We start from the raw sequence: 144,179 nt of genomic DNA on the forward strand, positions 1-144,179 counted from the left end.
GAGCAGGGAGAGGCAGATGAAAACGACATTCATCCACATCTTTATGACAGAAATCCACTGGGGTCTGTAAGAAATGTAGTCTTAACTGTAGTAATAGAAAAGGTGTGACGTGAAGGCTGCCAATAATCTCCACCATCATCTCAATGGTTTATAGAACGTATACTGTGCGGTCACCATTTAACAGTGGTGTTTGGAAACGCTATGTGCAACAATTTTAAAAGGGAAGCATATAGTAAATTATGTATGTCATCTGTCTGCTTGACACACACACACACACACACACACACACACACACACACACACACACACACACACACACACACACACACACACACACACACACACACACACACACACACACACACACACAATTCCACATTGCATGCAGAGGACCTTACAGCAGAAGAATGTGCTTCCACCCACACACAGCATCAGTTGTATTTTTTTTTCACTACAGAATGTCAAACATTAGCATACATATATATGCATGCAGGCGGGCTATCAGTCTGCCAACATATAACAGCACAGCCCTCCTTCCATGCCTTCACCCCCCCCCCCCATTCATCTCATCCCCTGCTTTCTTCCATCCCTCCCTTCACACCTGCCAGGCCTACAGCAAGGTCACACACCTCAATTACCCTGCGCGCACGCACACACACACACGCACACACACATGCACAAAGAGTGAGCGAGCGTGATAGCGAGGGAAGATAAGAAAGGAGGGGGTGGGAGCAGATTTCACGCCACCCTGAGCACTGGCTAGCATGCGCCAGTGTTTCTGACATTTTATTTATGATGTGCAATGTTCAGCGCCTGCCCTCTCCTCTCTGCTTTATCTGCCTCTTTGTGTCTCTAATTCAGGTGACCATAAGCATTGCTCTTTGATAAATATCTGTATCAGCCAACGAGAGGAACAGTAAATAATTATGGCACCTGCACACATTCTGTGTGAATAGTGACAGTGACTGAATCCTTTCAAAAGTGTGCTTCGGTGTTTCATGAGAGAATGTGTTTTTAAGTTTTTTGTTCAGGATTCCATGTTCACAACAACAACAAAAGGTCATCACAATTAAAAAAAAAGAATCCCAACTGCCTGAAGCAAAGTAAGGCGAGCAGGCTTAAGGACACTCAATCACCCGCTCAACATCTCTAATAGTCTGGCTATCAGGCCGCACTAATGTGCCTTACCAATAGCACATCATGAATCGCAATGTGTCTAATAGCCATATTAATGTACTCGCGGTGAATGTGATCCTCCTATTAGGGCTTTTTGTATCTGCAGGCAGACTACTGTTCACCCATGCAGCCACAGGAGGCGAACAGCTGTGTTTACACTGTGTGGGCTAATACAGCCGCCATATGGCACATGCACTGCTCCTGGACACGCCGCAAACATAGCGCAGCCTCAGTCGTGTGTTTGAAGCTCCCGCTTGATTGGAAACTTTGGATAAAAGACGGAGGAAGATGAGTTGATCTGAGCCTAGAACTTATCCAGTTGTTCTGTCTTTATGAGAAAAAACAAATAGTAAGAATATCTTGCAGCAGTGGGGGGGTAGAGGACTCCAGATTGGGCTGTAACACTCATTAGAACCACAACGCTGCTCTAGTATATTAAAACCACCTACACATGTCAAACTATGGTTAACAGCTGAGTTGTTATCAAAAGATTCTCAACTCCTAAAGCCACTTTCTGATGCCTCAAGAATCGATTGAGGGTCATAGTCTTCATGGTTCTGCCGAACGGACACAGAAGGAAGACGATTACTCCTTGACCATCTGACAGAGAAGAGATCGAGTACACACACTGTGAAACTTGGAACTCAATACATCGGTGATAGGCCGACTCTCCCACTGGATTTCTGTCTCGTGACCTTCCGCATCACCCCGCCCCGCCCAAGTGCAAGCTACATATACCATAACCTCAGTTATCAGTGCAGTATAGACAGCTTCCAGAGTGACATCTGACACTGGTCAAACAAAGGAAACAGAGAAAATCAATTACATCACCTCCCTGCCCCCACAAACACACGCACCCATCTACTTCTCCCCTCTCTGATCTTTGCAATCAAAGTCATCTGATTACTATGTGTGTCTGTGTGCTAGAGAGAGAGAGAGAGAGAGAGAGAGAGAAAAATATGCAAAAAGCCAAAAGAGTTGAGGTTTCGAACAGCTGTATTTCTAGGTTTTGAGTGACACAGATTTACAAGTTTATGGTTGGGAGGAACAAAGGGGGACAGGAAAAGGGGGAGGCAGAAAAAAGAGACGGCTGTGAATGGATAGGGGACGATAGAGGAGAGAGGAAAGGAAAGGCAAGGTGCCGACAGACAGCGGAGGGATGGAGGGCTCAAGTCCTCGAGACAGATCATGTTACCAGTCTGGGGGCAAGAAACACACACACACACACACACACACACACACACACACACACACACGCACACACACACACACACAGGTCACAGTGCCCTCGCTGCCCTCCAGACACACTCATGCAGAGACACAGATATCCTCTTAAACGCTCCGAGACCGATGCAGCTTTGATTTCTAACCCTCTATTTTATATACACACACCTACTGCTCACCTGCTATTTCTACAAATGCCTGACTGACACAATTGCACAGATGTTGAACTTATGTCTCTGCGTACACAGAAAAGAATCAGCTGGAACGCAATCAAAAAGAAAGCATGCAAATGGCATTAGACAGAAAATGAGGCTGGTGCTAAAGTAGCAAATTAGAAAGTGTCAAATGGATCTTACCTAATAAATAAACTCCTGTGTGGATCCGCTGTGACTTGTGACTCATGTATTGAGAAGAAGTGGAGCGCGAGATGTTGTGGGACACACATGCGCGCGCATACATTTGCACAAACACAGTTATCATGGACGTTACACAAGTGAGAGGGGTCAGGGTTCAGCCTGGAACGTAGTTAAAGAGACAGGCGAGAGAAAAGCAAGGGCAGGAAAATAATAGGAAGACAGGTGAGAAAGAGGAGAAAAAAAACAAGATAATAAGTTGGGGTAGAAAAAAAATAGAAGAGGGGTAAAACAGGCAGGAATAGAAGATAGGACAGAGGGGTCCAGAGGGTGTGACAGTATAAACAGATGTGTAATAAGTTTAACTTGTGTGCATTGCTGTTTTACTCATATCGCTTGGCTTCTGCAGAATTTGCAAGCCGCCCATTTGCTAGGCAAGCATTTGATAAATCATTACTTGTTGTCTTCCCACAAAATACAAATTGGAACACATGACTTCACTTCCTCGTATGTGCAGCCGCAGAGTAAATCAACATGATCCTATTAAGCGAGTAAAACCAGCGAGACTGCTCTGACGAGGGAGGGCCGAGCACTATGTTTGCGTCTTGCATCATTGACAGAAGCCAAACACAAACCTGCGAGCAAAACCAGCTCCCTGACTAGACGCGGTGAAAGAGAGACTCATCTTTTCATTCACAAGGATCGCGCGCACACACAGACACACACAGACACACAGACACACACACAAAACCTAACCTGCATCTACTTTGGAGTGTGGTCCCAGGCATGTACACTCAGCTTCACGCACAAACTCAGATGAAAAGAAATAACTTGACATGCCGGATACAATGACAAGCTGGGCAGGGCCACGTTGATGAGAAACGCCACAGATAAACAAAAAAGAGAAAAATAAAAAGGAGAGCGGCATGATAGCAGAAACCTTCAAAGAGCCTGCACGTTCCTCGCACAATTACAGAGTGCAGTAAATACACAGGGCCTGGCACAAGTCGTGTGTGTGTGTGTGTGTGTGTGTGTGTGCGTGTGTGTGTCTGCGTGTGTGTGTCTGTGTGTGTGTGTATGTGTTTATGGGAATCAGTATACATTCTATTTTCTGTGTCATTTTAAGGATTGGGCAGCTGTTCCTACCCAGAGTGCAACTGTAGGATAAACTTCCATGCAAACTGAGAAGCTAATAATGAATACATGAATGAGTACATCAACAATCAACAAACAATTTTTGGGGGAAATGAAGACGTACTTTTTGCAGAAATACAAGCGAAGACAGAATGTCTGGTAAAAGTCACGCACAATAATGCTTCAATTCTAAAACTCAACACTCTTTCTAATGTTTGACCCTCCCCTCCCTACATTTCTCTTTCTTCTGCTCATTCCCTCCCTATAACCAAGAGCTATCCTGCATTACAGAGCTTTAACGCTTTAACGACATGCAAACCTTCACGCACATTATCCAAGAGACGCTACAAACATACACACAGCTCAACCGTTGACCTTTGCCATGGTGTGATGAAAATCAGCCATGGCGACTCGTGCATGCAGACATGCACGCACACCTGGTTCAGTCAGTCCCGGGCTCTTGTTACAGAGGCCAATGCTAGAAACCTATATAACAGTCACACAATCTTTGTGTGTGTGTGTGTGTGTGTGTGTGTGTGTGTTACAGATTTGGTCTTCACTCAGCCTGCCAATTCCCTGTCTACACCCAGTAGTGGTGACACGGCCCTCTCCTGATGGAGACAACTGGAAGCCTTTACCTTAAATCAACAAACCGCAGCTCGTCTCCATCACACAAAGAAGCCATGTGCACACTCAGCATACTACCTCTGCCAATGGCCCTGTGCGTGTGTGTGTGTGTGCGTGCTCAAAATGTTTCAGCATGGATATTTCTCTCTCAATCTCCTAGATATCTCTTTATGTCCGCTCCTTTTTTTTTCTCCTGTGCAAGCTCACATCCAGACCAACTTTAAAAAAATGGGGTCGGGTAAAGTCAGGCTGCATCACGTGACTTATGACGATATTCAATTGTGAATAATTCAAATGTCTCCGCGGTCTGTCTTTACGGAGAGTTTGTTAGCATCTTGCTAAAGTGCACAGTCCATCAGTTGCGAATCTATAGCTCCGGTGTTTCCTCTCCACACAACAGTGCAGCACCGCTATAGCCCCAAAACGTAATAGACTCGTAATCTTTACATTAAGCAGCCAGATTATAGATTAAGCACCTCGAGACATTGCTACTGTTTAGGCTCTCCACACACGGAGCAGAGGAGGAAGGGAGGTGACGCTGTCGTTAGTGGTGACAAACAGAATCGGTCTTGAGCTGAGCTAGACCAGAGAATATTCGACTGGAAGGGATGAGCCTCGGTGCTTTTAAGTGAAATAAGCACTGCACCAGACTTGGTTTAAAAAATACATTTGGCATGCAGTGAACAGACCAGTCATAATTTAGTTTGAATGACAACTCAACTACTGCCATTTGCTCCTAGTGCTGTAATAAGTGCTGTGCAGTGGATCTAAAAGTACAACATAAATGATATTGTTGCCATATAGCCCACCACATGGATCTGACCTTCCACCAGACTGCTTAGCTTCTCTGTCTCTGTTCTTCATCATGTCTCCATCACTTCTTTTCTCTTGCTTTCAGCTAATTATGTACAGCTACTTACACAGGCTAGTTTCTATGGAGGATATTAGCTCCAAGGCCAAAGCTAATCATCTAAACTCCTTTGACCCCACATAATAGAATTAACCACCTAAGCCTTATCCTTTTCTGCCTTAACAAATTGTGCTTTTGAATTACAAAACCAGTATAGTCGCAGATAAAAGCATTTTGAGCAGAATATTTACAGTACTACTGTACTGTACTATGCGTGTGTGTGTGTGCGCTCTAACCAACAGAGTCTGGATCTTAAAGGAACTGGCACATGGAGAATACTGTTAGCACTTGAACCAATGTACTGTATACACGGTATTTAATACACCACATTGCATCTTGGACATTTTTTCGAGACAACACAAGGCCAGCTGGTACCACCCGCTAACTATAAACAACCTCCAATATTGGCTTCAAACGCACTGTTTGAAGTAGTAACTTGCAAATCTGAATATACATGCATGTCTGGATTTGTACTCTCAGATGCCACATGATGCTGCAGAACAGTCAACTTTCAACCACTTTATTATATCATTGACATACCCGGATCAAGTCCTACTTGCATGAAGCTGCAGACGAAGTGGTGTGTATTAATAAATAACGTGTTAAGACAACACAACGAGTATGTAGTGGACTTTGGCTGAAGTCGTGGGACGTCAACATTACCGTCAAAAGAAGCAAAACACGCAAAGATCTATTAGCAGATATTACTAAAAGTTGTGAGCAAAGTCAAGAAGTATATACAGTATATATGTATGAATACATCAGATTAACAAACAGGCATTTTATTTTCATGAATGTGTCTCAAGCTAATCCTCGAACACAAGCTGTTATTAGCCCAGCTCAAGCCCGTCTACCCACAGCCACAACCCAGCCTCGGCGCCAGCCAGCCAGCCTCCCCTCACCTCCACCCCTGAACCTCCTCTCCTGCCTGTCTGCTCCTCTCCTCCTCCCCCTCTTGTTTTAAACACAAGGCAGCCCACCCCTCCCCCTCTCCTCTTCTCTCTCTCTCTTCTTTCCCCTTTTCTTCTGCAGGCAGCACACTCAATCACCCCAAACCCCCTCCATCCTCCTCCTCCCCCTGCCATCTCAGCCTCCATTCCAATGAATGCACAATCTCCCCCCTTCAGCAGAGGGGGGACTGCCCCGGGGTTGAGGAGGGGTAGAGAGGAGAGCAGCACACATGCACACACAAATTCAATCACACCCCCCCCCCCCCTCTCTATGTGTGTGTATATGTGCACATCTGCAGAGGAACACAGGAGCATGGTGGGTGACAGACGGGGGTGGGATATTTGGGTGGCGTCCTAATGGTTCTCTGTGCAGGAAATGGCTTGTTGCTACACAGACAGCCCCAGAATCAACTGTTATCACGGGCCAAATCCCCATATTCTATCTGCATCTGCAAAACACACACATTCACTCACAGCTGGGCCAGGTCACCCTCCTCCCCCAATTAATGACTACGCAAAATAATGGAAAGTAATGGAATCTGTCTCGCAACATTATAGATGCTCGTCGTGCGTTACTTTGTGTCTTACGAAAAGCATACATCTTTTGTTTTATGCTACATCTCGCATTTTTCTTTTTTTTATGTTTACTGCTTTGTTTTGTTTGTAAAGAACATATACTTTAGTTAGGCTGTTACCTGGAGAAAACCTTTGAGATGAGAGAAAAATATATATATGGAAAAGCTTTCTGCATTCGTTTAAAAGAATTACACTTAAGTTATTTATTTCAAAATTATATAGAAATATGTATGTATTCACATGCCCCGCATGGAACACCACTGGGTATCAAATACTTGGCATGACACTAATAAATACTTATTTTTGATAGTTTAGTTTCTTCAACTTACAATACAACTGCTCATTATAGAACATGATTATCCCTCCTATAATATAATACTACCCTACTAAATCAGTTATGTTCAACCAGTTAACATCTTCATTTAGCAGATTATGTTATTTGTCTCTGTATTTAACTGTACAGCACATTGCATACAATAAGTTACTTCATTTGATGAAACAAAAAGATATCTATCAAAAAGCAATCCGTCCGAGTGTTCTGCCATACCATAATGAAATTCATCATTGCATATCGTATTCCCTGTAACGCACCCTTCTCTGTATCGAGTATGGGAACCAGCAGCACAGTATAAACAGATTAGCGCAGCATTAGCGCTGGCTGTGTCCTGTATACAGTATATCCTAATCGGGCAAGGTTATGTCAGGTTGTGAGCGAGCAGCTATGATGTATTCCAGCCCACAGCAGGGGACCCTGGCTGAACCGCGCCTGGCACACCATTGGATAATCCTAGTTGGGCTGCAAGTGGTGGAAGGGAAAAAAGGAAAGAGACGTGTCAGAGAGTATAGGGTGCTCTACTTACGCTGGTAATGAACTAATGAAAAGAGAGAAAGGAGGAAATTCCCCGGGGGGCTGAGGGAACATCAAGGGCGGCGAATGGAATAGTAACAGTGATTTTTGCCTTGTGTGTGGAAGTGCGCATGTGCGTGCCGGGCACTCACGTGTGTGTGTGTGTGTGTGTGTGTGTGTGTGTGTGTGTGTGTGTGTGTGTGTGTGGGGTTGAGATCAGTTTACAGTAGCACGTGTGAGGTGTCTTTCTAGTAAGGCTAGGAATATTTGTATTATTTTAAACTCTGGATGGGGGGGGGGGGGGGGGGGGGGGGGGGGGAGGGGTGTAATTAAGATAGGGACACACACACACACACACACACACACACACACACACACACACACTATAAGCTCCAGGCAAATGCTGGCACAAGTGTTGTGTTTCTCACACCCTTGCGCAGGGAGGAGCACACACACAACGCCGGCTCCTATTAGCGCTTTATTTATCAGTAACGCACATGCGCACACACACGCACACAGACAGTCTTACAAAACGTGTGCTGACCGCAGACCAGACGACTGACAGGAACAAGGTGAAAAGCCCCCAGACCACAACGCACATGACAGGACGGCACACACTTTGTAGTACAGCACTGTGTGTTTATATGTGGAAGAAGCTAATGGGAGCCGGCGTGTGTGTGTGTGCGCGCGCGCGCGTGTGTGTGCAGAAGAGACAGGCATTCACTGATTAATGCTTAGGCAGCAAAGTCACAAGACCCATTTTCAATACAGTCACCACTCTATTTCACAATGGAGAGATAAAAAGGAGAGATAATTAAAAAGTATGAGGAAAAAGGAGACGAGGAGAGGAAAGAAAGAGATCTTTTGTGCAAACTAGCATTGGCATCAGCAAAGACCGAGTAAAGATTGAACATGGTACATTAATGCATGGAAGTGTAGGGTGAAGGAGTGAAAAGGGGGTGACAAAAAAAGGGAGACAAAAAGATAGAGTAAAAATGTACTACTTTTGTATTTTGCTTTCCGCGCCGGTGAGCCAGCTGGCTGCGGAGCCGTCAGGGGTATTTAAATGGCCCGGCTCTGACATGAACCGCTGGTTCTTAAACCAACACGTTGGGACCTTCAAGGCTCCCTTTCCTTTTGTTTTCCAGTGAATGACAACCACCTTCATTTCTGAACATTTGCTTTCACGTAAAGCACCAGCAGACACCATATCATGAATAACGTGATCTGGAGCTCTCACTCTCCACCTTAAGCCTTGTCAAATATTTTTACCAAAAAAAAGAGACTCTGTGGTCGGTGCTTGTCTATTTTGAGGCACCCTTCACATGCAAAAGTTTGGGAAGCCCCATGACATAAACATTCAAGCCCGTCCACAAAGACGCACACAAACACAGCCCCAGCTGGAGCACACAAGCTCCCTTTGTGCTGCATTCCTCACGCCTTTTAGCCTTAGCTTCAGCCTCTAGCTTAGCTCCTCTCCATCTGCACACACACACACACACACACACACACACACACACACAGCAACTTTCTCTTGCTTTTGTCTGCAGAGCGGTGTAGCGGTGGAAACAGCTGAGAGCTTGTGGATAGGAAGCTTGTCTTACCGTGGCTGGGCTCAGGTTGGGCTGAGAGGGAGACGCAAGGTCGGCTCGGTGGAGTAAAATCCCAAAGAGGTTTGTTGGTTAAAGCGGCAGCCAGCTCAGCAGATTCCCACTACCTTCCTTTTTCCTTTGCTTTTTTCCTGCTGCCTGCCTGCGCTCCCAGCTTTGTGTGTGTGCCTTGTATTTTCCCTTTAAATTGCACGGGCTGCCTCCCCCCACCTCCTCAGCACACACACACACACGCACACACACACACACACACACACACACCGAGCCAGCACAGAAAACACACACTGCTCTTGAATATGACACTGTTGTCAAAAGCATGCAGCGTTGTTATTGTTTTTGTTGCTATACATTGTTTTCTTATTCTACTGCAAGGGGGAAAAAATAGGAAAAAAAACAGACCTAAATAGAAATCCTTTGTCTATCTTCTTCTTCTCTCCCTCTCTAAAAGAAAATAAATAAATAAAAGTGACTCGTTTTAGATCCTCTTCTTATCCTTTTTCTTCCTCACCCTCTCTCTATCCCTCTATATTCTGTCTAGCTTCTCTTTTTTTCCCCTCCCCACTCAGTAGTCAAACAAAGAAAGGAAAGGAGCAGAGCGAGCGCACACGCGCGCGCACAAACACACATAGACATACACAACACACATTCGCTTGCTGCTTTCTCTCTCCCTCTCTCACATACAGAGGCTTGGAGCCCAACCCCCCAGCCTGCCTCCCTCTGATTTTTTTTTCACTCCCTGCCTTTCTCTAAACAGCCCCTCCCCCCTCTCCACCCCGCCCCCACCCCTCCCTCCCTCCCTCAGCTTGATCTGGCCTCGTTCTCTCTCTCTCTCTCTCAAACAGATGGGATTGGGGAGCAGAAGGAGCCTCTGTGTTCGTTCTGTACCTTGATTTCTCTTCTTCATCAGTGTGATGTAAGCCTGACGGGAATGTGGTGTGACCTACAGTACCGTACAGTCGTAAAAAAGAAACAAAGAAACAAATCGATACAGACAACCTTCGATCAGTTATACAACTCCACAGCGTGTGTTGCTGCCCAGATGTGAATGTATTGCACCAACATCTCCGTACCAACAGATGTGTGAAGCCATGCAGCGATAAGGGTTTAGCATAAAAACAGCTAACAGAACAATGTGGCTAACAATGGCTTCCAGGTACAGACTCCAGTATTGGTACAACATGACCACTTTTCCTGCATTTACTGACTTCTGTCAGCAGGCGTGTAGCGTTTTGATTGGATTTACTAAATCTACCGTCCATTTCTATTAAAATTCATTTGATTAGATGATTGATTTAGGGCCATTTCCTCTCTGTTAACTAAGTTTTGTGTACTTTTTGTGTACATTCCAGTTTATTACAACTTGGGTCTCAATTGCAAAGTAAAGTCGACTATCGTACATCAATATTCACGGACTAGGCGAGAAGCCAGAGCAGTCCGACAATCAGACAGGTTGTAGTCACACAAAAGCCAGATTATCGAAAGCAATTCATTTGGATGTAAAACCAACACACCCAAAACGTCTGTGATAATGAAAGTTGTCTGACTGCTTATGTTCGTACCTCCTTCATTATCAATAGCAACGATAGCCAGAAATACAAAAGAAAGACGCAAGTTGTTCTTGAAGACAATGAAAGTCAACCTTTTCGGCATTGCATTACTTCTTACACAGTGTTATCAGTGTCTCGTCTGTTTGTTGAACAAAGGAAAGGCATTCCGGATCACTTCATATGACTGAATGTACTGACCAAAACTACTCAAAAGTCTACTGTAACGTTGATGAACATACTTTTCATTGCCCTTCGCTAAACGTGTTGATACAAAATGTACTGCATTCACAGCAAGCACAGAAACCATGTTTGAGCTCCACAGAGCTTTCAGGCTGGGGCAGTGGAACAAGCAGTACCCACTTGTTGGCATCCTACAGTCGCACACAAAAAATGCATGCCTCATGTTTCCTTTCCTTCCTCAGGAGATGTTTCCTATATCTCACGTTCAGGCACACGCACACACACACACCCTCTTGCGTGCCGGCCACGTGCAGGAAGGTGGAATTCCAGAGCAAAGTACAGTTGGAAAGCAGAGGGAGAGAGGGGGAGAGAGGGAGAGAGAGAGAGAGAGAGAGAGAGAGAGAGAGAGAGAGAGAGAGAGAGAGAGAGAGAGAGAGACGGGGGTAGGGGGTGACGGTATGGGAAATACAGCATGGAAAAGCTGCACTCTCTGACCAGGGCATAGGCTGGAGGAAATATAGGAACTATTACTGCACTCACTGACTCCTATAGATTTCCCCCGCCCCCCTCCATAAAGAAGCCAGGGCACCAGGAGCCACAGCTACAGTTGCTGCAAAGGATGTTAATTTCATTTCAGCTCCTGCTGTAGCATGCATTTCGGTTCTAAAGCACTTCTAAGAGGAACCTTTTCAACAGCTACAATGGAAAGTTATCCCAGCTGATCCTCCTGACCACTTCTCATTTGTTTGATCTCATACTGGTTGAGTCACAAGATCCTTGAACTTTGCACAAAGCTTGAATCAACCTGTTGTTGAAGCTGGTATATCTAATGCTGTGAGTCATTAGTTTCCAGCTGGTGTGTACCTATCTATTTATAAAACATTTTCTCTACTTCATGCTCGTTGCTTTTTTGGGTCAATTTTCACAAGTTTATTCAACATTCTGAAGTAAAACATGAAAACAAAATAAATAAATAAACGTTATCATCCTCTATAGAGATAAACCAGAAGCTGCAAAAATCAGAGGTGCCCCGATGAAGTGGCCTTCAGTAAACCTTCCCGCTTTATACACATCCTCGATGGCGTCCTTTTTCCTCACGCGGGGGCCCCTACAGCAAGCATAAACCTCCCACACGTAACGGTGGGCAGCCACCTGCAAACAGAAAGGTCAACACCGAGATTCAAACCTAGAAATAAATATTTCTTCACTGAATGCGAAAACGGAGACCACCTGAAAATCTCCTTCTAAATTAAGAGGTTTCTTTCGGAAAGTTTAGTAAGCCTCCAATTTCCTCTTTTAAAGGATTCAAACTGACGTCAGGCTGAACGACCTGTTACATTTGACCACATTTACATAAAGATGTATTCTCATCATCTGGCAATTAGTCTACTATTGCTCCCAAAAGATCCCAATTGTTTGACGACAGCAGCCGTACTCAGTGTATAGAACATGCCTTCACCCCAAAAAGTAACTCAAAGGGCGAGGCTGTCAATAAGGCTTTAAAGATGTATCTGGTGAAATGAGAGCAAGTAAGACAAGGTGAGCTGATGACGGAGCGCTAAGGGTCGGAGGAGGAAACCACCCAGGGATGAGGGAGGAAGAGAAAAGGCCAGTCAATATGGTGGCACGTTACATAATTCTCTCCCTGTATTGATTTATTGCCTTACAGATTTGGCCCCTGGCCAGTATGCAATAGCATTTGTAATATTTGAGCTGGAGCCCAGACGGAGAGAAAATAAGAGACTAAGATGGTGAGGGCAGATAGATGGCGACTGATAGCGAGGACAAGTAAAAAAAAAGGGGAAGGAAAGAAGTAGAAGCAGAGCGAGGGCGTGCAATAGCTGGGGATTTTTTTGGGATGCAGCCAAAGTGACACAACGATAAAGGGTGCGAAGAGAGCGGACGCGGCGATTGATAATGAAAAGAGACAAAGCGTTTAAGGGAGCGTTTAATTGAGCGAGATGGAAGAAGCTGAGATTTGGGGGAAAAGGAAACGGGGCAGGGAGCAGGGATGAGGAGATCGCGGCAGATCGAGGGAAGGCGGAAGACAAAGAATGTGTGTCAGTGGGTGCACTGCAGGTCACCCTTTATGCTGTAATCAGCACTGTTATATAAGAGCCAGCAGCACTGGGCAGAACAGGCCGACACACCGGATCTGCGGGACAGACTGGGTTTACTGCACACACACACAGTACAAACAGACAGTACACACAGTGTATACACACACACACACACACACACACACACACACACACACACTAGGAGAGAAAGTGCCTTTGGCCACGTATGCTGGATATAAACTTCAGCAGCATTCACAGGTTCTGTGATCTTTCTGAAATCGACAACCTGACCAATCGTTGCAGGTTTTGAGCAGCGATTGTTCATGTGGTAAAGCAAGAAAAAAAATCTGTCTTTCTGAGTGCAACAACATGAAGGCCTTCAATGAAAGTTGAAAAGTGTGCGCCAGATCTTTTACAAAAAAAACTACCCGGAACCCTCGAATGGATGCACCCATTCCACAGTTCCCTGATGTTGTTCCCCTTCATGGAGGAGCACCAGGACCTCCATACCTCTTTCCCCACTGGCACTTCCTCCTTGTTGTGACATCTCTCTTTAACTCTCTCTCTCTCTCTCTCTCTCTCTCTCTCTCTCTCTCTCTCTCTCTCTCTCTCTCTCTCTCTCAATCTGTGGATGAGCTACCGATGGATGAGAGGAAGGAAGCGGAGATAAAGGCAGAAAACTAGATTAATGAGCTGAATGGTGCACAGAGAGGGAGAGAAAGAGTGAGAAGATGGAGGAGAGAAAAAGTAGAGCGCGAGAGGCTGAGCGAGAACAGGCTTTCCTTGTGCTACTGTGAATAATTTACTTTATTCCCCACTCTCTCTCTCTTTTTCTTTTAAAAGATATATTCAAGATGTATTCATGGAGGGGGGAGGGAGCTGATTAATTGCCAATTAATGTTTAACGAGGTACAGCTGTGTTCAATTAACACTGGTTTAGCGCCCCATCCCTCGTTCTCTCCCATCATTAAGTATCATACTCTCTTCCATTTTCCTTCTGCTGTTGATTCCAAACCACAAGTGTGAGAAAAAGAGAGATTAATCCATTGGAATTAAGGCGACAACAGGAGTTTATTTGATCAATTCTTTCAAAAAGTTTGACTTTCAGCACTTTTTGGTCCGTGATAAATTGACCCCGTAAGCATGTGTGTGGATGCAAATGTGTCAAACCAAGTCTGGAACATGCTTGACTTCGTTGCCATGTCAGTCAGTCGCTAGAAGACATCTACGCAGTTATTTTCTGTAAGATTTTACACTGCTATAGAAAGTTTGAGTGCAATGCCGTTTTCTTTCACAGCCAATGGGGTTGTTTCTCCTCTAAACAAGGAATAGTTTACCATTTGGGGAAATGGGCTCATTTGCTTCTTTGCCAAAAAGTAAGATGAGATGATGTGTAAAAAGGACAGGCTGTGGTTTTAATGGGGTTACATGCCACACTGTTTCTTGACCTCCTAAAGTCTCCGCTGGTTGCCTTCCAAAGTCAAAGTGACACCAAGCCTCTCGCGGTCTTCATGATAAGCTATGGCAACCAGTTGCTGGTTGTGTAAGCCTTATATTTTCCGCACATGTATGAGAGAGGTATCGATCTTCTGATCTAACTTTCAGAAAGAAAGCTTATATGCGCGTTTCCCTAAAAGTCAATGTTTTGCTTTAATAGAACTTGTTAATAGTTCAGTTTTATTGCAGTAAAGTTAAAAGAGGTTGGAGGTTGTAAAATATCACATCCAAGAAAACCCATTACCGAAATACTTTTTTTTAGGCTTTTTAGTGGAAGTTCAGTTTAGACATTCAGGAATTCTATTTTTATTCACTTCAAACTGACGATGGAAAACACCTCATTTGCATCATTTTAAAAGTTTGCATGAAATCCACTTGACAGCTGGAAGTACATACAGCGAGATTGGAGAGAAAGGATGTCGGGCCAGAAAAAAAAAAAAGAACTTCCATCAAACTAAACTTGTTGGACTGGGAACACAGAGTCCATGCTGGCAGTACATTTGACCACCATGACCGGCGAGAAAGCTGACAATATATAGACTAGAGAAAAACCACCGTATTAGTATAAATAACACAATTCTATAACATATGTATATATTTATTCGTTTATTCTTTACTATTTATTATTTAAATATATAACTGTATTTTTATTTTTATTTTTTTCACTTATATTTACTTGCACCTTATCATTCACCTGCACCTTTTATTTATCATAGAACCTCCTCATCTTTGCGTGTGTGTATAATTCTTTCCTATCCTTGTCTTCATCCATTATTGTTTGTTTCTTAATTTCTTTATTTGTTTCTTAATCTCTTTATATGCCGCTCTTTGCCTTCTTAATTACCCCTCGGGGAAAAATAAAGTTTTTCTGATTCTGATTCTGATTCTGATTCTGAAAAACACACTCACGCACGCCCGCACACACAGTTGTACGTCAGACTGTGCACATTTCCCCCTCCATCCTACTTCCAAATGGAGAAATTAGCACGTATTTAGACAAAGATGATATCATTATTCCCCCAAAACTGCAAATGTTCTAAATGCAACATTTCAAGATGAAAAATATGTTCATGCCATATTACGAGTGCTTTAGAAATCGTACAGAATACAGCCAACTTCATACGTCTTGATATTTGTCCCTAAGAAAATCTGCTGCCACATTTAAGGAATCACCATTATACAAAAGATATAATTAGATTAAAAACTACCGTATTTGAGCTTTTACAAGCTGAATTTAGAGCTTGGCATTGTCCCATGCCGTAGCATGTGCAGTTTACTTCACAATATGTCACGGTGGTGAAGTTCGTAAAAGGCCAAACTGTTTCCTTTTCTGTGTCACCTGAAGTCGCCAACACAGAAACGTCCCCGGTGAAGCTTTAGACACGTAACGACACATGACAGAAATTTCATTAGTTCCAAGCACAAGCCGGAGTGGATGTTGTGATGTGCGATGGATTCGGCACAGATTGCCAGTGAACCCACTGACACCGAGACATTTGGATTCTACATCATGCCTCCATTTGCCCTCCTCCCCCTGCCAGCAAAGGCCCACAGGACTCGCAGGTTTGATGCCCTCTTTTTTCCTCTCCCTCTCATCCTCCTTTTTCTTCATCTTGCCTTATCTCTTTCTTCTCACTGTTCATCTGATTCATCATCTCTACTTGGAGCCACTCCCTCCTTCTGTCTCCTCCTTGTGCAGGACATTGGGTGTCAATTTGGATTTTGTGCGCTGTGTGTGTAGATTATGGAATCAGCCTCATCTGTTCATGATCATTATACACAAAACACACAAACACAACGTGATCATGGCATATGTAAACATGATAGTGCGGGAGAATGAGGAAACAGAAAGCAACAAGGGATGCAAAATATTGCCTCTGATTGGCGGAGTGAAAGTATGTGTGTGTGTGTGTGTGTGTGTGTGTGTGTGTGTGTGTGTGTGTGTATGTGTGTGCGCGCGTGTGTGTGTTCATGTGTGACTGCCGGTGTGTATGTAGTTGTATGTTTGTGTCTTTCGGACCCTTTTCCCCCCCAATTTTGGCTTTCATCACAATCTGATACCTCTACCCATCTGTTCACAAAGGAGAAAGGGAGAAGAGGTGGGAGCATGCAGAGTTGGCGATCACTCTTCATATCTGCTCCTCCTCTTCCGCTTTATCTGCTCTATTTCTTTGTCTTCTACCTCTCTCTCCATCTCCCTCTCTTTCCTCCTCCTCCTCTTCCTCCTCTCCTCTAATCCCTCGTCCTCTCCCTCCTGCCTGTCTCTGAACTCCTCTTCTCCTCCTTTCATCTTCAGATACAGGCAGAATGGTGCTCAGCTTCCTCTAAAGACCCAGCAGGTGTGTGGTGTGTCTAATTGCACATAAGTGTATGTGTGTGAGTGTGCAAAATGTGCTTTAAAGTCCTGCGTATAAGAGCTCCCCCCCCCCCCACCCTCCATGAAGTCACATCGTGCCTGTGTTTGTATCTACTGTATGTGTGTTAGCAGTCTGTGTGTGTGTGTGTTTGTCTGTGTGTATTGGAGATATCTTGTTTCCTCGGGGGAGTCCAGGCCCATTTCCACTGTCTGCTGTAGCCAACCAACCCAGCAGTGCATCGATAATCTATTAGGGTAGAAATACCCGTGCTCGCCCGCCCGCCCGCCCCCACACACACACACACACACACACACATTTCTCTTACCTGCCACTGCTGAGCACACTCTGGGTGTGTACTGACTGTAACTGGGTGGGCCAGGTATTGCCTGTACCTGAGAAGCAAACATACCGCAGATATAAGAATGAATAAGAACAACATTTATCAGGGGCATTGGCTAATATACATTGAAGGGAGTAGTGCAATGCTGAAGTAGTAGTCAAACAGTCTGCCACTTCTATTGTATCACATTCCCGCTTTACAGACCTGCATGTTCAACCCACGCACATTAAATCCTATTAGAGATTGTTGAAAATCTCATTACAAACGCATAGCCGTGGATTCTGTTGCAAAAAAAGCCTCCACTCTTTAGTGAAAGCTTTCTGCAAGATTTTGGCGCACTGGCTGCTGGGATTAGTTCCCATTCAACCACAAGAGCATCAGTGAGGTCCGGAATCGATATTAGGAGATGACCGTCTTCTCTTTGTAAACAGAGTCATAAAAACGTCCCTTGACACAGGGACGTCCACAAGCGTTTGGCCCTGTAGTGTCTCAGAGTTTTACAGCAATTCCTTCAATGTATTTTTCTGCCAAACTATACTGTCACTGATAATGCAAAAATGGCACAGGGATCATTTAAATATCCGAATCAGAGCCAGTTTGTGTTTTGTGTGTCTTAAAATTAAAATCACCTACAATGCAACAAGTTTGCAGTGAAACATTCAAAATGCAAAATGAGCTAATGGGAGCAATTGGGGAGCATTGGACGCTCCTTTTGCTAAATGAATGAGCTTGACTACATGTATGGCACGTCTAGAAATACACAGAAATACAGCAAATAAGTTAATATCACTCAACTATAAAGACAAGACAACAGTACAGCAGAAACTACGTTGATGCATTATCTGACGCAATCCACCTTATATGAAAACAGACACACACTCATAGACAGACATTTGGGGAACAGAACCCAATGTACACATTACATCCTCAGAGCATGAACACACACACGCACTGGGAAATTGTGACAGCCACGCACAAATGCGCACACAAACAACACACAGCCAGACAAAACAAATAAACAAGATACCAGCATGATGTAAGGAGGCGCAATATCAAACATCTCCATAATTAAGGCTAAAGCCTGTTTATCGACCAGTTAAGTAGGACAGAGGGAGCTAAGCCCCAAAGATGCAGGTTGTTTGCAATAACACAGTCATAAACGGATAGTGTAAACACATTTTAAATACCCTGCTGCTGCTAAACTACGTCTATTTGTAGCCACATAGAACACCACCAGGTTTTTCTGTGCCATATACGGGTCAAGTCAAGTCGAGAGGGATTGTGGGAATGACAGATAGAACATACAAACAAATGAATGAGTTTAAATACAATTTATAGGGTGAGTGCGTGAGACCTTTTGTCTTAGTTTGATTTGATGAGGGTTGCAAATAAGAGTTATTTGTGATACAGCTGTTGATTATTTTCTACATTTGTCAATTGTCCGAATTTTTTTTAAGTAATGTCACATCACAATTTCCCTTTGTCAAATTGCTCATTTTGAGAGTCCGAAACCCAAAGGTTTTAAAATTACATTGAAATAAAAAAGAGATTGGCTGATAATACGTTAGCATTTAATCACCTCTGATTGGTGAAAAATACCACATTACTTATCCTGACTTAATACAGTGATTAATGGGAGTTGACTAAAGGCAAATGTAACTTCATTCTGACAAGTGGACATGACCAGTATTACTGACATTAAATATAAAATGGATGCACATTTTTAACCTGGTTATTTACTGTATTTAAAAAAACTCTTTAGTCTGATAATATGACAGTTCATTGCAGCAGTACAGCCAGCATTTAATAGTGTAGATGTGTAGATGTGTGTGCGGTATGTTCAGGATGCGTGGCTTCTAAGGACATCTTGTTCAGTTCATTTTATCACCTCATATGCTCACTGAAATTGGTCACGCTGTCACAAATTCAAACCTTAAAACCTCAAACGCAAGCAATCATTTCAGGTAAACCCTTAAGTATTCCATCATCTACCATTTTCCTCTTTAGATAATCCCTGGATTCCTGCCTTTTGGAATTCCTCCACAGATTAACGCTTAAACCACTACAGGGCCAAGGAGAGGGGGAGGAGGAGAATGAGAAGGAGGGGGAGGGTAGGGGGAGTTTCATTTTAAGAAGTTGGAAGTCTGTGAATCTTGCTGGGGTTGCAGTTCCCCCTGCGGAAACGTTTTGTGCATGTCGAGGAATGCGTTCGCTCCATCTCTCTGTTGTAGGCCCCTCTTCCCATCCCCTATCTCCCTCCTTCCCTTCTCCTCCTTTCTTTCTCCTTCTTTAGGGAACAGAGGCATGAAGGTAGACACAGACAGCCGGGCTAACTCACAACAGCTCCTGTGATCTGCCTGACAACAGCCTGAGGGCCCACACATAGGCACACATACAGACACACACACATGCACACAATCAGAACAGAGACGGGGAAAAAAAAGAGACCAAAGAGGGGCCCCAGGACGGAGCCTTGGGGCACTCCAACCTGGTGACACAGCAGCAGCAGCAGCAGCTTCCCTCCAGGCCCCCAGCTGCTAAGCCTAACCACCAGTTGGAAACGGCTCCACTCCTGTTTGCTAACTGCCTTTGTTTGGCAGAAAACAATAACCAGCCCCCTGCTCTCTAATTTACAGGGGAGTTGGCTCATTCCTCGCAGTGGAATGTACAGTGGGAGCCGCTTGCATTTCATGACGGGGCGGAGAGATCCATGATGAGGGGGGTGGTTATCCGGCCCGAGTGGGGCTCTTTGAGGGCAGGGTGAGTGAGTTTAGCCGCTATTTTTAGATGACATGTCATTTTAAACTCGTGGTCTGTTCCTGTTCTGTGGTCAACGAATGAAATTGGGATAAATAGACTTGCAGTGTACTGATGTCCGTAAGACAAAGTACTGAACCTGCAATGGAGAACTTCCATCAAACCAAACCTGCTGTCGAGGCTACGGTCTTACCCAACGCACACAGAGGAACCCATTCTCAAACAATACGTAATGTAAACACAGCGCAAGTTAAACAATGTCAAGAGAAATACTGAAATCCATATCTTCGGAGAGAACAGCAAATATGAATCCGCCATAAACAGAGGACAAAGCATGGACGCCATTGAGCCATTCTGAAATACAAACAAAAGCATATGCAAACAGTCACACAAACGCTCCGTCTCCGAAACCACGGTCACTCCTCCCCCTTACTTAACCTGCAGTGGACTGCAATAGCCGACAGAACGGTGAGAAAGATGCACAAGGAGAAAGAAAAGCGATCCGAGTTCAGCTCGTCTCGAGGAGCGAGAGCAAAGCCTGAAATGAAAGGGATTGAAAGAGGGAGAAGAGGGAGCGATAGAGAACATATGGTGTACGGGAGCCTAGTTTCCTTCCCCTTCCCTCATCTCCTCCGTTTCCCCTCGTCTCACACACCTGGGACCATTACTCCTCATGGAATCAACACCCAACTAAAACTCGACTTTCTTTAATTAGTTCTCGCTCTTCCTCCCCCATCCATATGCTCTCATCTCTCCGTCACCTTTCCTCCCTGTCTCTTCTCCAATCTGCTCCATCTCTCCGTCCCCCTGTCGTTGTAACGTCTTACACACTTAGATTGGTTTTCCTCCCTGACTTCATCTTTTACACCCTTCCCCACTCAGTTCCTCATTTAGAATGACTGTATCGGGTCTCGTATGAAAAGTGAATGTGGAGCTCTCTCACAATTCCCATTCTATTGCCACTGTGTGCGTGTGTGCCGTAAAGGCCTGTTTGTCTGGGTGTGGTATGAGTCTGTGTGGGAAAAAGACTGAGGAAATGTAACTATTCCCACATTCTATTGCTCAATTATTACTAAGAGACAAAATGATGGGAGAGATAATGCACCGCTGGCAAATTGATCGGCGTGTGAGAGGGCAACAGAGTGCTAGACATGGCCGACAACAGGTCTAGCTGCAAGTAAATCCCAATAGCGAGAGACAAACACACCGTGTGTGATTTCAACACTCTAAACTGTGTCTGGACAGCAAGTGAGCCATCAAAACTTGGCCAATACTCACAAACTTCGTAAACATCACTTAAAGACATTTTCTAGGATAACTTCTCCTCTCCAACTTAAAACTGACTCATTCGTGATATTTTGTTGTTGTTTAACACATTTTATATCCCAGTGAAAAGGAACAACATGTGCATGCAATATATATCTCTATCACCTGACTTGAGCCCCTGAGCACTGTTATGGGACTGGAATCAGGTTTGTCGTACTGCAAGGTTTCCTGGGTGAGGTTTGCGTTAAAATAAAAGCCTCAAACGTAACGATTGCCACCACATCCACGGAGTGAAGTGCACATCTGAAACTCAGTCAGTTGTCTGCTTGGCTTTGATGTCTGCAACCCTGACCTCAAAAGGGACAAGTCATTATGTGTGTGTGTGTGTGTGTGTGTGTGTGTGTGTGTGTGTGTGTGTGTGTGTGTGTGTGTGTGTGTGTCATAAACAGGGCAGGAATGGAATTAGTGAGTCTATAAATCACAGTGACCTCAAACCTGTAAGCCCACATCAAAGTTGTCCACTTGCTATGTATTACATGTGGTAACTTTCTCTTGAAATTACAAAAAAAAACATACTTTTATGAATACCATGTGTAAGTTACGTCATAAAAAACTATGTGTCAGAGAAATTTAAATTGCAGGTACACCTGAAAAAGATAAAGAACTTGTCAAGAGTAATTACAAGACCCTGTGGGAGGAAAGTCTGTAAAACATTTAGTTTTCATGTAACCTGTGCATCCATCCTGGATGAAGTATACCGTAACTAAAACAAAGTACATTTCTTTGATGGGATATATGTCATTTAAATATGGGATATGAATAGGTCGTAAATATAGACAAGAGTAGCCTAGTACCTTGTGATTTATGTGTCCTAATAAGGCCTCAGCTCACTTGGGTTCATGACAGCCATTATTATGAGTTATAGTGGTCCTAATGAGAGCCGTGGCAGTGTCTTTATTCATGGCCTACGTCTTGAGAGTGAACAAATGCAGACATAAATTAATAGACACAAAGGCAAAGAAATTGACATGGCCTGTCGGTGACCAGGCTTTCCATCACACAAATTACAGGTACGTGGATGTCGAGTAAGTCTCGATGGAAGCAAAGAAGCTCCAAATACAATGTTAAAGTACAGGAACTGACTCTAGAGAGGAGCAACTCTTCAGAAATTAGACAAATTCAAAACTAGGTTCTCAAAAGAAAAAGAAAATAAGTTAAATAAAGGCAGGCTTGTTTTGGGAAAATGTTCAAAGGAAATGCGACAGCCAAATATGCTGTTTAGACAGTTTTGTCACTCATTGCATCGTGACATGTTGTGTTGCTGTATGAAAGTACAGCGGGTGATGTTTTTGTTGAGCTAATTAGAGGATAGAATGCAATGAAAATCAGTGGGTGGAAACGACTAAATGACGCAAAAGCACTAAATCAGACTGAGAAGGAAAATCCCACAACTGTCTTCAATATGCTGGAGCGTTTTGTGTGTGAGAGTATATGTGTGTATGTGACTAATTTCTTGATGTCTTCCAGTGTGCATTTGTAAACTTCACCTCCCTCTGCTTGGCCTGGTTGCTAGGAAACCTGCTTATGGCACGTGCCTGACTGTCTGGCTCGATCTTTGACCCCACAGAGCTCTAACTCTCATGACCTCAGCAGTGGTCTGGCACTTCATCTTATTGACCACTCCCACCACACTGTTCTGTGTGTGTGTGTGTGTGTGTGTGTGTGTGTGTGTGTGTGTGTGTGTGTGTGAGTGTGTGAGTGTGTGAGTGTGTGTAAGCACTTCTTAGGCTACGTTCATCAGACTGCAGACAAATCCAATTTGTTTCTCAAATCAAATCTTTAAGACAGACTTATCTGCACGGGTTGCTTTGGTATCGACAGTAGTTACGTAGCTTTGCTAGATTTTCCACCACGGAAGTAGTCGCCCTCGAGAAAGAAATGGCGTAGTAAAGTCCCGGTGAAGCGCTCCTCCATCAGAGTGGGAGTGGAATAACAATTTCAGGGTCCATCACGTGATGCCATGGGGCCAAAATAGACTTTGTCCCATCGACTTGCATTGGGAAAGAGACATCTGGAACTGTTGCTCTCCTCCATAGCACTCTGATAATAGCAGCATGGATTCTGCTCAGTACCTCCACACTTAGAGATCTGATTTGGGCCAGACTGAGACGCATCTGTAGAATCTGACTGTTATAATATTTCATGTGGTTTGTATCCGATTTGGTGAGAGGGAAAATGTGTGTGTTGTTCCTATACCAGTGCCTCAGATAGAGCCTAAGATGCTGCATCAGGTATCAGCGAGTATGAGAGTCTATGCACTGACCTGATATCACCTGTTCATATCAGCTCATTTACGCTACACAGGAACTACAACACGTGTCACTTGCTACCCGAGCCGAAACCCGCCCTGCCCGATCGGTATTTCACATGTGCAAACTTGTACGACACAGCGGTGTAGCTGTTAACACTCTCTTGCGCACTTTTTCCCTAAATAATTCAACATTGTGAATGACAAATCCGTGAGCAATGGGATGGTGAAAGCTAGTTAGCGTTAGCAGTTGGCGGCCGGCGGGCAGCACAGTCCTGCTGAGCTAAATAATGGATTCCGTTGGCTTACATTATGATGGATTCATAAACCTATTTGGCAAATGTAAATTATAACATTATCATGATTATCTTCTATGATCTTGTCAGATTTGCTGAGAAACGGCATTCAAAATTCAAACCTTGTTTGAAGGAGATGTTTTCATAGCAATATAAAATGGATATCAAAGAAGACCAAGATCTATGAATAGGCAAATGTTATTTGTTTTAATTTCTTTTAATTCCTTTTTTCTTTTCCCAATCTCTGTGTATGGGTGCTGGAGGCTGCAGGCTTCCACCACACAGAAAAACCTTCTCTCAAACGCGACATCATCCTGCACAGTCAATCTCTTTCAAGTGGACTAACATAAGCAAGGCCCTTAGTAAAGGGGACTTGAACTGCAGTAGTCGTTGGTGGGGTTTGCAACCTTCTTAACCGTCCAGTTTTGGGCACTGAGAATATTTTAAATACCAAAAAGGTCAATTAATGCACAACTACAGGTAAGAGTTTCTCTGCAAGCACATGGAGCTGCAAACTGAGCTTCACACAACCAAGGAGGCTATCAGAATTAGAAACCGTTTATTTACCAGGAATGTTTACACAAACAAGGATTTGTTCTTGGCGGAAGGTTCATAACATTAGACATTAGACGAGACAATCAACAATAGTGCAATAGATATTAAATTAAGTATAAGATAAAGTGCTCAGACAAACAGCTAACAGTAATGTAAAGTGTATGTTAAAGTGTACTGTTAAAGTGACAGGTGTATTTAAATATGAAGTGTGAAGGGATGTGAAGAGATGTGCAGGGGAGTGACCGGTAATAAATAGTCTTGGGGGGTGACAGAGTCAGTCAGTTGGGGACCCGGGCTCTGTTGATGAGCCCGACTGCTGACGGGAAAAAACTGTTAAGTGTGGCGTGAGGTCTTGGTCCTGATGGACTTCAGCCTCCTGCCAGATGTAAGGGACTCCAACAGTTTATGTCCAGGGTGAGAGGGGTCAGCGACAATCTTTCTTGCCCGCTTCAGAGTCCTGGAAGTGAACAAGTCCTGGAGGGGCGGCAGATTGCAGCCAATCACCCTCTCAGCAGAGCGGATGATGCGCTGCAGCCTGCCCTTGTCCTTGGCAGTGGCTGCTGCGTGCCAGATGGTGATGGAGGAGCAGAGGATGCATTCAACAATGGCAGTGTAGAAGTGCACATCGTTGTCTTTGGCAGATTGAATTTCTTCAGCTGCCGCAGGAAGAACATCCTCTGCTGGACCTTCTTGGTGTTCGAGCTGATGTTCAGCTCCCACTTGAGGTCCTGGGTTAGGATGGAGCCCACGAAGCGGAAGGACTCCACTGCGTCGAAGGGGGAGTCTCACAGGGTGAGAGGGCTGTTGGGTTGTGTTCTTCCTGAAATCCACAACCATCTCCACTGTCTTCAGAGCGTTGAGCTACAGGTTGTTTTGGTTGCACCAGGTCACCAGGTGGTCAGTCTCCCACCTGTAGGCGGACTCGTCCCCACCAGAGGCATGAGCCCCTGATGGGCTGGGGGAGGGGGGCTGATGGTCTGTGGCTGGTTGATGGAGATGTGGGGGATGGCGTCAGACTGCTCCATTGTCTTTCAAAGCGACAGTAGAACTCGTTCAGCTTGTCTACCAGGCGGAGGTCATTCATGGAGTGAGGGGGTTTTAGGCTTGTAGTTGGTAATCTGTCTGAGGCCTCTCCAAACAGAAGCAGAGTCACTTGCTGAGAGCTGATGTTGCAGTTTCTCAGAGTACAGTCGTTTAGCATCTCTCACCGCCTTGCTAAACCTGTATTTTGACAAGGACTTGTGTACAAGTCCTTGTCCCCACTCCTAAATGCCTGGTCCTTTTGCAGTTGTAGCTTTCTGAGCTCCGCTGCGAACCAGGGTTTGTCATTGTTGTAACTCACCTTGTTGCTGGTTGGAACACAGCTGCCCTCACAGGCGCTGATGTAGGAAGTTACAGCCTCTGTGTACTCATTCAGACTGTTAGTAGCAGTCCTAAAGTCATCCCAGTCTGTACAGTCCAAGCACGCCCGAAGATCCTCCAGAGCCTCACTTGTCCACTTCTTGAATTTCCTCACCACAGATTTGCAGAGCTTTAGTTTCTGCTTGTATGAGGGAATCAGATGAACCATGGCGTGGTTAGAGTGACCCAGTGCAGCACGAGGGACGGCGTGATAGGCCCCACTGATCGTGGCGTAGCAGTGGTCCAGAATGCTCTTCTCTCTATTAGAGGCATGTAATCAACTGTCTGTATTTAGGGCGTTCATGGCTGAGGTTTCCTTTGTTAAAGTCCCCAAAGACAAAAACTAAAGAGTCCGGGTAGGTCCGCTCCACACACCGTATCTGTTCCAGGTCCGGCGAACAGTGCTGTAGAATCACTGTAACATCGTTGCACCAGTCGTTGTTGGAGTATAAGCAGATTCCTCCACCCTTCGTTTTGCCGGAGAGCTCCGTGTCCGCTCTGAACAGCTGGAACGTGGAGTCCGGTATGGATCCATAGAGTCAGGTCTCCGTGAAGCACAAAACGGAGGATGAGAAAAAGTCTCTGTCTCTCCCCACCAGCAGCTGGAGTTTGTCCAGTTTGTTGCACAGTGAGCTGACGTTGGAGAGAAATATGGCCGGCAGCGCTGTGCGAGATCCACGTTTCCCTCTCCTGCGGTGTTTCACTGCGTGAGTTAAGGTGAGCGTACCTTTGACGAGAATGTCCAGTTATTCGACAGAAGTTAACAAAGTTGGAAGTAAGTCTGCTGGAGTTGTTCCCCTGATGTTCATAAGCTCATCTCTGGTGAAAGAGCTCCGGGAATCACGGCAGAAAACAGCATTTAAGATAAAAACAACAAAAAACAGATATCAGATATGTCAGATATATCTGTGTGTGTGTGCGTGTGTGTGTGTGTGTGTGTGTGTGTGTGTGTGTGTGTGTGTGCGTGCGTGCGTGTTGGGTGTCATCATGTCTTGCTTGCAGCAGATATAGGCTCGCTGGGGAGTCACGCCTTTATTTATTCATCAACCTTCTGGGAACTGGCAATGAGAGTCAAGGTCAATATATTATTACCCAGACACACAAACACACATCCAGTCAACCTATAGAATGAGAACATTTAGAGTAAATAATTTTCTATATAGGATACCTCTGCCAACACATATACTGTAATGACTAGCATTAAAATAGCACACACACACACACACACACACACACACACACACACACACACACACACACACACACACACACACACACACACACGCACACTTACTTTGTTCAGAGACTTGTTGCCTGACTAGGCTATGAATCTGAGGCCCAGAAAGCACACAGAACCTATTAAAGTCTGCCGGATATGCAACACACACAACCTATTAAAAACTCCACTTTAGCTGAGTCAGCACGCCAAAAGAGAAAAGACTTGAGGTTTAGACAAAACATCGAGCTTCGTAACCTGGAGACACACGCTACTGCACACCCATACGCACACATAAAACTTAACTCATGAGCACGTACTCTATCCTGACATACTGCAGGCCGCCGAGTACAAATACGTACGGAAAGTTTACAGATACACCCAGCAACAAAAAAAACTCACCAACACAACAGAACAGACACACTCATACAAAATGCAAAAGGCACAGGAACAACACCCACACCAGTTTGGGGAACACAAGCATATGCATGTGGTACCTCGCATCTGGCTCCTCTTAGACCAAGAAACAAAAGAAGTAGTATGTGTAGAGATACTCGAGAATGTGGCATTGTGCGTGTTGTGTGTGTGTGTGTGTGTGTTCGTCATTCGGTCAGTGCTTTGATAGCTGGCGAATGAGGAGGAGGGGCTCACCATGAGTCGAGAGAAAGAAAAAGAGAGAGAGTGAGAGAGAGAGAGAGAGAGAGAGAGAGAGAGGGGCCAGCCGCTGTCAGATACACAAACACAAACCACATGCAGCTGTTCAGTGTCTGCCTGAGAGGCACACACATGCACGCACGCGCACACACACACACACACGCATGCAAATCCTCACACGCAGACAGACAACGTAGCAAGAGGCAAGCGTAGATCTTAGTTACTCGGCCAGTGAACAAAGAATGCGTTCGCCACCATGTGCATCTCGGTGGGAATCCTTGGGTAGTATGTGTGTATTTGGCTTGTAGTGACTTAGTGAGTCATGTAGCGCGTTGTGGGTCTAACTGTGGGGTAAAAATAGCACTATGTGTCAAACATGGTTACAGAGTCATGATGAAACAACTGGCTCTACCAGCTGCTCTCACACACACATACATTGTTTTGGAATCATCCGGCTCCGTTAAGTCATTGTCTCAACTCATTGCACAAACACTGTTACTTGGCCGGGCCCTCTCTCGTCTCTGTGGTGTGTAGGGGCGTCAGTATGTCTAATCTCACTTGCCCCCACTTTATCTGCAGGACACTCCTGTGCTAGTCTCACCAGATCAGAGAGAGAAAGAGAGAGAGGGAGAGGAGGGGGACGCAGAGATGAAGGGAGGGTGGCTGACCTGAGCGTTTGATGTTAAAGTTTAGAGCCGACCAAGGGAAAACTTCAAACACTGCATAGAATTAAAAAGATTACCTCCCCTGTTCACGCACACACTTCTTTCTCCAGTGGCGCTCGCTCGCTCGCGCGCGCGCACACGCGCACGCGCACACGCGCACGCGCACACACACACACACCAAGTATCAGTCCTCAGCAGGTCAGCATGCCCCATTCAATGGAAAAAGAAAAAAAGACAGCGATAGAACGGGAACATCTGCCCTGCAGGCTATCTCTCTCTCTTTTTCTTTTACTGTGAAGTAACTTGAAAACTGATCCAGAGCGATCTCAGTAAAGCTTTGTGAAGAAAGACATAAAAGGGACATAACGCGTGAGTCAGGCCGAGCTGTAGGAGAGACAATGTCAGAATCATGTCACATGATATGGTAAATGGACCCGTACTTGTATAGCGCCTTTTTAGTCTTCCGACCACTCAAAGCGCTTTAACACTACATGACATCATTCATCCATTCATACACTGATGATAGGAGCACCATGCAAGGTGCCACATCAGATTGTCAACCATTCATACACCGTAGGCGCAGCTACCGGAGCAATTTAGGGTTAAGTGTCTTGCTCAAGGACATATCGACATGGGCTGGCGGAGCCGGGGATCGAACCGCCGATCCTCTGATTGAAGGACGACCCTGCTCACCACTGAGCCACAGTCACCCCGCCTCACATGATGTGCTCCATTAGCCTCAACAGAATGGAACTGAATCATTTAATACACAACCATATCATTCAATTCATTTCAATGTAATTTTACAGAAATACACCGTGACGTTGTGGGTCTACATGTTAATGTGTTAAGTACTGATCAGCAGGCATCTAGTGACATGTATGAGTTCGGTATGGTTGTACATACACAACATACTATAGATTATAATACGGGTAGATCAAATCAAGCATTCTGATTGGTTGAGAGTGAGTCACAGGGTGTACTTTATTCAGCCATAAAGTACTATACAGCCTGTTTACATTTAAAATGTTCCATATCAGTGCGCACTTAAAATAACAGGTAGATTTAAATTGCGCGACCGTTAGTTGTCATTTCAAACTTGACAGTTACCAAACATGTTTCGTGTAAACTTTGATATTTTGGGGGGAATGACTTTTGATGAGAATGTCAGCGGTGAATAATGTATTTGTGGTCCCTGTTCCTGCTGTACAGTCAAACGTTGATACGGCTCACAATCAAGAGAGCAGAGCAGATAACGCTCTGAGAGCAGACTAGTTAGCGGGGAGCGAGTGCATAAAACCGGAAACTAAGATGAGGAATGAAAAGGGTTTGATCACAAAATTGTGATAATTTCCAGTGAGAGATCATTACGTCGGTAATTTCCTGACGGAAGGCAAGTTCTCTAAACATCATGGAGGAGAAAAATGACGGAGAAAAGACAGACAGAAGCAGCGAGAGCACTTCTTTACATCGGAGTGTCATCCTCCACACTCCTGTCTTCAACACATATAGTTCAATACATAGTTCTCCTCTCATTACCGTTATTACCCACCTTCTGGTTTTTACCACCAAAATGATTGGTATAATCCGGTTTAAGTGTTAACTAGTTTACACCAGTACTTTGGTGAGGAGAATAACTAGACCAGATACAAACAATGGCTGATACTACGAAAACAGGACATGAGGTGTACTGACCGGTTTAACGGAAGGCTGTTAAAGCCTCTTTCAGGGCTAATTGGGACCTCTGGGGTGAAGGTTAGAAGGGGTGCATGAGGTTGAGAGGTGAGGGTGATGGGCGGTGGGAGTGGGGGCTTACATTCTGAAGGACCCATCAGTTCACAATGAGGACTGCTGGCTTTGCAACGGTTGTGATGCACAAATGTGTGCTTTGTGACTGAAGGAGAGTGCATGTGGGCATGAGTGACCCAACATTACCCTAAGCCTAGTTTATGGTTCTCCGTCAGGTCGACGGCATACCTACGGCCAAAAACCAGGCTTTACTTCTGGTACACACACTGCTGTTGTTGAGAGGGGGATGATGTGATGGCCATGGAAAAGGGGATAAGTAAGGTGCACATATTTGGACAGTCCTACATGCAAAAAGTGATGGAAGTAATTTTTGTGTGAAAAACAGCTTGACAGACCAAAGGAATTCTTAGACGACTAAGACTTATGCAATTTTGTGAGTTTGTGAGATAACTGAGTATGTGTACACTCATATATAGAATAGGTTTTGCACCCCGGCTTGTGTGTGGGCGTACTGTTCTTCGTTTATGAGAGGTGTAAAGTTTGTGAGTCATTACGAGACATGAAAGACATATTTCTAATTTGAAAGATACGGGAGAGAAGAAAAATAGAAACAGAGAATAATGAAAATAAAAGAGGAAAGAAATAATAAATAAAAAAAGTTGTGGTGTTGTCAAAGAGTGCAAATACATTAAAGTTGTATGTGAGATATGTGATATGAAGGGAGAGAACGTGAGAGAGAGAGAGAGAAACACTTATCTCCCCATGAAGTATCCCAAACAACCAGAGTTGTTAGCAGCAGCGCTGTGGGTGGTTGTGGAGGATGGAGTGCACACCACACACCCTTAGTGAGTGATGCGTGCTCGCCGGTCTGAGCCTGGTGGCTAGAGCTAGCCTTTATTGGTTATGCAGCTGGTTTGATGTGGAGCCCACACACAGCGGCAGGATGACAGACGCACTGTAATACACACACCACGGAGAGAGTGGGCTGGATGTGTGGGTTGGGGATTTGTGGAGTCGTTGCTGTAGTGTGTTTGTTTGGGAAAACTGTTATAGTACATCTGTGTGTGGAGCCTTGAAGAGAGACTAAATGTGTGTGTGTGTGTGTGTGCGTGTGCGTGTGTGTGTGGCTGGATGGCCGATACCTGTAAACCTTTGTGTGTAGGGAGGGTAACGTTTGTCTAAGTGTAAGAAACAGTGAGAGTGTGTGTGTGTGTGTGTGTGTGTGTGTGTGTGTGTGTGTGTGTGTTATGATTTGAGAGAAACCCTGGACACTGGTGAGAGATTAGAAAGCAGTGCAGACAGTGAGATAAGAAAAACAAGACCAAGAGATGAAAGACATCCCATGGCTTTGTAGAGTAGAACAAAAAGAAAGAAAGAAAGGGTATACAGAGAAAAGAGATGTGATAGTGTTGAAAAAAACAATCAAAAAGAAAAAAATGAATTATTAACCCGTAATGATTGAGATGAAAAAGAAAGAGAACGTCTGGAGAACGAAGGAGGGGAGCGTCGGGGAGTCACAGAGCACGTGGAGTGCCTGGCCGTGTCCCAGCTTTGTCTTTGGTCTCAAGGGAGGGAGGCTGGCAAAGGCAGGCAGGCTGGCTGCTCTGGCTGCTCTGGCTCAGAGCCAGGCCACACACTGTGCCACGCTGCCCAGGAAAAGCCTCGCTCTGATAGGGACAGGGAGTTTGGGGGGGTTGGGAAAAGACCCAAAGTCCAAGCCCCCCTCCCCCCCCAAGGCACTTCAACAGGCCCCAGGGGACCCATTGTGCCCCCTGCTCAACCACTTGACACATCTGGTCCCCTCCGCCTGGTGAGGACTCGTTCACCTTGGCACTGAGCTCTGGCCTTTGGCGAACAAACCTGTCTTAACGGAGCCGGAGTGGCCCGGAGATGATTATGCAGACACAGGAGTAAATACAAATACTAAAACAAACTTTGCTTTCACCATTGGCTCTGCAGCACGATATCGCAATTGGACGCTTTGAATTATGGGTGATGCAATACATGAACAAACCAGGCACCCGCTCATGAACACATTGCTTCACGGTACCATGAGTGTGGTAAATCACACAGTTTACATGGGCCGCAACAAGGACTTATTTTTATTATCAATTTACCTTCATATTAATTTTCCAGTTCACGGTTTAGTCTGTAAAATGTCAGAAAGGAGTAAAACCAAACTAAAAAGAGCTCCAGGTGACGTGTTCAAATAACTTGCTTTGTCTGAACAACAGATCCAAACAAAAAGGATATTCTTTTTACACTAATAGAAAGAGAAAGGCAAGCATCTGCAGGTGTGTGTTTATGTCACAGCATATCGCTGCTAAATAAATTAACTGTTCTGGGATCATGGGTGCACACTAATTGGATATTTAACTGCTTCCAACTCTGCAAAAGAGAATCAAGAGAATGATGCTGTTCAACCGGTCACCAAGTCAAAACCACCTCAAGGCAAGGCAGGAAACTGGGCCAAGTCTTCCAAAACTACACTTAAATGAGAAAGTGAAAAGGCAAAAGCCTCTGAATCAAAGCCAGGAAATATTTGCTCTGGTATCAGATCAGCAGCTGCAGCAGGGGTCTCGAAAGATCAGACTTCAGTTGAAAGTGACTTCGAGGGAAGAAAGCAACTGCAGCATTCAGCCCAGAGCGGCTCACTAATGAACACTGTTTCACCATCACTTGCTATGAATGATTAAAACCCAATGGAACCTCCCTTATACCAGTCTCTCTCTCTTTTCAGATTTCTCAAACCTATACAACCCTTTATGTTCTCTTTCTCGTCTTTTTCTATTCTTTTTAACCTCTCTGTGTGTCTGAGTGTCTCTTCCTTTCCTGTTTCTAGAGAAATAAGTCACTTTAAGGGTATGACTGCTTCGAGCCTACAGGACACTGTAATCCCATGGATGCGTACAACCCTTCCAAAAACAGACAAACAATAGTTTCCTCTACTCAAACCATGCTGACAATACTTATTATTTGGTTTGAAAACATGTAATAGTCCATAATCCCCTTCATAATGGCATACAACAAAACTTAAATCACATGTTTTTAAAACTGAAAACAACCATGTGTTCTCTGTTTTAACTTTGTTGTTTACACCCCAAATGGTGAATCTCTCCATTACCTGTGTCTCTCCTTCTTCCAGCTCACGTATCCGTGTTGAGTACATGTACTGTATGGACGTGTGTGTGTTAGAGCATAGATCAGCCTGAGGGGCACAGAGCTGACTAAACTGCCCGGACGAGCCAATCAGCCTCAAAACCTCAGAATGAAGAGAGGGCATTTGCCACAGTGGCGTTGCATTGGGATTACATCACTGATAAAGGGAAGAAAATATGCTTTTCAAATGTGTATTTGCGGGGTATATACATATAATTTGGCACAGTGGAGACTGTGTGTGTGTGTGTGTATATGTGTGTATTCACCCATATCCAGTGTCTACAAAAATGACCTCTGTGTTGAATGTACAATTACTAAAGCTCAGGTTACTACTGAGCCCTTCCTCTCTCTGCCTTTCGCTGTTGAGATATAAGGTTTCCACTGGCTCCAGACAGTGAGGCTAATACTCCTCCACCGCCTTCTCCTCCTCCTCCCTCTCACCTGACCGGAGGGAAAGAAGGGAGGCAGGGAGAGTGGGACGGAATAAAAAGACGAGGGAGAATCAGAGACAGGAAGGGGGAAGAGACAGAGGAGGATGAAGGAATTAATTGGGAGGGTGGGGTGGTATTGTAGACACACACACACACACACACACACACACACACACACACACACACACACACACACACACACACAGATATGTATACAGAGGAAGAAAGAGCCATCAGTGATGGTTTTGTCCAGCTGCGAGGCTGCCATGAGGAGAATGGACAGGAGATACAGATGCCATGCCACACCCACACCCACAGAGACACACACACACACACACACACACACACACACACACACACACACACACACACACACACACACACACACGAGATCTGGGGCAGTCACAGCAGTCAATAGATGGAAACCTAAGATGGCGGAAGATGGGGCCCATACGGGCCCCTCCCTGCTTGTCCCCCCCTCCTAATCAAACTATGCTAGAGGCCCCATCAGGGTCATTCACACACAAACACAGAAAGACACACACACCCCTGACCCTGCCCTTCCCCCAAACGAGCCCCTTATTGATGAGGTCACTGGCCGAGAGGTCAAATCGCTGAGAGAGAGAGAGAGAGAGAGAGAGAGAGAGAGAGACTGCAAAAGCTGTTTCTGTTGAACCATCGAGTACATTTCACAAAAAACATGTAATCACAACAGAAAGCGGGTGGGGACAAACTGCCTACCCCAAGCGAAAGAGTTCAAGTATCTCGGGGTCTTGTTCACGAGTGAGGGTAAGGTGGAGCGGGAGATCGACAGACGCATCGGTGCGGCTGCAGCAATAAAACAGGCGCTGTACCGGTCCGTCCTGGTGAAGAGGGAGCTGAGCCGGAAGGCGAAGCTCTCCATTTACTGGTCGGTCTATGTTCCAACCCTCACCTATGGTCACGAACTCTGGGTCGTGACCGAAAAGAACGAGATCTCGAATACAAGCGGCCGAAATGAGCTTCCTCCGCAGGGTGGCCGGGCTCACCCTTAGAGATAGGGTAAGGAGCTCGGACATCAGGAGGGAGCTTGGAGTCGAGCCGCTGCTCCTTCGTGTCGAAAGGAGTCAGCTGAGGTGGTTCGGGCATCTAGTCAGGATGCCTCCTGGACGCCTCCCATTAGAGGTTTTCCAGGCACGTCCAACTGGTAGGAGACCCCAGGGAAGACCGTGGACACGCTGGAGGGATTATATCTCCCGGCTGGCCTTGGAACGCCTCGGGATCCCCCAGAATGAGCTGGAAAGTGTTGCGGGTGAGAGGGAAGCCTGGGTCGGCCTGCTGAACCTGCTGCCACCGCGACCCGACCCCGGATAAGCGGCGGATAATGGATGGATGGATGGATGGACAACAGAAAGCAGAGTTCCACAAGTGTATATACTCGCTTTCTACATGTAAAAAAAAATAAGAACCTGAGGCGCATGGAAAGTCTGACAAACACCTGCTGCTTCCTACTGTATTTCTCAGACACCTTAACCCTGCTTTAAGTGGTTCAACACTACAAAGCCCACTTCCTTTAACTATAATTTAGTGTTGTTTGTGTGTGTGTGTGTGTGTGTGTACGTACGTTATATAAAAAAGGGCCTTTTGGCCCAGTGTCTTTATCAACATGTCACAGTATTTCAGTGACATGTGAGTGATTACAAGAAACAGCTTCCTGTGTCATTGTCTGTCACACACACACACACACACACACACACACACACACACACACACACACACACACACACACACACATCTCAAGAATGAATTTTGAACCACTGCACTTCTCCCACTCAATGCAAACGTTTCCTCTAATCTGAATCCACCAATGCATTTCGCCATCAAAATTCCTCCCAAACTACAGATTTAATACGTTCCCCGTCTTTTCTAATCTCGAACCCGATGGAATATTTGTCTTTCTCGAGTTTTCTTCCGTTTGCATTGCCACAGTGTTTTGATCAAATATGGTCGGCTGTGGAAATAAGGGTCATCGTTGACCTTGTTACTTACAGCCCTCTGGATCACGTTCGGACAACTTCCGTTGTTGTATTGTTCATGTGCGGTTAAAAAACATAGAGTGAAATAGAATACATAGGAAGAATGCAGGTGATGGATAGAAAATTAATCTGTGTTGCCGTCTTCTTCCTTTATCGCCCTCTAGCTCCCTCTTGTCTCTCTTCAAAGCCAGCATTATCTTAAACTGAATAATCATCTTCCTTCCCTCTCTCTCTCGCTTTCATCTTTCTCCTCCCCATCCCGCCGTCTTTCTCTCAGTGCCTCTGACATCAAATTTCTACTTCTTCATCACTCCTCTCTCTGCGAGGGGCAGTTAGGCAGCGATCAGAGGGGCGATAAACTGTCACTGAGCTGCATGGGAAAGGTGGAAGGAAGAGGTGAAGGGAACTTTCTGTGTAAACAGATAAACATTGGCAGCCACAGTGTGTCCTGTTATTCAACCATTACACCTGCTCCCAACCATCCAAAGTCTCACTGTCACCAACTACCACTTTCAATATATGCAGACCTTAAATACAGCACTGCACCGAAGAGCATCAAGCACGCGGCGATGCAAACTTGGTCTGATTCCCACGGACGCTCGCTTTCACTTTAACACCTTTCTCTCTTTCTTGTTTACAGTTCTTTCTCTTTGCTCTTTCGTCTCTGCTGTCTCTCTTTTTTTTTTAGCATGCGACGAGAGAGAGAGAGAGAGAGAGAGAGAGAGAGAGAGAGAGAGAGACAAGAAGAAGGAAAAAGAAAAAAAACAGGGAATGAGACTGGGCTCCGCCACTCCGATGCTTTTCAGCTCTTCTATTTCTGAGTGTGTGTGTGTAAATATGTGTGTTTCTGTTACTTCTATTTTTAAACCACTGCACAGTCTGACTGCTTGATTCCCTTCCAATAAGTATCCAAAGTGTAATGTTTTCCATTGTTACAGAGGTGGAAAACATGCGCACACGTGAGCGAGCGTGTTCTTGAAAAACACACCTACATTTCCTGAAGCGTGCCCAAATGCTCTCATTCCTGGTGCTTTTGGGGTTTGTGTTTCCATTTTAAAAGTGCAACCTGTTATGTTAGTTCCATTTGAATACTTTTTGCACAGAGGAAACACACATTAGCAATAAGAGGACCGTAGCGATAACCCAAATGAAACCAGTGGGAGGGCTACCAGCCAGCTGGGGCTCTCGCGTTTGATCTCATCTTTACACACACACGTGCACACACATACAGCTAACACAACTGATAATTCTTTTAATTGCTTTATTTTCACATGTGAGTGCCACCCTCTCTCTCCCTCTTTCACTTTTCCACTCTCCCTTTTCTCCCTCCATCCCGCATTCTGAATAACTGATTGTGGGGATTATTATGAATGAATGATTGGGGGGCTATGGGACGGTATGTGTGTGTGTGTGTGTGTGTGTGTGTGTGTGTTATGTCATCTGAAAGGCAGTCTTGCTCCATTAGCAGAGTTTGATTCATAAGTAAAAAGCCTCACTTCAGTGATTCCCCTGGCTACCATCGGCACAATAGATCCATTACAAACACACACACACACGGAATGACAGCGGAAGGAGAAAATAATTTACCCGTGAGAGAGAAAGCTGAACAAAGAGAGGATGAGAGCCAGGAAACAGGAAGTGTGGAAGGAGGAAATGAGAGGAGGAAGGAAACATGAGGGGGAGACAGAAAAAATGTGTAGAAGAGCAGATGCTTTGTTTCTTCTTCTTTCCATGTGTGGGCTGACGTACAATATTCCTGCCTTTCCCAAAACGTACAAAAAGAGTAATTCTTTGTGTCACTCTTGGCAGAGTTGGATCCTTGACTGTCACAGAGCGTAACACAAGTCAGTACAACAGTCAGATCTCCTTATTCATCTGGCTTGACCAAGATATTAAACTCCACTTTCACAGCCTCGAGACCAACATGCACAGATCAAACGCTACACAACTAAAGTCGGAAAGTCGATAACTCATCCAGCAACTCTGTCATGGATGAATAATTGATGATGACTCTTTGTGACTGATGCTAACCCACAATCTTATGAGTGGATGCAAATGCAATACCTCAGCCTACTGCTTCGCCGATAAGTGTCTCTATATAATGGCACTGCAGGCAAACAAAGTGACATTAATAAAGTCAGACAGATTCGACCCGGGCTGCACTAGTTGGATTTTATGTAGGTAGGGGGAAATTAAACAGCGAAATATTATCATCATTAGAAATAACATAAACTACTAAACCATTATAGTCATGGCTTTAGTGCACAGCTAACTTACACTCACTGTATACATGTATGTCAGTAAAGCTGTTGTCCCGGTTGCGAAAAATTCACAGGAAAAACCTGAGAAAGTAACAAAGACCATTATCTTCACCTTGGTCGTACAAGAGTCGGCATGGCAACCACCAAAGCACACAGAGCCATGCATTGCGGGAAATCATCAGCAACGAGTAGAAACATGTCATTGAGATCTTACCACATTACTTGAGGCGAGCCATCCTGTTCCATATCCACATACACATCCTGGATTTCTCTGCATGATTTATTATTTTGAATATTTCACATTGTATTTCCTATGTATTTATTCTTAATCTATGTGATTGGTTTATCTTATTGTAATAAAATGTTTTTAAATATTTCTTCATTACTGCTGCAGCAGACTATTTGTTTACGACATGGACAAAACTTTTTAGTCGAGGTGTCAGCAATGGTGTTCAGCAGGGTGCTGATGAATGGTGTCAAGTGAATAGTGGTAACGGCCCAGAAGCTGGGTATGGGGTACGGAGAGGGTGGTAGTGGAGGGGGTTCAGCCCTACGTGGTGCCATGCGAGTACCCAATGATACCTGGCTCGCATTCAAACACACCCCACTTCAGCCAGAGAGCACCAAGTCCCGGGAGAGCTCTCCGACATGAACCCAAAGGCACCAAACACACACACAAACACACTACCCCTTCACGCTCTTCGAAGACCAGAAAGATACAAACACAGAGAGGTAAAGACAGCGGGAGTGCACATGAGAGCACGAGAACTCAAATAACGAAGCATGAACGAAAACACACAAAGGCAACGATACTCCCACACAAACAAAAGCCCAGGCCGACGCACAAACGCACACAATAAAATAAACGAACAGACACAAACATGCAAACTTCCATGCATGCATGCAGGCGCTTAAACGCACACCCCACTTTCTGTGCAGGGTGTCTTTAGATATGGCCCCGGACCCACACAACAAGCTGCATGAAATATTCAGTGAATTTTTCAACATGTGCTCTTTCCCCTTTTGCACGTGTAGAAGTGAAAAAAAGAGTCGGGGGAGAGCAATGGGGAGACAGGAAGGAGGGGGGGGTGGGGAGGGGAAGGAGTCAATGAGGGCAAAGGCAGAGTGAGCAGCAGGAGAGAACTGACGAGCAAGTCAGAGACTGACTGGGAGATGCAGAGAGAGAGAGGGAGAGAGAAAGAAAGAGAGAGAGAGAGAGAGAGAGAGCCAGAGAAAACCCAGCTGACTCCGTTCCAAGATACTCCCCTTAGCAACAGCCCTGGCTCAGACTGCGTCCCATTGGCCGACTGACAGCATGCATCACAATCCCATGCATGGCTCCACAGCCAATCAGGGGTTTCCTTGCAACTCTGCATTTTGGATTTCATTTTCACCATGGCAACACAACCCTGCTCGTGGCCCTGGGATGTGGCCCGTGTAGTGTGTGCATGCACATACGCACATATTACACACACACACACCATACTGTATATACAGTACAAAGTTGATCAACCCTCAATGAGCTCAGGCCAAAACCTTTACTGTCAGGACATGAGCAGACAAGCTAATCCGGCTGCATCTCCACACCTGTGAATGTTTATTAATTGCTTGTGCCAAAGTGATACGGAGAGTGAGGAACACCAGAGGGCTGGAGTAAGAGTCCATCCGACACATACGACCCAGGAAATGCTTTGATCAGTGCCCACCGACACTCATAATGAGGAGACGAGACACACTGTCACACTCTCGACTTCTCCATCTGTCGGTCTGCATCCCCATATTAAAGTCGAACCATCCCCTTAGCCTGACTCACTTTCGGTCTCAAGGTTGGAAGGGGAAGCGTCAATCCGAGTTTCCTTTCACACATTGCACTGGAAATGTTCTGGCAATCATTATGTTGGTCTCGTGTTTGAAAAGGAATTCAAGTAGATTTTTTTGTAAAAAGCTATTCTTGCAGTTTGCCTTCCCAGCATTTATTATTATTATTATTATTATTTTTTTTTTAAATCGCTACCATTATTGAAGCACCAGCAAATTGAATACAGTATAACAGGTTGCAGATTACATTTTGATTGTTAAACAAAACTACCCATTAACCCCTCTCCCATCACCAACCAGCAGGACAGACTGACACAGACAGAACATGCTTAGTTCGGCTACATCCACACTACTACGTTTTTGCTTTGAAACGATTTACACCTCCATCTTGTTGCCCTATTTTTGATATCCCCACAATTAAATGTAGGTATGACAGGGTTGTGATCAGATACATGTGGGAAATAATTCTATTGAGTGTACTAAAGGCAGATAACCCAAGGGTATCAGAATGTAATCTATTCAGCACAGTTGTATGTCTTGTAGAGAGGACAGCATAGTCTTTAGCAGATGGATTATGCACCCTTCAAACACCAGTTACATTGTAGTCTATTATCAAGAGATTTAAGGCTTTGGCAGATTCTTGAGAGCTTGATGGAGCTGAATGAGATTTAATGAGGTTATTGTTTCATACCTGAACCAACATATAGTTGGTAGTCACTTATCTTCAACTATTGTGAGGTAATTGAGGGAGCAATTCTGCCTTGAATAGAGTTGGGTCATATAGGCTAATGAATGCCACTTTTCAACCCCTTGCCTTGTAACATCTGTGAGTGCCTCTAAGCAATGTCAAACACTGAACAATGACAGCCCCACTCAAGCACCAAATCATTAGAAAGGCAAAGCGGTTTCCATATATAATCATATCAAAGGAACAAAACCATAAGGTCAAACCAATGTATCTATACACACAGCCATTTCCGTCTCATAAATAGTACAACACGTGCACAGTTCTCTTGCGGGAGACTGTTGCTTTACTAGACCCTCGCTTATCGACAACGACGATGATGTCATATCTTGCGTCCAAGAACTGGAAACATGTTTAATGGAGGTATATGACGAAATGAACGTGTCCCACTTGGCGACATTTCAATAACTCTTTCTCCACACACGCACCATAATTTCGTATCGTGCTGAACTTTAGTGCATCACAACATATCGGGTATGGAATTAACCTGCAGATGCTGCGGTCCAACCTTTTCTATGGATGTCAGTTTTTTAGCCACAATACAGGCCACAATGTGCCCTGCAGACTAAGTAAGGCTTGCTGAAATAACTGTTAATGGCTTTTGCTACTGATGAAATGGTTCAACACTTGCTACCCTTCCCGGCCAGCTAAGAGAAGTAGGGAGTCAGCAGTCAACTGCGGTACACAACAGTCCATAAAATATGTTTTATTAGACATTATGAATCGCCCCAATTACGAGAGGTCCTTGAGTATACAGTAATAAATGAGTACAGAAAATATCAGACTGAGAGACCCAGCTAGATAAAGCATGGACAGAAAGACAGATACACATGCACACACAAGCTAATGCATGGATCTCCCCACATGGCTGTTGAGCTAGCAGGCACAAGGTTACTTCACAACAATGTTAATTGACAACTTTATTTCCCTGTTTGTTAATTATATGGCTGGGCACTACAAATTAATTACACGAGGGCTTTTTTGCACAGAATTGCTATTCATTAAATATTTCTAAGCAGCTCCAAAGAGACACATACAGTGAGTAGTGAAGTGACAAAGATAAATGGATGGATGCAAATTGAAAAAATGTCAATAGCTTGAACTCTAGATCAAGTAATCAGAAGTCGCATGTTGAACACACATTTTCTGTTTAAATATTTAGTACAACTGGTAGTCTTAATACTATTCATGTGTAAGTGTGTATATATAATCTTTCTATGTGGTTGTACTGTATGTCCCCGTTCTTATGAATATGAGCTGTCATAATAAGAGCTCATTATTAACGGATGGGCTATAGCAGTCTACATAGGAGGGTCTGTTTGAGATTCTTAGCCCACCATAATCCATAAAACACTAATAGCTGTACAAGTGATTTCTGTGTCACTGGAGGAACTAGGTTTGTGGGATGAATTCTTAACATCGCACTTCAAACGTTTCAGACGCGCGTGCAGGCAGACAGACACGGGCAAGGTAACTAGCTATGTCCTCTTTGTTCTCTCGGTGAGATTTATAAAGGGTGTGAGAGAACGAGGGAGAGCATCAATGATATAAAGACAAGAAGAGAGTGATAGAGGAGGGGCAGAAAGACAAAGACAAGAAAGAAGTACTGAGGGATGTAGAGAGACGTTTGAGTCAGGCCGGCTCCTCGAGAATAAGCAGGAGGACAGACAATGAATCGCTGCACCTCTACACACAGACACATGATGAATAGGTCTGCTGCATAAAAAGCCAGCATGGCTGTTCACCCAATAGAGTGTGTGCATTTTTTTTAAGAGTATGTGTGTGTAAGAAGCGATCCATCTGGGCCATTGTGGCAGTGACCGAATCAGAGGTTGATATCCAGAATCCCCTTCCACAAAACCAAACATAGCCATCGGCTCCAAAAACAGCATTTTGGGTCAGCTGTCAAACTGACAGCAGGTAATTAAAAGTAATAGCAGAGTTTCCCCTTTGGTTTGATGACAGGCGATGTATGTATCCCACCAACAGCAATTAGTCGACCAATTACCTTAGGCCTAATTATAACTGCCGTCCATAGGAAGGCTTTGGGAGGGACAATAATGGGCTCTTATGGTTGCCTGTGTTTATCCAAGTGATCAATGATTAGCATGATCAGTGGGAAGGGTCAGCGCCTCACTTGAAAGACTGACTGCGTAATTGACATTTCTTCTTTGCTGAGGTTAATTGGTACAACAGTAGCAAAGTGCTGTTTTTCTATTAGCGGTTAGTAAAAGTACATATTAGGATGCAGCATCGGGTGTAAGGAATTTAAAAGACAGATATGCCATACATTCCTGAAGACTGAAGTCACATTTGTCATGGTTTAATGTTTCGGAAATGTGGACAATGGACCTTTGTATTTTTATGGCCTTTTTTTCTCCACTTCGTTCACTTAGATATTGCTGCCTGGAGGTTTCCTGGTTTTGGGCATGCAGCCTTTATACTATCGGTATAATATATACAATACATGTGACTGATGGAGGGTTTGTTGCCACAAGCTTTAAGTGTGATGGTAACAATATAGCATTTAGTTGGAAATCTGATGTACTTTATTTTGGTGGATTCAATTAAATCTAGAGAAGGGGTCCACCAATGGCTGTGCCAATGGGTGTGCTTGAGCACGCTGCAGCTCTCAGGGCAGCGGACTTGGTGGCAGAAGCTCCTCTAATTGAGTTAGCTGTGATAACAGGATGGCAGCTGCCTTTCCAGGAATATACTCTCCTACTGAACATGCACTCCCTGCAAGTGGATTTCACACACACACACACACACACACACACACACACACACACACACACACACACACACACACACACACACACACACACACACACACACACACACACACACACACAGAGAGAGATAAGCATGCGCAGACACACCCAAATGCACCAGTGTGACCTATCTTTCCGTTTCCTGGATTTTAAAAATGCATGCGTGGTGCTGTGGGTCCTTAGACAGTAAATGGAAAATGCATGTAGACATACCGAGGCAAGCTTATCAACGCGTTCATATACGTTCACACACCAGCTTCTAGCTCTGTCTTGTACTCTAACACACGCACGCACGCACGCACACGCACACACACACACACACACACACACACACACACACCTCTTTATGTATACATACTGTATTTGTGTGTGTGTTGTTTATCTAGTGGCAGCTCTGGGAGACATCTAGGTAGGTCAGTAGGTGAACGAGTCGGACGCCTTCCGCCAACTCGTCTGGTTAACTATGGATACACTAACATTTAAAGCCTTTTTAGCCACATATTGGCTGAGTTTAAATGTCTGAACTCGATGACCTGTGCCAAAGCGAGGACTTGTGCTCATCAGTTCTGAATATGTTTGTATTGGTGCAACGTCTTTTTAAATACAGCTGTCAGAACAGTTTTTTTTACCTTTTTTTGGAACAGCTAATCCCTGATATCTGACTTTTTAGATCTCAGGTATTTTTTTACAGCCCGGCAAAAAAAAAGAAGTCAAGTTGGAGCATGTAAAAATAAAAGGCTTCAAGATTCACATCTGATCTATAGGACCCCTCACTTCTTTCTCCTGTCTCTCAGTTTTTCCTCCTCTGCAGCCTCCCTCTCCTCTCTCCCTTTGCTGGCCTCTCACACACAAAGGCAGGGGGAGGCAGAGGTGGAGGAGGAGGGTGGGGGTGGAAGGCACAAAGGGCTGGGAGCTGTGGGCTTGCCCTGGGGAGAGGGAGGGTGAGGGGCTGGGGGTAAGGGGCTGGGGGGGGTAACAAGGGGTCAAAGGGGGGCCAGGGTGGGTGTAGAGGGCTGGGGAGGGGAGGAACCTGAGAGTCAGAAAGCCAGAACAGGAGCTTGGGTAGAAAGAGGGGAGGAATGGTGGGAAGGGAGGGTCCAAGGGTGAGAGAGCAACATAAGACTGCCTATAGCTGCAGATTTTGTTTTGTTTCCACTTTGAGGAGGAGGGGGGTCACGGGGGGATTTGTTCAAGAAAGGGATTTAGTTTGGGAAATGCACATCCACTATCTACTAAAGCCTGTGTAAGCGTTTTAGCGACATCTCTTTTGTTAGGCAGACAGTGTTCATGTCTGGTGCTAATTTTTTTATTACTCTGCTCGATTAGCATAATGTTTTTGTGTAATCTTAAACTACAGTTTGTATGTGTCTTGGTTTTCTCTCCGCAATGTTCTTTGGGAGTACAAAACATGCCAAATATTTTCACTAGTATAATTAACAGCTTCCTAATATGTCAGAATACAAATTAGAATATGTGTGAAAAACTTAAGAGAGCTAGCATTTAAAAATGATTAAAAAGCAACATCACTGCCTACATTCTACAGATTGTTTTTATACCGATGCGCCCCTTAGACATCCCCCGCACACACCACACTCCCTCCACTTAAACTACCACAAACTTGCACTAATCTTGCACCATCTGACCTCACCTAACTGCCTCCAAACCACTGTGGGGCCCTGAGACACAGGTGCACACGTCAACACTGGATCACTTCATGGTAAGAGACGTCCAAGTATAAGCATAGGTACACTATTAAAACAGTGTTACGCACACACCGGTGGATGTGCCCACACACACACACACACACACACACACACACACACACACACACACACACACACACACACACACACACACAATACTGTATGATACTGTGTGATCTGCAATATCCAACTGCAGTTGGATATTGCAGGCCAAACAACAAGTACAGCAGAGGACAGGAGGCATGTAGGGCATCATCCTCTTGCAAAATTTGTGAGCCCTACACACACAGACACACACACACACACACACACACACACACACACACACACACACACACACACACACACACACACACACCCTACAAAGGAACTCACATGAGAACAAGCACACACACACGCACGCACAAACCCAATGCCCTCTTTTGCAGGAAAGTTATGTAACCAGATAGGAAGAGGAGCTCTCTTTGTGCACACCTTCTTTCATCACATCTTTCCATTCCTCTTATATTGAGCTCTATCTGTTCTTCCATCCCGGCCGTTCTGTTCTCCTGTGTCAGTTTTCTTCACATGGACTCAGCATTTCTTGAATGAGGTTATTATTTTTTCTATTTCTCTCGGCCAGCTGTTTGAATGCATTACAAGCGCTTTGATGGCCTATATTGGACTGTTAAAAGCTTTATTGGTGAATGTGGTGATAACGCCCTCACAGACCTCCAGGAGGTGGATGATGTCAGCTCCACCTCTTCTCCTTCCCTCCCTCTGCCACTCCTCCCTCGATGACATCGCCGATGATGACAGAAGAGGAGGAGGAGAACTACGAAGAGAAGTCTCTCTCCCTCCCTCTGCTTCCTGTCCTCCTCCTCACCCACTGCTTCCTGCCGTCCTCCCCCCGGGCATCCTGAGTCAGCTCTCACCACCTCTCTTCCTGACTCTCTCTCTCTCTCTCTCTGTGTGTCTCTCTCTCTCTCTCTCTCTATCTATCCTCCTTCAGATCTGTTCTCATTTGAACCAAAAGTGGTTTTCGTTCTTTTTATCTCATGCCCTTAATTCTCAGGGTCTCAAACGATTTCCCGCTCGATTGTATTCAACAATCAGGGAACAGCAGCAGATGATAACCGAAATAGCCACACTTTCTTATCACTGCTGTGACAAATTGAAAATTAACATGAAACAGATAAATAATCAAAATATTCTTAGAACTGGTTAAAAAAAATAAAGCACACCAAAAAAACACAATGTTCTGAAAGCATGAATCCTTTTCTATGCAGCCTCCACGGGGTGTGTGGCACATGTGGATGGCACATGGATTGGAGCTTTCAGAAGAAAGAAAAGAAGGAGGAGGAGGAGGAGGAGGAGGATGTAGACAAAGCAGATGGGATAAACAGATGCCAAATCCTAATGTCCTGCGCCCTGCACTGAACATTCGCAAACTGTCACCGGCATCTATAAAAGATGGCTTAAATGGGTGACATTTAATGTTACCTGTGGTTTTGGCATTTCTGGGGTCAGGTGTGAGTCATGTTTCAAAACTTGCCAACTGCAATGTTAACAATGAATTTCAGTCCAACGGCCAATGTAATTTTGCATTAAAATCAGATTCTTTGAAAATCTTGCTGCGTCATACCCTATTATTTTAAACGAAATGTCTGGGTTGCTCCACATATCATCATCTGCAGGACAGTGCACTTATTGTAGTGTATGGACTCTCACTGCACTGCAAAGCAAAGTTTTCCAGCTGAACATGTGTCACTCATCTACTAAACGAGAGTTTGTCCAAACAAACCGTCTGACAAAACTAGTCCCAGGTGTAGCATGTGGAATTATTTCGTTTACAACCAGCCAACATCAAAACCCTGGAGTAAAGGGTGCTGCCAAGCCCTGCAATTCAAGTACAGTGACATCATCATCGCTTTAGATTTATTAGTAGTATTAAAGTCAATTTTATGGAATCGTAACAACACTAAAGGGAATGTCGCACAAAAAGGCCGTTAATTGGACTCACGTTTTAGTGCATAATAAGCAACACACATATCGCACACACATTTCCACCAGGACGCAATCATGGTGAGCGTGTGCACACCTGTGTGTCTCGGAGACAGATGCGAGGTGATCGACGGCGCTGTCCCGCTGATTGATGCCGGTGCTCACCGTTACAGCTTTACTAGATGCTGTCATTCAACACTCACTCATTCAACATGACAGTCAGCCTAACAGATGATGTGTGACATCCGCGAAACAAATGAGCGCATGCTGTTTGTTTAAAAGACGGGGACCAAGGAAAAACAGATTATTTTCCTACAGACAAGCTTGTAGACATACTGTGCTTTACATGTGTGTGTGTGTGTCCGTCTCCAGGCATAACGGAGGGAGTCTACTCTGCCTCAAGCCGGATTGTGTGTATTATATGCATGTGCATATATATGTGTAATGGATCTGATTAATGGCCAGCTGTAAATGTCTGTAATAAAGCTGAGCAGGCTAAGTGATGGAAAACCCCAGGTGTGTGAGGCTCGGCGGGGTCCTGGGAGACGGCGGCATTAGAGTGTGTGTCTTTGTCCCTAAGAGAGAGATCAAAACAGTGAGTGAGAAAAGTGTGGGTGTGTTTGAGATGTGTGTCAGAGAGTGTTTGAGGACTGTGTGTGTGTGAAAATGAAACGGAGCTGGTGTGAGGTTAGGTGTGTGTGTATGTATACGCCTAAATAAGGGTGTTGAATGGGTACAACGGAAGGCTGTGCGTGTGTGTGTGTGTGTGTGTGTGTGTGTTTGTCTTTGGCCCCAGTCCCAATCAATTTAGTAGCAGTGGTGAAAATGGCAACTCCTCCACAGACACAGACAAAGAACTGCAATGAGCTATACTTTAAACATTGAAAGCTTCACTAGTCAACAATTCATGAATGGAATCCAACACTGCGGGGCACTTATAGGGGGGATGATGCTAAAACAACAGGTTGCACAAAAGCAGAAGAAAAAAATGTGGTAGCTGGACACACATCTCATCACAAATAGAAGAAATACAACAAATCAAAGTGGTTCATGGCACATAATGTTCTGGCAAGCGACAGCTGGCCAGCACCAATAGAAAATTGAAGAAAGCTTTTAGTGTGGCTGTCTGTAAGAAATCATAGGTCTCAATTACAAAAACTGAGGGAGCCTCTAAACCCCTGAATAAAACACACCTTTGGACTTAAAGCTACCAGCCCGAATTACAGAGAGGTAAAAACAATAACCTCAAACAGTGCAAAATCATTGGAATTCCCTTTCTAATGGTTGCAAGGTGAGGTGGATGTGGGTCCTTTCAGAGGAAAAGGGAGACAAAATCCCCCAAATGTTGTCTTTTCTGAAATAGTAAGGGAGGCTGAGACGGAAGTAGTAGAGAAGAGAAGCTTCTACAGTGAGCCGAGAATTACTATGTCCGTCAGTGAAATACACAGTACAACAGAATGTATTGTACCCATTTGCTTGATACAATAATACATTTGAGCTCGTCAAACATTGTATTGTTCTGAAAGAAGCTCAGGAAAACATATCTGCTCGACAGACAATACAGGAAGGACAGACACCCCAACATGATAAAACCGGTAAAGTCATGCACATCCCCAGTGTCACTGCAGACACGTCCAAGTCTGGGTAAAAGGTCAAACGTCTTACCTGGGCAGGTGGGTGCTTGAAGCGAAATACAGATGGTTCCTCTACAGAAAAACACAGTACGTAAACAATGGGTCTGATATAGATCAGTCCAATTAGTCTGCTGCCATTTACTATCAGTTATCAGCTCAGCTGCAAGTCAGCCGTGGGAAAATACCTTTAAATGTTATTGTTATGTTGATTCAGTAATAGAATATAATGCAATGCAATTAAAAACCTCCATTATATTACTAAGTAAAACCCTATGAATTCAATAATAGGTCGATGTGCCGGGGAGTGTATATTGTGTAGATAATTTAGTTGGGGAAATAGAAATAAAATCTTGTTAAACAATTCCACCGTACCATCACTAAGGAATGGCATCAGCGTTTTCCCATTCCCAGACTGTGCAGTCCATCTTGACAGGCCGTACTGGAAATGTAACATGAGCCCATTCTTGACTGCAGTAGGCGAGACATTTCACTCGTGGCTTCAGTCCGGTGCTGGAGGTTGTTCGAACGAAGCACAACAACGCTTAGCCATGGCCCTCACTCCTTCCCTATGAGTGAAAAAGCAAGGTTCATATAAAACTTTTTGAACAGGGGGTAAAACAAAACATCTGATAACACTCATCAGTTAAGCACTCTCTCAGTCAGCAGGGAGATATAATATACATGTATAAATAGGAGAGAGATCTCTCTCTCTCTCTATATATATATATATGTATATATATATATATATATATATATATATATATATATACATACATACATACATATACATACATATATATATATATATATATATATATATATATATATATATATATATACGTATATATACGTATATATATATATATATATATATACATACATATATATATACATATATATACATATACATATATATATATATATATATATATATATATATATATATACACACTCCGTCTGCTTTCCATCCCTGCACTGTGAGAAATTAGCAGCTGTTCACCAATGTCACGCTCAGATTGGAGTTGGACTGCAAAAAATGTCGCCATCTAGGGTCGATTTGGGACTCTTGCAATGTGTACAGTGACCGGCGCTTTGTACACTGATGCATACATACATGGAGTGGTGGGGAATCAGAGAAGTACTTTATACACTTTCATGCTTCAGTGTTGGCATGCATTTGCTCACATCATGAAACATGTCTGTTAAGCTATGTAAAAAGCCCTCGGTAACTGGGCATTTATTTGGGACAATACTTATTTCACATTCAATGTTTAATGGGCTATACAAATTAAATGGGCTCTATTTTGAAACAGTAAAGTGGGATTTACTTTATAGTACTTATAGTTCACAGTGTACTGTAGCTAACTGGGCTGGCTACATTTCGCAGTGGCGGGGCAAGAAACAATGTTGTGTAGGAAAAAGCTACAATTTCTGTGTTTATTAACAGACCACATGGGTAAATAGTTTATATGCGTTTAAAAAAGACATGAGTGCAACTGTGTAGCGTTAGTTAGCTACGACCGGAAACACGAGGGCTCCATATTTTTTGTATATGCCCAAACGTGAGTTAAATCGCTTTCGCTAGCTCGCGCATATTAGCCAGACTTACACACATACCTGGGCAGCGACGTTGCTTTGTAGCCTAAAGGCAAATGTTTGCAGTTCCATTAGCTTCACAGCTTTTGCATTTAGTACAATAAAGCTTTTCTTTTTTTTTATAGTTATTTTGTGTTTTGTTTCATGTTCCCGGAGCTTTCCACAATTAGTCTGACTTGTTTGCAGGTGTGCGTTGCTCCTTCAGTTGCACTGCATTGTGGGACGTCAACAGCGTGCTTAAAAAATCGACAGGATTGACTTACTTATTTATTCAGACACTTAAGTTTACTTCATTTTATCAACTTTTTAATGTGAACACCAAGTACAGAACCTACTCAAACCCCACATGAACAGGAATTGAAACTCAGTTTGAGTCGGAGTTTAAATTAACAAAAAAACAAAACAAAACAAAAACATAATCTGTAGCTCCAGGACCACAGGCTCGTGTAGCTGACCCGGAACTGAGCACACTGCCCGTTGACAGGTCCTTTTAAAGAGGGTCAGTGCTCGTTACCTGGTGAAGCTTAGCTGATGTCATTACTGGCGACTTTTATTCAAATATTTAAAAGCTCTGAAAGTGTAATATAGAAAGGCCTGGTATTTGCAGTTCAAGCTCCGCCACTGGAAAACTGCCCTTGATACAAACTGATGAAGTGTATAAAGCTGTCTAGTACTTGCGTTATTGAATACAAATAATAATAAGAAAAAAACGGGGGGAAAAGATGTGCTCATATTTTCTCAATATTTGTGAGTCTAATACAATAACTAACACAATAAATAACGTTGACAACACTTACTTCTTTAGTTCTTTTGCAGAATATCTAATTGGCTACATAAAACTGTACTTGTATCTCTCTGAGTTTGTATTTAATTAGCTCCCTTCTTCCTCCCTCATATACCCGATCCCATACATGAAGTGGTCTAAAACCAATTCCCTGACCTGGATCGCCCTCCAGCGGCAACACGTGCGCAGTGCTACATGAGCAGCAAAGAGAGGGGTGGAGACGACACGAGAAAAAAAGAAAAAAAAGAGAAAGAATTCTAGGGAAGAAAATTCAAACGCTCTTCCTGGAAACAGTGGAGAACCCGCCACAACTTCACCACACGACATTTCGGAAAGAAAATGCGACACTCCTTTCTCCAACAGCGGCGCAGCCCGTGTTCCATTCAGAAAGCCGCTATTCAACCAGCAAACTATCGGGTTGTATATCACACCGACGGGCACGACCCATCCATGTTTGTGCAGACAAATAAAAACACACGCACACACGCGCGCACACACACACACACGCACACACACACACGCACACACACACACACACACACACACACACACACACACACACACACACACACACACACACACACACACACACGAGATCTACGCTTAAGGCGATTGCGACACCGCCAACTCCTGACCCACCTTCCCGAAAACTATTCCTTCCTTTTACTGTAAAGACGTGACATCACCGACACAGACGCTTCAATGTGATTTAAGGGCAAAACTGCTGTCAGCCACGCAGCGATAACTGCTGCAGTATGGAAACTTATCGGCAGCATTGGATGTAAAGTTAATAGTCCACTCATTACGTGGTATTAGCGATTGTATAATAGCGCCAAATCACCCTGGAGAATATAAAAAAAGAAAGAAAACCACCACATTAAAATGACGTGAACCTTTCTGATTTCATCTGGACGCATGGTGTTTCTGCTCAGCAGAATCTGGAGTTTAATAGACTTATAATAATAATAATAATAATCGGTGGTCTTGTAGCAGCTCGTATTTGAGCCGTGACGTTGATCCTTTATGATTTATTACAGGGTGAGGATACTGTAGTTCAGGTTGTTTTCAATGGAGTCTCATTGGTTCCCCTGTTGCAATTAGGTAACACCGCCTGTTCAGCCTCACATGCCTGCGTGTGTGCCCGATAGGAGTCGTATGCGTTATTTATGCTCACCTTCTATGTGCAATCCAGACTGCGCCGTAACGTTGACCCTCGCTGTTAAAACAGTGTAATAGTGGAAAATCTGCAAAGCGGACCATCTTTTTTTTCTTCTTCTTCCCCCAGCCACGGATGACGCAGCCCCCTAAAAAGCCCTCTCCCAAAAAAAACACCCCATTGAACATCCTTAACGCGGTTAGGTGCAAATGTCGACACGGGGAGCACCGTATACACGCAGATAGATCCCAGCGCGGAGCTGAGAAAATGTTGATGTGTTCGCCCATGGGCAAAGGACATTGACGGATGGACTCATCACTGATCTTGCATCTTTGCACAGTCATATCCTAAATGATTGCACAGCTCGTTTCCTCCTCTGAAAAACCATCTGGTAGAAAAAAAGAAATACATAATCGCCAGCTCCGGTAACCTCCGAGGCGGCGGGGGTAGCAATGGGCACGGATTCCCTGATCATCCAACAAAAAAACACACACACAACTGATATCCATTTCCTAGAGGATCCACCGTGACCAGAGCAGGCAGTCCTTAAAGAAATTGCGCAGTTTTTATTCCATTTGAAACGGAGACTCTTTCCCTTCTGTCCCCGCTGAAAGGCTCTTTCCCTTCCTCCTCCCTCCCTCCCCTCCTTCACTCTCTCCTTCTCTCTCTTCCCTCATGCAGGTTTATTTTCGGTGGAAGAGTTTTGGACATTAACTGCCCCGCCTCCATAGTCACTGGCAAACACACTGTACAACTAGCCCGAATTCCATGATTAAGTGCAATTCAATGGAAAACAACGGGACCCCAGGTTTCCCCCTTTGGTTCAAGAGTCAAGCTCTCGGTTGGAGGTATAGTTACCAAAAGGGGCAGAGAGCCACTTGAGGAATCAAGAGTTGTGCTTTGGAGAAGTCTGGTTATCTTTTTTAGGTTACTGCCAATTTCCGAGAAACTGAAAACCAAGAGCATGTTGGGAAATCAAATTACAGCGCGAGGGAAACCCACCAGCCCAGTAGCTCACACACACTCACTTGGCTCCTCAGGGTGCTCTAGGTGTTGCTAAGGGGTCCCCAACAAACTGTAGATTAATTTAATTTCACCGGTGATGCATTCAATAGCAGACACGATAATCTGACTTGAAAAAGTTTGGATTCCCCTCGTCACAGATATTCAATAAATGTCCACAAGTAGGGATTATAGAAGCTGCTGTTTCACGGTTTCTGAGTGGATCCGCAGATGGAAGAAGTTGGCTTCCAGTGCCCTCAAGAAATGGATATTTTCTGCAGACTGGGAGCGTTTGAAACATCCACTTTTCAACTACGTCTCTCAACAAATGATAAACGATGCAAATTTCCATGTTTTTGAAAGCACAGCAGAGCCACAGAACTTTGGATATTGTATTCCTGTCCAATATACGCAAATCCAATTCAAATGTTAGACAGGAAGGTTAACTACCATAGCAGAACAAATACATAAAAAATGTTTCCACACCACATTTACAATCTAATTAATTGCAGCTGCTTCATTATTATTATTTTTTCTTCCCATGAAAAAAAAGGCTGATATTATTGTTTCAACCAGGCCTGAGGATAAGCCAATTTGAATTTAAATTCAACGTGCTGCTGTGAGTGCCCCCCCCCCCCCCCCCCCCCACCCCTCTGTCCCCACCCAACCAGAGACCACCAGTGCACACACACACACACACACACACACACACACACACACACACACACACACACACAGAGACGTGGGTCTGATAGAGAGGCTCTTAAACCCTGAGGAAGTTCGTGTTCGGTCTTTCAGGGGGACAATTCTTACGTCTGAATACAACCTTGAGCTCAGCCCCCCTCCCTCTCTGGTTCCCGTCTCTCATTACTGGACCATTCTCCTTCCCGGCTCACTTTCTCCAGGGTCCTTCTCTTGTTTTTCTCTCCCTCCCTTTCAGGAGTTTGGGCTGAGTCCTTTCCAGTGGGGAAGTCCGGGCCGTCTCTCTCACAACGCTGACCGACTGCAAGCGTCTTGTGTGTGAAGCTTCATTAGAATTCATTTGTTTGAATAGGTTCATTTCTCCTCCAGTCGCTGCCTCCCTCTGTCCCCTTTTTCAGCTTGGGGGAAATGCACATTAGCATAAAAGTATCCTTTGCCTCACCTTGATTAACTACATTGTTTACATATCTTACTGTGTGTGAGAGCTTCTGTGCATCTGATTATGGCAAACCAAGGACAAATCTAATTTTCACAAACTGAAAGTATTATTCTTTTGGTTTAAATATGAAAAAAAAACAATGAGACTTTTTGTACAAATAAAGATCGTAACTTATTTGTATTTACAGGACTGTCTGGTAAATAACTGTACATGCGATATCACCACATAACTTTACTCCACCTCTCAAAATGTGCAATATTCCCATATAACTCTCTCCTTTTCCCTCTTTTCACAATCCAGGAACAGCACTCAGGACTAGCCTATCTATTACTGTTATTTAACATTTTTTTAAAACTGTATCTAATACCTTTCTTGTACATACTACCACCTTTCGTACATATACCACCGTATGTATAGTGTTTTCATATTTTATATATTTTTCTCTTTCTTATTACAGTGTGTTTTTATTTCCAAAACTGTTGACTCAGAGAGCCCTGCACCACAAATTCCAATGAGTCTGGACTGTTGGTCTAGGCACAAATGGCAAATAAAGAATCTTGAACCTTGAACCTTGAATTATGGGCTCCAGTGGTGGGCCGTCAGGGCCCGCTAAGCCTTTTCTGCTGGCCTGAACAGAATCAAAAAGTTATAGCTATTTTATAATTCAATTGTTTTTCACAAATACACTGCATGTATTATACTTATTTTTTCCCTATTAGCTCATTTTCTCATTGCACAGCTCCTGTCTTCCTCTGTTGCCCTGCCTGCCTGAAAGATAGTTTCATCCAATCAGATGTTTTCCCCCTGTGTCTCTATGTAAGCATAGCAGTTTAAGCAGGCCTTTGCAGATTAAAGTACACGGAGAGTGGACGTTGTGGTTGATCGTCATGGACTTCAACAAATCAGATATTTAGTTTGATAAGCTGGGTGTATTCTTTGACGTGCAGCGCCTGCGAAATGGCGTGGATGTATGATTGGTCAGTGGCCCAGCGTGACCATTAACATGCGCTGTGATTGACTCAGAAACATCCGCCTGAAAAAGGAAGACAAAAAACTCCGGCAGTTTTGTGACTTTACAGGTACTAATAGGGGGAAATTATTGAATTGTATTCCTTTGATAGACTCCCACAAGCCTGTACAGTTAAGGGGATGTATCTGTTAGTGAAATCCGACGTTGTAAGGGGTACTTATTAAGGGTTTAGTAAAACGTTACGGTTGCCGTGGCAAATTTACAGAGTTTACGTAAGTACTTAAACTTGACGGTTACTTGAATTTGTTTTAAACAATAGGTATCTTCTCACAAGGGCTATGTCATTGTAACAATTTAAATGAAGTAAAACAACCATGTGGTTGCGGAGATAAGGAAGGAAACCTTTTTTTAAAGTGTTCTTTTATTTGTTCGAAAATAGGCGCGGGGGGCCCGTATTAGTGCAAAAAAATCGTCCGTATAGCAGAGTGATTGTCTGCTGTCCACACATGACAGTCTGTATGAACGCGCCGTGTAGTGGGCAGCACGCCGTGTTGAGTGGGTCGGTCTGAACCGCCCCTGATGTGGACTATACAGCACTGAAGGCCTAGGTCGAAAATGCACAGCCGTCACTGACGGGCTCCATAAAAACACTGTGAATTTAGTGTAATCCCAAACTGAAGCTCTCGTTTCCAAAATGTGATTCATGCCATACTTTTTAAAGCCCATTACTGTCTTCCCACAATATGTAACAGCTCATTAGATTACCAAGGAATTCAATGAGCACAACAGACACTATCCAGATGTGGCAAAGAAGCACATTTCCAGAAAAATAAAAACAAGACATTAGACCATTCCCTCTGTGTGTGTGTGTGTGTGTGTGTGTGTGTGTGTGTGTGTGTGTGTGTGTGTGTGTGTGTGTGTGTGTGTGTGTGTGTGTGTACTCACAGCAACATGTTAAATTCAAATTCAAATTGGCTTATCCTCAGGCCTGGTTGAAACTATAATATCAGAGTGTGTGTGTGTGGGTGTCTGCGTGAGCAGGGTTAAAAAGGGGTCAGCATGGAAAGACTGATGCAGGTCTGCGAAGAGGTGGACAGCAAGAAAGGAGAAAAAGAAAAGAGAAGGAAGAAACAGAGACCTTACTCGGTCCATTTATTGTTCAAGGCCAGGTGTGAGAAACCTGCTTCTCATAATGCAATATATATGAGAAGTAAGTTCAGTGTTAAATTGCATTTTCTTTTATTCACATCCGCACAGACAGAGGTGAGACAGCAAAACCACAGGGCATGACATCACAAACTATATGTGAACAGACGGCGAAAAACAAGAAACCAATGATGATTCATTCAAAATAAAATAAAACAAAGAGAGGATGATGGAAAGACAAAAAAAAGTCCCATGACAACTCAGTCCTGGCTGCCGTCTCGCTGTTTTCCACAGGTTTGACGTGAACGAGTGGGGATGGGACGGCCCATCTGCATGGCTTCCACCAGACAGCGGTTCCTCTTGTCTCAACCAGTCTCCTCCAGGTGAAAAAACGTCCAGGACAAATACTCCATCCGGCAGGGGGGAGGAGAGCCAAGGAGGAGAGATAATGAGCGGCGAAGCAAGGAAGAAAAGGGAGGCTAAGGTGAGAGATATTAACACATTTTTTTGGAGGTAACATTCTGCATACAGCTTTTGTTTATGACAAGCAGCGATTCCAAGTAGGTAATGAAAAAAGAAAAGGAGTGGGAGGGGTTACAACAAGGGAAAATGGAGGGCTGGAGGAGAGGGATGGGGCAAAGAATAAGATATAGATAGAAGATACGGTAGAAGGAAGGAAAGAGAGTGGAACGCAGTAGGTCTACGATGGAGAGAGAGTGAGGGAAGAGAAGGGGCAGAAACAGCCAAGGGAGAAAGATGTTTGGAAGAAGCAGGGTGAGAGGAGGAAGACAGGACACAAGAAGAAGGAAAGAGGGGAGGAGGAGAATAGCAGAGGGAGGAAAGTTTGGACAGAAGGAAACAGAGTCAGAGAGCTAAAGAGAAGGAAGAGGGAAGCATCACAAAAGACAGGAAGAGCTGGACGTGGGCTTTGGTTCTGGAGGAGCATCGGTAGGTAGAGGGGGAGAGATGTGAGGGGAGAAGAGAGTGAAAGACGAGGAAGCGAGTGAGAAGTAAAGAGCTGCAATGACAGGCGGGAGCAACACGGCAAATGAAAACACTTTTCTCCAATGTCGAAATTTAAATTGTAAAAGTGTGTGGTAAAAAGTATGAAAATGCAAGAGCGGATTTGCAGGAATGGGAAGGAAGCGGTGCGCAGCTTTGAATTAAAATAAGTTGTTTTTTTTACAGGAAAAGTCAACGTTTCAGTAAAAATAAAAAATGTGATGGAAAGTGCAGATGACAGTTGAAAGCTAATGGCTCAGAGAAAAAAAAGTGGTCTGATTGTAAGTTTATGGAAATCTTTATGGTAATAGAAACGTGTGTATGGGGAGTCACCTTGGGCGGGTAAAAGGAGGCTGCAGGCATCCACAGAGTGGACACTATAAACCCTCCAAGACAGCGTGTCCACAGCGTGTAACTGTTGTAGGGACAAAAGTTTGTGATCTTCATTGATTTAAAAGTCACACAAGGACATTTACATTCATTGCAAGTGGAGCCATATCCATTTTTTATTTTTAGGTATGTATGAATGCACAACTGTTAAATAAATTGCTTACGTGCGGTGGTTGTTACTGGCATACTGAGGGGCTGAGATTAATGTATGGCTCAACGAAGTGAGAGAAAAGAGTGTTCAGCAGGTTGGCTCGGCCCACTGCAGTGTGTATCTGAAAACCAGTGTGCTTCCCAGGGTGTTTCTGATGTGTGTATTTATGAGTGCTGTGAAAATGAAAGAGGACACAATCGACAGTCTGAACATCTTGTTGTTGTGATTCTTTGACATTTTAATATTATGTTGTCTAATCTAAGAGTTGACTGGGATTCATGTGTTTTGGCCATCGATCAGGAGCCAGACCTGTGATTGATGGCCGTGCAAGCGGTGTTTCCTGACGCAGTGCAACTGCACGGATACGGTTAGTGTGAACTCTCGCGCTTGTGCTGACGAGCAGAGGACTGAGGAGAGGAACCCGGGGAGCCAGAACAAGTTGAGTGCCGGCGTGCAGACTGATGGACTCGCTGGCAAAGATCCCTGGTCCACGCTGCCAGGGGCTTCTGTGAAGGGTGCGGCCTGGTGGACAGAGAGAAAGAGAGAGAGAGAGAAAGTGTGAGAGAGAGAGAGAGAGAGAGAGAGAGAGCATGACGCAGAGAGAGTGAGTAAGACATCTTCAGTCATTTCATGCTTCCAGCTGTGAAATGATGCCATTTGTAATGCAGCTGTGGTGTGGGAGAATTGTGCGAACGTATATTTGTGTCTCAATTTAAATATGGCAACTTTTACTTTATTATATGGTACAATTAATACTCATTTTATAGTAATAATCCATTCATTACATTAACTGATTACCGGTTTAGTCTAGAAACAATTTAAAAATGTTCTTAATAGTTTAAGTCTAAATTGGCATCGAAGCAAGATCAACATCTATGTAAACAGCTTTTTGTCTGGTAACATGACATAACCTTGATATGCCAATATAAAAATACAATTTAAAGCACATATTAACATGACTCATGATGTAAAATGGAGAATCTTCTTTGTCAGATTTCGGCATCACCTCATTGCAAGACCTCGTGAAACAAGTCACCATTCTTCAGTCTTGAAGTGCGCTGTCACAACAAATCTGTCCCACCTAGAACTGACACCGAGGCTCATATATGGTTCTTTTTTTACTTCTGTACATTGTTCAAGTAGTCGTATGAACCCTATTGAGTTATATTACTTCTATTATTTTATATAATTTTTTTCAGAATTTATTGTGAATAAAATGTATATTTTCAAAAGAAATCACTTTTATAACATATTTTGATCATAACTATTAATGTCCAGCATGATCTAAGCTAGATTTCCCAAAAATGTCTTGCAAAAAAAAAGTCACTGCAAAACCACTCTTGCTGTGTGACATGTTTCTAGAAATGTAGGGGGTATACGTAAATCACAGAAAGCGGATATGTGAGACAGAGAAAAAAAAGAAACCTCCGGCCGACTTGTGATTTTACAGGTACTAATATGAGTTTGTAAGGTTTTTGATTGCTTTGTTAGACTCCCACAAGCCCATATGGTTACTGAGATGTGTTTGTTAGTGAAATCCGACTTTGTAAAGGGTATTTATCATGGATTTGGTGAAACCTTACGGCCGCCGCGGCAAGCTGACGGAGCAGCCGTATAGTCGGCGGAGTTTACGTAAGTACTTAAACTTAACGGTTGCTTTAATCATGTTTTACACCATATCTATCTTCTCACAAGGGTTGTGGAACTGTAGAACTAAATGAAGTAAAACAATGATGTGGTTCCGGAGATAATTAAGGAAACGTTCAAACGAAATAAAAACATTTTTGTCCGATAATAGGCGCAGTGGTGCTGCTTGGCCTTGCTGTGCTCAAGAGGTTAAGAACCTGTTGGACGGCTCACTTCATGTCTGAAGGTTTAGGCCCTGCAGCTGGTCCACAGCAGATCATCTTCTCGGCTAGAAGTACGTAGACCTTCGCCGCTGTGCCTCGGGGTTCCTGGAATGCTGGCCTGTGCAGATCTGGCAGGCAGACTTGTTTGCAAAAGACTTTTCACATCTTGATTTTGTTGGAAGCTTGCTGTAACTTCCTTTGTTTCAAGCAACTGTTTTAGGACAGCAACATATTAAGAGTCACTTTTATTGACATGTACTGCATTTCCTTTCACTTCTTCGACGAACAACACAACACCCCTTCGTGGAATGTTCATACCAAGATTCCCACACACACACACACACACACACACACACACACACACACACACACACACACACACACACACACACACACACACACACACACACACACACGTATGCTTTCATCCCCTATACATAAGGGATGAACACATTTTTACATGTTTTGCCAAGCATATGAACATGGCATCAGTGAAGTGTCATTAACAGCTAGACATGGGCATGAAGGTTATGCACATCTCCTCTACATTTCTTACATGCACATTAATACCCAGAGAAATACGATACAAAATGGCCGGAGACAGAGAGGCAGGCAGGCCAAAATTAAAGCCATGAGTCTGTGAGCTCAGAACTAATGACAGGCTGCCATGCCGAGGAGGGGCGGAGAAGAGAGGGATGGAGGGATGAAGGGATGGAGGGTTGAATAAGGACGAAGAGTCTACGAGGGGCTGCTGTTGCTGCTTAGACCAGACAAGGCACGAGGAGCTCGAGAGAAAGAAGAGCTGGAGGGAACACAATTTGGAAGCTAAAAGTGGAATGAGAAACCGACGAAGATGAAGTAGACGTTGAGTAAACCAAAGTATGCAAAAAAAGAGCAGTAGACCAAGTGGTCAGTAGAACAGAATAGAGAAGCTCAGCTGGAGGCAGCAGCCAATATTGCTATAAAAGGAAACAGATACACACACACACACACACACACACACACACACACACACACACACACACACACACACACACACACACACACACACACACACACACACACACACAGATGCACATCCAGTACATCCAGCAGTAATAAGCCTCTGGCACGAGCACAATGAGCTCAGGGTCTTTTTAGGGAAGCGGAGCAGCCTTGGAAGGTTTACTTTGCTTAATACACTACGATTAGTCCACAGACGGTGGCTTTGTTCAGCCACTGAGGGCCTCCACCTGATGAACAGCGATTCCAAAATGCACACATGTGCAAAAACACACACTGACACACACACACACACAAACACATACAACAAGAATCTGCATACATGCTTTCATGCCAACACGAGGACTGAATCAGACACAAAACGCCCTGAATGACCCCTGCTCGGTGGGCACACACATTCACTACACACATTCACACAGAGTTACACACACATGAAGCCAGCATCTTATCTAGCCCCTTGACCCTGGCTGACAGCACCCTGTGTTCTCTCCCCACTGTAAAGAGAGGTCCAGTGATAATGAAGCCAGAATGGAGAGTTCAGACAGAATTACAGCTGGAATGCTGCCAGAGCCCCATCACTGTGTGTGTGTGTGTGTGTGTGTGTGTGTGTGTGTGTGTGTGTGTGTGTGTGTGTGTGTGTGTGTGTTGGACAGAGGAGAACAATAAGTGTGTGTCCGCTCAGCCAGGCAGAGTGATGGATAAATACACCTTTAATAACAGACCAGTGAGTCAGTACAGAGACAGGCTGAAGGGAGCAGAATAGAGCGGTGTTGATCACAATCTCAAAGATCAATAATCTGATCTCTATTAAATGGCAGCACCTAGAAATATGTCAAATTGGTTGTCGAGAGTACAGCCAAACCAACAAAGGCTTTTGTTTACCTTGGATGTGTTCATGCTTTGCTACCTTTTTTCAAAAGCATCCTTTCCATAATGTGAATCCTCTCTGAAATGTGTTATTCTACAGTCAACTCTTTTCTCCAAAGAGCAGCTGTCTTGATATGATTACTTTTTGCAGCAGCACTTCTGCATTGTAGTCAATCAGCAAGCTAAAAGGAAGGCAGCAGGTGCAGTCTCACTTCTCGCTGCAGGAGGTGTGACCTCTCCTTCCGCTTGTGCATCGCTCATGCAGTTTGTGTACGTGCATCATCTGTACATAGCAAGAGGGAAAAGTAGAGAATTACACTCGAGTAGCAGAGAAGAAAGCACAGAATGCAGACAGTAATTTGAGGAAGTAAAGCAAGTCTATGTTTGTCAATTTTTCCATGACCTCAAAGGAACTTGTTTTGGAGGAGGGCTGAAGAAGATTGTGTGTGTTATTGTGGATGCTCTGTGTATACGCCGGTGTGTGTCTGGTACCTTCTCCTGCAGTGGTGGTACACGGCATCATAGATGGAGCAGAAGGTGTCCTTCCAAGCTGAATGACATCACCACTAAGCCTTTGATCCCTTTCTCCAGCTTTGCCAGGGAAGAGCTAACATACACTCACACACACACACTCACGCTCATGCTCACACACACACACACGCTCACCCTCACACATTCAAACTCACACTGACGCACGCACGCACGCACACGCACACACACACACACACACACACACACACACACACACACACACACACACACACACACACACACACACACACACACACACACAATTTACATTGGTAATTGTTGCCTCATTTTATTGCAGGTGTTTAGGCATAATCTGCTTCCTTCTCTGGATTTATTAAGAGTACCGCACACTCGGACATAAAGGTCCAAATAATAAGCTATTGGTGATTGGCCGATTGATGCTAATGCCTTGGTTTAACCACCCCGATTTGACCACCCCATTATGGCAGGAAACAATGTTGGTAAATCATCTCGGAAAGGTTTGACCTCATGAATTGCTCAACCTCAGTCTGTAATTGACAATTGCAATTCATTTCAGATGGAAATCACGATACTTTAATCTCGCTTCAGGTCGCCCCGACCCAGTGCTGACACACTGGGATGAATGTACATTAGTGTACCTGCAAGATCTGAACTAATCATTAAAAAAACGGACTTTCATTTGTTTCCCGCCCTTAAATATCTCTATTATTTATATTCAAACAGACACAAAAGATGTTGCTTACTGGAGTAACAATATAAAAACACTTCAGACCGCAACCTATTCACTCATGACAAATTGCTAATCATATTTTGATTAATGTTTTTGGTATTAAGGGAGGCAACTCAGGCTAACAACCACGCCCATTTGGTCTGCTAAATTTTAGCTGACTCCTATGTGCCATGTTTCCATTTAGTTTATTTGCATTCGTCGTCAACCACCCAGTCATCAATCAATGTGCAGCAACCTTTCTACTTGGTAGCACATGACACACACACATCCACATCCCATTTAAAACCGTTTGTTTCAAATAACAACTATACACACTTAGGTACAGTGTCTCCGACCCACAGCCAGCTGAGATTCTGACAGACAGAACCCAAAGTGTTCATCCATGATGGTGTCCAGCAGAGAGTTGCATTTTTGGATCTCTTGCAGCAGGACCACATTAAGAAGAGAGAGAGAGAAAGTTTGTTTTGGAGGAAGGACCCGGCGCCCTCACAGTCAATCAATGGAAGGATCTTCCCACGAACGTCTGCCAACAGCTCCAAAATCTGGAAGCACGTTGCAAACAAAAGCAGAGTCAGAGCATGGAGCTGCATACAATTGGAGGACTTATAATAGTTCAGGCTTAGCCTCTTGATAATCCTTTCCAAAACGCACACATTCTCCACCATACTCCAACGACCATAAGCATATCTGGAAAAAGAGCTAGAAAATGAGATTACATCGCTGAAAGTCAGAGGAACATTTACGCATATTTGTCTGCACTAATAAAATACCACAACGTTAAAATCACGTTTAAAGCACATAGAGAAACTATTGTTACGTTGTTACACAACACCCAGCTTCTTTGAACGGAGAACACAGAAGAGATGACTTTCAAACAGTAATTTCTGGCTTGACCTCAGCAGCTATAAGCTCACAGATATATCTACGACAGGTGTTTAAAAATATGTCCAATATGGCACCTGATTGGGATCAGGGCGAGCGAGTTCTAATGGAAACTATTTGAGTTTTGCGGTTCATTGAGTGCTCTAAGGTTTTTCTGGAACTCACAGAACGTTTGTTATTCCAATATCAGACTCAAGAGCAAAAATAAAGATTCCAAAAATAAATAAAGATTCAAGCACCTAGGGGTGTCCTTTGAGACCTGTCCTCAAACTTAACAGCGCAGTGTTCTCCGTAAAGAAAGCACAGATTGTTAGATCTATATCTTATTACACTGATGACTGTCCGCCAGTGTTGTGCAACAATATTGATGTCTCAGTATTGCTGTGAAAATATTATTTCAAGTATGAACTTTGGCTTCATGAAGGGAGCCCATTTATTTTCCCCTATTAATTGTCTGCTTCAGAAACAGCCAGGCTAAAAATGTAACCAGAGCCACGACAAACACATCTCACTCACATTATATGCAGCGGTTGAAAAGAAAGGTCAGCATGCGATCAAGCTGCTTGTGCAACATGTTTGACCCGCACTGTTACACGCTTTTCCGCTGACCTCAGTGCTGACAATTACGTGTATATCTATAAGCGGTTGGGTGTTATGTGTCATACCATTTATACAATATATACAATATAATTATTGCTTCAATAACTCAGGATGTATGAGGCCATTATGTTGAATGACTATAAACCTATATCCCTTTCCGAGGTGATGGAGAGTATTAGGCTTTTATTAGATGCAGGCTTTTAATCAAATCAACCATGAAACTAATAATATCAGAGGATTAGCTAAAAATATACATAGTGCACTGGTATTTCTATCAGACTATATGCAGAAGAATTTCTGACTACATGGGTATGCTTGAATGAATCTCTCCACTCTGCACACTCTGTAGTAGAGATGGTACAGGCACTGTATATGTACACTGCTCAGCAATGGTGTAGATATTACATTGGTGGTCTCATCTTATCCAAATCTATGAAGTTGTGTATTTCCACTCAACTATAGTCATCGCCCCCATCACTTATTTTTCTATTTTTCTCCCAGCAGCAGTCGGACTGGAGACCGGGTGCTGCAGGGAGAGCAGGGTGTCGAACAGCGTCCTGGTCCCACCCATCTGGCTATGGAGGTCATGTAACAGATGACAATGGCGGCATTAGAGTGACGGCAAAGTGAATACAAAGTCAGTGATACATAATTATGTTCAGAAACATTGGTGTACAAATCCCAATTTCCCTTATCTGAAGTAAAGGATGTAAAAAACCGTTCTTGAACGGTTCAAGTGCAACAATGTGTCTGCCGTTGTTAAACTGTAATAATCGTTTTGTGCACTTGGTGGCGCTGGCACTCTGCAACCTGGGAGAAACTTCAGCAGGCAGTTGCCACCTTGACTCAGCTGTGACTGTATGCAGTTGAAGATTAATATATTGAAAAAGGTCCAAGCATACATCTGCAACACATATTTGTTGTCTATTGAATCAAACTAATAACAGGGAGCACTTTCATTTATGCTGCTTGAACTCGGTGCTCGTACACTGAGATAAATGCGTGTTACGGTGTCTCTGCTGGAAAAAGGGCAGGTGTGCGTAGATGTGTGTGGTTAGAAAGCGTCTGTCTCGGTCATCGGTTACATGACCTCCATAGTTCAGTGGCTCAGAGAATCTCCTCATACTCATCCAGGTACACACTGAGCAGACGCTCACTTAGCTAGAGGGGGCATCAAGACGATGATCTCAACGGACTGACTTTGAATGCAAGATACAGACCAAGGGCACGTACAAGCTCTCTGCTGGAGGAAGACATTTGCACAAAGTAGTCATGAGCAGGACTTAGTCTCATACATTTGAACTAGATTGTCATGATCCATTAGTCTAACAGGCATCTCATCCGGGCAGGGTATGAAATGACCTTTCTGCCTTCAGCTGTGACTGCTTCCTTCAGTTTCATATCAAGCTCTGACCTCAAAGTCAGAATCGTTAACTCCACAGACAAATGTTCCAGCACGGCTAAAATAAAAGTAGAGAGAGAAGAGCATCGTCCTGTCGAGCAGAGGTCTTGAGCAGCGGATAAACCGAGCCTCCGTCACCAGCTGGAGACGCTTCATGTTGGCTTTCACATCCTGAGAACAGGGGCAGAGCTAACACAATGGTTTAAGTAGGGCTTCTACACATGATGCCGCTCCACCAGCTTGTCCAGCTCAGAGAGAAAAAGAGGGCTTGAGGTAGGATGATATCCTCAACAATATAACCGGTTCAGACTTGTGTGGTTGTTGTGTGGCTGGGGAAATCTTGGAGTGACTATAAGAGAAAGAAAATGCACAATACAATGAATATACTTCTAACACAAATCAAAAGGAAAAAATGAATCTGAGATGCAGGAAGAAAGATAAAGCAACTAGTGTTGTACCGTTGCACCTTCCATCATGCTATTTCAGTCGATGGGGGCCCTGGCCCAGGGTGTGCATGGAAGTACTTGCTCATACCAGAGGCCTCAGTAGGCTGCAGCAGGGCTCCTGTGGTCAACCCCAAGGACAAAAAAAGAAAGTGAGAACAGATGAGCCAACACGGTGTATGTTCTCAAGTGAGCCACAATCCAGTAGAATTACTCAAATGAGATATTTGAAACGTTTTTTAAATTCAAAATCCAAGTTTGACTTCTATTATTCAAAACGGAAGAAGCAGCAGAGATTAAATGTGTAACAGCAGACGCTCACAGCCTTCGTGCCAAAAACACGAAGCGAGAGACGAGGTTGTTAACGATGAAGGAGGAGGCCCGGCCCTGACGCAGAGAGCAAACTAGCAGCATCTTCTGAAGCTCATTACAGTTATTTCTCCTCATCACCTATGAAGGGGAAAAAAGAAACAGAGAGAAAAGGTAAAACAAGGGAATTCAGGGGTTAGGCAGTGCAGTTTTAAGAAGAGAAGGGAAGATGATTAACATGAAACGTGGAAAGGGTAATGAACAAAGCATATTATGAGGGGAGAGGCTGAAAGAAATGTGGGATGGTAATATACTTCAGCAGCTCTGAGCGGGGGCTTATTCATACTAAGCTGAACTTTGTCAAATCTAATTCCTGCTAATGACACCAAGCAAATGGAGACACACACAAACATCCACGCATGAAACCCACGCACACCCCGGCTCCCCTCTGTCTCCGCAGTGAATTAACCATTAGTAGAAATAGCATAGAAGAAGACATATATTCAACATTCCCATGGGTTTTACACACACACACACAACGTGTTTCTGATAACGACCAAAGATCCAGTAGCCAAGAAAAAGTAAAGTCTCCCACAACACAGACCTGGTAGTGTGGTATTCTCTGGCTCAGCACTGGTGAACCAAAGCTTCCAGTCTCGAGGGTGACGATCAAAGGAGGCCACGATGCCATGGAAGTTGGGCAGCTTATCCAGCTCTGTGATGTTGTTCCAGAGTCTACCAGCCAACTGGCACAGGGGTTTGGCCATCTGATGGGCCTTATCAAGTGCCTATAAGCACCCACATCAATTCATCAGTGTATCAATAAAATGGACCAAACGACTCCCTTGTACGCCAATCATAAAGCCTGTCCAAAGGATAAAAAGAACTTCCTGGTGAAGAGAGGCAGTTATGAAAAATGTATCCCTCATGATATCCCCTGGAAATTATGAAGGAAATGTCTTACTTCTACATGGCTCAACGTTTACTGAAATGTCTTTTGGGGCTTTAAGTGTGTTCCAAGCCATTGGGAATACAAGGGTTGTCCTGTTCGATGACATCAAATCTAATTAGGCAAAACAAAGTGTCGGAGTGGGTGCTGTGTTTTCTCGCTTGAACAAGCTGGACAACTCAACTCATGTTGAGTTGTCCTGCTTCCTCCTGGGTTTATGCACACACCTGGAAGCTGAAGAGCAGCCCGTGACATGTGTACCTGCAGAATAAAAGAACGAAAGCAACTCAACAGACGTTGTAGAATGAAGAAGAGAGTGGGGTAGGACTGTTAAGAGACATCTCTTTAAGTTAAATACACATACATCACAGAATGACATATGTAGTCAAAAGCTTTCCAGAAACACTGTGATGGCTTATAATTGCTTTGTCTTACCGAAGGTCCCAAACCCTAAAATGTATTCGATCATAGGACCCATCATAGGACCCAATCCCTTCATCCTTACACCTGACCTCTTGTCTGCAGGGTGTTCACCATCTGCACATCGTGAGCAGCGAACCCCTCGCCTCATTCAGCAGACTGGTAGAGCAGACACATACATGCAACATAAAAAATAAATAATATACACATAAATACAACAAAACACCGCCACACTGCCCACTGAGCTTGACAGACCAAGAAAAACATTTGAAAACATACAAAGCATAAGGGTTCATATGCATACAAAATTTAACAATGCATATTTTAGAAATAAGACATGGAATTCCTTGATATATTAATTGATCCATCCATTATCTCTAACCGCTTATCTTATTCAGGGTTGCGGGGGGAAGGCCAGCAGACACATGGTGAAGGAAGGTAGACCCTGGACAGGTCGCCCAACTATCAGAGGGCAGTATTAAATAATAATAATAAGTAATATTTAGTACATTTTGGAAGTCTTCCGTTGTCTATCCATGGTAATATTAACATTTGGAATGAAAATGAAAACCTCAAAAATTAAAAAAGATGTGGGTTTCACACGTGGACTTCCTGAAAAAGTACTTTTACATGAAAAGAACATTACATCTGCTTTAAAAAACAATACATGGAGTGTTGTAGTATTGGGCAGGTAGATCTCACTGCTATCACTGCTGCTGCTCAAAATGTTCATCCCAGGACGGCAACACATGGATCTACAATTACTGCTCCTAGCTGAACAACCAGAGGATCTCACCCTCCAGCTCCTGCAGGCTTCTCCTGCAACAAGCAACGCTGTTCACCAAAGAGTCCTCCTGTTATTCTAGCTCGGGAGGCTCATTACGCACCACAATTGCCAGTAGTTGGGCTTCCAGATCCTGCACACACACACACACACACACACACACACACACACACACACACACACACACACACACACACACACACACACACACACACACACACACACACACACACACACACGCACTCACACAATCCACTCACAAACAGACAATTTGAGGCAGCAGCTCATACTCTTAAGCTGTATGTGTACACAAATGAGGATACTCATACATATAGAGAGGTACACAATAGGGAACTATCTTCAACCTTATCACCCTGTCGTACACTCATACAAACAATGGATTGGCACACAGCTGGAGTTTTTTGGTATTTTAATTTGCGAGTCTGTGTATGTACTCTATGTGTGTGTTTGTGTCCTATCCTTGCCGCTTGTTAAGAACTGTGTCCAGAGAGGTGTCCAACACCTCCTTCTGGACAGCATCCCCGAGCTGGACAGTGTTCTCATCACTCACTGGCAGTCTTGGCATTTTAAAGTGTGTCACTCTCTCCGCAACAATGCACATAATGCATTGTGGATTTGTACATGTGTACACACTATGCCACAACTAGCACCGTAGTCCGCAAGAATAATCAATTATGAATTACAAACCATTATGTGTGTTTGTGGGTTTATAGTGATATTTCATATCTGTAAGCATGTGTGTGTGTGTGTGATTGTGTGCTGGCAGCCAGCAGACACCCTATTACCGCCATGGCCCTGACCCACATGCAGAGAGACTTGGCAGCCCCGGTGATACTTTTTCCGGATGATTTCTGGCTGGAAGTCGACCTGTCTGCAGTACATCTTTTTCCACACACGGCCCGTTTTATTATCCTTGTCAAAGTTAACTAATGTTTGGATGAAGTTGGACTCACCTGCCACAAACGAGGTCACAAAAGGTCAGAAAACCATGAGAAAAAAAGTTTTACCCAATTCCTCCTGTACGTGTGTCTGTCAGTGTAATTCATTTTTGTGTTATCTATGACAGCGTAATCAGCCAGAGGGAAATGCAGTGCAGTTTCTCAAGGTGGCGCTCCACCACCAGAAATACACAAAATTAGGTTTGGGTCAACCCCTTTGTAAGAAGTATGACATAAAAAAGGTATGCCAAAAGCTATATAATCATGTATAATCTGTTTGATAAATTCTTTCTGAGGCATGCTATTACAGTTTGAGAGTGTGCTTTTGTTTTGCCCTTAGCTAGCTTCTTTTATTCGGGTTTCTCCCTCAGTTTTCTCCACTACACTTGGATAATTGCACATCATGAACTGAGAGCTCTAGGAAACGAGGAAGATGGAAAACGCAGTCATCACGAAGAAAGCAGTGGCATTCTCTCTCTCTCCCTCTCTCTCTCTCTCTGAGCTGAATCAGATGATGGACAAGGTGATTGTAACAGAGACAGATGTTTAGTGGACAGACACAAAGCTATTCATCCAAATGGAGCAACTGTTGAGTGAATAACTTCAAGGATTGACCCGATTTGTGTAAAGCTCTTAATTGTTCTGGTTTCAGATCTACATCAGATTCTCATCAGAATCAGAATCAGCTTTTACCAGGAGTTGGACTCTGTTTATATACAATGAGAGCAAATTATACAGAGAAAGAAATACAGCTAATACAACAACGCTTTAAGAAGTAATGACATGCATTGTTTACAAGTCAAACTGTTGTTAACATTAATACAGCTGTGAGATGGTGTTGCGTGCAAATACCCTAGAATAAATGTGATTACATAATATTACTGATAAAACTTAAGCAGTCACACAATGTACTATCTATTCATTGATGTGGGGATTGCTATGAGTGTCAATGAGTGCAATGAGTTCAATGCAGATGTTTGTTTTCTAAACACTTAACCTTTTCTGAGAGTTTAAGTACAACTTAACCTTTTGGAAAGACTTGCTCGAAAGTAATATGGAACCAGCTGTTAAAATTCAACATTTTCAAGGACACTGTAGTAATATCAGCCCTCTAGAAAATTATTAGAAAACCATGAGGTCTGGTTTCAGTGCTTGTACTGTCAATGCAAGTTCAGCTAGACAATGTTTAGTAGGCATTAAGAATGAGGGCTGTTAATGTGGAAAAACTGAAAAATAAAGCTAGCTGTCTGCCTTCATTTCAAACAACCTCCCCCCTGAGATCTTTCCCACTTTGCCTGACACAACAGTAAAGTATTTCAATCTCCCGTGAAAATGAAGGCTAAAGAAAAGGCACCAAAAAAAGAGCTCTGTTGACAGAGGAGGCAAAACCAGTGTGAACCTCGGACGGGATCCACTCCATGAGAGAGCTTCGGGTATTAACACCACCAGGTTGTTTTACTCTGCCTTTATCATAGCTGCTATAGGCTCTGATGAAAACGATCAGGTTGTCTTAGCGACGGCGGCGCCAACAACAGTGCCGAGCCAGCTTCAGGAAGAATAACATAAACGTGCTCTTACCAGAAGCCCTTTTGAAAGAAACATCCTACATTAAGGTACGGCAGGACTTGCTGATCTCTGGCAATGTGATATGGATCCTGCTCACAGCTCGTGGTCAGAGGGCCAGGACGCCTCGTCGCCCAGAGAATGGTGATTAGCTCCGGGTAATGGTGCCTGCCAGCCCAATTAGCAGCTTTATGTGTGACCAGTACCCTATACCACTAATTACAACCGGATCAGCACTGCTTGAGGGGGAAGAGGTGTTGAATGAATAACAGTAAACTTGTGTCCATCTGTGTGCAGACTACGCCTGTGTGTGTGTGTGTGTGTGTGTGTGTGTGTGTGTGTGTGTGTGTGTGTGTGTGTGTGTAGACAGATGGCCTCTCTGTCACAGCATCCACACTGTTTGTAAATACAGGGAGCCTCAGGTCCCTGCTACAGAATCACTCAAGTGACCTGATTCGCGTCAGTCAGCCATTTGCACACCGACTCATGGAGAGGCCCGACTCACTGTCCCCCAGTGAAGCAGCAAGGAGCTGCCGAGGTGAACTGCAGGTATCCGTTACCTTGTAGATGACCACCAGTGTATTCAAATTCCCGTCATTTGCAAGTGCCTTGAATGTGTCAGCTTGCACGGATAGCAACAAGCAAATACTGATAGGATAATATAACATAACAGCAAAAATCTGTCTAGTTAGAGATTACAATGACAACCCACTGGTTTCTGGGGCAAGAATGCATGTCCAGTTGCAAGGGAGAAGCTGCTGAATGTGCGGGCACTCTCCAGCTTAAAAGGACTGCAGTGGGATTCATTTCCATAAACGTGTGTGTCGACAAAAAGAGCGAGCAGGATCCTCAAAGAGAGAGAGGTGAACAATATATTGTGAACCATGGTGTATTAATTATAGGATGCAGAATCACACAGAGCACTGTGAGCTTGTTCCTGACACGCTCTATCAGGTAGCTGACCGGGGAGTCAGGAGGCTCCTCTACATTGTTTTTTTCTGGCCGACTCTGACAGAGCATTGGACATCTAGCGATAGGTTTATAATTAGGTTTTTAGTTTCTTGAGACATACAAAAACCCTGTAATGATCACATGCTTGTGATGCTATCGTTTGCGAGTTAAATCCATATTGGAGGCTGGATGTTATTCCGAGAGCAGACAGTAAATCAGCCACTACAGTGAGGCCAGTCGTGCATGACATGGTCTTAAAATAACCTTCACTGAATGCACAAAATGCAGTAATATTCTCTTAAAAACATGATTTTTATTTTGAGAAGTTTGAACATTCAGAATTTCAAGTAACAAAAACTGCATTGCAATGATCAAATCAATCTTAACTTCAATCATTCATATTTAGGGCTCAAATACTGATTTGCAAAACATAGAAAATTTAAACATGTTAATGTGCTGGTTTGATAAAAGAGTATTTTAGACCAAACCTCTATAATTAGTGCGTAAATATTCTGCCTAGATAATTTTCCTCACTACCTTTGGCTTTGAAATTGAGTTCATTTAAACCAGAAATGAAATGTTAATACAAGTATGCAAATAGAGATGAAAATAAATAGGAATAACAGAAAGACAGTCGGCTTCTTGCACACACCAGCAGCTTCTTGATGTCTAAAAGAAAGAACAGAAAAATAACCTATATATATATATGTATATATATATAGGTTATTTTTCTGTAGATGACTGAAGATGGGATGAGAGGAACTGACTGTACAAAGGAAGAGTAATTCATTAAAAATCTTGGACAATGGCGTGTGGTAAAGTGTCAGATTGACAGCAGTGTGCAGAGAGCAGAGCCTGGTGCTGAGAGAGGCTTTTAGCTGAGCCTCATGCTGGGCGTCACAAAGGAGCTTCAAACTGGATCTGAATCACAGAACTGGCCAACAGTGAACACGGCAAAGACACATCAGAGTGCAGCAGATGAGGACCTCTTACATCGATCGTGGTAATGTATTGGATTGACTGGAGAGAACTGTCGCTGTGAGTTGATGCACCAGGGGAATTTTCTGCACAATGTGTCCATTTAAATATGTGTATGAGTCCGTGTGTGTGTGTGTGTGTGTGTGTGTGTGTGTGTTCTCAGACGTAATCACATTAATAATCCAGAAAATGTGTAATAATGTAAATGTGTCATCGACCACATGGCCTGTTTCTGCTTGAACTTTTCCCTTTATTCCAAAAAGCAATTATGAATCATTGCGCAATTCCAGTACATCCAGATTAGACAGGGTGGCCCACTAGAAACGGGAATTAATACGACAGATTGAAAGCTTAAATTGTGTGTGTGTGTATGTGTGTGTGTGTGTTCTCAGACGCACTGTGTTTGATGGCGTCTCAGAAGAGCATGGACACTACAACCAGACAATAAAGTAGAAAACCATTCACAGATGACATGAGGAGGCTTCAACTATAAGCAATATGATTCTTAGAAGGTCAGATAATTGGTGAAGAAATGTATTAAGGAGAACCATTGTGACCTAAGTCAGGTATAGATAAATAAACTCTGTAGTAATTTTACAAAAAAATACCCCAGCATCGCCAATGTGAGGCTTGGAATGAAGTGCTTTCCTAAGTTGAACTTCTTCTGTGAAACAGGCTCCTGTTGTATTTTCTTGAAAACACATTTTAAGTACTGTATGTGTGAGTGTGCTGTGGGTCTACTTGTATCGATCTAACCCGTCTCTATGTATTTCTGTGAACAGTGGCGGTATCCCTGAGGATGAAGAGTCAGTGGTCTTGGATGGAGTGGAGAGAAAAGGAGCTGTAACACCATCATACAGTTCTAATGTGGCCCGGGTCAAAATGTCTCCTATATGCATGGATTTCAAAGTGGTGCTGGTCAAGGAACAGAATAGGAATTTTATAACAGGTGTGATAGTTCTATATCATGTCTCCCACTTCACACATTCAAGAGCGAGTGTTTACAGGTGTCTCCTTCCTGAGTGCAAAATGGCTCCAGTAATTTTCAAAAGCAAATATATTTTGTTCTCTGGTGGCAATACAAACAGCAGGGTGGAGAGCGGAGTGGAGAGAGGCGGAGAGGAGTACAATGAAAAGAAAGACGTGTTAAAAGGAGCACAACAGCAGAGATGAAAGAAGTAGAAGAGACGAGAGGATAGGTGAGCTGGAGAGGGAGGGACCAATGAGTGGAGGGAACAAGGTGCTATAAAACATGAAAATAAATAAAACTAACAACACACACAAAGGACAACAAAGAGAGAGGACTCAGATGAGATACATTAGCAAAGGGCGCAGGACATTTGCAGGCACACTTTCAGACAATCACAAAGTGTTGGATACGAGTGTTTATCATTCTCATTAGAGCTACAAGCATAATCAGGGTAATTCATATATGGCGAGATAAAAATGTTATTGACAAATAGCAATGAGGTATTATAAAATGATCTGCAAGTTAAATATTATCTGGATCAACCGAGCTAAAAAGAAAGGGACAAAGAAAAAGAAAAAAGAGCATTGCAAAAAATATTTTAGTTAAATTAGAAAAAAAGGAGAAAACTACTTAATTTATAAATCCTGGGTATTTTTATATTTGATTGCTTATTTGATATATTTTAATGTTCTTTTAAGTAAAACTCTATTATTTACAATCACATTGTAATCTTAAATCCTCATAACATAATATATTAATAATACATATATCATCATATTGTAATCTTAAGTCCTCAGTGGTAAAGGAAAGGAGAGGAGAGGAGAAGGAAGAGGATGAGGTCAGCTGGACTTAGTTAAGGGAAGGAAAGGTCATATTGAATCGGCTCGGGGTGCATCCCGAGTCTCTAAATTGCATCCCCGTTTCCCTCACTTGCGTCCTTTCCTTGCGTCTTAGTCCCTCCCACCAGGGATGCATGGGGAGACACAAGGAAACCAAGCGAGGAGAGAAGACGCGAGGAAACATATTTTAAGAGACATGAGACCTCCTTTCCTCTGAAGCGTCACGTGAAGCGACGTTGGTTTCTGATGACTGCGGCCGACTGACAGCTGATCACATTTGAGCTGTCAGTCGGCTATAACAGCTGACGGAGTTTGTTTCCGTAAACATGATCATCGGATTGTTTTCTGCTCCGGACAGTTTTAGCAAACATTCTAATAAAAATCCACTTCAAATATTGATTAAAAATGATCGTAAAATGTTTGCAGTTGATTTTATAGTGTTAAGCCGTGTTCACACCGGACGCGACGCGAATTTGCGGCGCCGCGTCCACCGCGGAAGTTTACTCGCGCGAGTTTGAAAGAGGGTGTTCACACCAAACGCAAATTCGCCGATTATGCCATCCACCATGGAAATAACCATTAGTTCTGCTTTATACTTTTTGTGTAAACTCCACATATGTCGGAACATCAAACTCCATGGTGTCTGGGTTCATAATATTATCCGTAGTCCCACAACAGCGTCTCAATGAAGCCGCTGTCAGCGCTGGTTCAGGCGGAGCAGCAGCAGTTTCATTCAGAAACGGGGAGACGGCGGTGGTGACGGGCGGAGCTTCTCAACGCTGATTCTCAACGCTGATTCTCAATGCTGATTCTCAACGCTGATTGGCTGCCGCAACTTTGCGTCACGCGATTTCTCCGCCAGAGTTGGGATAATTCAACTCACGCGAATTCGCGCCGCGTCCTTCGCTTTGTTCGCCCCAGGTCAAACGTTCCGTTCGCGCGTCTATCTCGCCGTAAATTCGCAAATTCGCGCCGCAGCGCGTCTGTGGATTGACTTAACATGTAAACTGGTCGCGCCGCAAAGCGTCGCGTCCGGTGTGAACACGGCATTAAACTACTACAAAAAACAGTTATCATCACTGTCAGAGTGGAGATGTTTTCTCTGTCGTCTGTTACCCGTTAAACAAACTGCATTGAGTATTTTTATACTGTATTCTGTGTCCTGCTTATACATTTAAGCAGGACACAGGACACATATATTTATTAATTATTTACGTCAGTTTTTTTTAAAATTCTGATTGTGACATCATTATAAAATAACCCACAATATGATTATGGTGTCTCTTCTACACTGGAATATTTTTTTTAGGCTCAATGTTTCAGGTTAAATTTAAATGAAATAACCTATCAAACCAACAGTCTCACGTGACTGAATGGAAAGGGCGATACATTTTGTAAAAAGTGTTTCAACTAGATGGTGAATTATAAAACAAATATAATATATAGCTTGTTTAATCTGTGAGTCTTCACTCTGGTATGAAACTCCAGCGATCAGTCCGCTCAGCTGCAGCGTCCAATCAAAGAACAGATGGACAGTAAGGGGGCGTGTCCAGCGCTCGTGGCTCCTCGATCATGACTCCTCAGAGCAGAATGAGAGCTTTGGGACAGCCGTCAAGATGGCGACGCAGAACCACCAGCGAGGAGTGAGGAAACGACAATTTAGAGACTTGGGATGCACACTCTGTAAGCAGCCAGAGACGAGTCCTCTTTCCACCAGGGGGCCCTGTGAACGCCAACAAGAAAGAGTCCTAACAAAGCAGACACACACTAAAAGCAACAGAAAACAGCTGTAATGGAGTGATTACACAGACACATGAACAAAAGATGAAATGGTTTGTTGCAATATGCACTTTTTGTTATAAAAGAACAAACCATGTGACAATGACATTCAACAATTAAAGCAACACTAAGATCACATATCACACATATAATCACAGTTAATTGGGGACATTTTGTGTTTGTGTGTGAATATATTTGTAGAGCTGATTTAAGCTTATGAACCAAATTAGACAGTAGTGTGGATTGTTAGCTTAAAATGGCAACATCTGCATACATTTTGTGACTGAGGCAATGCAAGGAGGAACATCTGTACAATTACCCAGTGATATCAACATTATAAAGATGTTGCATTTATTAGTGCATTGTGGCTTAAACGATGGAATTTGACTTGCACATTTATAATAAGACACACTCCGTTATGGACTATTGTTTTACGTCTAATGCGCTTTCTGAGACATGAACGCCTTCGGGGAACATAAGGGAAGAAAAGAAAAACTGCAGTGCAAAACACAGATTGAGGAAAAACAAAAAGGATGGGGAACAGTCGGAGGCTGGAGTGAAACAATGTGCAGATAAAGTAAGCAGAGTGTTTGAAGGCAAGAGAGTTGGGAAAAAGCAGAACAAAAGGAACACTTACCAAAATACTTACGAGTGAATCAATTAAAAAAAGCAGAAAATGACACAGAAGCCGACTGCACGTTGCACTTTTACTCTAATTGTAGTGAAGCAGAGATGGAGGCTATTCAAACCAGGAAGTGTTGGCAGTAGCAATCACACTTAATATACATGAGCACATGCGCACCCACCCAACAGCTGTGCTCCATCCCCTCTCTGAGACTGCATCTCACGCTGCGAGTGAGAGCGGCTTGTCCAAAGGTATATTTAGCTGACAGATCAGATGTGTGTGCCAGCGTGAGCAAACCTATTAGTGGCATCTGCAGGACAAACTCTATGACAGCATGGATGTGCATTGCAGCCGAGTGGACATATACAGGACATTGAATCCAGATCGTGGTCGTCCATCTTTCTCTTTAATGAGACCCAGCCAAGGATGGACATACCTTAATACTCCAATTATAACCGTTAGTGTCATGGAAAGACAAGGGGGCATAAGCAAATGAAGAGGGACAAATATAAGATCAAAGACCTAATTAAACTTACTCTGTCCCTGTTACAAAATAACACACTCACTTTCTTTTAACAACCCCTATAGAATATTAACTACCGAACGTAAGTCTGATTCTAACGGTAGTGCTATACCTATGTGCTGATAATAAACAGGACCCTTAAAAAGACTGAGCATCAGCCAAAAGAAACAGTAACTGCATTGGCAGAGGGTGTAATGGGTAAAACAGCCACACACTCACACATACATGCATACAACAGCCCATAAATAAGACCACCTGATTACTTACTTGGCATCGTAACGCCAGCCCTTTGGCAGCTTGCTTTAGGAGAGGCCCGGGTTTTTGTCCTCGCTGTCCTCACAGTGCTCATGAACTCTGCCCTGAAAGAGTTTACATTCAAAGTTCAGAGCATGTCGGGGCCCGCCGAGGCAGATTCATTCAGTTGGCTGGCGGTGTACACACACAGTGTGTATCTCTTGGTAGCACCGGGCCTGTGATGCACTGAACCAAGGCAATTGTAAAACCATCTACACATCATACTGATTAAGTTAGATGAGTGTAATGGCTGCAGAGAAATAGGTTATTGGGTTTGCTAAGGGCACAAATTGGGCACAAAATGGGATTCACTTTTTAAACTGACATTGTATTAGCTCACGTTTGCAATATCAGCGGTTGTAATTGAATTTATGTGGCCACGGACACACTGAGAATAAAACATCTTTGAGCTGTTTTTTTCGGTATCACAACAGGCCCTTTAACCTGCAAAGCCAGAGAGAGAGAGAGAGAAAGAGAGAGAGAGAGAGAGAGAGAGAGAGAGAGAGAGAGAGAGAGAGAGAGAGAGAGCCTTTTAACTGACTTTTAACTGACTGTCATACGCCTGCAAAACAAATCACGCCCAGAGGACCTTGATGGGGAAGGTGCCCTCCATCTCCCGCAGGAAGTTATCCATCCTCTTGCGTCCATCGTCGTCATCAGAAGCACAGATGGACCAAATGAGGCTGAAGGTGAACCAGCGCTCCAACATCCTACCCCAGTTTATGTGTCCTAAGTAGTGCGTAAGAGATAATGGCAGCCTCACAGTTTGACTTATCAGGATATTTCCTTTCAACATGTTTCTCTGTGTGTGTGTGTGTGTGTATGCGTGTGTGTGTGTGTGTGTGTGTGTGTGTGTGCACCTCTGTGTGCGTACATTCTTTTGCATGAATATGTGGGTGAAACAAAATCAGGAATAGAAGGTACAGTATCTCTGTGGAGACAGTCAACAGAGAGGGGGATAATGAGAACCGGGGAGAGGTGAGGCTGGCGCGAGGAGAGACTCCCGAAATAGATCTGAAAAGAGTACTGAGGAAAACCAGAGAGCAAGAGGTGAAAAAAATAGAGAGAAATGAGTCGAAGAAAGCAAGATGAAAACACGACTGATTCTGAATGGCTGTGTTGCTTTTTGTGAACCAAGTGCGATTTAAAGTTCCTTTATTTAATGCAGTGGTTCCCAAACTTATTTTGTCACGCCCCACTTTGGAAGAAGACAAATGTTCATGCCCCATTGCCCCAATAAAAAGCCGATCTCCATGAGTTAGGCTTTTCTGCTGTTTTTGTTTTGGCAAAGTTGTCAAGAATCAGCGAGTCGCCAAGAATCTTTGCGTCGCGACCTGTTAACGGCGTAGCGTAAAAATGTCCATGAAAGTGCAGGCATTTATTAATGATGTTTTATGTCTGTGTACTTTGTACTTTTGTACTATGTGAAGTTCTCATGTAAGGAGCTAAATCCAGGTCATATATTTTGTTCATTTGAAAAAAAGATTTGAACCTGAAAAATCAAGTTTTGTTTTCCAAATAATATATTTTTTCAGTTTTCAGTAACAGATTTTATATTTTCAACTTTCATTTTCCCTTTTTTAGTTTCAAATCTCTTTTTTTCGGGTTCAAATCTTTTCTTCAGGTTCAAATCTTTTTATCAGATTCAGATCGTTTTTTTTTCATGTTCAGACTTTTGGCCCGGATCTGGCGTGGGGGCGTGGTATCTGTTTTACAGAGATTAGCCAGACGCAGTTCCTGGAGGAGTCGGTGAAATTCACCGAGCTGTGTGCGGCTACGAATGATGTTATGAACCCAAACACGAGGGCGTTTGATGTTCCGACATGTTTGGGACTTCCACAACAAGGATAAAGCAGAACTAGTGGTTATTCATTACATGGTCGATAGCGGAAGTGACAGCTCTTTTCACGGAGAGAAGCAACGGAGATAAGCCACGCCCCCTTTGACGCGGTGCGAATATTCGCGCCGCCTTTGGTGTGAACACCCTTTTATTGTCAAGCGAGTAAACTAGCGGTAGAACGCAGCATTAGAGTGGTGTGCACACCTGACTCAATAAGCTGTCCCTCAACCACATCAACATCTCATAATCATAATCACCATAATCAAAATCTTATTTGTGTCCATCAATTACAGACTTTTTGGGCAAATCTGGAACACACAGAAGTTGGGATCTGCCACTAATGGACTTGCTGTCACTTAAAGAAGAGTACAACTTGTCACCTAAAACTACAACCTTATCCAGATTGTCGGACTGCAATGAAAACATTCTGTCGGTTGAATGTTTAGCTATGAGGAGCAGGGCAGTTCAACACTGTCAGAACTGCCATCCTCAAGAGCAGCTGCAACTTCAATGTCAACATCACGCTCTGTAAACTCTTCTGCACTCTCCATGTCAGGATCCACTTCCCCTGCCATCACAGAAATCCTACAAATGCTACCACTCTGCTTCTGAAGACTCCTTCAGATTACAGATGTGAGGCATCAAGTCACCGAGGCAACTGTTGAAGACAGCCACAGGTGTCCCAATATGCGATGCCAACCCAGATGCATCACGTGTCCCACAATCAACGACCACTAAATGTTGATCATGATCAATGATGGCACTAACTTAACCATGGATGCGTGACTATGTTAGCTAAGGTTAGCTATGCATGTATGACACAATTTAAAATACATCCTATGAGTTTGGTTTTCTCCGACCGAGGTATACAGTTGGTACAGTTGATGAGGTTACCACCATGTTACTGTCTGGTATTACACTTGATGAAGATAAGCTGATGTTGAATGAGCCATTACATCCTTAAAACTCGCTAGCTAAAGACAGCAGCATCATTTAACAATCATTAAACCCACAAGTGTAAAAAAAAAAGTAAGTGACTACATAGACAACTTATGTTAGCTTAGTTAGTGATATCATGTAGTGAAGGTGAGGCACAAGTTATTCATAATTTGCTTGGTGTTTTTGATCAAATAATCAAACAGTACATTGACAGGGCTCTCAAGTTTTTAAGACAGGTAAGAGTGACATATCCCCCCCCGACCGCGCCTTCGCCGATGCTATACGCCCACAGACCTTACCTCTCCCCCCCATATTATTATTAGCTTTATATTCATTGGTTGCTGGATTACATTTCACCCAGATACAACAGATACGTTTTTCTGATTGGCTATTCGTGTAGCCCATTTCTTTTTTTTGATTGGCTGATGAGTGGCACCTCGCGGCAGAACTCCAGGGGATTCGGGGGAGACGTGCTTGATTCCTCCATGGTGAGGGCAGCGCGACCAGGTCATGTTTGTGCGCTGCGGCACATTAAATAGCCTAGAGTTTTTTTTCAGCGTGAGAAATACGATGTGTGGCGGGAGGGCGTGACTTAAGACCGAAATGCGTGACAGTCACGCTCAATGCGTGACACTTGAGAGCCCTGCATTGATACTGACATGGTAATACTTACTTTTTTCCTTTTAATGTCAGAATGGAAACCAACAACAAACACCTCAGGTAATTGCTTAATTTGTTTCGATACAGCCTGTGTGACAGTAATGCATTACACTATAACGTCCTTTTACCGTGGTCATACATCTAAAATCCCTTTCCAGTATGATGCACGTGAAGCCTCGGAGGCTGCACGACAACTCCTGTCCCTGATTTCAAGGGCCATACCTGAAAAGCCTCAGGGACAGAGTCAGGTTATGGAGAGATCCTCAGTGCAAACTGAACTGGCCAGATAGACAGGCATGCACTCATGTCAATGAGTCAGTCAAATGTGTTATTAGTCTGGTTTTTACCATGATGGCAGCAGAACAATTACACAACTGTCATATAACATTAAGTATGCCTTTATTAAAGCTTTTTAGAAAGTTATCTGGTTAAAGGCAACTGTTGTTTTCTTTACTCTGGAATACTTGGATGTGGTGCGCTTGGTTGAAAAGTGTGCTTATAATAATTCAAAAGTAATATTATTATTCTAAAATCGTACAGGTCCTTCCCTGGATTCTATAGGGGTAAGAAATGACTGCTAACCAGAAGTCACATGCCTGCAAAGGTTTTGAAAATATGAAAGACTAACTGACTTTTTTTTTACTGGCATCAAAGGTAGAAATGACTCCATTCTTAACGGATGAGTTGATGTTAATGCAGTCAGGCTTAGAAAAGAGGACTTTGTCTGTGATATCTAACGTTACACATGCAGAAGTCTTTTATAGGCTGAAGCCGGCACAATGTCTAACGTGTCGTCAAGAGTAAGAATTTTGTCTAATGCCTTTCACATGATAAAACTGTCCCAAATGTTTTTTATTTGAATGTAATTGTCCAGTCTACGAAAAAAATACTTTCCGAAGATAGCACATCTCAAGGACAGATGGCTACTTTACAAAGTAGCAGGTTCATAATTACTGTACTTAAATTGAAAAATATTTTAATGTTTATTGTACCTGTTAATACAACCAAAAGAGGAGGAATACATCATGATTTGGGGTTACGCCGCCTTGTTATAATCAAGTCAATGTCAATCGGACATTTTGGGCACCCACTTCTAGGGGGCGCTAGAGAGCCATTTTTTAAAACACAAATATGATGGCTATTAGATGGGTATTTTCACCAAGCCTGTGCCAAACTGTGCCAAATTTGGGGAGTTTTCGAGTATGGCAAAAACACAAAAATGCGCCCAATGTACAAAAATATAAAATCATATAGGGAATAATAATATCCCTTAGAATAACAATAGGGTGAGGTTACCTGGTGGTGAGTCAGCGGTAACTCAGCTTCAGCTCTGGTAACGTGGGAATCATGTGACTGTGGCATCACACACACACACACACACACACACACACACACACACACACACACACACACACACACACACACACACACACACACACACACACACACACACAGTACATCCAGCAGTAATAAGCCGCTGGCTCGAGCACAGATGCTCTCACACCTTGGCCATTTTTGCACTGATCCCAGACCAGTGCTGACTGCCTAATGAAGCTTGACATCAGTAGGGAAACAGATGTATCAACACCCACCACTGATCTATGTTCAGCTAGTGCTCCAGTTACTCACATCTCCAAAAAGATTACTTTACATGCATGTATAGTTCAATATCGAGAATGTCTGTTAAAACTCTTGATCAACAGATACAAAAATACATTTAAAAAATCTTTTTAAGACTGTAATGTTGATGAAAAGGGAAGCAGCCCATTTCTAATTGAATCTATTAGTTTGATTTGATGCTATTACATCTCTATCAGTGTAGAATAACTCAATCTCATCTGCTGATTGCCTCAGCTCTTTGCGTAAAAGAAGCAGGAACGCTTCATTAAGGCGGTGATAATTCAACACAATGTACTTTAGAAATCAGTGTGTATTCAAAGATGTGTACACGGTAAAAATAGCATCCAGACAGAATTCATTAAACAGATACATCAACTATTGCTACTACTGCAGCTTAACTGTCTATCCTTACCTGCACTGTTTTCCCAGAAATGAGAGTCTGTGTCTGTGTGTAAATTCCAAAAATGTACACACATACACCGACTCTTCAGAGAATCAAATACATTCATAACAGACACAAGTGATTTGAATATTTTTGGTATTGAAGCAATAGTAATCAAATTAAATATAGACTAAAACTGCATGACTTGGATGTAACACCAAGGTCTAAACTAGAAATACAGCGAGCACCTCAAAAACAAGTGTGTGAGATGGTCACCAGTGTGAGCTAAAACACCCGACACTACAGTTTTTAATCCATCCTCTGTAACAACCATTAACACTAATCCTTTTATCTGTGACTGCACAAAGAGCCAAGGTGTAATCTAGCGATTATGCTACAGTAACAATGCTAATGGTAGTTTCCGCGTGCTCTTATCTAATTCACCCGGCATTTAATTACACAAGATACCGATCTCTGTGCAAATCTTTTCCTCAGTCTCCAGAATGGAGGAGACATTCAGTTGTCAAAAATAATGTAACAAAAATCTGAAATAATTTGATCAATTACTAACAAATTAATTAGCGGGTTCGTGACAGATTGATTGATGTTTTGATGCATTTGTTGGTCAACTGCACCGATTACCTGACTGAATGATGGAGTGCTACCTGTGAGTAAGTGGAGTGATGACGAGCCGTCTGGAGTTGCCCAGGCACCCGTGGTCATACTTAAAAAACGTGCGTTGGTCTGGAGGATGATGCAGTCGTCCACATCCTACTGGGAGAACCAACAAGCCAGGAAATTAACAAGTTTAGTGGATGTTTCCTCTGACTCCTTCCCGCTCATTCCGGCTCAGCCAAACGGATCTCTTGCTGCTACTATTCATGTCAACTCAGTGAGGGGTGGAGAGCAAGAAATGCTGATGATATAGAAAAGTGAAACAGAAAGAGGGTTTATGTATCGTTGAAGTATTTGTTAACTGGGACAAACTTCTGAATCATTAATAACTATCTATCTTCACCCACATGTTCTACCACAGTTTTGCTTTCAGCTTCATTTTGACAGCAACTGTGACTATTTTATATAGTTTTAGTGTTTTTTAGCCATCAGATCATATTAAACATTTCAGTCCTGCAGGCTGTGCTCAATGTGTGCTGCTGGTGTAGTCCTGAAACCGCTGCGTTGAGAAAATATAAAACGCTTTAATAATTGCATGTTTAAGGACGCCGGTGCCGCCCTCGTTTACGAAATTATCTCTGTTTCAGCAGGAAGTGGGATTTATAAATTGAGCAAAAATAATTGCTTTTACACACAGACTTTTCAAATGGGTAAATCATTGCTCTAAAGTGCGTCTTATTTTTTTATGACCAGCATTGACAGTAAGTCAGTGTCTGAATGTCAGTTGCACTGAGGGGAAAACCCCAAAGCACTCCCCATGAGTGGAGAACATCCCAGTGGTGTCTGGGTTGCTGCCTTGTGGAAGTAGAAGACATGCATTCACAGTGGCAGCTCTACGTATGTGCTGGTCCCGAGAGTCTGGTTTGAGGACTCTGACAAGTATTACGACAAACAAACCTGCATTGAAATGTAGTAGTCATTTTATCAGAGTTACTATTATTTTCTTTTAAAGGAGTAATATTTTATCATGTTGGAACGTGTTTACTAGCCGTAGCCAGTAGAGTAGGAGCAAATATTCAGAATAAAATCTACAGCATGACCACGCCCACTACGGTTTCTTAAGTTCCGTTTCCGCCGCCATGAAACTGCTCGCTATGCTGGAACGAGCTGACGGTTTATGGGACGGAAGAGCTGAAGGGAGTTGAATCCAATTCTATATAGAATTGAATCTAATTCTATAGACAATTCTAAATAGAATTTAATCTAATTTCATAAATAATTCTATATAGAATTGAATCTAAATCTATAAATAATGATATACATAATTGGATTCAACTCTAAATAGAATTTAATTGTATGTAGAATTGGATCCAATTCTATAAAGAATTCTATTTAGAGTTGAATCCAATTCTATATAGAATTTGATCTAATTCTATATGGCATTCTATATAGAATTGGATTTGGTTGAATCCAAATTTTAGTAAATGATCATCATGTAGAGATAAATATGAACACTGCATATAGTAAAAAATACTCTGAATTATTAACTCTGAAGCAAGAGTAGATTGAAATTTATTTAGACTGGGACTAAATTTTATATTTTTTCAATTTGAGTAAAATTGACTGACAAATTGATATATGTACATGTATGTATATGTACAGGAGTATATCTATTAATCTGTTGCTATTAAGTTCTCACTTCAGCAAAAGAAACACCAACCATGTAAATGTATAATGTTCTCGACTGAAAGGCCTTAAAGTATTGCAGTATTTGCAGTAGTCGTGCAGCACCGGCCACTGAGCAAATGTGAGCTAGTGATTGATTTTTTTCTTCATGTTCTCTCGATGTTGTCGAAACTCTTCTTCAGGTGTGCTTGCTTGGCTCATAGGTTCTGCGACTGCTCTCCAGCACATCGTCGATCGCCAGGAAGTAAAATCTTGGGAAGATCGGCCCCTTGGACTCCAGGGACGTGCAGGGCCTTCTGGATCACCTCTGACAGCTTCTCAGGCAAGACTGAAAGAGAGAAGAAGAGAGGCTGTTTGAAGACTTTATTTATTTACAAATACTGTTTTGTTTTACACACACACACACACACACACACACACACACACACACACACACACACACACACACACACACACACACACACACACACACAATTGATGCAGTTGCATCAATTCTTCAATACAGTATATTGTTAAATGTTGCTAAAAAAGGTTTTGGTAACAGTTTTTGAGGATGTTACATATTCCGTCTGCATAACATTGAGATGCATAACATTGAGATGCATTTCTAATACTCACTCTCTTTTTTGAGCATCAGGAGTGAATCCTGTTCGCAAACGTAAAATAAACCTCTGTTATAATGGCTGATCATTTTTTGATTGTTTATGATAAAGTCAAATTATCAATTGAAGAAAAAAGTTGCACAGACAATTGTATCTGGTGAAATGATAATTTATTTTCCACTTGTCTTAGAATAAATACCCTTTGTTGGCTCTTTTTCTTAACACACTTTTTTGGGGGTTTCTTCTGGTTTCGTTCAACACTTGGTCAACATCCTATTTGTCTCCCGTGAGCTGCATCCACGCCAGCAGTCGTTTGTAATTACGTTCATCACATTTCTGCTTAGTGTTCAGCTCTTTTTCATTTGTGGTTGTTTTCTCAGAATATTATGTTTATACCCATTTGATTGGTTTAATTTTCTGTTCCTTCCACTCGTCCTTACTCTCCTCTCCTCGTTCATTACGGCCTCACTGCGTCTCCCTCCCTCCTCGCCTCTCTCCTTTATGTTTGCCAGTGGCTGACTGTGGCTTCCCCCCTCTGCCGAATCAGTGGCACTGGTTTGGGCTGCTAATTAGACCGTGCCTGAGGTCTGACTATTCATTTTTATATGTAGCCGGATTCCTGCTTTCACCAGCTAGGCTGTCACTCGCTCTTCTCACTCGGCTTTGACGACAAAAACTCACTTCGCTCCCTTTTCCCCCGAAATCTCCAACACGGCTGGAACAGACGGATCAGTCCCACATCAGCGTCACATTTGCTCTCCGCAACACAGTCGTGCTATAAAAGACATCACATGCATCTGTATGCGAACAAAGATGGATTGAGACATCACTGGGTGGCAGTATTCAATTTTTTCCGAGACATAATGAAGACACAAGTCTATGACCATAAGTTTGAGTGAGTTTCAACATTTCTTTTTTACTTCACTTTTTTTCACAGTTTTATACAGCAATATTTTGTACGCTGGCACGTCTTTTCATGTTATGCTACACTTTCTAATGTTTTTTATTTCTAATTTCATCGGAAGTATAGATAAGGCCTGACATGGCAATAAAGTGAATTAAATAACCATGTCTAAAAAGTAAAAACATGGTTTTATTAGGGTTATCAAAAGAAAGTTAGAGAGAGATATGATCTTCTTCAGAGTGAATTCAGTGCTGGTTTGGTCTCTTACTAAGAGAGGGGCATTGAAAGTATAGGCTGTCTTATTTTCAAGTGACCCAGAAGCTTTCTGTAGCTGACCTACTGGATCTCTACAAGGCAGCTGACCGCCTGCCTGACATAAATGTCTAAAGCGATGTCTAGCGTTGCTTCTCCTGGCTACACACATATATAAAAGTAGGCCATTTGTGAACTGCTGACATGTGAATAGAGAGATCTCTGAGCTCTGTACGGCAGCATCATTAGCACACTGACTGACATGACCGGCAGCCGGCACTGAGAGGAAAGGGATGAAGGGCGAAGTAGAGAGAGCGAAGAGACGGAGCAGAATCTGTGCCAACGATCACCCTCTTGTTGTCTACCTTTTCAATCACAGCGACAGCGCTGTCATTCAACAGAGGTTCCTCAGTTATACTGATGGATCTGCCACCCATCACTCTCATATTTTGATGGTTTTACGTCGTTGCGCAAATAGGACAGCCACACACCAACATCGTGTTGTCGGAGTGGAAGTTCTTCAGCGGGAGTGAAGAAGACATAGAGCTCCCAATTTGTACCACCTGCAAATCCAAAATAAGCCTTATAACAAGCCCAAAACAACCTGAAACACATTTGGAACCTACTTTAACAGCAGAAGGTCCTTTAACTTGGTACGGTTACATGACAAAATTGTTTTGTATAGGCTGTCAATTATTGCAATTAAAAATGTAAAGCATCCTTTTTTTTTTTAACCTGACATCTTCCTTTTCATTATCCTCTCCCACTACTTTATGAAAGCCAATGTGCTGAGCGCAGGATGTGTTTTGCTTCTTGCTCTTTTTGTTCTCTCATAGTTCTTCCACAGGGCATAAAGGCTTGACGGGATGCTGGAAGATGGAAGAGGGCTTTTCTTAGCGGCCACCGTGCACACATTCAAATGTGGCACCACTTTCCCAGACAGAGGACAGAACGCAGCAAAGGTCTCAGCCACGGATGAAATGCAAAGTTGGATAGAAGGCAGCAGAAAGTTCATGGAGAGCAGACTGAACCAGCTTATATATCATTGAGCAATATGTTTAATCTCCATCCATCAAAGTCAAAGTTGTAAAACACTCCCCCATATAACAAACCAAGCATGCAGGTCATTTATCCCATCTGTTCTGAATGAGGGCTTTGAAGCATTAACTACTGTTTAACTGGTATCTTTTGTTCTGGCTCCTGCCACGGCTTGTGCATTGTAATGCAAGACAACAGTTCCAAGATACACTGAATTGACACGTGTCCTATGATAAGTACATATGTGTTGATTCTTTGGTCTTTCATGGCTGGGTTCCTCAGATCAGCAATGAGAGGGTTGATCCGCTTGAACTGGTTAATCTTGTTCCGCTCATTACTCTGCATAGAGACACAGATCAGGTCCTCACTACTGAGTAATGTAGATGTGAGAGCAGCGGTAGGGTGTATTTTAGGGGGGCTGTGCCTTTCGTGATGTTGGCGCAGCATTTTGTGCAGCATGAGGGCGAGGCCATATATTTAGCTGTCAGTAAGATCCATTTGAGCCAGACTCTGTGGATCTAAAGCTAAGAATACCTAATGATGTCCACAGAGTCTTCTGAGTCCCTATCCATTATGAACACAATACATCATTCTGTGTTCCTTCTGCTGAGACCATGTACAAGGTCCAGCTTCTATATTGTTCAGCACTGATGCGATGTGTTGTTTTGACATTAATGTACAATCTAAACTGACTCAGGTAATATATCACAGCTCGACCGTGACTGCCATACTGTAGCACTACGAAAAAATCTGCAGCTATTTGATAAACTTTGTGTGCCAGAACTGACCTTCAGTTGTCTCTGGAGTTTGTGGAGTATATTTTTGTGTCCTGTGCCGTGCTCTCCATGCTCTCCAGCAAATTGACGAACTTTCCAGATGTTGGCATTCCAGTCTTGCTTGATCTCCCAGACCTGCTGCAGGTGGCCTACGTCCTGCACACAACATGCACACAAACAAACATGTGATAAAAAACAAAAAGCTCAATCATTAGACGCCTCTTGCATTACTGCTAGACTAACGATTGGAACAAAAAACTATTCTTTTAAAATGTATCGCATGTCCTGTCAATTCCCCGATATTATCCACCATCAAGTACTTTCAGACTGCTTGCTTCATTTTGGTCTACGAGCCGTTCCCCAGCCTTTGGGTGCTTTTTGAAGAAGCCCAGCCTTCAGTCAGAGTTGTGTGTTTTCACAAAGTGTTTAGGTTTATAAATTCAACTATGTCAAGTGCTCACAACTTTTCTCTGTTATCTTCCTGCTGTCTTCCATAAGTTTAATAATAGCTGTCCTGAGTCGCCATCCAGTGGCACGATGACTAAAGTGCTGCAGGGACACAAGGAAAAAACACATTTCATGAAGGCAATTCTCGCACCACTGGACCGTTATTTTATTCAGTTCTGCCTCAATTCAAATGAATGTTTAGCTGATTTATACGTATAAATACATTGATCTTATGGTAACCTCGATTTGATTCCAATCCCTTCCACTTCCACTCCCTCCAAGGCTATGAGTTTATCACAACTTCAATGGTGGTGGGGAGCTACTGTGCTAAATCTTGCCGTTCAAACAGTGGAGCAGAAAGCAGTTCGCCTCCTTTGGCAGCTCAAAGGAGACATGAAACATCATTCCCAAGACATGCAGGTAGCCAATGGGCAAGGCATGACAGACGGACTCATCACTGATCTTGCATCTCTGCCCATCAATCACTTTCCTAAATGATTGCACCGCTCTTCATCCTCCTCTTATCCTCACATCTAATAGAAGCTTATACCGGCTCGAGTTGCTCTAATACATATTGTTGGTAATGAACATTTCCAAGAGAGGAACAGTCCATGGAAACTTCTTATTCTGTTGAAGACTCGGTACATGTGACCCTGTTGAATGATTCATGACCTTTCCTCTTTCCTCTTAGTTGGTATCTCTCCCCTATTGCAGCTTTTTTATTTTTGGACGTTCACTGGTCGGCCTCCATAGTCACCGGCAACATTCTGTACAACTTAATTCCATATTCCATTATTAACTATCCAGTGGAGAAGAACTGGACCCCCGTTTTGACCCATTGTGTCCAAGAGTAAAGGAAGTAGTAACTGAGAGACGTTTAAGGAATCAAAAGTTGTTCTTTGAAGATGTCTGATAATCGTGTCATGTTCCTGTCACTCCTGTGGACACTGGAGCATTTTGGGTAATTCTGAGTTGGTTCACTTGGTTTCTGGAGGTGTCGAGGGTGATGTCAGTGGGATGGCCAGCAAACTGCAGAAGGGTTTCAATCTATATCTCTTTGAAATGACAGGTATTTGCAAACAGGGTTTTACAGATGTAGTTTCAAGATGTCTGTAGTATAAACAATATCTGTAACGCACTGACATTCATTCAATGTTCCCACATTCCCTTAAATCCTTGGAACTTTGAGATGAACCCGCACAGTTTCTAAGTGGATGAGCAGATGGGAGCAGTTGGCTTCAACTGACCTAAAGAGCTGAATGTATCCATGGATGGGAAGGGAACACCACAATGACACATCCACAAGCCGAACATCCCCTCTAACAAAATGTTAGAAGAAATGCAGATTTGCATCACTATGGCTTTTTGTCTAAAGCACATTAGCCACAAAACATACAGTATTGTTCACTTCTAGCATTAGACATGAAAGTGAATTATTAATCCATTAAAATAACTCTAAGGTGTTTCAACACCGCATTAAGAATCAAGTTTATTTCAGCTGAAGCTTTTATCCACCAAATAACATTTGAATTTGAATTCAACATGTTACTGTGAATGCCCCCCCTCTGTCCCTGCCCAACCAGAGACCACCACAGAGAGAGAGAGAGATACAGAGAGAGAGAGAGAGAGAGAGAGAGAGAGAGAGAGAGAGAGAGAGAGAGAGAGAGAGAGAGAGAGAGAGAGAGACATGGGTCTGAGAGGCTCTTAACCCTGAGGAAGTTCGTGTTTGGTCTTTCAGGGGGACAAATCCTACCTCTGAATACAACCTTGAGCTCAGCGCCCCTCCGTGTGTGTATGTGTGTGTGTGTGTGTGTGTGTGTGTGTGTGTGTGTGTGTGTGTGTGTGTGTGTTGTTCATTTGGGAAAATGTGTATCTGGGTGTGTCAAATCAAGGATGGATGCAATTTTCAGCAAATATTTGAAATTATCAGTAATTAATCAGTAATAAATTGTTCCGGCTGACACTAAACAGTGCAGTCTATGGTTTATAAGTAGAACAGAGGTATTCAGGAGGACCGCATAGGTGCCCAGCAATCACCAATGCACACACAGTACAGACACACACACACACACACACACACACACACACACACACACACACACACACACACACACACACACACACACACACACACACACACACAGCAGAGCCTTGTGAAGAAACTCGATACAAAATCAGAGAGTCAGGCAGGCCAAAATTAAAGCCATGAGTCTGTGAGCTCAGAACTAATGACAGGCTGCCATGCCGAGGAGGGGCGGAGAAGAGAGGGATGGAGGGATGAAGGGATGGAGGGTTGAATAAAGACGGAGAGTCTACGAGGGGCTGCTGTTGCTGCTTAGACCAGATCCAGTACATACAGCAGTAATAAGTCTTTTTAGGGAAGCGGAGCAGCCTTGGAAGGTTTACTTTGCTTAATACACTACGATTTGTCCACAGACGGTGGCTTGTTCAGCCACTGAGGGCCTCCACCTGATGAACAGCGACTCCCAAATACACACATGTGCAAAAACACACACTGAAAGACACACAAACACACACAAACAAGTATCTGCATACATGCTTTCATGCCATAATGAGGACTGAATCAGACACGCCCTGAATGACCCCTGCTCGGTGGGCACACACATTCACTACACACATTCACACACTACACACAGAGTTACACACACATGAAGCCAGCATCTTATCTAGCCCCTTGACCCTGGCTGACAGCACCCTGTGTTCTCTCCCCACTGTAAAGAGAGGTCCAGTGATAATGAAGCCAGAATGGAGAGTTCAGACAGAATTACAGCTGGAATGCTGCCAGAGCCCCATCACTGTGTGTGTGTGTGTGTGTGTGTTGGACAGAGGAGAACAATAAGTGTGTGTCTGCTCAGCCAGGCAGAGTGATGGATAAATACACCTTTAATAAAAGACCAGTGAGTCAGTACAGAGACAGGCTGAAGGGAGCAGAATAGAGCGGTGTTGATCACAAAGATCAGTCCTGAACATCCAGGAATATCATCCAGTAAATGTCCATGTTAAATGGCATATTACGGGAAATGTGTGTATTAAAATTATGAAGTAGGTAGCGCGTTTAAAAAAACAAACAAACACAAGTTGACGTAAGTGAAGCTGTAACTTCTTGTTTTTTTATACCACTTTAAACATGTATAGTTTTCTCCTGACTCAGTATTTGCTATTTGTATTGTTTTATTCAAGACCACTCTTTCTACAAAGAGCAGCTGTCTCGATATTATTGATCCAAGCACCTCTTCATTGTAGTCTGTGTCTGCCCACTTTACCAAGAGGAAGAAAAAAAAAGGAAGGCAGCAAGAAAAGAACTAGCATCAGTCTGAGAAGAATAATACATTGTGATTTGGAAATGAATGAATTAAAAAACACAAACGCAGTAGAAGCCGTGACATAACTTGGTTCGGAAGATAACAGTAGAGGAAGATGTCCATCAGAGGAACAGAACAGACTTCTATTTCTATGGCGTCCATGTTCTGTGCGAGTGTGTGTTCGTGGTGGGGGTACGGTGTTGATACACATGCTTCATAGGATGAGTGAAAGGCCTCCTCCAAACTGGATGGCATCACCACTAAGTCTTTGATCACTTTTTGCATCTCCAGCAGGGGCCAACTAACACACACACACACACACACACACACACACACACACACACACACACACACACACACACACACACACACACACACACACACACACACACACACACAGACACACACACAATTTGATCTTTTAATCTGTCGTCTTAATCCCCGTTTATAGTGGGAATTTGGTGGCCACCCTGTCTAATCTGGATGTACTGGAATTGCGGAATGATTCATAATTGCTTTTTGGAATAAAGGGAAAAATTCAAGCAGAAACAGGCCATGTGGTCTATGACACATTCACATCTCCAATATTATTACACATTTCCTGGATTATTAATGCGATTACTTGTATTTATGTGAACAGTATTCCATCAATCTTCACACTTCTTTTGACATTATGTGGTACAGATAAGGACAACTTTCAAGTTCAATTTTGCCACTACTTCGTCACTACCCATTTATAAAACACAAAAGCCCCGGCTTTAACACACATAGGTACGAGATGGTAATCCCTAAACGACCACAAACATCAATGGACATTCTAATTCAGTCATACGCAGACACACATTTGATGCGGTTAAAACAAGCAGGTAAAAAGGAGAAAGTCTGAACTTGTGCAGGTGTAACGCGCTCCAGGGAAAGAACCCCTTCATGGTTGTCTACATCCTCCTTGGAGAAAGAAGAATTTGTGGATGACACTAATATATTTTTGGTTCTAGATGTCCTTTCACCTGGATGACAGAGAATCTTAACATCGGATTATTCATTGATAAAAAAATACCTATTACAATAGAATGAAAGATAAAATTAATAGCTAGTCGCCACAGTTCCATATATTATGCGGCCCATTTTGAGGTGTTTTGGGAGCCAAGTTATTCATATGGCTACACACCTTAATGATGTCATGACAGCATGAATAACAAATCCTGACACCCTCAATACATTTGACTTTTTGTAAATAGGAAATAGCTTTTTTATCTGCTTTACCACCAGCAAACCTCAGCCTTAAATATTTTTAGAGTGGTTGCCTGTGTGTATTCGTGCAAGTGATTAAATAAAAAAAAGAAGAAGCAATGACTAAGTGTTCCTGTCAGGGTTCATCAGGGCGCCACTGTGTCTGTATTTCCCAGGATTTAATACTCTGATAGTCCACTTGGTGGTGCTGGTGCTTTGCGCCCATGAGGCTCTTCGGCAGGGAGTTGAAATAAGTGGCCTCTGTCAGCTGTTGTGCAGCCGCAGTGCGCTTCCGCAAATTATTCAATATATCAATGAACTATATGCATTTGGACACAAATACATGTATGTATTTAAAGTCAAGCAGTGTTCATTATAAATGCAGTATACTGGGTATTTATAATGTGAGTTTGAAGGAACAGCTCATAATTCCTTCTGTCTGCACATGTTTCCTGAGAGGGAATCATGTAAATCTACAAATAAAATTGTGCCCCTGTACAATAAGCCGTGGCATAAGAAAAAAATGTGAGTCTGCGTATGAGTCTCACCTTAAAAAGGGGCAGGTGTACTGCGGCATCACAGAAGTATAGTCATTGATGTATGGGTAGAAGACGATGATCTTAACAAATCTGGAAATTAAATATACAGACCAAGGGCACGTAAAAATCCTCTGCCGGAGGAAGTAGATAGAAACAGTACAGATAAAATGGAGAGGAGGACATTTTAACAAAGTAGCCATAAGCAGGATTTAGTCTCATACATTTGAACTAGATTGTCATTATCCATTAGTTTAACTCACTCTGGCGGGGTATAATATAGCGTCTTTGCAGCGTTTTAGAGCAGATTACTGACAAAAAAAAGCATTGCCACGCATACATTCCAATCAATCATCACTGCCACAACCGCATCATAGTCATCGGCACTCAGTCATTAAACAGTCCATCCAGTGTCTTCGCCGTGCTGATGGGAGTCCATCTGGCGGCAGATACGCCAATAGCTGCCACTGTTGAACGCTTGCCTTCAGAATCGTGAAGCGACAGACAATGTTCCACACCAGCTGTGGTGATGTCTTCCTCTTTTCACTGATACACATATCAGATGAAGAGCAGATTAAAGATACCTCAGGTCCAAGAGGAGCAATATGCAAATTCCGTCCTGGCCATGGAACAGTAGACCAGCTCTTTACCCTTGCAGGTCTGATTGAGGGGTCATGGGAGTTTGCCCAACCAAGTGTTTTGTTGACATTTAGCCTTGAGGCCATGAGGCATTTGAGGCCATTGTTCTTTGCAGTAAACATTTGGATTGCACCCTACAGGTTGGGAGTGAGTCACTGCCCCAAACGAGGGAGTTTAAGTATTGCAAGGTCTTGTTCACGAGTGAGGGTAAAGTGGTGATTCGTAAGACCGGTTCGGCGTGGCGTGAGCAGTGATGGAGCAGTTGAGGCGAAGAGGGAGCTGAAGGCAAAGCTCTCGATTTATCCATCCATCTATGGTCACACCGTGACCTATGGTCATGAGCTTCGGTTAGTGACGAAAGAATAAGATCACAGATACAAATGGTCGAAATGAGCCTCCTTCGTAGGGTGTCTGGGCTCAGCCGTAGAGATAGAGCTCGGAGCTCAAACACCCGAAGGGAGCTCGGGGGAGAGCCGCTGCTCCTTCGCGCCGAAAGGGGCCGGCTGAGGTTGTTCGGGCATCTGATCGGGGTGCCTCTCGGACAATCTTCCTGAAGAGATTTTCTCCGGGCAAGACCAACTGGTAAGAGGCCCCAGAGTAGACCCAGAAAACACTGGAGGGATTACATTTCTCTTCAGGCCTGGGAACGCCTTGGGGCGCCACAGGAAGAGCTGGAAAGCATTGCTGAAGAGAGGGACGTCTGGATTACCCTCTTAAGCCTGCAGACCCCTGTGATCTGGCCCTAGATAAGTGGATAGTAAATGGATGGATGAACAGGGAACATGGGGAGCAAGAGAGATGTACAACAACAAAGGTCCCTATAACCAGGGTCAAACCAGGGCTGTTGCCTCGGTAAGGCATGTGTCTGAACGACTGTGGCACCATGACGCCTGCCTTTTTTCTGGCACATTTCTGAGTAACCTGACAGTCTTAGTAAGTGCTGGCTTCCAAGCTTAATGAGAGACCTAATGAATCAATCAAGGGCATAATGAACAGTATATTAGTGTGAGTGTAAAGGGTCTAAGCAGGCCTACGTGTATGCCAAGACTTGTTTGATGAATCTAGCTATTTTCATTCAAGCTTAACAATTGAAAGAATAAAATAAACTGAGAGGAACTGGTTTTGGCTGGCCTTGCCTTACAGACATGTATGTCTTATGTGTGCTGCATGGTTTCAGTATTACAGTTTAAATCCTTATAAAACAATGTATTTATGAATAAATCTTTTTTTGTGTTACAAAACTGTATAAAAGAAGTGGACATAGTCACTGTGATGTACCCCCTTTGCTTGTGGACTACGGTTTCAGAAGTAACATGAGAGGGTGGAGCTTAGCAATTCTTAGGCGGAATGTTAGTTAACCTTTGTGAACTGAAAACACACTGTGAAAGGGATTACGTTGTAAAACGAAATACAGTTTATCACAAGGTGGCCCCACCCTAAAACATACTGCTCTCTGTAGAGCCTACTGTACTCCTCTATATACAGCCCACCTGTGGTGCAGTTATTGTAAGGCAAAAATAAAAAAGATTCAGGTGGCATTTAATGATGCTTTCAGAATCTTGCTCAAACTTCTCAAATGGACAAGTGCAAGTCACATGTGTGTGACTCATAATGTTCCCACTTTCCATGCTGTGCTGAGGAATTTTATTTACAAATTTAAATGTAGATTAAATGACTCAGAAAATGTAATCATATAGGCCTTCTATATAACTAAGGTAGTCTCCCCCTGATGGTCATTAGAAAGAATGCGGGTTTAAGGAACTTCCGCATTGGCTTTACTTTCACAACCGGCGGTTGCTGCCTGTACAAATTACCATTAAGAGTCAGGGATAATTGATTATATTTGGGATTTGATTTGATTGATTACTATCATACAAGGTAATAGCCATAACATTGGCAGTTGATTATTTGCCATTTGAACATAGGCCCTTATGACTGTTAGGCATCTAAGGCAAAGACATGGAAGGGTGAAAATGAATCAAAGGAAAGACAATAAAAATTGACTTCCCCAAACAAACAAATTGCTTGATGTATAACAGTGACATTTCCCTCGCTGCAGAAAGGCGTGTCTGAAAGGCAACACACCTTAGAAGCTGACAGTCGGGCCTTCACGAGTAAAATAAATAGCTGCAAATCACGCTGATAAGCATGAGGGAGCAGGGAAAACAGTGGGTCGATACGGTGAGTGAAAGATTCATCTGAATAAACCAAATCAATCAAATATTCATAAAGTATTCCATGCACTTTGTCAAACACAAATGACACTGGAGCCTGAAGTAAACACTCGTGGGGGGCTGGGAGAGGAGGAAACCCTCGTCAGCTACCAAACAAATCAGAGACAGAAGAGCAGGCCGGACGAAAAAAGCAAAAATGTGGTTGTACCGATGTTGACGCCCTCTTCTATCATGCTCTTAGTCTTGGCGATGTGGGCCTGTCCCTGACCCAGAGAGAGAGCATGGAAGTGCTTGCTAATACCAAAGGCCTCCGCCAGCTGCAGCCGGGCTCCTGCAGGATCCACCCAGCAGCATAGAAACAGAACAAAGATCAGAGGAGTCTTGCTGGTGGGTTCCATCACAACCTGGGGATAGCAGAGGGAGTAGCGTCAGCGAAGACCAAAAAAGAAAGAGAGAATAGATGAGCCAACGAGGTGAAACACCTAATGGCAACCCTGTGATGGGGTTGAGTTTTCAAGTAAATCACAATCTACCAGACCGAGACAATCGATGCACGACACGTGTTATTATTTCAAAGTTGACCAAGTACTCAACTTCAACTCAACAGTCGGGAATTACAGCACCGTTGGGGCTCCGCTTCAGTCTCTGGTGGCCTCTTTAGCCATCAAATAGGGGCTTATGGTGGAATGTGGGTGGGCTCAGTCAGATAGTTGGAAACACAGAGAAAGATGGCAAAAGAATTTCTCTTGTAGAGCGCTTTTCTAGGCTTCCGACCACTCAAAGCACTTCAACACTACATGTCATCATTCACCCATTCATGCACTGATGGCAGGCGCTACCATGCAAGGTGCCACATGCCCATCAAGAATACGTCTAATCATTCATACACTGCAGGAGCAGCCTGCGGGAGCTGGGGTTAAGTGTCTTGGCCACAGACGCATCGACGTGGACGAGCGGAGCCGCCTATCGAACCGCCTATCCTCTGATTGAAGGACGACCACGCCCTACCACTGAGACACAGTCGCCCTGTGGCGACTCAACATGGATAGAGGAGAAGGAGACAGAATTAGCGACAGGAATAGATGGGATAACAGCTGACACTCACAGCTTGTGCGCAGTAGGGAGCGGCCGGCTACACAACATGATAACAATATGCAGTTCTGACGCATGAGCTCTCAACAGCTTCTGCAGCTCATTACAGAGATTCTCCCAATCACCGGCAAGGAGGGAGGAAGCCACAGTTGATGGACGGCAGTTGGTAAATAGATGGAGGGAATGGATGAATTAGGTAATGTAGAGCAAGAGAGGGCAGGTGAGACATTACAGCGGAGAAACTAAGTGGAAAAGGCAGACTATATATAATAAAAGGAGGTTATGGAGAAAGAGAAAAAGCGGCTTATTGTGTTAAGAATATGTACAGTGAAACTTTCATCAAACTCGCTGACTTAGTATAGGAGTCATGAATCATGACCCCACATCATTAACTGAGCTAGATAAACACTAGACTCAACTCGAAGCTGAGGGGAGAAGAAATCTTGGCAGCAGCAAAATCCTCCTGTGATCACATTAATATTGAGCTCAACTTTGTCAAATCTAATTCCCACTGATGGAATAAAGCAACGGAAGTGAGTGACAGATACCCACAAACCCACACACTCTCTTGCTTTCTTCTCCCTTCAGTCAAGCAACCATGAATAGATCAGTTGTCATGAAAAGCTTAAGAGAATACAATATCACCAGGGTAAAAAACACACATACACACCCACACACACATACATACACATAGAGGCAAGGGGTTGTTTTTTTAATCAAATACAGAAAGTATACAGCTGTTCTCAATTGTCAAGCAAAACCTTGAAACTTTTCAGTACAGAGCAGGAAACGTATGATGACGATGACACACACACACACACACACACACACACACACACACACACACACACACACACACACACACACACACACACACACACACACACTAACACCTGCTTCACTTCCAACTTTATTGTTGCTGCAGCAGTAAAACAATAAAACCCTCCAACAACCCTCCAACAAAACCAAGTTTCTCAGGAGAACTGTTGTTCGTGGGATGTGGAAGTGTTGTGCAGCTCATCCGGCTCTATCGAGTCCCAGCTCATTGTCCATCTGAACTGCTTCATTAAGCAATCCCAACAATCCTGCCAAATCCACTTTAGCAATGAAGAACCAAACAAACAAATGCATCAGTCACACAACATCTTGTCAATTGAGAAATCCACTGAAAAAAAAAAAGGAAGTTAGGGAAAACATATCCTCTAATGGCTGTCTATGACATCGACTTTGGATGAAAATTGTGTGAGTGAAGGGTCTGTCTTGGAAGGGAAGCATCATTCTACACAGTTATACATCTGAATACACAGTGGAATGCCTTTTGGGGCATTAAGTGTGTTCCAAGCTTTTGAAAGTGTAAGGTTTTACTGTGTTGGATTATCTCAAATCAAATAAGAAGAAAACAAGATGCTTGTGTTCTGTGTTTTCTTACGAGTCCTTGGAGGAAGAAGAAGCTTTTGAGTTGGCACACATCTGGAACTTAAAGAGCAGCTTGTGGACCTCAAACAGGCCATTGCATGTGCAACTGCAGAAGATAAACACACAAACACAGTGTCACTTACAGTGATGCCAAAGAAAACACTCAATGTCTCCTGGGGCCGTGTTGTGGGTCAGGCAACATGGATCTGAGCTGTTGAGAAATGTTAAAACCCTTTTTTTACTTAAATGATTTGACAATTTTCCATCTTCAGGGCTTCACAAATTCAAATAAAACAAAATAAGTCGTTGGTTGAACTGCACACTGTCATTTGCAACCAGTATTGTGAGGTCCCAAGTAGACGTTTTTTCATTTTAAGGTTCTCAAGGTTGACAACCAGTGACCTAGAATGAAATGAGTCTCTTCAAAAGATATATTTTATTTGGCTTACCGTAGTTCTAAACATCCACTGAATGTTCTGCAACTGTAAAGGCCCATTCTACTGTGTTTCAAAGTATGCAAGTTATGCGCCACAGTTCGAAGGTTGTATCTGAAACTTCTTCCTTTTACATTACTTCCTTTCTCCCAGCGAATCATAATTGGAAAACCTCTTTAAGACACTGTTTAGCTGCTGCATGAAGAGTATATAAGACTGCGGTTTGTTATTTTACATTTAGACAGTGGTGGGCCGGCAAGGCCTGCTAAGCCTTCTCTGCTGAAGGCAATTTTATAATTTTGTTTTAAATTTTTTTAATAGCAAAAAGTTATAGCTATTTTGTAATGTAATTGTTTTTCACAAATACACTACATGTATTGTACTTATGTTTCCCTATTAGCTTATTTTCTCATTGCACAGCTCCTGTGTTCCTCTGCCTGCTGCCTTCAGCCTGCTGCGCTGCACAGCTGACTCTGACTGAAAGGGAAAGTAGAAAATCCATGGCTCGCCACTGCATTTAGAGCAATCTTAAACAGTACACTGTCTAAATGTTCACATTTGACTGCTTATAGTACTGTATATTTGGTAGTTTTTTTAATTATAATCTTATCCACTTGCGGGCCGTGGATTTTTTACCTGCACATTCAGTGCTGTTTGAATCTCGAATCAGCTGTTTAACAGCTGGGCGTATATTCTAATACATGTAGTGTGTTTGTGAAAAACAATTAAATTATAAAATAGCTATAATCTTTAATTAGCCACTGAATCTTATCAAACCCCAAACTAAAGGCAAATCAACCAAAACCTGCTACATAAACCTACGCAATACAAACCACTACAAATAAAAGGTAAATTAAATTAAAAAAAAGAGATTAAATAGCTAGCTAGCTATTTAATCTAACTAACTAACTAACTAACTAACCCAAACCAAGGCAAATCCAAACCAGGGTCTTGTCAAAAAACTATATTATTGAGTCTAAAGGTTGATAATTGCCCCTAGGTATCTAGCATGCAGTGCTTTACACAAGTACATGCAGTCTGGTTATTAGTTCTGCCGAAGGTCTAAACATGGTGCTCTTTGTGGGTGCAGTTTCATTCTGGCAGTGCCAAAGCTTTACCTGTATTTTTAAGAACATGCTGACTTAGAACAAAGTCAGAGCTAAAAGTTTGGTCCCAGCAGAGAGTGAAGGAAGAGAAAGAAAGGTGGAGAGCCAGAGAAAAATGAACAAAGGGGAAGCAGCTAATAGTTTGCAGGATCTAGGAATAAAAAATTGATAGGGTAAAATAAGGTTCTCCATCCGTCAGCATTGCTGCAGTGGAAATTAGTCTATGCTCGAGTTTATTCTTCTGCAATACCCAGGTGTGAGAAACAGTTCTTCTCTTCTGAATCTTTGGTCTGTATTCTTGGGTACAGACTTTGCATGTCTTCTTCTTCATTCTGTGGCAATATGTCTGACTGTTGTTGTTTTTTTTAAGTTGTGTAACAGCTGTCTGTGTAACAATTCACAAGTGAATTACTGTTTTACATTGTATTGTTTATAGTGTGAGGTTTGGGAAATGTGTCTGTATGTTAAACAGTCTATAAAAAACACACCACAATGTACCACAATGTTACAAAGTGCCATGTGAGTCTTCATTTGTCTCAAGATGTACATTCATGTCTGACAAATTTGTCATTGAATGTTTGCTTATCCTCCCTCAGCTCTCTCCCTCCTCTTCGTCTCTCCGTCCTTAGCTTTTTATACTACTTTCCTACTGACCTCAGCACTCCTTCTCATCTTCAATCAGCCCCCCTTTCCCCACCTTTTCTTTTCTCTCATCCTTCTTCCTCCCCATTATGTCCTCCTGCATGGCTCCTTGCCATCCATCGTGTTTGTCTTCTTTCTGCCTCCTCTCTCACCTTATTTGTCTTATTTCCTCCTCCTTCTTGCACGCTCACCCTCTCTCCTTGCTTCATATGTCCCTGTCCTCCTACTGTCTCTTAATAAGCTCCTCATCTCCCTATATTCACATTCTTAGTCACATCTCCCTCTTTGTCTGCCAGCATCAATCCAATAAAATACATATTTATACATCATGTGTCTTATTATTCCTTGCACTACGAGCGACCCCGTTCACATTACACATAGTGATTTAACCCATTGTTAATATAAATCTAATATAAGAAATAATAATATCAAATCCTGATTTTATCTGGATTTAAGTCACAGTGAGCACTATAGAGGCATAGTATACTTTTGAGCATATTCATCAGCTGTAGTACAGCACTGCATGATGAATATAACAAAGTTATATGCATATATAATTATGAGATTACTAAAAATATACTTATACATACTTATAAAAATACATCCTAAATTTGTCTTGCTGTTACTGCATTAGTATTGGAGTTACTGCATTAGTAGATTACTGTATTAGTATTGCAGATTGTGGATACTGCATTAGTATTAAAGCTACTGCTTTAGTATTACAATTACTGCATTAGTATTACAATTACTGCATTAGTATATCACTGCATTAGTATTGTAGTTGTGAATACTGTATTAGTATTGCAGAGACTTCTCAGAAAAGTTGTTAACATATTTTTGTTTAAGGATTGGATAATATCCTGCCGAGTCTCTTTAATTCCATTACACTTTTCCCTCAGGTCATCCAATAGCGTCTTTCTGACACATTAGTTTTTTGCCCCTCCACCTCTTCTGGTCCTCTCTGCAACTTTTTTCCAAACTCCTCCCTTCCATTCCCCATCTCTTCCTTGCAATCCTCCCTTAGTCCCTTCTTCCTTACAGCTCTTCACAGCATGTGTGTGCTTTCCATCTGCTCTGACACCTGAGTGTGAGCCAGTGGCCTCTTTCAGCATGGTTAACGTAAATCAGAAAAGTGATGTCAAAACGTCCAACTGCAAGCCATACAAATGACAAATGGATTAAAATACATGTACAGTGGTGTCAAAAAATAAATAATTTTAACTAGAAAGGTGTGCTCAGTAAATAGGTCTGCTACGCCCGCTGCCGTAATGTGTTATTGAATAAATATAACCCACAATTGGCCAACTGCCCATCTAGTCAGCAATGGTGTCAAAAACACAAAAGACTGTCCTGGCGGAGATAATAATAAAATTGATTTTAATAACTGCTTGCTTTAGTTTAAATACTGAAACCGTCAACCGTATTTAATTTACCAGAAAGAGCTGCAATAAAGGATAATCCACAAAGAGACATGCTGACAGGAAGCACAGCAGGATCCCCCTCTGTGGAGTGTTTATTTTCATAATTACATTAGTTTGGACTTTTCCCATTAGTACATAATTAAGTGTGTATTTATATGTTGGGTAAACATGTATTTAAAATTAACTTTGTTGTATTTCATGATAGTTCAAGTAATACTTCTGCTATTTAAACCCAGACTGAAAAACTTACCTCTGTGTGTGAAGCGTGCTTTATAAATGAAAGGGCCTTGCATTATACTCTTAGCACAATGGAGGGGTGTACTGTATGGACGAACAAAGAGACAAAAAGGGGTATTGATAATTGTCAAGTCAGAAGGAACGGACGACACGGCTATTAGAGAAACATGCCACTCTCACACGCTGCAGTCGCAATCCATAACCGCCACAACTCAATTGTCCCTAAATGTCACGCTGTGGCTACATCGCGAGCTGGCAGCTGAATGAAGTAGGAGCGAATGAAGCAGAGCGAAGACCTAGAGAGAGAATGAAAGGTCAGCGGGACCAAAGAGGACAAAACTGTCCGAATGGCACACACACTGGGAAGAAATTGGCCAGAGAAAACAAAGCCGAGCGAGCAGCGGTTCTGTGGAGACGGAGGACGCTTTGAAAGGCGGCGAGGACGATGAGAACAACGATGACCTAAAGATCGGGATGGAGAAATACTGAGGTGACTTGCTCTCTCGCTCTCCTTTGCCCTCTCTCTCACTCTCTTTGATAGAGCACACATCTCTGCAGCCAGATGACACATTCAGGACCGAAAGGAAAACAAAATGTTTCAGATATGTCACGATGTTGGCACAAAGTAACACAGCCTGCCGCTAGGCAAGACATTTCATCCTCCAATGTATTTATTTTTGTATTATTAAAAAGGGACCAGGGTTGTTTTGTGTTTGTAACCTGATCAGTAAGAACATCAGAGAACAATGAGGTGTCGTTTTCAGTGTTATGAGATCTTTAAGTCTGATTGTGTCCTATTACTTTTCAGTGATCATAAAAAAAAAGGATTTGTCACGTATAAGCAATCTACCTCCAGCACAGTACGGACAGCGGTGGTGTCACATTGTTTTACTGCTTTGGTATTTGCAGTTTTTATACAAAGTGGAGATGTTAAATGAGCCAAACACCTGTCAACATTGGGAAATCTTCTGGAAAGTGACCATATAAAACAATTATATATTACATTTTTTTTTTTTTTTAATATGTCTTAAATTTGTTTCCAAATTCTGAATTTCCAAATTACCTTATTTGATGCAACGAGGCATTTTTTTTTATCTTGTTCTTTTTCAGATTTTTACTAAAATAAAGAGATCCATGAATGTACTTGGCAAAAAAATGACCATATACACACATGAAAAGAGTTAAGTATGAAAAAGAGGGGGAAAACAGAAGAGCCAGTAGTTTTGGAAAACAGGAAGGACATATTAGCTCCTGTAAACCTTCTTTGAGGCCTTCTCTAGCTTTCCACTACTAATGGCTTATCTGATACCCAGTCAAAGCAAATCCCTTCAAATACCAAGAGCTGTCCTTCAATGTGACCAGAACGCCTCAGTTGATAACGGCCCGAGACAATCTGGCTTCCATTATGAAGGCCTGTTCATGGGCTCATGTTCTCGTGTCCAACCTGTTTTCAATTGCTTGATTACTTTCCTCAACCTGTTAATGTTTGAGGCTGAACTGCTTTACAGAGAGTAAGCGCAGGGAAAGAACATGGGCGGAAACCAGTGACAGAGGCAACAAAGGTCATTGCCGAGAGAGACAAAGGGCCCCTTGGCAATGTTAATGGATTGAAGCAGCCGCAGCAGCAGCAGTTTCCGCTCCCTGCTCAAAACCCCAACTGCTCCAAGTTTTCTATCTGGAAATTCTCTGGGTTGCTAAATAACAAATGAAGCAAATGCCCTTCAGTTGCGTCGTACAACGCAAAGCAACATCCCAAACTGGCAAGAGATGCCTCTAGGAAGTTGAAGGAAATATGCAGCCAGACAGAGATTCACCCTCATGGGGACACACATTTAGTTCTACATGTCAGGGAAAAAAACAGAGGGGAAAAGTGCTACTTGGTTCTGACTGCAATGTACCGCAAAAACAATAAAGGGAATGGATTTTACAAAAAAAATGCAATCAAGAACGTTTTTGTGTACATTTCACCCACACGTTGTCATATCAGTGGGAAGATACATTTCACACATATTTTAACGCAGACATACAGGGATGGAGTGATATCTAAATTTGAAGTTGTCAACCAGTAGTCTCTGTGTTCACCTTTCCTGTGCCACTGGGGGCGACTGGGGCTCAGTGGTTAGCATGCCCGTCTTTCCAGCAGAGGAAGCGGTGGTTCGAGCGCCGCTAGTCCACGTTGATTTCTCTTTGAGCAAGACAATTAACCCCTACAGTAGAAAACTGGATTAAAATTGTCATCAATGGCAAACAGTAAAAAAAAAGAAGGAAAATAATAGAATCCCTTCATTTCCTATTAGATGCTCTGTAAATGTAAATTTGCATTAATATGAACAATACAATAATATCCTTACTCTAATTACCAGACTGGCTGAGCCAAGACTTACTGTTTTATCTCCATGTTGATGATCGACTTGAGAGCCTGGCTTTGAAGGCATGCCATCAGCTGCCATCCTGAAAGAGGAGAACACCACGCACATTGATCAAAGCAACTTCTGTTAGCGTATAGCACTTAATACACAGAGTATTGTAATGAAGACACAAAGCCACATCCATCAGAATCACTCTATCACAAGCTATATAATCATAAAAGCTTAATATGGTTTGTTCATTTCCCCTTCTCTGTTCACGTCTCGAACTCAGAAGAACAGAATATTAGAGCATATTTCAGGGACGTTGTTCACAACCAACGCAGGAAGGCCAAAGTCACCCAGAGTGCAACAGTGGACGCTGTGTTTGTTCAAAGTGTCTTTGCTTTAGTGTGCTCACTGGACTACCGCTAATCTCAGTCAATAGACCTTTAAGACAACTTAAATGTACTGACGCCGGGGACTCAGCTGAGAACGCTGCAGCCCCTCACCTTAGACGGGAACCTGAACCCGGTGAACGTGGATATCTGGATCTCAATGCACACTGAAAACTGATCATCTGAAACACAAGGTCCAATATGCGTTCAATATTGAAGTTCACAAGCATTTTGATGAAGTTTACTTCACTCTTGACACATTCCAAGGGCACGCAGACCGAGGAAAAGTGTATATACTTTTTTCTCTGTTCCCTTCTTTTATTACTATCAGTTTGATTCATTTCCTAACCTAAAAAGTGTATCCTTGCTTTGTGACCTTCCTTCTGATCTCCCCAAATCATCATACTGCTTTGTATTTTATGTGTTTTTATCTTTTTTTTGTCTTCTCTCCGGCGGCTCTACCGTTACAGGGCTGTGATCATCAAGATGAAAATAAGCTCAGTGAGTCAGAGGGGAGACGTTCCACCTGCACGCCAGCGAACTCCATCATACTTTACAGCACTTGAGAAAATGATTCTTCTACAAATCACATCTCATCTTTTGTAAACAGCATCTAATTACAAATCAAACTTACGGTGATATTATTGTGAATGTGTGACTTTGAATCTCGATTTCTTGATAGGGAATTTTCACCTTCTGTAATCCTCTTTGAAAAGCACAAAAAAATATATATATCGCCAAATGAAAATCTGTGTGCTTCCAATACACAGGCAAGGGGAAGGAAAGAAGCACTTTAAAGATTTAAAAGCAAAACACACGTCTTTTCATGTTTTTTAAAGTCTCTTTTATTTGTTTTTTTGTCTTTCATAAAAGTTAAAGTAAATTAGCAATTGCTGTTACAGTATTTATTTTTGCAGCAACATATTCCAAAGCTTAACTCATATGCTATATACTCTTATACTCTTATACTGCTATATACTCTTGGACTTTTTCAGATATCGACGAATTGCTCGAGTGACCCTAACCTAAACTTATCACCAATCATCTCGCTGACATTACTCCTACAGAGTTAATGGCCTCAATTAAACAATCTGGCCATGCCATGGAAATGGAGATGGCCAAAAATAAAATACTACAAATGATCCTTTAGGTCAAGATAAAGAAGGAGTAGTACTGCCGTCCTCCCCCGTTTCTCTCTTTGCGTTGGGTGACACAATTTGTGTTTTATTTTTCTATTATTTGTGTGTACAGGCTTTTAATATGTAGACTTTTAAAAATGAGATATTTTCTCAAGAACACTAACCTAGAGAAAAATGAACCTTTTGTAAAGGTTCATACTCGTCAGGTTTTATCAGCTTGTTTTTAGGCCACTTGACCGCTCCCATTTCCCCACTGTTTCTTTGCCACACTCCCACTCGCCTCTTTGCCAGGGCCAAATGGCTCCGTTTCCCTCGCGTTGCTCTCTCCTTTAATTCCCTTCCCCAATTCATCCCTTCATCCTGCTGCCGTCGCTCTCCCAGCTGTCTCTTGGCCTCCGCCCAGGTGGGCTCTTTGCCCTGGAGGATCATGATGGCCCGCATCACTGTCTCCACCAATGCTGGGGGACAGCCATGGGACTTGATCTGTGTCATGTTCTTTATATTCATAGACTCCAGAGTAAATGAGAAAAGACAGCAAATAGGTGAATGGAAGACCGCAGGCTACTTCTTGTTGAGTCACATTCTAATGTATGAAGGCCAGATGCTGAGATAGATTAACACATTCTGATGGCCACTCTTTATAATCTATACTCTTCTTTGACCACCTCCGCCGACAACATCCAATCATCAGTTGCAGGGAACACCTTTTGCCTTTCATGATTGCATCTGTCACCCCTTTAGTTTCTCCTCAAAAAATGAGACAAAGGCTCAGAGTTTTGATTGGATGAAAAGTTAGAGCTGGGGTGGCAACATCAGCAAGAGTACGCTGGATTTTACAAATCCCGCCCACGGTTGGAAAACTCATTTCCAATGAAAGTAGCGAGCAGCACTTGCTCAAAAGTCGCTGAATCTGACGAGAAATTCAGCAAGTACAACACTGACAGCCCGTCCCTTCAGGCCTTCCTCCAAAGCCACTCCCCCATGATTGTCAACATGAACTGAAACAACCAACATGGCCATTGTTGATACTCACAGCTGTCAAAGCTAGCAGCTTGTGGAAGACTCTGGTGACATGATGAATGCACGGGCAGGTAGACAGGTAGGCAGGCCATGCAATCATTTATTTTGAATGAGAAGGTCTGAGGACTACAGGCCTACAACACCCACAGATACAAGATTTTGATTTATTTTTGTATTGTCAGGATTTAAAGAACATTTCAACTAATATAAAAAAGGCTTTTTAAAAATACATCACACCACCCTATCTTTAAAGGAACACTACGGTTATTAAATGTTATCCTGTGGGGAACAAGAATATCCGGAAATCCATCAAGTAGCTATTGAGACATTTCACTGAAAACTGCAAATGCCAACCTCATATTTCAGTTTGGAACAAAGTGGTGGCACATCATAAGTTCTTCATAGTTACTAATGCAATGCTATATTTCTGTATCACCTTGCCATATTGTGTAAAAACCATAGTCCTGTTTCTGTGAGATTGCCACAAAGGTCATGGGATAAATTGATTGTCCAACAGTGTCTCATAAAAAGGAGCACAGCCGAAAGGTGGCGGGGAAAAAAAGCTTTTGTGTCAGAGGTACATGGTTAAAGCGACTATACAAGGCTTCCCTTCTGCGGCTTGTCAAGCTGTCTTCTGCTGTACAACAACGGACGGATACTCGTCTCACTGTCTCTGGAACTCTGCCACCTGCTTCTTGCTCCACAGACATGGCCTCCACCTCCGCCCACGTGTCACTGATCTTAAAAAGGCTACAATGAGGCTCGCTCACCTGCTCCCCTGCTCTCCCAACTCAGTGCATTTCACACACACACACACACACACACACACACACACACACACACACACACACACACACACACACACACTTCAGATAAGTGACATTATGGTTGTTATAGAGACCGGTGTTTAGCGAAGTGAATCGTCAGACATTTTCTGTCTGCCTTCATACAAATTTACATGCCCATAAGTAGGCTGAGTTGTTGGTTGCTGAAGAAGGCTATTATTACAGTCTTCTTTAAATTACTAACAAGCACTGGTCAATAACTTGACTTAACATGACTTTAAACATGATTCAGCATTTTTCAGAATAGGACCCTTTTTCACTGGATTGACTGGACTAAGGTACAAGTAACACTTGAATGATTCAGAAATGCAGCAATTTCTTATTTCTAATATCTTTGTTTTTTCTATACATATATATTTAAATGCATATATTGCATCTAGTAATTTACAAAACACAACAATACGTTCTTGAAATTCCAAATCTCTCAAAGAGAGGCTATGGTTTACAACATGGTCAACATTTGTCCGTTTGGTAACGGGAATATAAACGGGGCATCTGGGTAGGCTCTCAGATGAAATTGCAATCAGCTGTGGAAGGATTATTATTTCATTTCATTGTAAATATTCTGCTCAGATATTTTATATATTTCAAAGCAGTTACTGCAGAAATGTGCCAGTTGTATTAGCATTTGAAAAATGTGCTATTGCGAATATATAGTGTTTTCCAGGAAAAAAAGTTTGGTCCATATCCAACTTTAAACAAATAGCTTAACATTTTGGGGAAACACTTATTCACTTTTCTCCTCTGAGAGTTACAAGATTGATACTACTCTCACGTCTGTGTGGTAAAGGTAATGCATGTTTGTATAAATATACTTTCTCGCAAAGAGCTTATTCAGTTATGACAAACCATTATGAGAACAATCAAAATAAAAGGCTACTGCTCTCTGACATTCCAAGTCAGGCCAAGCTAAATCCAGCATCGTAGAAAAGAAACCCTAATTTAAAACGAGGTCTGGTCGAGAGGCTCCGCGAATGCAATTAAAGTCAGGTCATGTTTAATGGGCACGAAAATGAAAGCCTCCTGATGTGGAAAGCTGGAAAAAAACGTCTCTGTTCCTGTTCAGCCATGTTCAGGATTCTCTCTCTCTCTCTCTCTCTCTCTCTCTCTCTCTCTCTCTCTCTCAAAGACTATACTGCACTCACAGGTTGGCTCGCCTCGAGGCTCTGATGGGTCAGATACATTTCATGGGGCTCTAAAAGGCCTCATGATGTCAGAGGAAGGACGATGAGATGTAAGTCATCCTGAGGTAAGAAACCCCAGCAGCCACAAAGCAGCCTGAGAACAGCCGACTCGCACACCGACAGACGGAGTTGATTCCTGTGAGCAAACACACACATTCAAATGGTCACAACGACTGTATTTATCATAGCCCATTATAGCCCTGCGAACACAGAGGGTGTCTGGAGGTTTAGAGGTAGGGACGAGGTGAACGTTTTACTCGAGCATTCTTTCAGAAGAGTGACAACATTGGCCGTAAGTAGCATGAACCAATTCAAAGGCAATACCTATATGGGGTAAGGCCCAGAATGGGAGTGAGTTTTTTCCGGTTGTATGGTGTAGCAGGACTTGCTGATCTCTGGCAATGTGATATGGATCCTGCTTGCAGCTCGTGGTCAGAGGGCCAGGACGCCTCGTCGCCCAGAGAATGGTGATTAGCTCCGGGTAATGGTGCCTGCAAGCCCAATTAGCAGCATTATGTGTGACCAGTACCCTATACCACTAATTACAACCGGGCCGTGAGTTTGTGTGTGTGTGTGTGTGTGTGAGTGAATACAAAAAAAGATGGAGGGGTGCTGTGAGGAACAGTGTGTATGTGTGTGTGTGTGTGTGTGTGTGTGTGTGTGTGTGTGTGTGTGTGTGTGTGACAGCAGAAAGAGAGAAAATGACAGCTGACCCTCTCGGCCCAGCAACCACCCTCTCGTTTCCAATTACAGCGAGTCCTCGGGTATTTGCTCTCGCCCTCATTTGCTAAAAACCAAGCGCCAATCAGGCATTAACACACGGTCTCATGGTGAGACAAGGGCCGCTGTCCTCAAGGTAATACTGAGGAGCTGCTGAGGAACTCCATGGAGGGGCATGTAAGACCACCAGTGCCTTTTTAAATTAAATCCTTTTTTCAAATCATTAAAAGGGCATTATTATAAACAGTGAACACAGACCCAATGAATAAAATACACACAAGAGCAACATCCTGAACATTAAAGTTACTTTGAGGAACTTTTAACTGGTTATGAAAGGGTTTGATTTTGATACTCATGACCTTCAGAAAGAAGATTGTCTATTTCTATAAAGTTATTCCTAATGCTTGCCAACACTGACACCATGCTGCTGGAAGCCGAGGCCGTATTGAAAGGAAAGGGAGGCACGGGAGAACCGGAACCAGGACGGAGCAGGGCAGACTGTCAGACCCCGCTGCAGTAAAATGAAAGGTTTTCTCCAGGGAGTCTGGGGCTCGGAAACACTATTGTCCACAGGGATTGCCAAAATCAACAAAAAATGAAAGTTCCTTGCAGCAGTGTGCAGAATACAGAAATGTTACAAATACTACAACAGGCAAAATGTAAGAAATATAGCACACAGCAGGGGGTCCCATGAAACCCTTTCCACTTCAAAACTGTCGCTACGTGTAGCGCTGAAAACAGTCCTGCTGCCGTTTACCACATTCTACAGAAAACCCTCAATTCCCCCTCAATTTAGTATGTTAATCGGAATAAAGAATTGGGATTGGTTTATTTACATTCAAGTAGATTTCATGTAATTAAATACCATTACTGGTGACAATACTACAGTGACAGTTGTTTCATATAATGTTCCTTTCTTGGTGTCATTTTGGTGCGACTGGAGCTCAGTGGTAGTTCTTCAATCAAAGGGTCAACGGTTCAATCCCCGGCTCCGCTAGTCTATGTCAAGTCCTGATGGGCAGGTGGAACCTTGCATGGTAGCCCCTCCCATCAGTGCATGAATGAGTGTGAATGGGTGAATGATGACATGTAGCGTTCACTACAAAAGCGCTATTTGAGTACAGTCCATTTATCTTTTTTAATTTACCTCCACAGAATATGTATATGTACAGATTAACTTTAGAACATGTACTGAACAACGCGTAACATTTATTCAAAATTTGAATTATATATACAGTATATGTTTTTGAGTGTCTGGTGTAGATCAGAAAGACAAAAAAAAGAGGTATAGATAGAAGCATAATGCTTATATATTCCAATCCTAAATTCTTGCCAATTAAATCAGATAATTAATTTGATATAAAATATATATATATATATATATATATATATATATATATATATATATATATATATATATATATATATATATATATATATATATATATATATATATACACACATACATTTCATTCACACTTGTAACCCTCAAACATAGTTTTATAAACAATCCTTTTTAAACCAAATTGAGCCTACTTCATCCCAACATGGCAACTTGACTTGAGGTCCTGCTTGGAACCAAGCAGAGATGAAAGTGCTGAGAGGCAATTGAGTGTGTGCTTTGTTGTGTGTTTTTAAGTATATTTTCACCCTTTTGTACTGGTGAGGCAGAGTTGTTTATTTGTGAGTTTTATTAGATTATAAAACCGCACCGGCAATGTATCAGAAACATAGAACAGCAGCATGTAATCCCTCGTTGTTAAAGCAACAATCCGCATACAGCCGCTCCAGGGAGGCTGATGTGCCATTAAGTGCAGCGGCTCTTCAGCCCAGAAGCCCGGAAATGTGATTCACACTGTGCTCCTTTTCATAAACCTGTGTGATGACGGCTTGGAAGTTAGTGTAGGTGCACGGTGAGTGCCTGGCCAAACACATTAGTAGATGAAATTTTCAGCTCTAATTATGTCTGTACAGGCAGGGCTATTCATCTGTGTTAATGCACTCATTGAGGACTACAGGTCAGAACAGTGCGAAACAAGAGAGAACAGGATACTCAAAGAGACGAGAAGAGAAGAGGAGAGAAAAAAGGGGAGGCAGGAAAATATATTGTGTACAAGCCAGATCCGGTTTTATCTGATTTTGTGTTCATTCATCATTAAAAATGTTCACGTTAGGTAAAATTAACGTCGTCTGTATTCATATTTTAGTCACATTCATTCATGTATATTGTTGTAGGAATTGATCAAGTACATTTAATTTGGTGAGAGGCTGTTGCATCATGATCCTTATGCAAGATTCACAACATCTTTTTCTCTGGGATGTGATTTATTGGCGCAATGCATTTGTGATTTACTCAATAAAACCACAGCATTTATTACACGTCTGTGCAAAAGACTTTCATAATTCCCTTTCAATATTGTAAATCACATCTTTACGGCACCGTACGACGTTTGGGGCGGCGAACAATATGAAATGTGAGCTACTTTAGTCATCAGTACAACCACACTGAGAGCACAGAGTCGTCATTCATGGCACAAGCACATTCTTTTAAGTGCTGCTGTTGGTTGAAAAGAGGCTGTCTGAATCCAGTCCAAATCTATGCCACAATAGATCAGGAGGCTTGCAGACAAATTACTACGAGACACCATATACAATATCATATCGCGCTGCTCCCAATAAATACACACAAATATATACAGCTGATATAGGACAAGGTGTTCTACAACAAACAATGTCAGACTCCACCTGAAGGGCTCTCCCACTGGGCTCACACACAGCTGTGTGCTGCTTGTTCCCGACTCGCTCCATCAGGTAGCTGACCGGGGAGTCAAGAGGCTCCACTCCATTGGTTCTCCTGGCACAGCATTGCACACTTCGATGTAGAAAGACAACAGAAACATGCTGTACATTAGTGTTCATCCTCTTTTCTTAATGATCTCCTCAAACCTCTACTGCTGAATCTGATACGTATGAAACTAAGCGGGAGAACCTTTTGGCCCACGATGTGTAGCTCACCGTGTCAAGATGAGTCACAGGTTTTGTTAGCACTTAAACTGCTGGCTGCTATAATTTAGGGCCTTTTTGGAAACACTGTGTTAGTCAGAAGTCCCACATAAATCCTACAAATGTGCACTTAATGCTTTAATTGTATTTAGCATAATTTGCTAAGTGAATTTTAATTCTGTGCACCTTCAAGATGTTTTATTAAATTAACTCTTTCTTGCACATAATTCAGTTCAGAATTCACAGCACAGTATACAGGTTCACTGTGGCAGATCCTGTAGGATAAATTATATGTTTTATTGTTATTTTAGCTAAATAGAGCAGTGGTTTTTCAGTGATGTAGCCCCTGTGAAATATATTTTTTAAGCCAAGTACCCCTTAACCAGTGCAAAATCATTTTTGGAAGAAAACAAATGTAATACACAGTGTGCCATCGGTGTCTGATTTAACAGAATATATACAATTATCTTCATGAACTTACACTGAGAGACAGATTTAATTGAATATCTATTAAATAACTTTTTTCAAAGGATTTTTGAATTGATGCTATTTTTTTATATATTTTTTAAAATCTCAAGTACCACCTGGAGCGCCTTCACGTACTCCCATTTGAGAACCAGTGAAATAGAAGATCAAACCCATCCATATGATAGAGAGTTGACTGAGTAACTTCTTATATCCACATTCATTCAGCTTTAGGGCGAAAATAACTAAATACAAATTGAGACAAAAAATGAAAAAATGAGACAAAAAATGAAAAATGTTTGATTTCAGGGGCTTTACAGAAATCCAACTGCGTGCAACATTTTGAAACCATGGGAAAATGAAACATTTTGAATATGTTAGTATGTAAAAAAGAACAAAAGAAGAACATAACTGCTTCTGTCTCTCTGTCGGCAAGGCAGACAAATCTCCTTCTGTATAGCTGAGTGAAGATGATGAGAGGGACTGTACAAAGGCAGATGTAATTCATCAAAATGGTAAATAAGGTCATTAAATCAGGAGTCAAACTTCTTTATCCTGTTTTAGTTGGAATAATTGGGGAAGTCGTTAACTACAAATTGGGTCCATTGTCAATTGAGCAGGTCTTTCATGGATCTTTTAGATAGGAGAAGAAACATTATATTTCTACTTATGGCTTTGGACGGTCTGCACCTTGAACCAGTAGTATTTCCCCCGCTGCATCTACACTACTTCAGTGTCCTTGAGCAAGGTACTCACCCTCGGCTGTAGTGGAGCTTGTCACCCCAATTTGTGGAAAAGTTTTACGAGGTACAGTAGTTCTCCCTCGTGAATATGAAGAGTCTGAGAGTGTAGCCACGAGTATGCTCCATCAACCCTCCCAGAATAAATACAATTTGAAGGAATACAGAAAGCCTGATTATCTCGAAGAGATGAATAAATACAAATTACCTCTGCTTTCACATCCAAAATGTCACTTTGTTGATACTGAACTATTAGAAGGGAGCTCCTTTTAGCAGGGGAACAATTGTGAGATGACAGCAAATAACTGTGACAAATAGCGTCTGTGCAAAGTGTTCCATTTAGTGGAGATCAGCAACATAAGGGCTGCAGTTTGAGACAATTAATATTTAATGTTCAGACAGTCACAGCATTATAATTCACTGCAATTATGCACCAATGAGCTTCTCTTCCTCAAACTGAGGCACAACAATCTCCATACCACTGCAATGTAGTGATTTTGATTATTCTCTCTATTCTTCCCAAAAACTGTTGCGGTTCAATACGTAGTGAAGAAGCAGCGGCATGAGGCATGAGGAGCCCTGGTCTGGAACAGAGGACTGATGGAAGATATACATGGCCATGGTTTCGATCTAATCTGGTTTCATTTCCGTCTTTGGATCCAGTTTTCCTTGTTTTAATTTCTTAGAGGTTAGGGTGATTTCCTGAGTCGATGGCATCAGATATAGTCATGTTCTTTCTCAAACATCAGTTAACGTGCAACACTGATGCACTACCGGCGTTTGTGTGCGTTTGTGTGTCCCTGAGCCTGAATCAGTTTGCAAGTGTTTAGTCGGCTTTTTAGTCAACGGCATTGCTGTGTCTGTGTGTGTGTGTGTGTGTGTATGTGTGTGTGTGTGTGTGTGTGTGTGTGTGTGTGTGTGTGTGTGTGTGTGTGTGTGTGTGTGTGTGTGTGTGTGTGTGTGTGTGGAGATCTCACCTTGTTTGAACTGCTGCTTGCCGTACTGCTTGGTGACTTCCTCCCGGAATACCTGGTTCACAGATAGAGTTGGCATTCTCAGACAGGCTCCGCTGAGGGGAAACACACACACACACACACACACACACACACACACACACACACACACACACACACACACACACACAGACACAGCAATGCCGTTGACTAAATGGGAAGCCGACTAAACACTTAAAACACTTACAAACTGATTCAGGCTCGGGGATGTTTTCCAAAAGGCAAGTGATGCTGCGATTGGAGACTTTCAGAGCAGAAAAAACTGTTGGATACTTGTTCACAACCCTTGGCATTGACATCATAAACAGAATGGGTATTCTGGAGAGACAGCTTGTACAACTGACAAAGGGGTAACTAACATTATCGACACTGGATACATTTGCGTATGATCAAATCTGATAGACAGTTTTGATTAACTGCCAAATTCGTTAATTTATCCTCAATCCGCAGGGCCTCTGATTAGCACTGCCAACAACTTTCCACTTTCCCCACCTCAAAATTGTTCTGATTTCTTGTTATATATTGTTTTGTGAAAGTGTCGTCAATGTTAATGGATTTCCATTCACACCTACACAAACCCACAACACCCACAGCCATGTACAAACGACATGCAACAACACAAAAGCCATCAGGGGAGTGTTGATCCATGGTGTTTCTAATGCAGAGCTATTGACTTGCAATGGCATGTGGTAAAGTGTCAGATTGACAGCAGTGTGCAGAGAGCAGAGCCTGGTGCTGAGAGGCCTTCTCTCTCTCTCTCAGCTACAGGGTGGCTTTTAGCTGAGCCTCATGCTGGGCGTCACAAAGGAGCTTCAAACTGGATCTGAATCACAGAACTGGCCAACAGTGAACACGGCAAAGACACATCAGAGTGCAGCAGATGAGGACCTCTTACATCGATCGTGGTAATGTATTGGATTGACTGGAGAGAACTGTCGCTGTGAGTTGATGCACCAGGGGAATTTTCCTGCACAATGTGTCCATTTAAATATGTGTATAAGTCCGTGTGTGTGTTGTGTTCTCAGACACTTTGTGTTCGATGGCGTCCTCCAGCTGGGTCTTAGTGCACTTCTTGAGAACCTTCATGTCCAGCTGGTCCTCATACACACAAGACTCACTGAAATCATCTTAAACAAGAACACAGAGAAATAAACACATGTAAACACATTTGTATCTCCAGCTTATTAAACCATAGCCCATCCTCTCATCCGTCATCTGATCTGCGAGGCTATCCTTCCACCACGCCAGTAATAAACCTACCAGATGTTGGCAGTTGTTTGGAGGAACCCATGTCACTGGGGGCTGAAACCGACAACAAAAAACAAGCTCATCCGGCGCATGCACGGCAATGGTGCCTGTATGTTTTGGACACACGCCCACGCAAGCACCAAGCACCAAGGTCCCAACTCTTATTTCTTTTACTTTACTCCCATGATACTGTCCTCGCGGTAACTACCTGATATCGGTGCTGCGTGGCCACTGAAATCATAATGAGAATAGAAAGTAATTTCCTCTCAATGAGAAACAAAGTCCCCTCAAAGCTTATGACAAACTGCCAAAAACAAGATGCAATGCAGCAGCAAAAGATGTGTGTTCCTCAGGCTACCTTGTGTCGTCAACTCAAACAACACATTTATATATAATATAATAATATAAAAATGTCAATTTGATCGCAATCTGCATGAAAAATTAAGAAAAATAAAACAATAACAGACAGATGTGGTCAATATAAGGTTTCCATTGTGCATCAGGATGAACTCCTTTCTTAGGAATTTAGGAAACTTAACATGGTTCTTTTAGCAAACGGCAAGAGGTACATAAAAGATATTACTTTATAAAACCAACAATTGAATTTGGGCAATCTGGGTGAAAACAGGGCATTTCAATTAGAGGACGTTCTTCTCTGTGGAAGCCCTGTTTCTGTGTTAGGCTGATAAAGTGGATTTAGTTTTGCATTAAGATCTCGCCTAATGCAACAAGTGTATTTGCACCAAACTTAATTGGAATGATAAAAAAGAGAGAGAAAGCAGATGCCATCAATAATATGCTGCAGAGATAAAAGAAAATGCCAACGAGGCTTAATTCATCTTCAAAACAAACAACAACAAATCTAAATCAAATGCTATATCACCACTATCAAATCAAACTAAAGGAATAATAATTACTTGTATATCATCAAGAGGGGGTGGGGGGGGATGCCCATACGAGTGATGTACAGTTTGTCTGGTTTCAGAACAGCGAGGGAACTGCCTTTATAAATTAAACTGTTTGATAGTTAAACCAGAATAACACTTGAACAGGGAAAACATAATTATATTCCCGCTTGAAAAACAATCTGACATTTACAAAAAAAGAGAAAAAAGATAATCATCTCTCTAGTTGATAACAAGTTATTCTCACACACATTATTGTCTCTGAGAGAATAACATTTGATGCTGTATTTTATTGCATGCATCATACACAATTAGCGCTGTGGCCTGTTATGACCCCATTGCGCTCAAACTGGACAGGCGAGTGCAGGAGAAGGAGCTTGAGCTAAAGAGGGAAACATCCATTGTTTGGGAAACATATATATTTTTTGTTTGGGAAACATATATATTTTTTGTTTGGGAAACATATATATTTTTTGTTTGTGAAACATACATATTTTTTGTTTGGGAAACATATATATTTTTTCTTCCACAGTGTTGAGGTAGGCCAAAATGCTGATGAAAATGAGTTCATCACACTTTCTGTCTCTTCAGTACCATTGATTTTACCATCCACGCTGTAGCAATGTGAAAAATGTAAGAACTTTGCAATGGATTCCAATTGAGCCATTAGATTTAGTCAACAGATTTTCTATAAAAATGTCAACCCACTACCGCGGTGTATTCTCTGCACATTGATTAATATAATGAGTGGAATCCCTCCCATGAACATCATGCTTGTATTGAGATTTAGCTATGTGCTATTGTGGTGGCAAACAAATATGTGTAATCTATGCTTATAGTGTAGAGAGGATAATACCTGGGAGATTACACACACAGAGATAGATGGGACTGTGGGGCTCACACAGTATTGATATTCAAATATCCAGCTGATAATATCACAAGTCTGAAGGGACAAGCAAACTGAAGGAGCTGTGAAATAACTTGATGGAGTGAGAGAGCGAAACACACACAAGAGAGAGATGCTGGTTACCTGAAGCCCTCACGGATCCAGACTGTGGTTGATGGTTTTGCTATGAGGGGGGTCTATGTGAGCTCTCAGCAGACCCTGAAACGAGGGAGGGAGATGGGGAGGTTGACATGGAATAAAAACGGATACAGAGTTGAGTTTTCTTCGTATAAATTGTGAATATTACACTATATTGAAATGAGTTAGTTTATATTCTTAACATGTACAGTTATTTGTGCCCTCATATACAACTACATGATGAATAGGAGCACACATGGAACTTGAAGGGCTGGAAGGATATATTTATTGTAAATTGTAGTTTACTGAAGCCAGGTTAAAAGTATCAACATACATTTTTTTGTGCAAATTAAAAATGCGCAAATTAAAAACTGGATAGAACGCACTTTGAGGCAAAGTGCCAAATGCTTCCTCAGTCTATGGCAACAGTGAACACTTTGAGAAGTTCAAACTAGGGCAAAATATCAAAATGATATCAATACTGTGATATGAGATTAGATTTAGAATATTGTAATATCGTATTATGGCAAAAGTGTTTTCGAGGCTGTGTTACCATTTAGTTTTTCTGAACTTAACAGACTGTTCTAGCTGTTCTATTATTTGCAATATACACATCATATCAGCATTACTAATGATTATTTATTAAAAACCATCTCATATTGTAAATATTCTGTGAAAGTAATAACTTACTTAATGATACTGAGATATTCGATCAATATATCGTTGTATTGAATTTTAGCCTCATCGCCCGGCGCTAGTTCAATTCTGAAAAAGGTTTTGTTCATCTCGTAAATGACATGGATTTCAGTGTAATGCTGGTAAAGAAACAGAGAGGCAGAGCAGGAAACGCATAATGAAGGGCATACATCAATGAAAGATGAGGGAGAGAAACAAAGCCATTTCATGTTGTCCTCTTCACATATTCAAGAGGCAACTCTATAATTATTTCCTGGATGCAATATGGCTAAAAAGCAAATTTATCTTGTTTCTTTGTGACAGTAGAATAGGCAGGCACAAGATGAGAAGAGTGGAGAGAGGGACAAGAGAACAAATAAGAGGATGAACCAGGAGGGAGAGAGGAGAGAGCCGAGGACAAGTGGCGGAGGTGAGACGGACCAGGAGAGGTTGAAAGGAGCACAACAACAAAGATGAAAGACTGGCAGAAAATTGAAAAAGACAGAAAAGAGACAAGAGGTGAGCTGGAGAGGGCACGGGCAATGTGTGGAGAGAGCAAGGACAGTATCAAATAGCCAACTGAAAAAAAAGAGAAGAAGAAGAAAAAAAAAGGCAGATTGAGGAAATCAAAAAAAAAAAGAACATGAGATGGGGGAAACATTTGCAGGCAGCCTTTCAGTCAATCATAATCTCCTGGGTGTTGGATATGAGAGAGAGAGAGAGAGAGAGAGAGAGAGAGAGAGAGAGAGAGAGAGAGAGAGAGAGAGAGAGAGAGAGAGAGAGAGAGAGAGAGAGAGAGAGAGAGAGAGAGAGAGAGAGAGAGAGAGAGAGAGAGAGCGCAATTTTGCAGTGGTTATCATTATCATCACAGCTATAATCATAATCAGGGTAATTCCAGTGTGGGGAGATGGAAAGGCGCACAGCAAAGGGTGATGGAGGAGGATAAAATGTCAGATCGGAGGAACAAGGACATTACCTAGTGTTACCATGGTGAAATGCACAGAGACGGGGCTACGGTTGGTGGATGGGAGTGAAAGAAGGACACGGGGTGTTGAAAATAGAAAGAAGATGAGTGGGAGTCTCATTTAATCAAATCAGACAGTCAAAGCCTGTGTTGAACACCATAATGTTAGTTTTCAGGGCACCACATGTGGTGAAAGAATAACAAAATAAGGATGTTTGGTGGGCCACAGCAAAAACAGAGGTCTGAACCCCTTTTAAAGGAATGACCCCGCATAAACAACCCTTCTTATACTACTTATATTTCTTCAAAATATCTAACTGTTTCATGACAAACCAAAAAAAGAGCAAAGAAAATATCATCCTTTAACAAACGGTTCTGGACTTGACTTTGGATGTAATGTAATGAATCATGCAGTAAAATATTATGGCTGTAGTAAAACAGGAAGTACGGCTAGGAAATTTAAGCAGTAAAGTGAAAGAGAGGGTTGAGTTACAGCAGCACTGAAAGGAGAGGACTTACAGAACACCAGGGAAGGTCAAATCGAGGTGTGAGTCCTCCCTCCACTAGGGGGCCAGCAAGAACACGTCCTGATGGGTCACACACACACACACACACACACACACACACACACACACACACACACACACACACACACACACACACACACACACACACATAATGCTCTCTCTTAGCATAGCTGCCTTCAGGGTCTGTTCTTGGTGGTAACACCAGAAGCTGAGGTGTTCAGGTGCAGGTGCATTAAGGTCATCCAGGTGTTTCCTGCCCGCTGGCACAAACACACCTTTGGTTCTCCCTCTGTTGGGCTTTCCACTATTGCCTTAGTGTTTGCCTGTGGAGGTGATCTGGACAGTGGTGGGCACACAGAGATTCGGAGAGAAACAGATAGGAGGAGTCGTAATTTCAGAAAACTTGGCATTTGATAATAAGTGCTAATTGAGATGAGATTTACACATCACTGAAATAACTGCAGAAACTAGTCCCTCTATGGAGCTTAGTTGTTACTAAATAATAACACCTATCAATTAAAGAAGGGTGAGAAACAGAAATTGACCTCACTATGAAAATAACAGTATTTTTGGCCTGCATAGAGTGAATAGAAGAGGTGGATTGGACAGCGTTCATTGCATAGTATTTCCTTCCAACGCTGAACTGCACAAATTGATTTGGAACATTATTTTATTGCTTGCCCTATTGACACTGTTAATTCTTTATTAATTTAGATGCTGTAGTGATTTTTTTTTAAATGGTTGGAGGAAGCTAAAATGTTTCTGAATAATACATGGCAGTAAAGTGCTTTACTGACTCCTGTGCACCTTGGTTTTTAAACTAATTCGTAATTGGTAAGAAATTTAGAAATGTAGATGTAATGTAATGTTTGACATCCGCTCAGGAACCGATATGTGGTAATACATTGTGATTTTGGTTAGTAACTTTGATACATATCTTCTTAACACTGCATTTTCACAGAACAGGTGTGTGTCACATTTCAAAGCTTAAAATTATATTATTGTTGCGTAAAAGTCCTCAAGGACCGGATCTGAATATTGACAAACTATAATTATGATATCTCCTTTATTTATGCACCGTACCTAAAAAAAACATACGTAAATGTATTTAACGTACGTTAAATACACGTAGACCAAACCATACAGTACCTCCTAACTCTTTCAATTTACCATCATACTTTTAGGAGACAGAGTTCTGAGAAGCCAGACAAATTATACATTTTCCGAGACAAATAGTGGCTTTGGAGTAAGGTTATAAAATGGGAGTGAGAGTAAAAGTTTGAGGTAGGAAGAGATGGATTAATAAGGGCAAAATGATTCAAGTCAGGTGAAATGCATCAAATTGGAGAAGATAGGGGGAGAATAAGAGAAATTGAGCTATTAAAAGAGGTGCATGACAGCGAGAGAGAGAGAGAGAAAGAGAGCGAGAGAGAGAAATGGAAGGAAGAGAGAGGGTGAAGCAATGATGGAGGCGAGAGAGAGAGAGAGGGAGAGAGAAAGATGAATAGACTTGCGGATGAACAGAAGAAAGGAGAGTGGATAGAAAGTTGGAAAAGACAGAGAGAGAGAGAGAGAGAGAGGGAGAGAGAGAGAGAGAGAGAGAGAGAGAGAGGGAGAGAGGGTGCAGATGTAAGATTCATGGAGAGCACTTATCCCGAAATATATATGAATCCGTGGCAGGAAATGAGACAAATGCAGAAAAGAGAGGAGGGACAAATGGCAGGGAGAGCGCTGCGAGGTTAGAATGACTCTTGCTCAGAGTAGTTGCCTGGGAAAGTTTGGTGGTAATGGTGATGGATGTGGAGGAGAAGAGGGGAGGGGGTCGGCATGCAGTGGGGGTTGTGGTGACGAATGGTGATGGTGGTAAAGGTGGTGGGGGGGTTTGGATGATGAGTGCCTCCATCATCCCTGGCTCTCTAATAGCCTTCATCAGAGCGGCCCGGCGCTGACATGATTGCGAAACCTTGGAGCAACGCGTCACTTTTACTCTAATGTGGTAAAGCAGAGATGGAGGCTATTCAAAGTCGCCACGTGGTCGGGTGGAAAGCAAAGGCTCTTTCTCTCTCTCACACACACTCACACACACACACACACACACACACACATACAAAGAAAAGTACCCCATGCACACCCGACACATGTACTGACTCACCTTTACATGGTGCTCTTGCTGTGTGTGAGGGCGGCTCGTCCAGAGTTACATTCGGCTGACGGATGAGACGTGACTTCCTTGGTTTCCAATAATGGATGCCCATTCCCCAAACAATCAACCATCTCAGTATCCTACTGAACCCTGATCACATCATCACTCGTAAAACACACATAAAGTTGACCTGTGGAATTTTGTTTTGAACTAACACGTTGAGTGCTTCCCCTTTCTCATAAAACATTTGCAGTTTATTCCCTTAGTAGTCTTCTTGTGCATTGCCTCTGTTGGTACTTTGATAAATGTATTGCCCGTGTGCGTGCATCGTCGCACACAAACAAAACAAAACAAAGAAAATGTACAACAATGCCTCAAAGAGCTACGAGCGGTCAAAAGCCCGACACTGAAGGTGTGATTCGTCCCACTCTGACCGGTGCAACAAAGCTAACCGGACATTCGTAACGTAATAGAGAGAAAAGAGGAAAGAGCAGATAAATAGATGTATTGTAGGCTTTAGCGATGAGATTGTAATCACATCATATTAAACCTTTCATTTCAATCCAGAAACTCAATGTGGTTTGACTGGCGGATCCGTTGCTTGTTGTTTTTTTATAAAGTGACATTATGTACACTGCTATGGCAAAACGGTCTCTGATAAGCAGTCAGTCAAGTAAGCAAACTGACAAACAGGGAAACGGATGAAACGCATGAGTGCAGAGTGGGATGAGATGAGACGGGGAGGATAAGAGGGGCGGGATGAAAGCATGACAGGAGAGAGAAAGACGGGATAGATATGGGATGAAGGGTAAGAATAGAGAGAGGCAGATGAAAGCGTGAGGGGGTAACAGGGACGACAAGATGAGGGAAGATAGGCACGGTGGAGTGAGAGAAGAGGAAGAGATAGCGGGAGAAGAGACAGAAGTGCGAGGAGAGAAATGGGGCAAGACAGGAGGGATGAGAGAGAAATGGATAAACTGGGGTGAAGAGGGTGAGAAGACAAGCAGAGGATTATAATTAAACTATCATGACAGACAGAACATTCTTACCGTGAATGTAAAGACAGTCAAACCAATACGGCACCATTGATAAATTCCAACATAGTTTTGAGAGGAAAACTGACACTTCAAAACAAATCAAACTTAGTTTGACACAATCTCTTATTCGCTATTTTCCATGTGTACTACATTTATATTGAAGTATTTCAAAAAGCTGTCCAGTGTTTGCCACATGAACTGATTCTATTTGTGACGATGAACCAGAAATTTGTAGTCGATACCAATACGAGTGAAATTCCACGATTCTCGATGCCAAAAGTAAACCATGTGCTTCAACATACATCCTTACTTACTGTTTGCACTGTAAGGAAGTAAAAGCGGTGATAATGCCCTCTCTAGTATCTATGTTGTATTGCTGTAAAAACATCATCTCGTTCCAGCAACTGTATATATTTAAGTATCTTGCAAAAAAAGCAAAAATAAATAAAAAAATTGACAATGTTTGACCTTTTACCAATACAAAATGTTTACTGAATGAACCCTTGAGCGTCTCATAATGTAAATCTACACCGCTTCAAACACATTTTCTAACGCCCTCAGTACGACGGGACACCGTGACCTGCGGTACTGTAGAAAATGAAAACCGTCACCTTTTCAAAATTCTGGCATAGACTTGGTACCAGAGAATCCGTTTTGTTGACATGCCTTTTGCTCAAAGAGCAATTCTCGACAATGCTGCAAGTAGCACTTAGCAATTGGCCTGTTCTGAACAGCCACGCATTCCAAAAGGCCACGGTAACGGGCACTGCGCTAGCGTTGGAAAAGATAGAAAATCAATATGTGGTGGACGCTGTTGATATTGTGGCGGGCTGCCACAAATAAATCAATGCATGGGAAACATTGGTTTCCTTTTTCCCATTGGTTTTAAACCACATTACAGGGAAAAATTGAAACAAAAACATAGCTGTTAAAGACTTAATGGATGTCATGCTCATTTTACGGTTCATACTAGTATTTGGGGATTCTTTTAGAGCATGTTTAGATGTTTTGGGATTGGTAGGGCTCCAGATACCAAAATATTAATGGACAAGAACTGTTGAGTTTTACATGAGATGTCCCTTTAAGGCAAACGGCTTTTGTAAAGATATAAGAAACAAAATATGACACTGCTGTCGTTGTCTTGCTTTCACTACGGACTGTAGTATTTCTTACCTTAAGTGTTTTTTCAGACTCTTCACCTTCATTTGCATAATAACAACAATACTCCTTACACCCTCAAAGCCCTGCAGCACATAAAAAGATAGCCTGATGGTTGACACTGCTAATCATACCTCATGCAACACACTGTATTCAATTTACCACAAAGGCAGTGCTATAAAATACATTACTAACACAGCACATAGCAGAGCTTCGAGATACATTACACACTCACACAATCACACACACAATGGAAGTGATTCTATTTATGGAGGTGAGGCTGGTGACTGCAGGCCTGGCAGCGGGTGTCTGTCAGCTAGTGTCGGGTGCACACATACATACACACACACACACACACACACACACACACACACACACACACACACACAGACCAGACGGTTACTCCCTTGGCAGCATAGCACCAGCCCCTTGGCAGTTTATCTTCAAAAGAAGACCAGGTTTGAGGGTTGTATTCTTTGTTGTCCACATAGCGTAAAAGTAAAAAGTGTCCTGAAAGAGTTCAGAATTACAGAGTTCAACGCATTGAAACGTGTGGACGATGTTGGTGTCTGCCCAGAAAGGGATTTCAATTTGTTGGACAAATAGGGCAGAAGCAAGTGGTGTTTAATTCTTAGCCTGTGGTGTGTTTACAGTTGCTTTCGGTGAAAACCCACAAACATTCATAGAGATGTATCCACCAAACGCCATTATGAACCAGACCAAGATTATTCTCCATCTCATCTCAGCGTCTTCATGCTTATGCATTGTAAAGGTGCAATATAAAAGATTCAGAAAATTGATATAGCAGCTAATCAATTTATATCAAGATATAAAAGGATTAATGTCTACCTGGGCGGAGACTGACGTGGCTCTCCCTCTGCATGTGTTGTAATTAAACTTCTCCTTGCTTTGTTGACGTAGCAAGTCCGGCCGTGCATGCTCTTAGTGCATGTGAGCGTGCCCCACTGGCTAGCTCACTGCCAGCTGGAAACTACATCGATGAGAGCAGTGAGGGAGAACCAACACAGATAAGTTGGGGCCCAGAACAAGAAAACAATGAGCTGAGAGATGCTGAAAAGCTTTCTAGAGCTGAGGGTGATGATTATTTGTGGGTCGATACTACTACACTATGTTCACATAGTCCACATTTGATCCATTGTTGGTGCGATGAAAAACATATATATTATTAATTATAAGTAAGTAAGTAGTAGTAAGGAGGGCTTTCGGTACTGCAGCACTGTGAACCACATTGCCAGAGCCATGCAAATAGAGCAGCCAGCTTAATGTGGAGAGAAAAGTGAAAAGTTCAAAAGTTCTGAGAAGTTCAAGAACTTGAACATAGCTTTGTTAAACTGCCAACGTATGCCGACTTCTCTGTGAACACAAACATACACACGACACGTGGAACCAAAGAACAGCATGTCTATGTGGCAAAGAAGAAGAAGACGTATCTCCTTGTGTACTCTGCTTAACTTAACCACAAAACAAGTTGAACTTCTCTCCAAGTTTTCAGCTGAACAAAGCAGACTGTGATATGAGTGATAACAATAGCATAAAAGGTGGACTACAAACATTTGATGTTCATGTTATTTCCACTTCACAGACACAAGAAGGGAAAGCTCTTTCAGCATGACGGAGAGGATAAAGGGTGGAGTGGGAGAGAGTCTCAACATTTTATCTTCCATATTCGGCTGTGAGAAATGTCATCGAGGAAACAGACGGAGATGATTCCACCGACCAAATTAAGGTTCAAGTCAATGTACTGTATGTATGTTCAATGAGAACAAGATACATCTCAAGTCATTGTTTAAAGAAACTGCAAGCTTAGCATCACATTGTGTTTACAATTAAATAGGAACAGGTTCCTGTTTCAGTGTTGATATTAATAACAAGCTGGAATTAACAGGTGTGTTCTTCAAACTTCATAATAGAAACAGCTACAGATCGACAAATCGACCTATAACCGCTGAGTCATTGGAGCCTAACCGCTGAGTCATTGGAGCAAAGCACCGTTGAGGTTTAATAATGATCGAGGATCACTTTCTGGGCAACAAATTTAAAATCTAAAGGTGTTTTGGGGAAAAATGCAGCACCGTGGGAACATCAACTCAATGGTATCAAATCAAATATTGCATGGAAAACAACTCGTAGATTATCTAACAGGATTACAACTAACAATATCAAGAATACCAGAACTAAACTTGTATCTACTGTGGTCAATTCACATGGACTGAAACAATTGCAATTGTGCCCTTAAGGCTGGGGTCAATATTTGAGGCAGGCAGGTAGAATGATTTGATTGGACGGGCTTGTTATGCATCATTTGATTTAGTGATTGCTGTCAGGTTGTAAAGAGAATTTCCACAAATATAACAAAAAAGGTTTACAAAATGCATTACCTACCCCTCACTTCAAATGCCCCAGACTATGGAGACAAAGCTCCAGTTTTCCCTGCAGTCCTTTTGGCAGGTGACAATCAACAATCAAGACTAAACATAACAAACTGAGTATGATGTGAGTATTATATATATTATATATACATATGTATATATATATATATATATATATATATATATATATATATATATATATATATATATATATATATAATATATATAATTAAATTGTTACATAATGGCAGGACTGCAAAACTAATGGCTGTGCTGCTGATACCAACAGTAGTTTAATGTGACGTGTGGTCTAAAAGCAATGGATGCTCATTCATGTGGAGGAATTGTTATTGTATTGAGAAAGGAGTGTCTTTGAGCCAGTGAGTTTGTAAAGCAGGTTAAGTTTGGTTCAATCCTCCCTCCATCATTTAATCGTGAAAAACACACAAACATGGCAGTGATTTGTTGGCTGTCACTTTGTTTCGTTTCTAATGTGAGCCAGTCTGCCAGCTAAATGAATCAAGGCACTTGGATGTTGCGGCTTCTTTCCCGTTGTAAGCTATTAATCCCGGACCGTCTTTGTGCGTCTGCCTCGACAGATTTACAAGACAGAAAGCAAAAGCAGATTCAGTTTGTTTCCTTCGTGAAACTTTTAGTGATTCCCCAGAAGAAAAGCACCTCTCGTTAATGACATGAAACATTACACATAACACAATATATACGGGTCACGTTTCTATTCTCACCTTTTTTCAGGCGAGGAGATCTTCCCCTCTGAGGAGGAGTTTTGGAACCATCCAATGCAGAGCTGTCAGATCTACAGTGAGTACAGTTTTGTCAATCCACTCCTCATCCGGTTCCTCATCTAAAGAGCGAAGAGGAGGAGGAGCAGTGTGTGTGTGTGGGTGTGTGTGTGTGTGTGTGTGTGTGTGTGTGTGTGTGTGTGTGTGTGTGTGTGTGTGTGTAGCAGTAGAAGTTAGTTCAAATATAAGTGCCGGTAATGACTCCACCTCAACACACTCAACTGATTTGCCTCATACTTCTCTCTTTTATAGGTCTTTTACTTTTTATGTACCTGATAATTCCATGTCGACAAGAATATGTTACAGTACATGCACTATATTTTGATGCTTAAACATTAAAGTCTTCCCCAACTTTTAGTTTCGCCAAAAAACATGACCGCAGTGTTATAACAAGAACCCTTTTTGTGATGCATTTTGTCTCCATGCTGATTTATCAGTCTGCTCACACTTCCAGTTTGTTCCACTCAAACAAACCGACTAGGACGAGTCGAAATAACTTCAAGTGTGAGGGAGACCGAACCAACAACGGTGAGACAGACAGACGCGCAGCAGAGGAAATGCAAACGCACGTTTGACAAGTAAAACTGTCACAAGCCTTGTGGGATTGAGCCTTTTGGCAAATAAAGGAAAGGGGGGGAGATAAACAAGTCGAGCCGAGGGGAGGAGCAGTCAAGCGCTTGAGCAGGCACACGCAATCACACACTCTCGCACACACACGTTCACGCCGAGACTCATGCGTCTGCTGATGCACCTGCACACATGTACACAGAGAAGAAACGTAAGAACTCAGATGGTACACTGAGGAGTGCAAACTACTCCACACACCCTAACGGCATTGAGGAGAAATGGAGGCAAATGACAGGCGTGCCCATGAATGCAGGTGCACACTCAGACAAACACACAGAGAGAGAGAGAGAGAGAGAGAGAGAGAGAGAGAGAGAGGGCCAGCAGGTGATAGCGTGATTGATTTATAGATAGATTGGTGGTTGTGTCTCAGCTGTTAAAGCCATCTCAAGTGCATGGACTGCAATGCACAAACACAGCTGGGAGCAGGCGGAGGGGAACAGGTGATCAGAGCGAGAACAGTGCCGAGATAAATATCGAGTCACTGTGATAAGAGGCGGAACGCATGAAAGGCAATGAATTTGAAGGAAGAGAAACCGGCGGAGCAATTAGAGGTGGGGAAATGGAACAGAGGAAAGGAGGGAGGAAATAAGGGGCGTTCAGGGGGATGAATGCGATGAATGAATGCAGTGAAAATGGATGACTGTGAGTGTGCGTGCGTGTGTGTGTATGTGTGTGTGTGTGTGTGTGTGTGTGTGTGTGTGTGTGTGTGTGTGTGTGCTTGTGTGTGGGTTAGCTACAGAGCTACAGAGTGTTTTAATTTGCTCTAGTGCAACGGTTCTTCTTCTTAGTGTGTGCTGGTTATAAGCATTGACTACATGTTTTACGTGAATTTAACGAATGAACAATGTAGCAGCTATTCACATGCTTTTATAAACATCTCTTGGGCTGGATGATTTTGTCTGAAGGGAAGACACAATAGATAGACTGTTATGTGTAGCCATGTTGATGGCTGCTTTTAGTCAGTTATTTGTAAAAGTAGCAGTATAGGACAAAGTTGAAGTGCAGCGATGTCGAGCATCAGAGACATATGTAGGATGTGTACCAGGCATCATCACGTATTCATGTGTTACTGTAAAGCATTCCATCATCGCTGCAGCACCATGTCGCTGCAGGCAGTTTGGCTTTAAATGGTGAATGGTAACGTCACGCATGGTCACACACTGATGGCGGATGGCGGCCATGCACGTTGCCACCTGCCCACAGGACCCTCAAGTAATGTACATACATTCATTCATATGGGATTCAGTGTCTTGGCCTACAACACATCCACACACAGACTTTCAGAACAAACTGATTGCTTGGCCTTCAGTCCGGTTCGGGTTGTTGAACGGTTGTTGAGAATTGAAGGACAGACATACATACACAAAGACAGACAGAGAGGCTGGCTCGGCCTGAAACGGAGGAGGCCATGCACACATTAAGGAAACCGCTACCATCACTGCCACTGCACATTATATTGGTTGTCACAGGGACACAGAAAACAGCTGGGATGAACACTGACTCAGAGACACAGAGTTAGAACTTGACACAGATTCATATCCATACGAGGACAGAACCCTGTTTACACAGTATTTGCGTTTATACTTACATATTTGTGTGTGTGTGTGTGTGTGGCTGGGCATCAAGGGGAGTTTAGCGTCACTTTGAGTAGTGATGGAAAGGGAGCAAACGCGGGGAGAACGCATGCATCAGAAAAGTCTGAAAAACATCCCCAACAGCAGCCGGCCAGGTAGAAAACCTGGGCTAGCAAACCAATCTGATAGCGGCTCAAAGAATGCCGACCAAACAAAGTGCAACAACAGGGAACAGAGAGATTAGAGTGTCTGTCCCAAAGGTGAAGAATGAATGAATGCTCGTTAAAAAATGGAATAAAAACTATAAAAACTCACATTACATGAGAGCATGGCACAAACAAAAACAAAACCTTCCCCACAGTGGGCTCCATTTGGTGGGCACTTTTGAGTCCATGTGCATCTGTAAATGAAGGCATGAGGGTGTGAGTGGATATTTGGCCACAGTGAAATATGTGTGTGGGGGGGAGGGTTGGCCAAATGAAAGAGAAAAGGGACAGGAGGGAGAACTGACAGTTCAGGAGCACTGACGGAAAATGTTCGGGTGATGGAGAATGAGAGCAGATGAAGGAAGAAGAGAGAGCGTGGGCGGGGGGGGGGGGGGGGGGGGGGGGGGCATTCTCTGTGGGCCTTGGTATCTCCAGTGAGCAGCAATGGGCCTCAACAGACCACAGAGAGAGAGAGAGAGAGAGAGAGAGAGAGAGAGAGAGAGAGAGAGAGAGAGAGAGAGAGAGAGAGAGAGAGAGAGAGGTGGATGGGAAGGAAACACAGGAGGTAGTGAATGAGAAATGTCTCGCGCTGGCCGGATGGCTGGCTGGCAGACACCTGCCTGTGACTCACCCAGCTCCTGCTACTCTGTGGCCAGTAGGGAGGACTGAGAGTGGGCAGAAGGAGAGGCTGTTGAGAAAGAAAGGACTCAGGAGAAAGCAGCGAGGGTTTCCAGGTAATGATGTGTGAGGGCTAAAGACGGACACGGTTTCATAGAGAAAAGGCGCGGGAGGGGGCAACAGGACACAGCTGCACAAGAGAGGCCTCCCGGACACATGCACTCTCTCTCCAGCTCCTGGTCGGGAGGTGGCATTGTGGATGTGCGTGTCCAAAGTACCGCAGACACTTCACTTCCAATTTCAGACGACGTGCCTCTTCTATCTCAGTCAATCTCACTGTCTGCCGCTTTTCACCTTTTTGAAATCTCCTAATCTTTTCCGAAGGGCTCCTAGCTCTCTCTCTCTCTCTCTCTCTCTCTCTCTCTCTCTCTCTCTCTCTCCCTCTCTCTCTCTCTCTCTCTCAAATGTCACAGTATAAATGGTTCACAATAAACCAGTATGAACACATCTCTATTTGAACTCTGCTCTCCTCTCCACCACACTGAATCTCTGGCGTCTTCCTTTTCAGCATCAGAATTAGAATCAGAATCAAACAATGTTTATTACCAGGTATGTTTCACATACGAGGAATTTGTCTTGGCAGGTGGTGTTTACATTAGACAAACAACAACAATCAACACAGTGCAAGAAATGGAAACTAAATGGAAATTTACAATAGAATATAAAATAAAGTGCACAAACATAGGTTCATGTAAAAGTGTAATGCGAAAGTGACAAGTGTATTTAAATATGAAGCATGAAGGGATGTGCAAGGGAGTGACCGGAAGGTAATTGACCTGGGGGTGACAGAGTCAGTCAGTGGGGGACCTGGGCTCTGTTGATGAGCCTGACTGCCGACCTGAAGAAACTGTTAGTGTGGCGTGAGGTCTTGGTCTTGATGGACCGCAGCCTCCTGCCAGATGAAATCAGAATCAGAATCAGCTTTAATGGCCATTTAAGTTTAAGTCTACAAACAGGATCCTGGGGTAGGTACCTTGGGAGTCCAGATGCTGGAGGATGAAGTGGAGGGCCATGTTGACGGCACAATCTACAGACCTGTTGGCTCTGTAGTCGAACTGCAGGGGATACAGGGTGGTACAGATAAATGAGCTCCTGCTTGGTTGGGGGATAGAGGGCTGGTGGTTTGGTTGATGAAGCTGTGGGGGATGGAGTCAGGACTGTCCCATTGCCTTTCAAATCTACAGTAGAACTCGTTCAGCTCGTCTGCCAGGCGGAGGTCATTCATGGAGTGGGGGGTTTTCAGCTTGTAGTTGGGGATCTGTCTGAGGCCTCTCCAAACAGAAGCAGAGTCACTTGCTGAGAGCTGGTGTTGCAGTTTCTCAGAGTACAGTAGTTTAGCATCTCTCACCACCTTGCTAAACCTGCATTTTGCCTCTTTCTACACATCCTTGTCCCCACTCCTAGATGCCTAATCTTTGTGCCTGATCTTCATTGTTGCCATATCTGGCCCAGATGTAGCTGTTACGGACATGGGACATCGTTTTTGAGAGAAGCTCAATTCCGCCACATGGCGCGTGTATATTCAATGCTATCCAAACTTAAGCTAGCTAACCTTGTCAGGGGAGTTCAGCACGTTAGCTAGAAAACGTGTCCTGAGGACCCGAGTAATGCTGTTAGCTGACAAGTCTGTAATGAAAGAACACTTTTGTATTTATCAAGCCATGATGTTTGAGCACAGACAGATGTAACAGGCCTCGCACTGCATCGTATCACTGTTTCAACCGAGCCAGCTGGTTTACAAAGGCAAGCAGGGTTGGAGTAGCTTTAACGTTGATGTTAATTTTTGTTTTCAGTTATGCCGTGTTCACACCAAAACAGTTGCGAATTTTCGCAACGCCACTTCGCCTATATGGGGCCGCAGGTGAAAAATTCGCTCTGTGTGGTTAATTAGTTTTTTCGCAACCATCGCTGGGGAAAGGGGGCGGGGCTTATCTCTGTGTCTTGAAAACATTTACTATTTCCTTCATCCACCAGGTAAATAACCACTAGTTCTGCTTTATACTTGTTGAGGAAGTCCCACACACGTCGGAACATCAACCACCCCCGTGTCTGGGTTCATAACATTATCCGTAGTCACACACAGCTCCGAGTCCTCCAGGACGAGTGTCTGAATGAAGCCGCTTCCAGCGCTCCTTCAGCGGGCCAGCAGTTTCATTCAGTAACGGCGGTGATGCCGGGCGAAGCTTCTCAACGCTGATTGGCTTTCGCAACTCCGCGTCATGCGAATTATTCGCTGGAGTTGAAATATTTGAACGCCGGCGAAAAAGCGAATAAGCGGCGTTGCGACGCCGTTTCGCTTCTATCGCGACGCCCGGCGAAAAATTCGCTTTTTTGCAACCTAACGCGGCTGTGCATTGACTTAACATGTAATCTGGACGCGTGAATATTTCACAACTGTTTTGGTGTGAACATGGCATTAGAGTTCTATTTTTAATTTAATTTAACCCTGTGTGCATTCAGTTAATAAAAATGTACTGTAACATTTTGGTCTACGTGTCTTATTTTATCGTATTGTTGTATAATAATAATTCATTCAACCAGACCCAAGAGTTGGCAGCTGGACCCGGGCCGACGTGGTTCTTCTGGTGTGCCCCGTTTAGTTTCGATTACGGCCCAGTCACGGCAATGTCGGCCGCCGGAATCGGGCCAGTGTATTCGGCACGATTCTGGGCCATCATTCATGCCGAGTCTCAGCAGAGTCGGCAGCCGGACCCGGGACGACGTGTTTCTTCTGGCGTGCCGAGCTTAAGCCGGATCTGGGCCAGTTCACTTTGGCTACCTGGGCCATGACGTGGTCAGAGTGACCCAGTGCAGCACAAGGGACAGCGTGATAGGCCCCGCTGATTGTTGTGTAGCAGTGGTCCAGAATGTTCTCCTCTCTAGTTGGACATTTACTTAACTGTCTGTATTTGGGGAGTTCATGACTGAGGTTTCCTTTGTAAAAGTCCCCAAGGACAATAACTAAGGAGTCCGGGTTGGTCCGTTCCACACACCGTATCTGTTCGCTAAGTGTCCACTGTGCCTCCTGCACGTTGCGGCATGTAGACACCGACCAGATTGAATGAAGTGAACTCACGGGGGGAGTAAAAGGGTTTACAGTTAATGATGAGGGATTCCAGATCAGGCAGCCAGCTGGAACGCGCAGTCCGGTATCAATCCACAGAGCCAGGTCTCCGTGAAGCACAAAAAGGAGGAAGAAGAAAAGTCTCACCAGTAGCTGAAGTTGGTCCAGTTTGTTGCACAGTGATGTTGGAGAGAAATATGCCCAGCAGCTGTGTATGAAATCAACGTATACGGGGAGGCACCAGGGCGCCGCCGCGTTTCCCTCTCCCACGCCGCATCACTGCATGAGTTAAGGTGAGCGCACCTTTGACGAGAATGTCCAGTAATTCCACAGAAGTTAACAAAAAAGTTGGAAGTAAGTCCGCTGGAGTTTTTCCCCTGATGTTTATAAGCTCATCTCTGGTGAAACAGCTCCGGGAATCACAGCAGAAAACTGTATTGTATTACTTTTCAGCATTGTGTTAAGACTTGCCACACATGTTTTTTTAAGTTAGTTGTCCAGAGAGGAAGAACATTGTGTCCACTTTCCATCCCAACAGTGCAGTGTGAGTCCTGGGTCTGACCAGACAAGTGCTAGATGTACATATAGAGAAGTGTACACATTGTTGCTAGTTTCCCACTGGAGCATGTTGGCACTAGAAGGGGAACTAGTGGAAAATAACTTTTTTTGCTGTTTATCCAGCAACTTTAAATTCATACATCTTTAAAGCAGTATCAACTGTGTTTTTTTTTACACTTGGGGGCAGTGCAACAAGCTGTAAACATAATATTAGACATATTATCCCCTAATAAAGTTGTTAAGACAAAGTTGAAAGAAAAGTGTTTCCATGATGTTGTCAGACCTATTAACAATCTGTTACATTGAAGCTACGTTACAGACTGCTCTCTTAATACTACACTAATATAAAATATTGCTGTCTCAACAGTGATATATGACATTATTACATTATTGCCATCATTATCCATATTTTTTATTTCAAAATACTTCCTTTATTTTATCCTGATTTTATTGCTGTACATAAAGCTTGATTTATTATTATATATGGTATATTATTGTGGCATTAATGCAACAGTTTTACCCATTAGCCATTAGTAGATATGGTCCCCTTTAACACATTCAGTAGATGTGGAGGAACATTAGCATTCATTGTGTCCAATATCCTTCAAATCTTTTAGGGACATTTGTACATATTAAAATGTACATATGAATACCCAATAAAGACTTAACTTTTTCTAACTTTTATGCTACTATCATGTGTGAAGACCGTTATCAATGTGCTCTTGACGTGACGTCCCGGCACGGACTACTGAAGTTGGCTGAGATGTGTCAATGTGTCCATGAGGATTGTAAATAATTTATGTCACCAATGGCTAAATCGAAGGATTTATTTTTCCATGCGTTTTTATTCAGGCTTCTGCCCAGCTGTGTTTGCTACAACATGTCAGTTTCAAGCTGTGCCGAATCATATCGACGGTTCAAAATGCAGATCCAGTCCCTGTTTATTTTCATAGCTGTAAAAGCATTTCCTTTTGAGACTAGAGAAATCTAGAAAACAATATATAGGCAAGATGGGAGGTAGAGCTGAAAAGCCCCGCCGGACTTGATTGTCTCTATATTGCTTTGAAAGCACTGAGCGTTTCTGTCGAGGAAAGCTTAGGAAACGACAGCGCAGTGTGCTGCTAAAGTCAATTTAGCTCACACAGCAGTCTCTCTCTCTCACTCTCTTTTTCTTTCTCTTTCTTTCTCTCTTTCTCTTTCTCTCTCTCTTTCTCTCTCTCTCTCTCTCTCTCTTTCTCCTGCAGTCAACTTAAACAAAAAACAATCCAGCCAGATCATCCAAACAAGATGGCATTTCCTTGAATATAATTCAAATGTTCTCAGTGATGTGTTTTTGTACACAGTCTAGAGCAGAAAATAAACATGATTTTTGCACAATTTGAGCAATGCACCCGTGTGTCATGCTTGTCTTCAATACAAAGTGTGGCGGGTTAACACTTAGAAAAGATAGAACCGTTTTAATGTCATAGTCAACTAGGCATGATATCAGTAATGACTACCAGTTGGCATCCGCCAAAGGAAGACCCACAGTATTAACTTCTGTGATTAAAAGGGCCAGACAAAATTATCAACCAACTAGTTGCTGACTTTGTCTTTCTGCTCTGATGGGTAGCCGGTGTACGGTGGGATTATCAGAGATAAATCATGGAGCAGACTGCTCTAGCTGTTTTGAATGCATCACATTCATATATGGCGAGGTGTAATTACTATTCTGTGCGCTACTTGTCACTGAGTGGCTTCTCAACCGGCCACTAAAGGCTGCCACTGTCCCACAGGTATTTCACACGTGCACCATTCAGCATGGACCTGTTGAAAATCCCATCATATCCAAGCCCCTCCAGCTGATCTACACACAAGCGAGAAAATGAAACATTTCTTCTGCTTTTTTTTTGGGTATGTGTAGCAGTGTGTGGATTGAATGGTAAACACAGTGTAAAAGAAACATATTGGTAGCTTCAATATTGTGTGCTGGATCAAACAAATCCATTTTCACAGCGGCTTTACTAGCACAGCCTTACAAGCATGAAGGAAATGCTACTGAACCGGTAGCCCACTTTTCTGCTTGGACTTTTTTTTATTTCTTCTCAGATTCTGAATGGGGGATAATAGTCCTGACAACAAAAGCCCTGTGGATCTAGTGCCAAAAAAACTAACTGTCATCCCTGTGTGCACAGCGAAACAATGAAAAGGAAGTTGTGGAGACAATGACTTTAGTTGCGCTGAATACAAAGCGGAAGGCTGCGGCTAATGAGTGCACATAAAGCTGGAGAAATGTGTGTGAACATAAGGCGACTAGCACAGATTTGATTTTATTTCCTCATGTAAATTGCGCACTCATTTCCGACGTTTTACGACTAATAATTCTTTTATGAAAGCAACATGAAAGAGAAAAGTGCTGTCACTAGATGTGTTTGCTCAGTGAGGCTACATGTAATGTGATGTGAGCGGTCCTGTGTGTTTCTGGTATCTGTACCGGTGCAGGCGGATCTCAGGAGGAAAGAAGGCACTCAGTCAGTTCACTTGCTGGTTGGAGAGGTCGTTTTCTCCACAAATCTGTCCAAGACTCATTGTCATGGAGGTCAGAGGATACCTCCATTGTCCCACAGGGGATCGAGGAAAAGATGAGATAGGGGAAAAAACAGCAACAGTGTGTGGTGAAAGAATGTCATTAAGAGGGAGGGCACAAGAGATAAAATACAAATAATGGTCTGGAAAACAGATGATGAGGAAATTTGAATTGCGGACATAATGATACAAAGGCTCGTTACTGGCAGATCATATCAAAAATGTATTTCTTGTTTGTCAGCTATGAATGTTTGATAGGCCAAACAAAATAAAAATGAAACTTATTATAATTAGAATTACACAGTAGCTTTTCAATGAACATCTGCTCCATTTCACCAGAAGGTACAAAAGAAAAAACGAGGGCACAGTAACAATGTGCAAAACATAAGTAGTGCAAACGGAAAGAGAAAAACAGTCAAACGTGTTGACACATGCAGGCGAACGCTAGTTGCAGTCGCATCATATCACTGATGACTGGCTTGTTTGTTAGCTACGGTTTGAATGACAACAAATGTAATGTGCTATCATTTAACGGCAGCTATCTGCTCCGCTTTGTCTGCAAGTCGCACTGAGTGGGGATCATGAGTGACAAAACCATGAGTTCATAGTAAAAAAAAATAGAACATTTCAACAAAGGGCAGCTAGAGAGACAAATATTCAAGGCGTAGTCTCTCTCTCTCTCTCTCTCTCTCTCATTTATAATAACATATTGTCTTTTTCGAGTCATACCGTTTATTAGTCGCTTGAAATGGGGAAAAAATCATTTGAGGAACAGATGCTTTAATTTAATAGCAGGTTGCCGTCTGTTCATGTACGATTATTATTTTATTTTTTGCTGTAGTAGATCATATTGCAAGCAAGAACATCATGCAAAACCTATATGCAGATGATTTAATGGAAAAGATTGGAAATAGAAGTTTAATTTCTTTAATCATGTAATATGTGCGATTCCAAAATGTTTTGGTGCGCAGTGTCTCATTATCATGTCCTACACTGCTTCCAGCTCTGTCAATGGAAATCCTGGAAATGCTGTGGAAGGAAGCCAATCTTTGATAAAGCTTGTCTTGATATTGCAGTTGTTACTTAAAAATAATAAGTTTAGCATGTTTCTCACGTTCCCAGAGGCAAAAAAAAGAAAGAATACAGAATACAATGACTGGTCTGAGGATGCAGTGCCTTTTAAAATGTGCATCCGTGTGCATGCAGGTGTATGTCTGCGTGGGTGCACACATGCACATGTGGGTGGGACAGGTTCTGGAATAGAAGGTATCTAAGCAGAGACAGAGGCAGGAGAGAGGAAGAGAGGGAGACGGATAATGAGAACCAGGGGGAGGTGATGCTGGCATGGGGAGAGGAAGATAGAGACCAGAAATAGACATGCAAAGAGCAAGGTGTTGAGTCAGAAAATGAAAGAAGAGATGGCAGGCATGGAAGGAGAGCGAGAGAGAGGGGGGTGAGAGGAGGAGTGAAAATGCGTAAAGAAGATGGAAGAAGGACAAAGAGAGAAGGAAGAGAAGAACACTTGAAATTAAATGGAAAAAAGGATTTGGAGTGGGAAACAAAGCAGAGAGAGAGAGAGTAAAAAAAGGAAAAAAAAATTAAGGAAAAAATAGTAACTAAGAGCAAGATGTAGAGAGAAAGAAAACAGAGAGAGAGAGAGAGAGAGAGAGAGAGAGAGAGAGAGAGAGAGGGAGAGGGAGGGAGAGGGAGAGGGAGGGAGAAGGAGACACAAATAGACATGTGAGGGTGAGGTTGAGTCACACTGGGAACCAAGAACAAGCTGAAAGCATACAGAATTACAGCAGGAACCACAGGGAGCATCGCACACACACACACACACACACACACACACACACACACACACACACACACAAGCCCTTTGCATATGTGATGTAGCAATGCTCTTCTCAAGTGTGGAATGAGCAAGCAAGGGCAAAGAGTACCTGTAAAATGCTCAGAGTTAAAAGGAAGGAGTAAGACGATGGAGATGGAGGTTAAGCAGGTGAAATGCAACATGCATAGAGTAATGAGCACTTAGCTTGCATAGTAAATGTATACAAAGGCACACAAAGACCCCCCCCCCCTCCCGCGCTTCCAATTCCTATTTATTACAACTGGAGTTGCTAAAAGAGTGACACGGCAGAGATTGAGTAAGACAGAGATGAAGAAGAGGACACAGTGATGACGACCATGGAAGGATGAGGAGAGTTAAACCACAGTGTGTGAGTGTGTGTGTGTGTGTGTGTGTGTGTGTGTGTGTGTGTGTGTGTGTGTGTGTGTGTGTGTGTGTGTGTGTGTTTATGCCCTAGAGAGGCATCAGCCAGTACCAGCATCCAGCTGGGGCGACAGCAAACGGCATCGTTCTGTCTGACGCGCCGTCACAAACACATTGTCACTCGAAAGCACCGGCAATTAGCGCCGCCCAAGTGTGAGGGCTTCTGTGCGTGAGTGACAGCTGCCAGTCAATACAGTAATGAGTCTGTTTGCGTCTATAGATTCACACAGGACCGGCGCAGAAGCATATATGAATATATTTACGGCCTAATGGGTCTATTTGTGTGTGTGACGACTGGTTAAGTGCGCCTGCCTGTACAGCAGCTCTCTGGGGTCCATTTAAAACACTACAAGGCGTCACTGTCATCCAGTCAAGTGTATCTGTGTGTGACTTGATTGTCTCAAGGCCCAAAGAGACAACGCAGACAGATAAAGCCTCATCAACAGAATGCACCAGCAAAGGAAGACGAGGGAGGGAAGTGAAAGAAGCCATGAAACGAGGGAAATGAAAGAGAGACGCGGTGTTAGACAATCCCTACACGGTTTGTGCGATGGCGACGTAAACATCATTACATTAAAGCTGGAAACCAAAGACACCATAGAGCGAACAATCCTCTCACTGGAAGTGAGATGTTACTCATAGTCCCTCTTATCCAGTGCAACATTACAAGGCTACACATCCTTTGCATTTTTGCACTTTCCCTATTGTTTAAATGTAATTGCTGCACTTTCTCTATTGTTTAAATGTAATTTCCCAAATTAATACTCTATGTGCTGTATATATTTCATCCCTGTTATTTTTATTTTTGTGTCTGTAAGCTGCTACCTCGTCAACAAATTTCCCCTTGGGGATAAACAAAGTATATATCCATCCATCCATCAATGTACACATGGAGGCTTTAACCAGTCCAGATGTCCTGGTTTTTAAAGGTTTCCTCGAAGGAAAAAAGCAGAAAAGCAGTAACTCTTCCCATTTGAGTGAAACATCGCACTGTGTGTATGACGGCCACTTCCAGGCGCGACCAGTCACTCACTGCGTGTCAGTGTGTGCCACTTCCTCATCCGTCTCTCTCACTTAGAATTTCTGAGACGCCATGTCAACAAGATGATTCGCATTGGTGCTTTAATCCTCCTCACTTGGCCCGTCCGATCCATTCAAAACACTCCCACATACACACACATAGTGCTAGACTCCCTCGAAGCGTTAAGGGTGGTAGAACGCAAAGGAGCTCTTAGAACTCATTAGAGGGGGGAAGGCCCACTGCAGATGATGAGATACACTCAATTAAACAGGATAGGGTTCTGCTGAGCCCGAGGGAGCCATGCTAAACCAGCAGGAAGAGGAAACCAGGAGAGAGAGAAGATTTGTATTATCTGTGGTGTATGTGAAGAAGCCTGCGCGGGTGAGATGAGTGTCGTGGGTTTGACAAATACATCTGAATGTTTGGCAGTCATGATGTGTGTCAAGTGTGTGTGTGTGCGTGCGTGTGTGTGTGCGTGCGTGTGTGTGTGCTGAGGATGAGCTAAGGGCCCCCCCGGGGACAGCGGATGTAATCATATGTTGACGACGCATCCTGATAGGTGTTATAAATGCTCCAACACGTCCGTGTCAAAGTGAAGGGTGTGTAATTTCTCGGAAGGGCCCCTCAGGGACGGATGTTGTGATATTCATAGTAAATGAGAAATAGATGGACGGAGAGAAGGAGGCAGAGGATCATGGGAGAAATGGGAATACAGGCAGATGAAAACAAATAGACACCATAGTCAAACTGACACTCTGGACTAATGACAAAGATGTACCATACAGCCAATCAGCATGGCAGAGTGGATGCTGATCAATACTGCAGGTGAATGTATATTTTATTATGACATGGGTCGTCTGGTATCGTGTTCCACTATCTATATGACCAATGTGTCATCTTTCAAAATGTTTGAAAATTGTGTGTGTGATTCTGAGTTTTGGCTTTGTGTAACTGAAAAATCCCTTTTCGAAAATAAGTACTTCTGGTAGAAAACTGCTACCATATCCATCAAACTTTGTCAAAATATGCTGCCTTCAAAGTTTCTATGAATGGCTGGGAAATTGCATCCACTTTCGTCTGAGCAAATACAGACACGCGCCTACATCAGAATGCAGTGTGGAAAAAGGGGCATTAGTGTAATTGGAGAAATTGGTATTATTTGAGGCAAAGATGTTTTTTTTACACACATTTCAATGGCTGAGAGCACTTAAGCATTTTACCACTTTGCATCCGACTCCACCATTCAGCACTGTATTGTGTTTGTGCTTGATTATGATGGTGTGGTTAAGGACCTCTCTTAGTTGTGGTCACAATCTTTTAGTTAAAAAAAAACATTTTATTGACATCCATAGAAAAGTTTTGTCTTATTTTTAACCAGAAAATCAACAGATTAATTCCATACCTGATATTTTATGATCCACGACATGAGATGAATAAATCACTGTTTTTCTTATCTTCACAGCTATCTTGACTGTTCGGGAGCCGGGAGTGAGATTCAACTCTTTTTTT

This window comes from Taurulus bubalis (genome assembly GCF_910589615.1).
Source record: "Taurulus bubalis genome assembly, chromosome: 3".
Classification (NCBI taxonomy): Eukaryota; Metazoa; Chordata; class Actinopteri; order Perciformes; family Cottidae; genus Taurulus; species Taurulus bubalis.